At 39.9% G+C, this 103,139-nt stretch overlaps 1 long non-coding RNA gene and 1 pseudogene across 1 annotated transcript; one reads left to right on the top strand and one right to left on the bottom strand.

The window, feature by feature from the left end:
* The first annotated feature begins 19,552 nt into the window (after positions 1–19,552).
* LOC121029146 (uncharacterized) lies at positions 19,553–20,474 on the top strand. The gene is made up of 2 exons (XR_005789613.1): positions 19,553–19,835; positions 20,381–20,474. It is a non-coding gene; the product is annotated as an uncharacterized LOC121029146 (long non-coding RNA).
* A 2,088-nt stretch (positions 20,475–22,562) lies between these two features.
* On the bottom strand, positions 22,563–79,685 carry LOC121030053 (parafibromin-like; annotated as a pseudogene).
* Positions 79,686–103,139: the final 23,454 nt, after the last annotated feature.

The raw sequence follows: 103,139 nt of genomic DNA, 5'->3' as shown, positions 1-103,139 counted from the left end.
GTCTTTTCCTAACAACCTCACGTTTGCTCAACGGGTTCATAAACAAAATGAGCAAGGTGCAATGTAATGGGCTGAACGGTGGCCCCCAAAATATCAAGGCCTATCCCTAAAATCTATAAAGGTTTGGGGCAAAAAAGTCTTTTTAGGTGTGATTAAGTTGAAGATCTTGAGGTGAGGCAATAACCTTAGATTATCTAGGTGGTCCCTAAATGCCATTGTCAGTGTTCTTATAATAGATACGATACACAAAACAGAGAAGTGATGTGAAGATGGAGGCAGAGATCAGAGTGATGCAGGTCAGGAATGTTGGCAGCTACTAGGAACTGGAAGAGACAAGGAACAGTTGCTCCTCTAGAGCCTCCAGAAGAGATATGGCCCTGCTGACACCTTGATTTCAGACTTATGTCCTCTAGAACTGTGAGAAAATAAATTTCTGTTGCTTAACCAATTGTAATGCAATAATTTGTTGCAGAAGCCACAGGAAGCTAATGCATACAGGGAAGGAGGTTATATCAGAGCTTGAACAGCATGGGCTTCTTAGCAAGGCTGATGTGACTAGGACCACTGCTGAGTGCCCAACCTGCCAACAGCAGAGACCAATGCAACCCTTGGGATATGGAGCCGTACTTAGAATAGCCAGCCACTTGGTGGCTTCCCATTATGCACATGGCATCAGTTAATTCCTACTAGAATAACACTCATTCTGAAATGTACTTTCCAGGAACACCATCCATCTGTGGATTTATTAAATGCTTTATTCAACACAATGGTATACCACATAACATTGCTTCTTATCTGGAAAATCATTTTATAATAAAAGAAATATGACAATAGGCTTAACCCATGGGATTCCAATTATATTTCCATTTATTATTCAGGATAGGCTAACTACTGAAATAAGCAAACTCCTATGAAGGGGTATTAAATAAATACAATAAATTGATAATTAAACAAATTCTATTTCACAAGCCTGTAGAACTCATCAGAGTGGGGCTGTAGAGGTGGAAGGCTCTGCTCTGTGCAGTCATTCAGGGATCCCGAGCCTCCTTCTCTCAACTGGCCTTCTTCATTCAGTCACAGAGATGGGGTTAGAGCGAGATCGCTCAGAGGATTTTATGAAAGGAGTGGCCAAGTTTGGCGGTGACAGTCATCAAATACAACTTAGACTCCATTGGCAAGAGCTTACTCAATTACAGCACTTAAGCGCAAGGGATACTGAGAAATGTCATCGAAATGTGTTTCCAGGAGGAACTGTGTTTGTGAGAGTCTACCCATTATCTCCAACATACCATATACTCAGACTCATTTCCCCAGAGCATGTGACCTTTAAAACAGTAAAGTGTTCTATTGAAGACTATTATGACTATAGCGTGAAGACAAGAGTTTGAGAAGCTGGAGTGCTTTCCTACCAGTATATGCTCTGAACTGGTCACAAATGTATGGCACTATTTCCCCCTTAGCCAGAATACTTGGGTTTGGGAAACAAGGGATAAATTTGAAAATGAATCTTTTCACTATTACACTTACATGCAACATTAAATGTTTTTTGTTTTGTTTTTTTTTTTTTTTTGCTTTTTCAACTTCGTGCTGTGTTAGTTTAAAGAGCTGAGTTTCTAAAGAAGGAAAGTCTTTACTAACGGATACTAAGTTGTGATTTCACTTAACCTGAAGTTGAAACCACCACCTGGAATTTAGGGATTCTTATGCCATTGGGCAGATAGGCAAAGAAGGGAAGACAGTACCAGCTGGGGTCATTGCTGCTGCAAAATGGAGGAAAAGAGGAATATTTTTGCAACCCAGACCTTCTTTGGTGCTTCCAAGTATTCATGTGACCAGTGATAAAATTGACTGAATGCCTTTAGTGATCCCAAGAGACAGGAATATCAACTTTTCAGCTATAAAGGCACAGGTTACTCTACCATGTGAAGAACCCTGTACAAATCAAGTTATGACTGAGGCAAAACATAACTGGAATGAACCATGGAAAAATTAAATTAACTGTACTGTTTATGGTTTTATGACCAGTTCTTGCAGAAACACGACCTCGGATAGTTTTGCATATTTTTCTTGCTTTATGTATATGTTTGTATATCTTAGCCAAAAATTTCCCCCTCTCTCTCTTTCTCTTCATACTTGATATAAGGCATATTAATGGTGATAAAATTTACAATTTACTCTTTAATATAAAGGATATCAAGGGGCGCCTTGGTGGCTAAGGCATCCAACTCTTGATTTCAGTTCAGGTCATGATCTCATGGTTCATGGGTTTGAGCCCCACGACCGGGTCTGTGCTGGCAGTGCAGAGCCTGCTTGGGATTTTCTCTCTCTCACTCCCTTCCTGCCCCTCCTTTGCTATCTCTCTGTCTCTGTCTCTCTCTCTCTCTCTCTCTCTCAAAATAAGTAAATAAACTTAAAAAAAAATAGAGGATATCAACATGGTTTATAACTGACCAAGAAGAGAAATGAACAAGATTACATTGTTGGGTACAGTGACTAGCCTTTGGATCTTTTCTTTTAGGAGACAGTGAGCAAATTTTTGTTTTATATGCAGGCCAATTGTACTTTGCAAGATTGGGAACATGTTGGTTTCGCTCTTGTGCTTGTTTGGAAGTTAAACGTGGGTAAAAGATTGTGGATGCTGGGTAGCTACACAGTGGATTGTGCCCAATACTGCCTGTTGGTACATGGCATTCATTCCCTTCCCCCATATCATACACTGCAAGGGCTGGAGCACTAAAATCCACATTTGCAGACATCCCTGATGTTAGAGCTCTGGAGCTAGTTTATAATATGCTGATGAAATGCACTTGAGTGACTGAATTTTTTGGAGAGAGAAGACGGTCCAAACAGCTCAGATGGACTTAACATTAATAGCAGCTGGATCCCATGTTCCAACGTTATCATCAGCTTCATTAGTGTGGAAGAGCTGTGAAGTCATCAGTGGTGGTAGCAATGGCAGAAGCAGTTTCCTGACTCTGAATCCCAGTCAAAGGAATGGTTCCTTGGGTTACAAAATATAATGGTGGTCTCTTGATTTCTCTTCTCTGGATTCACATCATTACGTAAGCACATAATTTCCTCTGTTAAAACCCTTTCTTCTTCGGGGCACCTGGGTGGCTCAGTCAGTTGAGTGTCTGACTCTTGATTTTGGCTCAGGCCATGATCCCAGGGTCGTGGAATTGAGCCTACATCATGGAGCATGCACACTGCTTAAGATTCTCTCTTTCCTTCTGCCCCCCTCCCCTGCTCATGTTCTCTCTCTCTATAAAACAAACAAACAAACATATAAACAAACAAAAACAGAAACAAATACTTTTTGCTTGAAAACACGAGTTTCTGTTTCCTGCACAGAACCCTAAATAGCACAGATGATTGTTAAGAAATCTCACAGGCACTTAAATTTTTAAGTATGATATGATAATGAAATATTTTAAGAATGCAATGGCAATACAATTACATATGGCTTTAGCATTCCAAAATGGTCATTCTTATCTTTGGCACGTCTTTTTCTCTTGCTGTGCCCAGGCTTTCTGGTAAATAAGCATTGAAATGTTTTTCTACATTTGAAGAGGTACCAAATAATTGGCCTAACTTGGGCACCCACATGTCTCAGCACAGCCTTGATTCCTAGACCTCTTGTGTCTTTTTGAGAAGGTTTCCTGAAGAGCCTAAGGCAAGGTCTTTGATACAGATAATTTGAGAGTTGATTCTGGGAAGCTGGAGTGAGTGTGTAAAGAAAGTAAGATCGGCACAGAGGAAAAGCCAATAAAGGGTATGTGTTAGCTTAGTTAGCACTGTGGGTAGCTGGGATACAGCTCTGCTGGTAACTCTCTGACAAACCATAAAGAAATCTTAGAATTCTGTATCTGGAGGATGGGAGACTGAGGCATCTAACTCTGCATTTCTGTCTCTCATTGGTTACACTGGGGAGTATTCTCTGTACCTGCACCTTCCCCCTTAATTCTGGAATATACTAGTTAGCCTAAGCAGCCCTGAGGCAGAAAACAAAGAATAGCAGCAAAAATGAGGTTGAAATGGGACACTGCCCGTTTTCATGGAACTATTATAGCACTGAAATGAGAGAGAGATTTGAGGAAATGTGGTTCTAGAAACAAATGTTTCTTCTACATCTATCTGACTTGATCCTTAAGAAGTCTTTCTTTTTTTAAAAGATTACTCTCACTCTGTTTATAGTATAATTTCTAATATGTACAGTTGTTTACAATATTGTTTATGGTTGTTTACAAAATTGTCTATTACAATCTTGTCTAGGCACAAAATTCATTGCGTAGCACATAGTGCTTTTTAGGAGTCATACAGGTGGTGTGACGGTTAGCTAATCACTTAAAGAATTTGTATAACTCTGCTTAAAAATTTTTAAGATATAAATGTACACATATAAAAAGTAAAAAGTATACACAGTCATGTAATTTTAGATCAACAGTTTCTCACTTCATTCCTCTCCATCCTCAGTTCTGTTCCCCAGAAGCAACTTTTTTTTTAACTTTTCAGTTTGATTTCTTCTGGTGGTGTTTTATTTGTGTTTCTAAACATCCCCTATCTTCTGGTGGTTTCATAGTCATATTTCTAAATAATAAACATGTGTTTCTTGCTATTCCTAGATTTGCCAACTTGAGGAGATTATATACCGAGCTCTGCTATCATAGACAAGGGTTCAGCTCTGTTACACCCCCACCCACCTTGTTTAAGTCTAAATGATATACTTGCACCTCTACTTCTCTTCCCATGAGCTATAGAAAGTGTCCTCGATCTCACATTTTGTAAGATGTAAGTATAAATGCCCCTAGGTCCTTTCTCTCCACTCTTCCCCAATTTGTACTCTGCATCTGTATTTTTTAGCTTATATTGTCAATAGTGATAATATTTACATTCTGTTCTATTATCGAAATTAAGTCTCTTCATTATGTGTTTTGTCTTCAAGATTATTCTAAAAGTTGAAAAATCAATAAAATCCATTTACATTATTTAGACCATGTAAATTCTGTGATCTTCAGAACTGAGTACTGTGTCCTGATCACATTTCCTTTCTTATATAGCTTTATGTTTTTCTTCGACTTTTGCATTACCTTTCTGTTTTCTTGAATTTTCTCTTCATTTTCCAATGTCTCATAGAATCTCCTTTTGTTCCTAGCGGACTATCTCACACTGTGAGGTATGCAGAATGTGTCTTCTGTAGGTCTTTTGTACAGCCATCATTCCAGTAATTCCCTTCATTGTTTACACGTGTTGAAACTGCTGCTTCTTGGGCCACTATCTTCCTCTACCTTGGTTTATTCTCTCATTTTTCTGGATTATATCCTTTCCTAAGACAAGCTATGTGGGTGATATATTTTCTGAGTGCTTACATCAGTCACATTGTCTATTTATATACTTACTAATTCATCTGGGTGCAGAATTCTCAGGTTGAATACCAATAGCTTTTCCTCAGAAATTTGGGGGGAATATATCCATTGTCTTCATGTGACTAATATTGTTTGGGAAAAATCGAATGCCAGTCTGAATTTTATTCCTTTGTTAGTGACATGTTTTCCCTTGCCTCACAGCATTTCTTTACCCTTAATTTTCTGAAATTTCACAGTGATTTGTCTAGGTGCATTTTTTTTTTTCATGTATTCTGCTACATACTTGGATGTCTCTTTTAATTTGGCAAATATATATTTTTCCAATAAAGGAAAATTTTCTTCCATTATTTCTACAACTCCTTCCTCTTTCATCTTTTTTCTGGTCCTTCTGAAAATACTATTATTTGGGTGTTATAGCACCTGAATTGATCCTCTGAATGCCTTATGTTTTCACAAATATTTTTTGTGTTTTATTTCTTCTCCATTCTGAGAGACTTCCTTAACTGTATATTTCAATCCCTCTATTGCACTATTGTTTGATAAATCACATTTAAAATTTCTAAAACCATTCATATTCTCTCATTATTTATTTTCCCCATAGCATTTATTTTTGCTTTATGGGTGCAGCATATTCTTTTTAAAAAAAAGATATTTATTTATTTATTTTTGAGAGATATCAAGAGAGAGTGAGTCATGGAGGGGCAGAGAGAGAGGGAGACAGAGAATTTCAAGCAGGCTCTGCACTGTCAGCTCAGAGCCCAAGGTGGGTCTCGAACCCGTGAACCATGAGAACATGACCGAAGCTGAAATCAAGAGTCGGACGCTTAACCAACCGAGTCACACCAGTAGTCCTGGGCACAGCACATTCTTGAAGATTTCTAACATTCATGAAGAATTTTTCAAAATTATCCTTGTTCCTTGAATCACCTCTGTTTCTTCTAGGGGCAAATTTTCAGTGTGTCTTCTATCTCAGAGCTATGTAATCCACACTTGCCATTCGTATTTGAGCCTGACCCAAAGGCTGATTCAGAGTTGTGTGCTCATGGCAGGGTGTGTTGTCTGTTAGGCTATACTTCACTGTGAGCTGGCAAGGACCTAACCTTACACTGGGGGTCTCTCAATGCCAAAATGAGGAGGACTGTAATTTAAATCACCAACGCCTGTACTACCTGCCTTAGTTCTCCCCATAATTTTTTAAGACAAGAACTTTGGTGTGTTTTTTTCCTGTGAGGGAGAAAGAAGTGAAGATTGATAGTGTAATGCTACACATTTTGTGGATGAGAGTGCTAGAAGGGAATGAGAGTTTTGACTATTCCATATATAGGCTTTCCAACCCCCTTTTCTCAACTCAAATTCTCATGCCCAATCTCCATCAGGGTGGCATTTTCCAGACGTTAGGGAGGGAATGTTGGCTCTCTTCTTCATTATAGCCACCTCCGCGTGGGATTCCTAAACAGTCTCCTCTACTCTACCTCGTGTTTCAATAATTTAAACACCTGCTTTCCATCTTCCAGAAAATTACTAAGATCTCTCACCTGCTGTGGCCCCTTCAACTTCTCCCCATTGTGGGTTTAGACATTTTACTACTCTTTTATTATCTTTAAAATGTTTTTAATCTTCATTTATTTTTGAGAGACAGAGTACAAGCAGGTGGGGGGGGGGGAACAGAGAGAGAGGGAGACACAGAATCTGAAGCAGGCTCCAGGCTCTGAGCTGTCAGCACAGTGCCTGATGCGGGGCTTGAACTCACAAACAGGGAGATCATGACCTGAGCCGAAGTCAGAGGCCCAATCAACTGAGCCAGCCAGGTGCCCCTCTTTTATTATCTTTTAAATAGATCTTTGAGAGGGATAGGAAATAGGTATTAATAATAAAATAGATACACAGGTAAAAAATATAGGTAAATTAAAGATGCAAGCTTTTTCTACTGTCTTGAGTCAGAGGACTCTTTACTATTTCTGAAGGAGAAAACATTCTTTTTTATTTAGTTTTTTAAATGTTTTTATTTATTTTTGAAAGAGAGAGAGAGAGAGCAAGCAGGGGACGGGCAGAGAGAGAGGGAGACACAGAAACGGAAGTAGGGTGCAGGCTCCCAGCTGTCAGCACAGAGCCTGAGGCAGGGCTCCAACCCACGAACTGTGAGATCATGACCTGAGTTGAAGTCGGATGCTTAACCGACTGAGCCACCCAGGTGCCCCTGAAGGAGAAAACATTCTTAAAGACATTCTTTGTAAAAAAAAAAAAAATTAACACCTATTTACTTTTGAGAGACAGAGTGAGAGTGGGGAGGGGGCAGAGGAGAGGGAGACACAGAATCCAAGGCAGGCTCCAGGCTCTGAGCTGTCAGCACAGAGCCTGATGAGGGGCTTGAACCCATGAGATCATGGCCTGAGCCTAAGTCAGACACTTAACCTACTGAGCCACCCAGGTACTCCACCCCACCCTGCCCCTTAAAGACGCTCTTAAAGCAAATGAGAATTTCAGCTCTGAGCTTGGTCACTGATATAACCTGAACAAGGTATTTAATCTTCCTGGAAGATAATAATATCTAATTCAAATAGGTAATATATAAGAATTAAATGGAAAGATGTATATAAAGTATTTAGTACAGTGTGCTGCTCATAGAACTTGCTTAATGTGAATTCCTTGCATATTTTTGGCATCTCCTTGAAAGTTCATTCATCCTCCGATTTGGTAGAATTGTTTTATTTTTATGTTTTGATTTATTCTGTGGCAACAATTCTTTCCACAGTCATAAAAAGAGAAAGAACTACTGCCCTAGGCTTTTTTCTAATTGGAAGTGATCCACATCTATTTTTATATTCACCTCTAAAAGAGGTTATTTTTCCCTTCAAAGAAACAAACTAGGCACTTTTTAAGACAACTTACTAGTTTCTTCTCGTGTTCTATTTACAGCTTAAAACCTACTTCTAAAATGGCTTTGCTATAGTTGGAAAATTATAGAGCCTTTCTTATGGGTTGATTGTATTAAACCTTTTTAAGATAACATAATACACTGTATGTATTAACTGCTTAGTAAAGGATTCAGTGCACTGTTATTTGCATAGCATAGCTAGTGTATTATGATTTATCACAAACTAGCTACAGTGATGCTCTGAATTTAGGGCCCCCTAGGAAAATATTTGTAATGAGATGCAAATAATAAAATCTCTAGTGCAGAGGGAGACCTTCCAATTAAAGAGGGATTGGGGTATTAATTGTACCTCTGCTGTCTTGATATTATTGATAGTGGATTAATACACTATAATTTGAATTCAGGCAAAGAAAATCACTAAAGGAAATAACATGATTTATTAATCAAGTACTGAAGCATTTCGAAGTTTATTTAGCAGTGCAATAAATTTAAAGGAATTTCTATATTAGCTCTTATTGTTTTATATTAGGAATTAATTTTCACTTGTTATAAGACAGTGCTGGAATAGATATGGTTAGAATAGCAGGAGAGATAATCAGATTAAGGGCTCATGGCCGGGCACTGTGACAATAATAGAAATTAATGACTTTAAATCCAGAGGGACCTGCCATGGATCCCTGGATTAAGAAACATTGCTAATACCATGCCCATCCCTGTGTACATCTATAAATCTCAGTTTGAATTATAAGTGTAATTATGAATAAAGCTCCTCTAAAATCTACGTGTAGGCTTTTGTGTGGATGTAAGTTTCCAAGTCCTTGGTAAATACCCAGGAGCAAACTGCTGAATCATGTGGCAGGAGTATTTTTGCTTTTGTAAGAAACTAACAAACTGTCTTGCAAAGAGGCTGGACTATATTGTGCTCTCACGGCGGTGAATGAGAGTTCCTGTTGTTGCTCCACATCCTTGCCAGCATTTCGTGCTGCCAGGCCATTCGAATAAGTGTATAGCGGTAATTCATTGTTGTTTTAATTTGCAATTCCCTAATGACATATGATGTGGAGCATCTTTTCATACCCTTATTTGCTATCTATACATCTTCTTGGGTGAGGGGGCTGTGCAGGTCTTTTGCCATTTAAAAAATCAGGTAGTTTATTTTCTTATTATAGAGTTTTGAGAGTGCTTTGTATATTTTGGACAGCAGTTCTTTATCTGATGTGTCTTTTGCAAATATTTTCTCTCCGTCTGTGGCTTGTCTTCTTGCTATCTTGATAGGTCATATTTTCTGGATTAAGTAGTTTATCATTCCTAAGGGGATATAAACTGGAGCAAATATATCCCAAAATTGTGATTCTTGCTTATTAGAGATAAATTGTGATTTTAGAAATATATCGTCAAAGCAACCTTAGACTATTATTAAAGCAGTACTACTTGCAGCTCTGAATAATCAGTCACAGACACTTAAAGTTAATCACTTATGTTCCCCATTTATTCATTTTGTTTTACGGAGACATTATTGATTGAATCATCATGTTATGCCATCAATGTGCTATAAACTGGGTAGGGAAAGGGGATGGAGGAATTCTTTTTTCCAATGAGAAATTGAGGTAGCTTAGTTCACCTCAAATTTCATTTTTTTTAAAGTATGTTTTACATCCAGTGCAGAGCCCACTGTGGGGCTTGAACTCACAACCCTGAGATCAAGACCTGAACTGATATCAAGAGTTGGACCCTTAACCGACTGAGCCACCTGGGTGCCCCTCATATTTCGTTTTTGTATTTAAAATTCATGTCAGTTTTCCCACTTCTCTATCATAACTGAGTGGCTATAGTTTTGATGAGAATTCAATGAGATATTGTTTGAAAAGCATTTTGCCTAGGGCTTGACACATCTTAAATGCTCAAGAGTCAATATTATCATAGGGTTTCCATAATATTATTGCTATAATAGTAATCCTTATTGTCACTGTCATTTAATTGTAAAAGTACATAATAATTATTTTGAATTATAACTTGTCTCATTTTGATTTATACCTATCAACATAATTATAGTTGAAACAAACATAAATAAATTCAACATAAATAAACTTGGGGAGCAGTGCTCATCTGCTATAGAGCTCACAGCACTATGTGGCCAGCAAGTTTCAGGAAAGGGATTGCCTTCAACATACACTGGACTGGGAGCCTATTGTAGGCGATACGATAGCCTCAGGGTTACTTAATAAGTATATCATATGCAACTGAAAAAAAGTTCTGATTTTCCTATTCATGGAATTATATAAAGTCAGCCACCATGACATAATGGGACTTCTAACTATTGTGGATGTACAGTGTTAACTATTTTCTAGTAAGGGAAAGGGATAATAGTAACATTGGAGAAGAGTAAAAAAATAAAGCAGATATGCATGTTATTTAATACTTTTCTCATAGATTTGCTAAATAGCATAAATTAATATATAGTTTTAATCTTTGAAAGTTGTATTTACATATAAAAATTTTATTCTGAAAGGTTCATTTTATATATAAATTATATATATATATATATATATGTATATATATATATATATATATATGTGCTTCTTAAGATACCTAGACATGGCTATGGAGTTAACTAACTTTCAAATTAACTATCTTTCAAAGACTTAATTTTAAACATCTTCAGGGATGATTAAAATTACAACTTGTAAAGGTTGTTTAAAGGTTAAAATTGCAACAATTTATGCAAAATTTACCCTTTCATATTCAGATTTAAGTCAGAGATTTCCTAATTATAACCATAATTTATGTAAACATTTGGGGAGGGGCAGCTACGTAATTCTGGAAACAAGACATTTCCTTGTTCAAGAAGTAGTATGCTTATGTCAGAAGCTGTAATATGAAGAGAGCTTTGCCTACCATTTGTATGGTAATTTTACTTTATGCTCTCAGATTATTGTTGAATATATTCATTTGACAAATACTTAACAAATTCTTTCTATGTCCCAATTACTGTGCTAGCCTGAGGGAGATAGTAATATACATCCCAAGCTTATGAAGAAGCCAGTGACTTATGGAAAAGATGGGCAAAGAACCAATTAATTATATTACAAAAGGTGCTAAAATAGAGGCCTAGACAAAGATGAGAGTTCTAACCACTTCAGAAAAGTTTGTTTCTAATTTGTAAAGAGCTTTTTGGAGTAATATTTTCATGCCTAGACATGAATAGATTTGCATGTAACATTTATGGTTGCCAAGGCAGACTTACATGTGACACTATAATGGAAACTGGACACCATGTTAATGAAACATGCTACTTTTCTATAAGTTAATTGAAGAATTCATTGACTGAAACACGTGTTAATGGAAACATGAATCTGGGAAGATACTTAATTTAAATACCCCCTTATTTTGGCTATGTACAAAAAAATTAATCAGAGTACAAACCAGAAAAATTGACCAAGTTCTTCAGCCAGCCAGAATCTAAGGACCCTCTTTCCTAGTCTGTGTTGGCCCCCTTAACAATTAGAAGCCATTAGTATATGTGAAAGAGTTAAATAAAATACACTCCAAGAAGTAGGTAATTGGTCAGCGTGTTTCATATCTACTGGAAATGAGATTATGGTTTAACATAAGAACATGGTACAATTTAAAAGAACCGTTAAAATCAGTACAGTGGATTTTTTCAATTAGTTACAAATTTCTAGAGTTAATGTTGCAGAAATAAGGATTGTTGATATGGTGCTGGAGAGCATGCTATATTTTAATTCATTCCTTTAATATGTAGCTGTGGAAATCGCCAAATGCCAACATATGCCTAGAAGAGAGTACATAGTAAATGCTCATGAACACAAAGGGAAATGTTAAACTTGTTGAAAATAAGAGCTAGTTGAGATCAAGTTGATCCAGGTCATTTTGTAATTATTAATTTAAGCAATAATAACTAACTACATGTTTATTACCCATAAAGAATGATGATGGAGTTTGCCTTGCTAAGCAAGTTGGGATTCATTACCACTAGTTTAAGTTGGTGCTATGGGGATGTTCTCCAGACATGGTGATATTACACAATGCGCTAAACATCTATATCAGTAGTCTCCCAGTCAATATTGAATTGTGTTTCAAAAATTTGTTGGTTATTCATTTGTTTAGTCCTCCAGCTAAAAGTGTCACACGTAGGTATACGGGCCTAAACACGGACTACAGCATTTAAAAGTCATGCGGAATGACAAGATGTACTTGAAACTTACCATCAAGTAAATCAGCAGTATTTATCTGGGGAAAAGATTTCAGAGCTCTGAGGTGCCTTTCCATAGCTGACATCCCTATCACACTTGGAGCAGGAATACATTGAGCTATATGGCGTTGCTGGCAGCTCTAATGGCTCAGAGCAGGACCACCGAAGGTCAAGGTCTGGGTAGAGGGGGGGATAGTGGGACAGAGAGGAAACAGGCCAATGGGGAGCTTCCTATCAAGTGATGAGTTGTTTGAGGGCCAAGGCAATATCTTATTTGCCTTTGAATAGATGTTTCAGGCCTTAGGGTTTGGCAAAATAGCTTTTTAAAAATGGCTACTGTGATTTGTCTAGTACTGGCTAATGTCAGTATTAATACATAATATATCTCAGGAGTAAAGTGATAACTTGGACAACATCCATGAACTGAATGAAGATAAGTATCACATTTTTAGAAAGCTTTAGATTTTAAGAATAAAATCGACATTTCCTAAACCATAATACATAGTAAATATCACTATTATTACTTCTATTGATTAAATGCCTGCTATGACCCTCTCGACACTGCCTCTTTACTCTGTCTATCCCAGCAATTTCAAATCACCCCCCTAACCTGTTATCATTTTATTTTATAAATATGCTCAATTAAATACAAATTTATCTCAGGTCAATAGATACCTGTTGTGCATCTCCTTGGTATAAGATGCTGTCCTAGAGAAGGGGTGTGTGTTCGGCCAATGAAGACTCAAAACTACTGATTTAGTGGGGTGCTCAGGTGGCTCAGTCAGTTAAGCGTCAGACTTCAGCTCAGGTCATGATCTTGCAGTTCATGAGTTCAAGCCCCACGTTGGGCTCTGTGCTGACAGCTCAGAGCCTGGAGCCTGCTTCGGATTCTGTGTCTCCCTCTCTCTCTGCCCCTCCCTGGCTCACACTCTGTCTCTGTCTCTCTCTTTCTCTCAAAAATGAATAAACATTGAAAACATTTAAAAAAACAACTACTGATTTAGTTAGGAATATATTTGACTTCAAATAATTTTTATCTTTTTTCTTTACTGATCCCAACTTTTAAGATGTTGATATTTTACCATGTATTTTTTGCATTGATTCTGATTTTTTAAAAATATTGCATTACAACCTTAATGTGGATTATTGACTTTTTATATCCTCTTAAATTTTGTGACTAAAGCAAAGGTCTGTCTTGATGTACCCTAATCTTGTTCCTGCCTGTTTCAATTACTATAACAATCCTTGTTCAACACATTTACATTGATTAGTTTGTGAAACTATCTCTTGAATTACTTTTGAATTTTCTGAAGCTTAAGTTGAGGGAAGATGTTTCAGGAACAAAAACACGAATGAATTGGCGTTTGTGTTTTCAACTATTGGAAATGAGACTAGAAGGATCCAACCTTGATGTTGTTATGTACAGACACGTCATGAGATGTAGCTACAGGGAATAGGGGACTGATTACTTCTCCTGGCTTCACTCTTTAGAGTCCACGAGCTATTGAGCCTGTCACAAATCCTCTGTTGGCCTCAGTTTCCTCACCCCTAAATGAAGGTAATAAAGTCTGCTTTGCCTATTCCCCAGAGTTGCTATAAAGATCTAATGAGATCAGGTGTGTGAAAGGCTGTATAAACTGTAAAGATATGAAGACGCTTTTTAAACTGTAAAGCACTTTTTGAGGAGGTCAGCTGGGGACAGTGTAAAAGGGAATCACTAAAGAACCGGAATCACAGAATTTAGGCCATACTCCAGGCCAGCCCTCTCATCCTGATGGCAAGGGAAGTGAGGACAGGGGAGTTTGTGCCTCTCACACACTTCAGACAGAAATACTGGCAGTGATGGAACAGGACACAGGCCTCCTGGGTGTGAGCCAGGTCCTGGACTCTTTCTCTTATTTAATTATGATCTCAATGACATCAGATTCAGAATAGAATCAGGATAGGTCCTTCTAGAAAAAGAGAGGCAGATTCATGTGCTTAGTGAGAGGGAAATAATAGGTGCATAGGGAGAGAGGGAAGAGACGGGAAATTGAAAGGATCAGTTTCTGAGGTGTGGATAATTTTTGACTGGGACAAGCAAAGCTGGTGTTTCCAGGCTCCTATCCTGAGGTGTGGCCACACAGACAAACCACAATGAGTTACAGCAACCAGGTTTTTTAGTTCTGGTTGGTTTTGCCTGTGGTACACAGACACCAGCTTAACAAAGAGGCAAAGATGAAAACAGGAAAACCATGATGTAAGAATTAGTCATTTGTGTTTGCAAATAAACTATCTTTGAAAAAACGTGTACGTTAAAATGATATGGCTCTTATATACTAGTCATCTACCTTATAAACCAAAGAAGAACACCTGGAAAAGGATCTTTTTTGGTAATAAACAAAATTTCTTCCCATGAAATTAAAAATTTTGTTAAGCTCCACCCAATTCTTCATTGCTGTACCTGACTCATCAACTTAATCATTAGCTTTTACATAGTACAGTATGTGGTCTAATGGCATACCAAGCGAGAGACTTTTTATTGTCATTAGTCTCAAATGGAAAAAAAAAATTATGAAGGGTAAGAGTAAGAGAATCTAAATTTGGTTTAATTATCATGACTCACAGCACACAAGTAACTGGCTCAAAACGAAAGATAAATGGCATCATAACTCTATTGAGAGCAATGATTTTTGAGGGAACAAAATTATCCGCATCTTCTCAAAGTCATTCCCAAAATCTCATTGTCTCTTGGAAATCGGACATTTATAACATGATGAAAAGCACTGAAACTGTTTTTTGGTTAGTGTAAACACTTAGCTTGCTTCTGCTGGACTCCACCCAAAAGACAAATTCTAGTGACCTGTTTGAAATAATTATGCTAAGCCTCCAGCAAAATTACTACATCACATTAGCAATGTCAAATTTCCTAAAGCCTAGCTACTCCTTGTGAAAATATTAGGAATCCTACGTGGATTGTTTTGTTACAGATTAGTAGCCACTACTCTTCATTCCTGGAGAGGGTGGGTCCACCCCATTTGAAGGGAAGTGTTAGGATCTATACTCCTGTGCCGAATGGCTCGTATTTTCTCCAAAATTTAAAAGAAGAGATGTGTGTCTCTTTTGCAGTCTTAACATGGGTGTTTTTTTTAAGATGATAATATTGCAGGAAACACACATAAGACTATTTTAATAGTATCTGCTGTCTTCTTCCATTCTTCTTTTAACTACCTTGGCACCAATGATACACATTTATTGAATATATATGCGTAGATTTATTACTGGATTCTTTATTTTATTCTAAGAATCTAAATGTTTTTACACCAACACCACATTGCCTTGATTACTTTATTTTTTTTTTAATGTTTATTTATTTATTTTTGAGAAAGAGAAAGAGAGAGTGCGGGGGAGCAGAGAGAGAGAGAGGGAGACAGAGAATCCCAAGCAGGCTTTGCACCATCAGCGCAGAGCACAATGCGGAGCTTGAATCTGCAAACTGTGAAATCATGACCTGAGCCAAAATCAAGAATCAGAGGCTTAACCGAGTGAGCCACTCAGGTGCCCCAATTACTGTATCTTTATAGCAAGTCTTGAAATCAGGTAGTATAAACCTCCAACTCTGTTCTTTTTCAAAATTCTCTTGGCTATTCTAGGTCCTTTGATTTGCCGATATAAACTTTAGAATCAGTTACTATGAACAATCCTGCTATGGTTTTCATTGGGATTGTGTTGACTCTATAGATCAAATTTATGAAACTGTCAATTGACACCTTAACAATATTGAATCATCTGATCCACAAACATTCTATATCTTTCCATACAAATCATTAAATATTTCTTAGTTCAAGTTCCAAACTTTTCTGATTTCAGATTGTTTTTACAAGATCAAGATTTTTTTCAACAATCTTCAAGATTGTTCACCTTAATTTCATACATACAATTTTGTCTCAAATTAGAAATGTTCTAACTTGTCTTTTTTCTTGAGTAAATCCACCTAGAAGAAAGGCATTTCAACTTCATCCAAAGGCATTCTCTCCTTTAGTAAGTCTAGTAGTTTTTCTCTATTTTCTCATTCAGAGATAAGCCCCACTATGATGGCTTCCTGCTGGTTACAGCCACGTGCTCTGGGAGGGAAGGGGAAGTCCCTCCTTGCTATTGGGTTTTTGCTTGTTGTGTTCATCTACTCCAGAAGGAGGCCTACCACACCAAATTTCTGTTTTTTTTCACTTCCTGCCCTTATACCTTTCAATCTCAAAGTATTTAAGATTGAAATATGGTGTTCGGTGCTCTCTTTGCAATAATCCAGTATGTGTGTCTGAGAGTGGGTGGAGGTGTAGACAACAAAGTTGATAAAGTTGATAGGGCTTCAAACTGGGCGCTGCGCGTCTGGGAGTTCATTATACTTCTTTCTCTACTTTTGCATGTTTAAAATTTTCCATAGTTAGAAGTTTAAAAAAGAATTAACCTGTGTGAGAAACAACAACAAAAAAAGTTAAATCTCTGTTTTCCACCTATCAGTGAGCTCATGATATGTTCACATTCTAAAAATGTGTGTATGTAGAGACTCTTCTACCCAGGCTGCATCACCATATCCCAGATGTCAGGGTTTGGGGTTATTGTATTGTTGCTCTTCCCAAAGCATGACTGAAAGAGTGAATTTGTATCCTATTTGACCTCCCAGACCATTAGATGTCACTTTTCTGCCCACTTTTCTGTCTATAAGAAAACACTCGTTTCTCTGTCAGCCTCTCGGACTCCCTCTGTTTTCTCTGGTGGGTAGTTCTTGTTTTCGTCCTTGGTCTCCTCTCTCTTAACACACCTTTAGCTGTTGATCTTCCTAATTCCATTGTTTCAACTATCGTTTTCTTTATCCATTTGCTATTTTACCCTATTCTAGCCATTTGATATCGAATCTACTTCTTTAGATTTGTAGCATATTAATTTCTTCACTTATTTTCCAAACATTTCAAAGCTTCTACCCTGGACCAGACACTAGGTTGAACACAGAAGATAAAGAGCTGAATAAGACATGATCATTTTCTTAAAACATTCATGTGCTAAAATAAAATAATAATTTTAATGTGTTTAAGAATGTGCTAGGGGCACCCAGTTGGCTCAGTTGGTTCAGCGTCCAACTTCCGCTCAGGTCATGATCTCGCGGTTCATGGGTTCAAGCCCTGAGTTGAGCTCTGTGCTGACAGCTCAGAGCCTGAAGCCTGTTCAGATTCTGTGTGTGTGTCTCTCTCTCTGCCCCTCCCCTGCTCGTGTTCTCTCTCTCTCTCTTTCTCAAAAATAAGCATTAAAATTGTTTTAGTAAAAAAAATAATGTGCTAAAGATTCCCCAGTTTTTCAAGCTCTGATCACTTTTCTAAGATCAGAGAGATGAAACTCGGTGGTTTGTTGGCCTCAAAACTGGCACTCTATAAAAAAGTCTAACTTTGCCCCTCTACCACTCTGGGTTTTTTTTTTTTTTTTTCATCATTTCTGCCGGTGGTCTCAGCATGCCAGCACTGAATTATCTTCCTTCTTTTGTCCACCTTCCCCTGATCAATTCCTACTCCTTTCTGACACTTACCTGATGCTTTAGTTAATAGCTATGTCCTGAACACACGCCAACCTCCTCCCAGCCATCTACTGTCAAAAAGCTTCACCCCTAAGAAATGCTTCCTGGCGTTTATTCTGGTAAAAGATAGCATGCACACTGTAACAATATTAACTTTTATTTGGCAACTTCTATTCCTCCCTTACATGCATTTTCATAATGAATCTTCTATCTATGGCTATCTGAGGAGGATGTGTTATCATTTCATTTGATATGTGGAGAAATCAAGATTATGCTACCGGTAAGGGTCGAGGTCAGAAAAAGAATTTCCCTGTTTCCCAAGTATATATCTTTTTCATCGCTTGATGACTGTGAGGTAAATTCATTTCAGCTTCTTTTAGCAACATTTCCCAAAGTATGTTTCTTGAGATGTTAATTGATGCTATTTAAAAAAAAGAATTCTATACAGATATGAATTTGGAAAATGATAGAAACCTTAAAGTTTTTTTCTGCTAGTATTTGAATCTTTAAAACACTAATGTGCCTTCCCAATATACAAGGCACAATATATGTTATATAGCATTTTCCAAAGGTGTTTGACCAGAGAACCAGTGCTTGACAGCCTCTCCCAGGATTTGTTTTCTCTGGAATAAATCTGAGGAAACGTCATGTTGGATGGAGGGAACTCTAGACCACAGCTCTAGTTCTTGTTCTATTAATTTCACTTGCCAGGAGAAATCTGAACTTGAACATTCCCCTGGTTCACTATTCAACCACAGGCCATTTATGAAATGAGTCACACATCATTTTCATCCCTTATTGAAATCTTTTCTTAAGCTTAGTCCAGCTTATGGTTCCAGGAGGCCCTCACCTTCTGACAGAAAACCAGTCGAGTCTGTGTATACATGCCTGGGAAAATCATATTATGAAGTGATAAGAGCTTCCTCTTATTGTGTGCTTGCGTAATTTAAAGCACTGGAACAAGTACTTTTATAAGTAGTATCTCATCTAGTCCTCACACCTACCCTGGGGAGAAGGCACTGATGTGATCTCTGTTTTGCAAATGGGAATATGAAGGCTCAGTAGTACATGCATGTCCGTGAACACACAGGTAGCAATGACGAGGTTAAGTCTCATATTCAAGTCTCTCTGACTAGCGCCCATGATTTTAGCCTCATACTATTATAGTTTGACTCATTATCAAAATATCTAGAGATAGGGGCGCCTGGGTGGCCCAGTCTGTTAAGTGTTTGACTCTTGATTTCGGCTCAGGTGATGATCTCGCAGTTTGTGAGTTCGAGCCCCGTGTCAGGCTCCGTGCTGACAGTGTAGAACCTGCTTGAGATTCTCTCTCTCTCTCTGCCCCTCCCCTGCTCTCTCTCCCTCTGTCTCAAAATAAATGAACTTAAAAAAATAAATATTAAAAAATATTTAAAGATAGATGAACCTGATTAAGTGAATAGAAGAATGTAACAGAAGAGACAAGTGTCTGTGTCCACTTGATGATACCTATGGCTGCATTCCCAGCTCTGAGCTCAGTGTCTAGCATGTGAAAGAGGCTTAAGAAATCTTTGTTGAGCAGAGATCGAATTGAATGAGAGTGAAGAGCCTTATAAGCAACTATAGAAACAATGGAATAAATGTGAAGAAAAGCATCAAACAACATAGTCTCTTCATTGCAAGCATGAGAAGAAAAATCCCATCACCCCCTGGAATTTCTGGAATGATTTTGGGAGCTGTTTGTTTCACCAGGCCATAATTTCCCTGTTGGCTTATGGAGCTAGAAAACCAGTTGCCATGGCTGGGCTGGCATCATCACCGCTCTTTGTTGTTGCTCTATTATTACACACTGCAGTTGCAGAGGTATGAATCAGGTGTACTTACACAACCTTGAGTTTCCTGAAAGAGAATTGCCTGTTAATCATATATCAACTACTTGCCTGCCCACCCAGTAGATTTAATCTTAGATATTTGAACAGGTGACATGTCAGCAATGTAGACAGAGGTTTTACAAGGAAACAAGTAGAAATAAGGTATAGAAATCATTTTCTAAGTAACTTATTCAATTAAAAGAGAGACAAATTATTACTGTTATGATATTATCTTCAAAGGGAAGTCCATAGGTATGTTTAGGTGTGTTTCTTACACCAAGATAAGATAATGATAATGAAATGTATGGACTGTGGGTGATGACTTAAAGAAGGAAATAGTAATTATCTAAGAGTATGAACAGTGCAAATAGCCAAGGAGGGAGCCATTGAGTAGCCCAAGAATTAAGTTATTTGGAAAAACAAAAAGTGGTAAGAAGAAAGAGGGGGACATTTAGCTAAAGGACTTAAAACTGTTCCTTTCTGGTTCCAATCGTAAGCCTAACCAGGTGACTAAGCTTGTTCTCTCTCCTGGTCCAGGAGAAAGACCCTCACCAAGGACCCAACCATGATGGCACCCTGACCTCAGACTTCCGGCTTCCAGAACTATGAGAAATAAATGTCCACTGTTTAAGCCACCAGTCCATGATGTTTTGTTGTAGCAGCCTGTGCTAACACACCATGAAGATCACATAAGGTAACAAGAGATGGTACCTGCCACACATTAGATGCATATTATTATTTCCTGCTTTATGAGTAATTTAAAAATGGGTGAGTACCTGATGTCTCAATTTCCTGTGCAAATACCTACCACCCTAGTGTGTGAGATGACAGATCAGGGCTAAGACAGGTGTACAAGGGGATGGAGGGCCAGCATATCTGTGTAGTAGGTGTTAAGAGACAATCTGGTTAAAAGGGGCAACTTCTTGGCAATTTGCCTTGAAAATGCAAAGCAAGATGTTTGCTTTTGCTTAGATTCTCGCCCTCTGTGCTTGAGGGAGACTGAGGGAGACTAAAGTCCACCCTTGCCCCTAATCATCCTTAGTACTGCCCCTGATGGGGGGGGGGGTAGCTCCTAACACCAAAGTTGGTCATTAAAGTCTCTATTTGCCTTGCCTTAATCCCAATAATGTCAGTGAGTATGTTTCATGATAGGTAAATTTTGGTGTGGAGACAGCTGTGATAGTTTCATTCATTCATTCATTCAACAAGCAACCATGGAACACCTCTACTGAAGGAACTGTCTGTCCTTCAAGGAACTCAAAATGTGAATCTGGGAGTCACCTCTGGATTCTAGAACCCATGCTCAGGCTCCATTCCACTATCATAGACGTTTCACTTACATTGTGAGTCGTGTACTGTATAACAATCTCACACTTCTTTCTCAACCCCTCACTTCAGCCAATGGTAAGTGAGATAAGTCCACTATGGTAAGAGCGGGAGCGGAAGTGGAATTCCGAGACCCAATTCCACAGTCATTGCTGAGAGTTAAGTACTTCAGCTACCATCCCCTCTCATCATGAAGTAGTCATTATCTGAGGATAAGAATGGGTTTCTTCTTTACTTTTAATTCAAAGCCACTAGTGTGCTACAATGTGAAACATATTTCAATGAAACATATTTACTGGGTGTTAGGCACATTACAGAAGACCGGTTAAGTGTCTCCACCTTCTTGGAGCTTGCTGTCTCCATAAATACTCCTGATAAAGCATTTGGGGTCAGTGGGGAGAAGGGCTTAGACTTCCCTTCAGGACGCAGTGACAGCTATCAGTCGGTCATTAGTGATGGAGTGCAGCGCTGGGTTAGACATTAACCAACAGCTTAGGTTGTTCTAGAGAGATTTTTCTATTGCACTTTGAATGGAAACAAAAGAAACTCCATTTTTGCTAATGGGAACAGGGCTACTTTCCTGTAGCCCGGGTGGTAGGGGGCGGTGTGTAATGGATCTAAGTTTAGCCCGCTTTGAACTCGTCGGGCGCTTTCCCCACTGCTTGGAGAACGCCCCTGAGGGTGTGGTGTCTGAGCGTCTTCTCCCAGGCCCCGGCGCCCGGTAGCCGCTGCTCAGAGGGCACCTCCTCGGCGGGTGAGAGGTCCCTGACGGCCGCTAGAGGGAGCCAGCGCCCGACACAGCGGCGGCGGTGACCTGGGCCTCCTTCCCCTTCTGGCTTAGTAGTAGCTCAGGGGGGATTTAGAATGCTCTGGAAAACAAAGCAGTGACATCAAAGACGGGTTGCCACATGAAATGCTGGACTCCAGTTAAATTTGAATTTCAGATAAACAATAAATGTAAATGATAAATTATTGTCTTAAATGGAGATTTAACTGAGTGTCCTGTACTTTTTCTTCGCTAAATCTGGCAACCATAATTAAAGAACAAAGGGACCCTGGGGGCGGGGGGAGGGAGACAATTTTTCCTACTTACCTGTTACTTGAATCTAGAACAAAATTTTACATCCTTTGGACTGGAAAATGTTGCTTTCTTCACAGTTGCAGAAAAGCAGTGATGTGGCCCATGGCCTCTGCTGGGAGAGGCATGAGGAGCTGCCCTCTACTCCAAACACCTCCTCCATTGTCTTCTCCAAGGGTGGATGCGCCATTGAAGTCCTTTCTAAGTTCAGGACTTTCTCCTAAAGATGTGTTTCTTTGAGAGAATGTCTTAGCTAAGGCCGCCATAACAAAATAGTGGGGGGGGGGGGCGGCTCAAACCATAGTCAATTATTTCTCACAGTTCAGGAGGCTGGAAATCCAAGATCAGAGTAGCAGAATGGTTGGGTTCTTGGTGAGGACCTTCTCCCTGATTTGCAGAAGGCCACCCTACTGTATCCTAAAATGGTGGAGGGAAAGTTTTCTGTTCTCCATGTGCCCTCATAAAGGCGTCAATCACATCATGTGATCTCCCTTCTCATGATCTTATCTAAACCTAATTAAACTTCCAAAGGCCTCACCTCCAAATACCATAGCAGTGGGGTTAGGGCTTCATCCTATGGATTTGGGGAGGTCATAAACATTCAGTTCATTGCAGAGAAGAGTATAAGCTCTGTCAATGAAAACTTCCTGAAGGATTGCTTGGCCACTTTTGGAAATTAGTACCAGACCAGAAAAGGAAATAGATCGAAAGTTCAGGTTGAAAGATAATAGGCAAGGAAGGGCCCAAGACATCAAGACAAATATGAGGATCCCAGCAGAGGGGAGGGTTGCGCTGCAGTTGCTACGTCTATAGTTCACTATTTTGTCCAGGGCTGGAGCCCTTTCAGAGGACACATTTAGAATCTGAAGAGGTCGTTCATACCAAATTAAAAAAATGACTTCCAGTCGCCTTGAATGTATGACCATGATTGCTATTCATGGCAATAATAGTATTCTCAGACTGAATAAACTCAATCAATCACAAGGAGCATTTTTATTTCTCCTGATAGTTGGAACGGAGTTCTAGCGTCCTTTGTGTCCTAATAAAAGTGAAAGTAATCACAAGGGGCTGTGCTCACCATCAGCCCACACGTCTCTCTAAGCTTTTTGTCTTGCCTGCTTCTCCCATTCAGAGGCGACAAAGGTATGAGGAATACTGAGAAGGTTCTTATATGGCTCACAAAAGGAAGTATTCCTCTTTTGATTCCTTTTTCTCCAAGGTCGATATCAAGCAAAGAGCTCTTAATTGCTGGCAGAGGCTGCCTTAGAATCCGAGAGGACACTAAAATTACTGACCTTGAAGATATAAGCATTCTCCTGCAGTCCTGGAGGTTTCAAAAAAAATTTTTTTAAGCTGATGACATTGATATCAAATTAAATCAGCAGGGGGCACAATTTCTTCACCATGTGTTAGGCTTTGTTTTTTGATTAGAAAGAAAACCTGAAATGTTTCTTTGTACTGTTTTGAATCGGTGTTATCTGATATATCTGATAATTCAAATAGCAAAATGTCATGTACGTATTCATTTTCCACAGAAGAAGGCAAACTGAGCCATCCAAAAGGGACTGACAAATGATCTGACAGTGCCCAGCTAATTCTATCATTTTGGCATTAGCAATTCTTATTTTTAAAAATAGACAATCAGAGGGTGGGCATGTTCAGCACTGTAAACACAAGCATTACAGCTGAACCTGTTGCCTGTAGTTAAAGTTTCTCCTTAGAAACTCCCAGCCTCATGGTAACCCCTGTTTTCTGGGCAACTAGAAAATTAGTAGGAAGATTTCATCAAGAATTGTAGCAGTTACTTTCAGGGGCTGTGTTTTGCAGATGTCTTGCTCATCTTGAAACGGTTTGCACATTCCTAATACCTCAAAATCAGATGTATTATATTCTCTGACTTGGTAGAAAGGAATAGAAATCAATGTGCTGGTCTCATAGTGTTCCCGTATGTGTGACGTAGAACGAGATGGCAGTACTCAGGTGTCAGCTCCTGCATTGGTACTTGGCTCTGACTCAGTGCCCTCTTGGATTAATCACTTTATTTCTCCTGGCATTCATTTTATTATCTTTGAAAAGAGAAACAGAGTATACCTATCACACGGGAATATTTTTTTTATTATATGAAATTAATTGTCAAATTGGTTTCCATACCACACCCAGTGCTCATCCCAAAAGATGCCCTCTTCGATACCCATCACCCACCCTCCCCTCCCTCCCATCCCCCATCAGCCATCAGTTTGTTCTCAATTTTTAAGAGTCTCTTATGCTTTGGCTGTCTCCCACTCTAACCTCTTTTTTTTTTTTTTCTTTCCCCTCCCCCATGGGTTTCTGTTAAGTTTCTCAGGATCCACATAAGAGTGAAAACATACGGTATCTGTCTTTCTCTGTATGGCTTATTTCACTTAGCATCACACTCTCCAGTTCCATCCATGTTGCTACAAAGGGCCATATTTCATTCTTTCTCATGGCCACGTAGTACTCCATTGTCACAAGGGAATATTAGGAAGATTCCGGAAATCTTATCACAAAAGCATTACCCAGAGTTCTTCAACATTATTATTATTAAATACAGTATTAATAACAGCCAAAACTTACACAAAACTTACTCTGTTTTAGGCTTTGTTTCTTTGCATTTATCAACTCCTCAAAATCTTCTTCAGAGAGGTTAAGAAGCTTACCCAAATTCACTGATGTAGTAAGAGGTGAGGCAGAGATAAAAAGACATAGAATTTGGCTCCAAAACCTGTGTGCAAAATGTAAGATTTTAAAATTATGAATTAATTTTTGGAATAAGTAATAATTCACAGGTTTTAAAAATGAGAATGGCATGTGATGAGAAGTTCTGCTTCCACTCTACCCGCCCTGTTCTCTGATCTCTTCCCTCCCCTCGAAGTATACACCTTCAGTACTTTATGCAATTATAAACAAAAATAAAACAGGGTGCCTAAGTGGCTCACTCATTTGAGTGTCTGACTCTTGATTTCAGCTCTGGTCATGATCTCACAGCTTGTAGGATCGAGCCCCACGTTGGGCTCTGTGCTGATAGTGCAGAACTGAACCTGCTTGGGATTCTCTCTCTCTCTCTCTCTCTCTCTCTCATTTTCTGTGCCCCTCCCCCATTCATGTGCATACGCACTCTCTCTTTCTGTCTCAAAAGTAAACATTTAAAAAAATAAACAAAAATAAATTTACCCTCCCTTTTATGACACCACAGGCATCCCAGTGTGTTCACTATTGTGAATTTTGCCTTTCCACTCAACCATCTGTCCTGGATGCCTTCCTCTAGCACAACAGAGAAGGGAACCTCACTCTTTCCCAGCTGTATGGATTCTGTTGTGAGACGTTCCATGGTTGACATCACCAATCCTCCATTTATGGAAACGGGCTGCTTCTCTTCTTATTCTGTTACAGTCAATACCACAACATAGCACTTGTGCATATGCCACCTTGTAGCTGTGCAGGCACTTCTGTAGGATCAGTTTCCAGAAGTACGAGATCTGGGTTAGAGTGAGAAAACATTTCTAATGTTGCATAGTTACCACCACATGGCCCTTCTAGGGACCGTGCCATTTGCATTCTACCAGAAATGCCTATTTCCCTACAGCTTTACCAACAGAGAGGGTATTGTTGAACTTCTGAATGTTTGCCAGTATGATGGGTGAGGATGGCATCCCAGTATAGTTTTCATTAGCATTTAAAAAGCTATGAATAAGATTGAACATCTTTACATTGGTTTAAGGTTTCCTTTATTATTTTTTTAAAATTTATTTATTTTGAGAGAGGGAGAGAGGGTGCACGTGCAGGTGCTCATGTTGGGAGCAGGGGAGGGGCAGAGAGAGAGGGAGAGAGAGAATCCCATGCAGGGACTCTCCTTGTGGGCTCCATCTCACGACGTGAACAGTGACATCATGACCTGAGCCCAAATCAAGAGTTGAATGCTTGACCGACTGGGCCCCCCAAGCTCCCCTAAGGTTTCCTTTATACTTCTTTTTACGTGATCTGTCTGTCCATGTCCTTGCCTGGTTATGTTTTGTCTTGTTGATCTTTTTCATCTCAATTTTTTTAGGAGTTTTTAATGTTAGAAAAATAAACCATTTTTACATGATAGGAGTTGCAAATATTTTTCTTGGTTTGCATTTGCTTTTTACTTTGCTAATCTCTTTTTGGAGACCATGAATGCATTTTTAATTTCTTGAGAGTTTCAATGAAGATATGGGGCTTCAGTGTCGTAGGTTGTTAATTATTCAAGTTTGTAATTTTATTCGGTAAAAATATATTGAGAACTTACTACTGTGCTTCCCAATTTGTCCGAAGTGTTTGGAAGAAAACTACTCCCCTGGATAAGTTCCTAACCTAGTTGGTGAGTCAGGGCTAAGTAAATAATTCCAGCATGTCAGTGGTAAGAGTTAAATCAGAAATATGAAAAAGGGCTGTAAGACTACAGATGGTTTGGCTAGGTTTGAGAATTCTATGAAAGATTTTGTAAAGAAAGTTATTGGTAAGCAGGGTCTTGAGGGATCTGTAGGGGTTTGACAGGTGAAAGAGAATGCAAGGCTTATATACCTGTACCCTAGCTCCTGAGGGAGTAGGTCCAATGTTAGCATTTGGAAAACTCTTTCCCCTCCAGACCAGATGGGTTGCCTTTCCTTGTACCAATTTGCCAAAATACAAGTAATAATCCCAACTATTTCTTAAGAGAGGGTATAGCACTCTTACTTGAAGGAAACTTATTATGTTTGATTTTCTGCAAAGTTAAGTTTGTGGTGGCTTCAGACTCTAGATGTCCACCTAATGTCATTCTCTTCTAAACATTTGATGTTAAGTCTGGTATTTCACCTCTAGAATAAAGAAAAGAGAAGGATTTCAGAAACTGGTTTATCTTAAGTTCTTGACTGTGACAACTCTAATAGTTTTTTCTTTTAGGTTAGTCTTACGGTTTCTGCAGAACTGGAAGTTGTTTTTGTAATACCCCCAATCATCTCTTCATTTGCCAGTTCAAGTATGAAATACAACTGACACGCAAGCAAGGGAAGAATGGGGTCAGCTACTGACTGGTCTTTGGGAGCTGGGAAGCTAGGACTCGCTACATTAGTTCAAGTGGCAGGCACAATTGTTGTCCACCCAAACTATCCTCCCTTTGTGTCTCCCCAGTCGAACTCCTGTCCAGTGCAGAGAGGCAGGGAGACAGCTCAGGAGTGTATTGTGACTAATCTGGTCTAGTCTGGACCAATCATACCAATCTAGTTCTTTTCTTTCAAAACTGGATATCTGGTCTCCCTTAAGCCCAGGGTGGTGTGACCCTGTTAGGGTCAATAATACACAGAGGAAAGGGGGGGGCAGGTTTTGAGAAAGCTTTGCTTTCCTGAAAAAATAAAACCAGGCAGATAGTTGATCTGCTTTCACTGCTTCAACCTGCCTTGAAATCAGATGTGATGCCTAGAACCACAGCAGCCATCCTTTGGCCAAGAAGACTGAAGAATTTTTGCACAGACATGTTGCTGACTTAACATGGCAGTTGCCTATGTCCCGTGGAGGAGAATAAACTTTTCTTTTCTTTTCTTTTCTTTTCTTTTATTTTCTTTTCTATTCTTTTCTTTTCTTTCTTTTGAAAGAGAGAGAAAGACAGAGAGAATAGGAGGGGCAGAGAGAGAGGGAGAGAAAGAGAATCCCAGGCAGGCTCTGCACTCAGTGAAGACCCGAACTCAGGGCTTGAACTCAACAAACTGTGAGATCACGACCAGAGACGAAATCAAGAGTCAGATGCTCAAGTGACTGAGCCACCCAGGCGCCCTGAACATTCTCGTTTTCTTCATCTATTGTTGGTCAGGCTTTCCTTGAAGCAAACAGTCACTAAGGGGCAGCGCGGCCACTTACAACACTACCAGGTTGGCTTGCCACACTTCTACAGATTCAGCCGAGAAGGAGACCACAGACCCAGTCTATTGAACAAAGAGCATAAACAAGAGCAGCGTGGCGTCAGCCACCTGCACCCCCTGTCCCACGGGCCCACGCCAAACCAGAAAAGCCAAGTGATGCGCAGCACAGGCAGTGGGTGCTGTTGCAGTCCACAATCACCCCACCAGAAAGAGTTGCTGTGGCTTCCTGGGAATATTTATTTCCTCTCACAAATTGGATTCTGGGGATGACATAATTCTCACCCACTTCAAATATGTGATACATGTCTCTCTCTGCTTCTTTTTAAGGTGTTAATGGTTTTTCACTGTGTGGCTGTTTCTATGCTCATATTTATACTCCATATTTGCTTTTTTTAATAGTTGTTATTAAACATCACATCTGTGGGACCCTAGGAAAATAGTATAGGCATAGTCTAAAACAGATCAAGCAAAGTTTGCCTTTACTTTGGCCTCTATGTTTCAACTTTCAGGGTTCTCATGATGCTTACCAGTATCTAAATTTTATGTGTATCATTGGTAATAAAATTGCAGGACTAAAGTGCCCAACCTCTCCTCGGTCCGACAGTGCTTTCTGCAATTAGGAGAATCTTAGAACACACTGTAAGGGCAAGTGTGGTGGAAGGCCTTTTCTGGAAATGGGGTTAGCACGGCTGTGGAAGCTAGCATCCCCATGTAAACTTATCTCTTCGCTGTTAAATGCCATAAATTTTCATTAGGTGATCAACAGAAATGGCATGATTGCTCAGGAGCTCAACCCTGGTATTTAAATTTCTTCTCCTCAACTTTAATGAGGGCATATATCAGAGCAGTAGAGTGGGGTGACATTTACAACACTGCCACTCCATTCTGTGATTAGACACACATCATTCAGAGGTTGGGCTTCAGACTAGTGGTAATTGCAACGTGTTCTAAACAGCAGTCGTGGTAATTACAAAACTTACAATGAGAAATAACAAATAATATCTTGTTTTTCAACCTGCACTTCGACTAGCAGTAGCATCACATAGCTGGAAGCGTGGCAGGGGGTTCTGCTATATGTCGCTCCCTGAACACAGGAGTGGGAGGGAGAGGAGGGCCTTGTGGCAGATGAAGAAATAGAGAAGAAATGCAGGACTTGGGAGGACACCACAGGAAAAGATAAAAACCAAAGAACATAAGTATATTAATCAGGGTTCTCCTCAAAGCATTAAATAAAGTCTTGTTAAAAGATCAATCTGTGACCTTCATTTGTAAGTTTTGGTAAATTCATAAAGCTTGAGCCTCACTCAGCCTTTAGGTCAAGATATGTCCATGTGTCTTGATCCAAATTCCAGAAACAGGAGAAACTTCAGAATCTCAAGTGGGCTGTATGTTTTACCATGGGGCTATCAATGTTTCTTAGAACTCTAAGAAAACTGACCTATCCAAAGAAATTTTGTGATAACAGAGTTCTTTTTTTTAAGTTTTTTTAAATCTTTATTTATTTTTGAGAGGGAGAGAGACAGAGTGCAAACGGGGGAGGAACAGAGACAGAGGGAGACACAAAATCCAAAGCAGGTTCCAGGCTCTGAGCTGTTAGCACAGAGCCAGACACGGAGCTTGAACTCATGAACCACAGATGTGGTTCACAGAGTTCATGACCTGAGCTGAAGTCAGACGCTTAACCGGCTGAGCCATCCAGGTGCCACTGTGATAACTGAGTTCTAACACTGTTTCATTCTATTGCTGGACATTTAGATCTAGACACATTTCATCATAGTTGAGACAAAATTCTTTAAATTTGACAAATGTTTCAACTGGTGATCTGTCAGGCAAAAGCCATGGCCAATCTTTGGACTGCCAGACAGGACCCTGTATGACAAATGGTACAACCTGGTGCCCCCAACTCTTGAGGCATGTGCTTAAGGGGCTGGCTGCTTAAGGGTCCACTTAAGTGAACTGCTACTCTATAAGGAACTCAGCACTCTGGCTGCATCTGCTCTTTTCTACTCGGAACCATAGTTTCATTTTCTCATTGGCAGCCTTGTTTTCCTTTTCACCTGATGTGACAAATTCAGAGACTGTAGAAGGTCTTTTGCATTAAGCATGGCGTTTAAAGAGGTAGTAGGTGCTTAACTTATGATCACGGGTGCTAAAGATTCTTTTGTCTCGTTTGGTGGAAGCCTGATTTGAGAAACCGTCTCAGAACTGGCTGTGTTCAGGAGTCTGGGTCTTATGGGCAGATGCGTCATCCTCCGTTACAGATTTCAGTGGCCTTCCCTGGTAGGTACCATAACATCATTTTGGAAGACTTCCATTTCCTCTTTTCCTTTGAACGTCTCCTGGTCATATCTGTCATAGGCAGCTGGGACAGGCTATTTGGTATACAACACGGGATCTACAGATACTATATTTGGGATCAGGTATATTTCATTCTTCTCTAGCCTTTCCAGATTGAAGAATTGCAAAAGTATTCTTGGAAACAGTTTACTGTATTTCTGATCCTACCCCCAATTCTGCTGATGATATATCTTGGGCCATAGTTACCTCAACATCCCCCAAAGCCTCTATTTCGGGGCAGTCGTATCATCATCTACATCAATCTCGATTGCAGATCTTTTCTTAGCCTTAACTTCGCAGCAATTTTTTTTCCCACTGACACAGCTTCAGACAAAGACTGATCTGTTCAGCTTGTACAATCCCTCCTTTTGGCCCCTCCAAACCAGCAGCCAATCTCTCTTTATCAAGGTCCACACATTCTTCATCTTCAGTTCATGGTTTCTTTGCTCCTCCTACAACATCCCCTCATTTTAACATGAGCACATCCCTGAGGACCTACTTCTAGGGGTGCCCTTCTGTCCATCCTTGCTGAAGTTAACGTTTCACCGTGAGTCATCCGAGAACATCTCCTCAGTCAGGGCCTCTAACCACAGCAACGGTTTCAGTAGCCTCAGTACGGCATCAACAGTAGGATGCGAAAAGCACACATTGTTCAGTACGAATAAGGTAGAATCCAGCGTGCGATGTTCTCTGGTTTGCCTTCCTTTCCGGTCTCCCAGACTACATAACTGATCTAGATGTTCTGGGGTTACTAGAATGCCTGACAGTCACTTTGTCTTCCTTCACAACAGTCTCCTTTTCTGGGTGCTGTGCTGTTGTACGATGGTGGGTACATGTGTCCCCCACCTCTCTGCCATCTCTGATAGCAAATGTGGCATCGGCCCCTCAAATCTCTGAGGACCCCACACTATAAGTCCTCATAAGGGCATATGAGATCATCTTAACCAGGCCTTTCCACCCTTAATGTCTTTTTTTGGTAATAGCTGGGTCCAGCGTGCACATCTACAGTACGCATCCCCATCAAGAGGGATTTTCTTACAGTTTCACACTTATGTTCAAAATTGGCCCCCTGTTGTTTTTTTTTTTTTTTCTTTACTGATAGTACTACTCAGTTGGTGAGGCTTTTAACCAGTCATTCTGCATTTTTCTCTTTCATTTCCACTCCATATCTAACCCAACCAGAAATCCTGTCTCTGGAAGATTTCTGTAATAATCCCCTAACTGGTTTTCCTATTTCTAGGTTCAGCCTCCTCCTCCTCTTTGCACCCCACACCTCCATCTAGTCTCCAAACTGCACCCAGAGCAGTCTTTTAAAAGGCACATTGGATCGTGTCACTGTCTTGCAATAACCCTCCAGTCACATCACTGGCGTTTAGAACCAACCCAGAGTTTTCTCTGGGACCTCCAAGCCCTGCATGATTGTGTCCCTGGCTATCTCTCTGAACCTAGTTCACAGACCTGACCCCTGGCTCACTCTGCTTATCACACTGCTTCTTTGCTGGTTCTTATATGCCAACTGAGGACCTGCCTCAGGTCCTTTGTTCTTGCTGTTCCCTTAGCCTGGAACGCTTCCTCTAGGCAGCTACTTCCTCAGTTTATCTGCTTTCCCGCTCAGAGTCACCTCTCCCCTTGAGAACCCTATCTGAATATCACTCTCATCCCCTCATCCTCCTTTATTTTTCATTGTAGCATTTATGGTTATTCAGTATCATAGTATGTATTTCTTATTGATTTGTTTATGGTACCTGCCTAACAAACAAAGACCCCTGAGCACAGGCAGTCTGCTTTGTGGTCTGCAGGGTCCCCCTCACCTAAAAGGATACATATTTGTTGAATGAATGCTAGATGGGGAAACTGGAACTTAAGACAAACTATCCTTATTTTCCTGTTTTTTCCAGGACAATTTTGCCAGGGGTAAGGACAATCCACTGTGCAAGTAATGTGGGCATACATGGTCAGAAATGGACCATAATTTGAACTCAAGTCCTGTTGTATCCCTTTGTGGCTCCCTGTTGAGGGCTGCAATAAAATTTTATAATGGTCTGCCCAAAGAATCTTAAAATTAAATTCTAAATGATTTCCTCCTAGTGTTTCTGCCCTGACCACACAGAGGGTCTGCAGGAGACGATGGACTAGAATAGCGTGTGCCCAAGCTGGAATTGTACAGCAGCATCAATATCGTATTTGCTAACTCATGTTGCTAATGAGGACAGTTTTGGGGAGTTTCAATGACAGGCTCCTCATTTACTTCCTGAGCTGCATGTATAATGCTATCAGCCCCTGAAACAAGGTTGCTAACATCAGTGCATAAATCACTCTTCAAGTGAACAAAGTAAATATGCTATGACTTCCGTTTACCCCATGTAACAGCAAATGAAGGAGAACATTTATTATTTACTTACTCTGGTTACATCAGCTTTTGAAATGGTTCTAGTTGAACTATAAAGCTCTACCAAATGTCTTGACTGACCTACCTAGTGGAGTGGGGAAACTTATAGTGGCAGCCAGAAAACTTAGATTTGTCTCTATCACATGTGTAAGCTTGTGGGAGCAGTTTACATTCCTTCTGTTCCTTATAATAGTAGAGGATGGTACAGTTGAAATTTTCCAGAAAGCCCAGCATTTTCAGAAAACAACAACTATAATAGGATTCCCCTTTATTGAAAAAAGAAATAAGACAATTTAAAATATATGGAGAAAAAAATGTTTGTGGGGGCACCTGGGTGGCTCAGTCGGTTGAGTGACCAGCTCTGGCTCTGGTCACGATCTCACAGTTTGTGAGTTCAAGCCCTACATCAGTCTCTCGCTGCTGTCAGCACAGAACCTGCTTCTGATCCTCTGTCCCTGCCCTCTCTCTGCCCCTCCTTCACTCATGCTCTCTTTCTTCAAAGACAAGTAAAAACATGAAAAAAACCCCACATATTTGTGGAACAAGAATTGACTGTCTACAAATAAATGTATAGAATAAGGAGTTTCTCTAAAGTTCTGTTTCTATGCTTTTTGTAAGTTTTCTGCATTTCTCAGGCATATGCCACACATATTTACTGAGCGCCTACTATGATCTGCGTACCTTGTTAAACAGAGCTAGGGATTGCACTGTAGAGGACAGGCATGCATGTAAACATGTACTGTTTTTATAATTAAGTTAAAAGAATATATTCTCGGGGCGCCTGGGTGGCGCAGTCGGTTAAGCGTCCGACTTCAGCCAGGTCACGATTTCGCGATCCGTGAGTTCGAGCCCCGCGTCGGGCTCTGGGCTGATGGCTCAGAGCCTGGAGCCTGCTTCCGATTCTGTGTCTCCCTCTCTCTCTGCCCCTCCCCCGTTCATGCTCTGTCTCTCTGTCCCAAAATAAATAAACGTTGAAAAAAAAAAAAGAATATATTCTCTCTGATCAAAATAATCTCTGTTTTCATAAAAGTTTGAGGAAAAAAATGGAAGAAAGAATTGTCAAAATTTCAAGGAAAATCTTATTGTTTATTCATTTTTTTATTTTTTAAATTTTTTTTCAATATATGAAATTTATTGTCAAATTGGTTTCCATACAACACCCAGTGCTCATCCCAAAAGGTGCCCTCCTCAATACCCATCACTCACCCTCCCCTCCCTCCCACCCCCCATCAACCCTCAGTTTGTTCTCAGTTTTTAAGAGTCTCTTATGCTTTGGCTCTCTCCTACTCTAACCTCTTTTTTTTTTTTTTTTTTTTTTTTCTCAAGGAAAATCTTATAAGCCAACAACTCAGATGACTAGATTGGTCGGGTTGCATCTACAGGGCTATTGTAGAATTGGATTGCACGAGTTCAGAAATGTTTGCAGCTTTGGAAACTGGTCTCTGATGCTCCTAGTAGTATTTATTTTAGCTGTTTGTTTGTTTGTTTAAAACCTCTTTCAAAGGGTTATATGAACTTAATAACCTCTGTGTTGCTAAGGACCAGATAAGGGTCTAGCACACCACGGGTGTGGTGAGGCCAGAGCCCTCATGCCTTCTGGAGGAAATTCTCATTGTATATTTCTGGAAAGCAACTTGGAACAATGCATTCTTCATCTCACATGTAGAAAAACTTTCTTAAGGTCTGGCCATACAAAAATTGAAGAAGACATTGATCTTGAAGTCTCCAGATTCTGTTTCTTAAAGATAATCTCCTCACACTTTCCTAGTGTTTAATATTCTCTGTTCACAGACAAATCTACTCCTCGGAAATCATTTTGAAACTGTGACTCACACCAAAGTTCAGGTGATTTAGGTATGTTTCTCCTTTCCCTAAGGCATTTGCCCTATCATGGCTCAACTCTTTAAACAAGGGGAATCACTTCTGAACTTCTTACTTTATCATGTTAATTGGAGATGTAGAGTACCTTTCAATTCTGACATTCTTTGCTTCTAAATGCACAGCTTAGTATTTGTGTGGATATTATGGGGCAGAAGGGAGGAAAAGCAGGGGGTGAAATTTTTTTGTGTGGAAGACCCTATTATCAGTTAGGGTGATTTTCCTTACAAGTAACAAAACACCTAACAGCATTTTATCCAATAAAGTCATTTAATTACCCATGTAACAAGAAGTCCTGAGATGTGAGTTTCCGGAGTGGGTCAGCAGCTCAACATGGCTAAGCCACTGAGTCAGTGTCTCTGATGGACTTGTCTTCCCATCATACCTTCCCAAAGGTCTGCAGCAGCTCCAAGCATCTTATCTTCACCTAAGTGTTCAAAGACAGAAGGGTTGTCCTCATGGGCCTTTCCCCCTTTGTCTGATGGGAGACTGTCTCAAAGCTCCCCAGCAGACTTCTCTTATAGCACATTGGCCGGAACTGGGTCATTTCCACCACCTGTAGTAGCAAGGAGTTGACAGACCAATCACAAGTTTTCCCTAGGGCTAGGCATATGGAGAACTGGAACAAATTGAGATTTTGTTAGCAAGGAAGCAAAGGAAAGTGTTGCTGGAAGGCAGTCAATAGTGTCTGCCACAACCTTGAACCACATCACCTAGGAGCTACTCTGAGCAGATCTGTGACCATGCTTGAAAATGGCTGAGTCAGAAACCTGGGCTTTCTCTAGTCCCTTCCACCTTAGAGTTCCTTCCTTGCAAATGTTCAGGTTAAGAGGGGAGAGGTGTGTGATGGAAACAGATGGTGATGTTCTAAATTAAAAGAGAAATGGGATGTTGTAGTGCTGTGTTCAACTTGTCTATTCTCAAAATTTTTTGTCACACAATTTTATTCTTTAACTTGAATTTATTCTGCTGAACATCTTCTGCAAACTTGCTATAAAAGCAATAGATTTTTTTTTTTTTTTTTTTTTGGTCAGGCTGCTCTTTCACTGAAACAGTCCAGAGATGATTGTATTCACTTTTATTTTTTAAATCTCCACTTATCAAATACCAGTGTGCAAAAAACAACAACAACAACAACAAAAAGATGGTATGATTTGAAGCTTCTTTTGTTGTATGCAGGCTAATGTTTTACACATCATGTCAAAATTTGACTTGTAATTTTAAAATTGCTATTTTCCCAGGCTGAGCTTGGAATATCTTCAAATTTCTCCAACAGTGTCTCATGAAGGGAAAGCAAGATTTTTGCATGTGGGCAAATTCAAGAAAAGGACAAATGTTTAAAGGACACTTTTTTTTCAAATGAAAATTAAAATAGTTTTATTGAGGGGTACCTGGGTGGCTCAGTCAGTTAAGTGTCTGACTCTTGATTTCAGGTCAGGTCATGATCTCACAGTCCTGAGATCAAGCCCCCTGTTGGGCTCTGCTTTGGGCTCTGGCAGTGGGAGTGGAGCCCGCTTGGGATTCTCTCTCTCCCTCTCTCTCTCTGCCCCTTCCTCGCTGGCTCCCTCTCTCCCTCTCTAAATAAATAAATAAACAAACATTAAAAAAATAGTTTTATTGATTCTAATGTAGCAAAAACTTTCTATTTTTAGAACATATAGTACCTATTGCATCTAAAATGAATGTTAGTTTTCAAAATCTCACTTCTTTTTTAGTTATTAAAATACTGGTATCTTAACATCTTTGAAAAGAAGCAAAAGATTCATCTTTCTAATCATTCATCTTTTATAGTTGGGTAGAGTTTAGTGTTTATAAAATTTGTTCATACACACTATTTCATGTTATCTTTCAATTAACCTGCAAACAAATATTATTTTTCCCATTTATATATGAGGAGATTGGGGGTCAAAAAAATACCTTACCTAAGGTCAAAGAATGTTAGCTGTGGAGTTAGGGTTAAAATGAGGTTTTCTATCCATTGCAACTCTTACTAGAGCCTATCCTATGTCAAGAACCATTCTGACACTGGAAATAATAAAAGAATAACAATCATATCTAACATTTATCGAGTGCCAGGCACAATCCCAAATACTTACACGTGTTGTTACCTTTAATCTTGTCAACAAATCTATGAAATAGAAACTATTAAAATTCCCTTTTTACAGATGTAGAAACAGAGGTCTCAAGACTTACATAAGGTCATCCAGATAGAAATAAGGAATTGTCACTTCTTAATCATTTAACAAGCACACACCTCTCTGTGTCTAGGTTGTAGTTACCTCCTCCATGGCTGGTCAGAGACTGATCTCTGCAAGACGGAGCCACCTTTGGAAGCATCGGCTGCCATGATATATGGCTGCTCTTTGCAGTACTGTTGCATTTTTTTCATGACCCTTAAGTTGCCATGATGCAAACCCAGCTCAAAGAAGTTAAGCAAAAGGGTTGTCTATTGACTCATAGAATCCAAGGGAGGGCTGAACAACCAAACCACCCTCCCATGATAAGGGCAGGATGCTGCTGTTCACGGGCGTTTCTGGAAACAGTAACTTCAGGGCTGGTTGAATGCTTGCCCTCGTTTTCTCTTATTTCTTTGTGCATGTTGGCATCATTCTTTCCTACTACCAATAGCTTTTTTTCAAATGGTAGAAATCCCAGTCACTGATACCTCATGAAATTCATCTTTTGACTTTTACCAACAGAGTCTGACTCTATTCAGTCTAGTTGGAAAAAATTCCACAGAAGGGCTCTGATTGGTCTGGCATATATAAGAAGCCACATGTGGACCATTCATGTCATATATGAACCTGTAAGAGTTGACACGTGCAGCTGGGCAGTGTGTGTGCTTTACAAAGGTGCCTACCCAAGGGGCATGTAGGGATTGAAATGAAGCCCATTCTCTGCTCACCAAGACAGTAGCCTGGGATAGGCATCATCCTAGAAGAAAAAATGCCCTTTGCTTCCTTCAGACAATGGGTTTTTCCAAGCTGGGTACCCACTGGGCTCAGCACTTTTATAAATGGAGGTATAATTGACATATAACATTATACTAGTTTCAGATGTTGTAATGATATTATATTTGTAATACTGTGAAATGATCACCCCAATAATTCTGTCACTATACATAGTTATGACAATAATTCTTTCTTGTGATAAGAACTTTTAAGATCTACTCTCTTAGCAACTTTCAAATATACAATACAGTATTATTAACTATAGTCACCATGCTGTATATTATATCCTCATCACTTATTTACTTATTTATTTATTTACTTATTTATTTTTTTATCTTAGAGAGCACACAAGTGGGGGAGAGGGGCAGAGGGAGAGAGAAAGAGAAAGAGAGAGAGAGAGAGAGAGAGAGAGAGAGAGAGAGATGGGGAAAGAATCTTAAGCAGGCTCCATACTCAGTGTAGAGCCCAACATGGGGCTTGACCCCACCACCCTGGAATCACGACCTGGGTCGACATCAAGAGTCAGATGCTCAACCGGATGAGCCACCCAGGTGCTCCACAACTTATTTATTTTATAATTAGAAATTTGTGCCTTTGACACCCTTCACTCATTTCACCTCCCAACACTCCATTTCTGGCAATCGCCAATCTGTTCTTTGTATCTATGAATGAACACCCACACACACAACTTTTTTTCCACATGGAGGCACTGATTAGGTTTGCGGTTACCCTGTGTAAAATATGACAGCTTCCGAGGAATGTAGATGGAGGAAGAAAAGGGAAGTGATAATTTCAGAGAAAGAGGAGATGAGCAACAGAACACTGAAAGGGAATTTGAGCCACTTGCAGCGCTCAAAGTTTTCTTGCTTAGTAACACACAGTGAGTGGATTCTCTGTAGAAAACTGTTTCTACTTCACGTAAATTAAAAAAAAAACAAAAACAGTTCCACAATCAAGGCATGAAAAAATGATAAATAGAGGCTGTGAGGGGAACAAAACCCACTGCCATTTCAAGGTTTAATAGCACGTTGGGAAGCAGCTTGCTCCTCCCGGGCATTACACATCTTCTCTTTGAGGATGCAGAAGCTCTCTCACGGTGGATTCGACTAAACGATTTCATGGTTTTTATTGAAAAGACAGTCTGACATTTAATCGAGACGCCTGATGGTCTGATCGTCTAGAAGCAAAGCACTACTGAAAGCAGCTTTGGTTACATGGAAGTGATATTTTTAGCACCAGGTTTGTGGAGCTGCAAAAATTTTAAACTTTAAGAAAGAAAAAAAACTAATTCTCATGGGTCAGAACAAGCAAGGTTTGCTCTGGAATGCAGTCATACCACCTTTACCGAGTAGGCTCAACTTCTCTGAAACCGCAGCTGTGTGGAAGTGGGAGGACAGAGCGTGTTTAAAGATGGGCAGGAAAAGGCTGGACCTAGGAGTGTGACCAGCCAGGCCCTATTTCAGCGCAGGCCAGCCCTCAAGCCATGACACAAAGGGCCCAGTGTATTTCTTCTGAGATAACCAATTCCCAGCCGGCAATCGTCTTCCCGGGGTCACACACACTATCTCAAGAGTGCAAGCTTTGCAAACATGATCAGGAGGAATGCAGCAAGGGAAATATCTGGTATTTCAAGGGCCGCAATAACAAATTGTATCATTTCATCGTGCGCAGCATCTCTCCCAGCTTAAGTAGACTCTACATGGGTGGCCACCATGTTTTTTTAGCTCCTTTTTTGCCCTGGCTTCCCCCCCTCGGTTTATCCTTCTTTGGTAGCCCACACTCATCGTGTGTCTTGGATTTGCCCACACCCTCCTGCTCTTCCTTGCTGCTTCCTTTTTCTTAGGGGTTTTTCTTCGTCAGATGAACTAGTTAGGACCTCAAAAAGTGAACCACAGTGGAGAACTGGAGAAATAGAAGGTTGTAGCAAAGCCAGTCAGGGGAAGAACGGGGGGTGCTCACTGTCTTGATGCGCCATCTCGCCTTCATTTCTCTTATTGCTCCTCTTCTTATACGTCACTCATCATCTACTCCTCACTACACTTTTGTCTCTCCTTTTTTCATCTTCTCTATGAACCTAGCCCTCCTTACACAATTTCTCTTGTCAGCAAAGATAACAGCCTACTCAGTACATTTAAAATCTGATTGTTGTTTGCTGAATTAAAACAACACACTCTTCAGCAAGGTGCTCCAGGGATTTCCTGAGAAAGGTGCGGAGTATGTGGGAACCATCAGGCTCTAACTCCGTGTTCTGACCCTGCTGCCTTTCCCTGGGTGTGGGACTTGTGTTGGGTAAGCAGAAGTAACATGTGTCACTTCCAGGGGACATATGTCACTTCAGGGTGGAAGCTTTAAGGCCAGTGCCCACTTTTCTGTGCTCTCTTTCCCTCTGCCACAATGACCGGCCATGTTTTAGAAGGTGGATACCCCCTCAGCCTGAGTCCTGGAAAGCACATGACTTTGAGCAGAGGCTACAAGCTGACCTGCTTTCAGCACCTAGGTAAACAAGGAACAAATCTTTCTTATTTTATGCCATTGAGATTCTTGGGCTGTTTGTTACTGCAGCATAAATACAGCACAGGAGCTGATAACAAGGAAGACAGAATGACATGTTTCCTACCGAGTAACCCTCGTGGAAAATTTCCATTTGCACCATGAAATTGCCTCTTGCAATTCACTGAGATCGGGAAGGTAGGCCAGTGACAGAGACTATTTTTGGTACTTACCACCTTAGTTTTACTTGTGCTTCAGACAGGAAAGGACCATATGAAATGAATTACTGCTCTGTGTGTGTTCTCTTCGACTTACTCCCTGCTCTCTGGTCCTCAGCTGGGCAGTGGTTCTTTGCCTGCAACTTCCGGGGATAAGAGCACTGTTTCCTCCTATGTTGGTGTGTTGGAAACAAGGCACATCCTTTCCTAAATGCCCATAGCATAGCTGAAACCAAGCTGTTACTCAAAGCAAGGGTTTATTGATGGTTTAAGGAAAATGGAAGGGAAATGCAACACCAAGAAAGCCTACATTGCTGACCAGGCACAAGCCTGTTGATAGGATCTCCTGGCTTTCCCAATCTCTCCTGACAAGATGGAAGCTTCTGTGCCTGTTACACTCACCACCCCTTACATGACTTCCAGCATCAGAAATGCCCCTGGAATCTCCCTGCCTTAGACCAAAGACCCCAGTGGAAAGGAACATTTTCCCTCTCCCAACTTGCTTACAAAATCCTTCTTTCTTATCTCTGGCCCAATCACTGAGATCATCTGCTCTTTTCAAGGAAACTGTATCCCCACCTCTGTGTACCATGATCTGACCCTATGGCCCCAACAAGACAATCACACGATTGTATTAGAAAGGATAAAACTGGCTCTACTGTAGCAACAAACAACCCAGGACCTCAGAAAGTGGCTCACAGTGCAGGAAGGTCTTATGTGGTCAGTGTACTGGTATTCAGGAAAACTTTTGATCATGTTTCTATAGTGTTGATTTTTTAGAACTATTGGAATGTGTTAATTTCAGACTTATCCGCACCTTGACTTGCAAAATCCTATTACTTTAAGTGCCAGTTTTTCTGTGAAGCCTTCCCTGAGTCTAGGCAAAGTGAATTCCTCCATTCCGGGTAATTCTTCAGCACTTCCCTCCATGCCTTTATGACAAAATTATTTACCTTATTATATTCTGATTTGTCTTTCTCTTTCTTTTTCTTCTTCTTCTTTTTTTTTTTTTTTTTTGCCTCTCTTCATTTCCTAGAGGATACCTTCTTGAGGACAGCAAGTAGGTATTTTTTCTGTGTCTATTACACTGCCTAGCACAGTACTTGAGAGCAATAACCAAGCAATATAAATCAACTCTGTGGAGAAGTGAAATTCAAGTTGTCATCATGTCCCTGTTCTTGGATCATGTGTATATGTTTGTGTGTTGTGGGCTGTGGGATATAGTTATATCTGTGTAGTATCATGTCTAAAGGGATGTGTTCAAAATGGTGCACGTCAAACCTCTCAATACAGTTCATGGATTGATGTATATATGAGTTTGAAAACTACTTATGGTGCTCACTTCGGCAGCACATATACTAAAATTGAAAACTACTTATGTAGACAACCACATCCTACAAAGGAAGCTTAAAGTTCTTATTTACCAAATAAGGCTTCCCATATCCCATAGTAGTTACCCCATATTTACCCCTGAGCCACTCCCTTTTAGTTTAAATTAGAACTTTTTAAAACACATTTGTTTTATCCCTTAAAGGCACATGACACAGTCTTGTATACTTAAGCTGGTAGCCTGAGACATTTTTAGTATGAAATAAAGGAAATAGATGGCCAATTTTTTTTGACAGGGATTTTTAAGTCCACATGATTAATCAGCATTTAAAACATATTTCTTCATCTAAGTTCTCCTTTTCTGGTTTCACCTCTTATTTATTTATTTTTTTTTTTGAGATGAGCATGGTAAACTTTGCTGAAAAAACAAAAAAGAGTGAGAGATTTTAGCTATTATTGTAGAATTGCATTACTACATTTTCCTCTCTTTTATTAGCAAAGGTATTTTGTCATTTGTCAACCCCCTGCAAATATCCTTTTTACCCCCTATAAGTAAAAAATGACTTCTTTTAGGGCATACAGGATAAGTTGTAATAACACATTTGGTAGCTTTAAATAATTCTCTTCTACCAGTATACACAGTGAATGTTATTAATGGAAAAGTCTTTGCATGGGCCCTGAAAATAACCAATAACTCAACTTGTCAGCATTTTGATAACTACAGGCTTCAATTTAACATGAAGAAATATAGGATTCAGTTTAGCAGTTTCAAAAGCAATGAATACAGATGATGAAATCTCTTCTTTCAGGCAAAGAGACTGAAAATTATTATACATAGACACTTACTTCTAATAATGTCATTTCAATTTACTTCTCAGTTGCTTGATATTAGAAGTATTTGTTCAGGAATTGGATGAGAATTTAATCATTATTTTAGAGCTTCAGGCCCAATCTCAGGGACCAACTGAAAATCTTATCAGCACTTGAGTGGCAATGCTTCTCATCCCTTTCCTGCACTCTTACCTCCTCTCTCTTTTTACCTTCCAAGTCTATTTTTAACTATCCTAGAAATAGCCCTCTTTCAGATGGGAATTAACCATGATGCCAGGGTAGTTATCACCTGATATGGCTTTATGTCTAGTCCCTCCTTCCATCCTTATTCCCTTCAATGGGGCACCTGGGTGGCCCAGGTAATTGGTTGTCCATCTCTTGATTTCAGCTCAGGTCATGATCCCAGGGTTGTGGGATCAAGGCCCATGTCAGGCTCTGTGCTGAACGTGGAGCCTGCTTGAGATTCTCTCTCTCTCTCTCTCTCTCTCTCTCTCTCTTTCTCTCTCTCCTTCCCCTGCTTGCTTTCTCTCTCTCTCTCTAAAATTAAAAATAAAATATTAATATTTTAAATACATAAAAAATTTAAGTAAAATTAATTAAAATTAAAATAATTTAAATAAAAATTAAATTAAAATTTAAAAAGATTCAGATCAGGCCTCCTTTTTCTAAAAATTCCCTCCCTCTTCTCTCAAATACCGTCAGTCTGGGTGAATGAAAAGAAACAAATGTTCTCATATAGCCAAGCTGCATGGAGCTGTAAGTAGGAATGTATGCAAGACTATCACCTGGAATGGGCAAACTTCCGTTACCAGGCTGCTCTTCTCATTAACAAGGCCATTGCTCAGCTGGAAAGCCTTCCAGTTCCACTGTTATGCCTTTGGTGGGTACTACCTGCTCCCTTCCAACTTCACCCAGCCTCTCTTCCAAAGGACACCCATGCTTCTCGGAGCCATGGTAAGACTGTGTGCACTGTAATGCTCTCTTCCTGTAAGATTCCCCAAGAACCTACTTTAGTCAGCACCAAGTGTTGCTTTGTTTAGTGTTAGTCCCACACATGCACTAACAGGTTTCCCTTTTCTGCAGTTCCATGAACTTTGTGTTTCCCTCCCATACCGACCTCTGTCATAATCATCTGTATGCTCCTTTGGTGGCATATTAGGCCATGGGCTCCCTGAGGGAAGGTATCACATCTTCTGCTTCATTATAGCCAGAAAGCCTAGTATAGTGACAGAAGGTGCTCAATGAATACCATTCCATGAATGGCTGAATGGTCAAAAGTTACAGACAGCAAGATCAGAGGAAATGTTGGCTTGGGTACTTCTTTTCCACATTTATAGATTTCTTGCATCTACTTTCTTTTTTTTTAATTTTTTAAAACATTTATTCATTTTTGAGAGACAGTGAGTGGGGGAGGGGCAGAGAGAGAGAGAGAGAGAGAGAGAGAGAGACAGAATCTGAAGCAGACTCCAAGCTCTGAGCTGTCAGCACAGAGCCCAATGCGGGGCTTGAACGCACCAACGGCGAGATCATGACCTGAGCCAAAGTCGGAGTCTTAACCGACCGAACCACCTGAGCGCCCCAATTTCTTGTGTTTACTTGCTAATGGGATTCTATTTTGCCTCTAAAATCAGTTCTGATATAAAGAGCAGGCCCACTCTTGGAGACGGTATGCTATAGTGAGGACCGGTGAATGTCCTGGTAAATGTTTTCCAGGGTAGCAGATTTCAAGTTACTCAGTGTTATCACTGAGTGCAGCATTAGGGAGAGGTGTCCAGCAGCACATCTTCTGGAGTATTTCCGTCCTATAGCTACAATGTAACAAAATTACTTCAAAAGCACAGATAAGAGTAAGATGTAAAATAATCAGGAAGCAGAGGGGTTTGAGTGTTTATCATCTTTGTCTTTAATATAACCTATTTAATTGTAAGTTTAATATAATTTTTAATAATTTCCATATGTAACAACAGGCTTGCAAAATTCCTGATAATTTAATCATTTTCTTTTTTTTTTAAGTTTTATTTATTTATTTTGAGAGAGAGAGAGAGAGAATGGGGGAGGGGCAGAGAGAGAAGGAGAGACAGAATCCCAAACAGGCTCCACCTGTCAGCGCAGAGCCTTATGTGAGGCTCAAACTCACGAATACACAAGACCATGACCTGAGCCAAAATAGAGTCGGATGCTTAACCAGCTGAGCCCCCCCAGGCACACCAATTTAATACTTAACTTTCATGATACTGTAGGAGCTGGTTTCAGAAGCCACTGCGTAGGACTCTTCTCAACCTGCGTCCAGTACCCAGACCTTCCCTATCCAGCCCTGAACCCACTTAGGATCACTTCACCTACTTCCTTGCTAGCATTTTCAACCAAAACTATCTGTTGTTTGATTGAAACTACTAGTTGCTTTGGTTAGTGGCAGAGAAGTACAAAGATTTGTAAAAAAGAAAAGATAGACTGGGAAGAAGATTGGGACATTCTTTAACTTTTCAAAACCTAGAGCTTTTTACTAAATACCTTAAGTTGTAAGTAAATAGCCTGCTTCAGCTTAATATTTTTGTATTTGGCAACACATGGCATTTCTATGCCTCACCACCTCCCAAGTTCTACTTGATAGAACTTCATAGCTGCAGGAATGGCGGTATTCATGATGAACCGATTGATAGGTGTAGAATCATGCTTGTGCACGGCAATATATGAAACAATGAATCCTAGAGCACCGTTCCTCATTAAAGAGAAGTAATGATGATGATAACAATGCTTTCAAGCTTCTGGCATTGTCCCCATGTCCTAGCACATTATGCATGCACCATAGCCTACACAGAGATTGTGCCAAGACACCTCAAAAATCCACAATCACTGTGTCTTTTTAAATATATTTTCTAAGTTATGAATACATGACACATAAACAAATTCTAGTTATTGTATGCATTATGAGTAATGAAACAATATTTCAGTTGCCTTAGCCTTGAAAACAGTAACAACCATTAGGGCTTATTTCTAAATGTTTAATTCATCACCATAATCATCATCATCTGGACCACAGATGGCAGACATACTTCCTAGAACTCTATTTCTAAGTAAACAGCATTTCCCTGAACAATTCTGTAGAGAGAACATACAGTATTTACATTCCTCTCAGTTCTTTGCATTTTGCCCAAGTTCGCAAGCATATTTGGGATGAGAATGATGTCACTAAAGAACAAGTGTATTCTCTCAAATGGTTAAGGAGAAAAACTAAACCAGACTAGAGGCAAAACCCTTCTAGAGAGACTCTTTTGGTTGGGTTGCTTCTTCTTCTTTTTTTTTTTTTTTAATTTACATATAGCTTACTCACTCTTTTTGTAAGGGCACACTTATCATTTCCATTCGGATTTTCTTCGCTCATAAATACCTGACCAAACATAATTCACTTAATTAACAGCTCTCTAAATAGATTGAGTTTGCTGCCTTAGGGGTTAGACACTGGAGGCCAGAAACTCCTGAGTTGTCTGGCAAAGCTCCAGAGGGCCTAATCACATGCATGCTTGGACTGAAGAAATAAAACAGGCTGAAATGCAAATGACAACAGCAATGACCGAGGCCACTGGGCACAGGAGAGAGGGGATGGAAAGGAGGTGAGCCTCGCTCTGTCTCCCATGTCTAAAAGGCCAGATTTAGGCATGATATTTATGAATTCCAGTGATGTGCACAGTTAGAGCCACAGGGCTCAAAAATCAGAACAGGCAGATGTTAGTAAAGCCAACTTACTGGAATTTCTGGAAATAACAATTTCAATCATTCAACACGAGCCTTTGATCAAGGGGAGTATGAAACATATAAACAACAATTTAAAAGAAAAATAAAATAGGTAAAATGAAGTTGATGGAAACCAACAAATGAAAGAGTTTACTGGGCTTACAGGAATTTATATTGTCTATAGCATGAGTACTATAGTTACATTTCTGAGGTTTCCCACTAACAGTGCGGATTTGGGGGCTGCAAGATAACTGGGGCAAAAGTTGTTGAATTAGCTGACTATGCTTTTAGAGAGAAGTTGCAAATTTCATACAGCTGAGATCGAAGTGGGACACGTGCATGGGGAGATTGAAATGTTTGTGACAATTAATGTACAGATTTTGATCATCATTTTATGTCTGTCTCTATATTTCCTTACTCGTAGGTTAATCTGATACTTGACCAACAAAGAATAACCAGAGAGAAAATTAATATACTTTTAAAGCTAGATTACCCCACCTAAATTATCATCTGCATTAAACAGTTCAATTTTGCTATATGGCTACCTTTTCTCATGCCAGCCCCCCAAAGCATCCTGATTATAGAGCTCAAGGTTTGCTTCTAACTCAGGAACTATTACAAACCTGACTTCATGGATTCAGATATTTACTAAGCAGCTCCTCTGGGACCAGCATAATGCTAGGCAATGTGCTATCAGCTAGAGCAGCAAATTACCAAAACTTTGAATGAACATGGGAAAGAGAGTATAGAAATACAACTTATATGCTGAGATTTTGAAAAGAACATTGTGGCTAAACAGTCCTGGCCATAAAGCAGGGCTACTGGCCATTTGTGGCAACGTGGATGGAACTGGAGAGTATCATGCTAAATGAAAAAAGTCAGGCAGAGAAAGACAGATACCATATGTTTTCACTCATATGTGGATCCTGAGAAATGTAACAGAAGACCATGGGGGAAGGGAAGGGGTGAAAAAGTTACAGAGAGGGAAGGAGGCAAACCATAAGAGACTCTAAAATACTGAGAACAAACTGAGGGTTGATGGGGGGTGGGGGAGAGGGGAATGTGGGTGATGGGCATTGAGGAGGGTACCTGTTGGGAGAGCACTGGGTGTTGTATGTAAGCCAATTTGACAATAAATTATTTTTAATATTAAAAAACAGCAGGGCTAGAACCACAAATTCTTTTGCTGTTCTTTTAAAAAATAAACTCAGTATCTTAAAATTAGGAGATCATACACACGCACACACACACACACACACACAGACACACTTCATATTTCTATTTCTCTTTAAAAAAAATCAGAAAATCTGGGCCAGTATTTTTGCAGGGCCACAAGCCCCTGGATCTGAATAGTGATGCTTATATGGCATTTGAGCTGTCCAATTCAAGCCTCCCCAGTCTCTAGAGAGTAAATAAATGCCTGGTGCCATTACACCCACAGCTTCCCCCATTCATCCTACTTGTCTGGCCACAAAGAGACATGTGGATCTCTGTCTTGGAATTCTGCATAAAGGTTGTCTTAGATCCTCTAACACAATAGTACTTCATAGTGTCGGAGTGGAGATCAAACAACCCTGGAAAAGTACCTGCTACAGAATAAGTGCTATATGAGTATGAGCTACTGTTGTAATTTTATAATTAACTAAGTAAATCCTATATAATTAATTGTTAATATATTATATATTATATATGATAGTATATAACCATTGAATTATTTAATAGTTTATTAATTCTACCTGATTTTTCTTTGTTGTATATTATTAGCAATATGTTGAGTAATCAATATGCTATAATTTACTGTTATGTATCTTGTTGGTAGTGATCAGAAGCAGATTCACTATAAAATTAATGAAATGTCAAAATCCCAAAATGGTTCCTGGACCATGTATAAGGCATAGGAGAGACATTAGAAACACGTCCACATAGTCCTATGTTTTTGTAAAATTTGCCAAAGTAAGATATTTTCACCAGTTAAGACAATTGTCTCTTTCCACTCCATGTTTTTCCTTGTTAGACTTGCCCTAGGGTATCAGGGTTTTAGAATGGCATGGGTTGGGATGACAAGGGGCTCAGTTGGCTAAACGTCCAAATTTGGCTCAGGTCATGATTTCGTGGTTCGTGACTTTGAGCCCTGCCTTGGGCTCTCTGCTGTCAGCATGGAGTGCGCTTTGGATCCTCTGTCCTCCTCTCTCTCTGCCCCTTCCCTGCTTGTACACACTCTCTCTCAAAAATAAGTGAAAATTAAAAAAAAAAAGAATGGTATGGGTGTTGAGAGACAAATAAAGGGAGTTGAGCTAAGGAAGTGTTTATTTTGGAGGCATATTTCTATAACTCAACAGAACTACGTATTGTTATTTATTGCTAGGTGTCCAGGTATAGGAATGACTTCCAGGGATACCACTATCTTCCCCAGTGCTGACTCATCCACATGTAACAGAAGTGTAGGGCCACAGACTGTGCTACAATATGAACATGCCCCAGATACGAGGGCGGTGCAGGAGAAGCAAGGTCTGGAATGTATAGGCCTGGAGCTAGTCTGCTGACATTTCTTCCAACCATCAGACATGCAAAATTGTTAGTGGAAAAAGCTGGTTCTCTACAATACCTATATAAAATGGAATTTTTATTAGGAATAATCTAAATAATTCAAAATATACCATTTTAAATACTTTACAGGTTTTTGATGGGAATCATGCCAGAAAGAGTCTATAAGAATTCCTGTGTTTATAGAGCAAAACTGTAAGAGTGCCATGTGCATCCAGAATATCTGTGTGTGAGGCTGCGTGTTTTTTGCATCCCAATGTATGCGATCACATATTAGACTGTCCAATGCATCTTGTCCTGACAGTAGTTCCAGATGAAAAAACATATAACATTGACACTGATATAGTGAGACCACATACAAAATTGCCCCAAATGTAGTAAAATGACCTGAAGAAAATAGTGTTCCAGTGATAAAAATTCCTGCACATGTCCATCAACAAGTCAATGTTCAGAGTAAGAGTAATTTGCCTACCAATTTATATAGCCTATATAATGTAGGAGCAATTTTAAATATGCATTTTATTGTACTTTTGCATATCTTAAATTCAGATTAATTTTGGACATTTTTTCTGAATTATTGAATATATCAAAACTTAAATAAAGTGGAAAGAATTATCCTACTAGGAGCCAAAAGCCTATTCTGGGAAAAGAAGACTGCAGTAGCTTTAAAATGTCCAATTTCTCTTAATACATCACAGAGCAACTGAAATCTCTCATGAACAAAATCATGAAGATAAGGAAAAGGGCCAAAATAGCCCAAACAAGCCAACAAATGTAATAAAAAATGATAACAGAAAAGATGAATATGTTTATGAGAACTAGACTTTTAGAAGAAGAAGAAAAGGATGACAGAAAATAAAAGAAGAGAAACTGTAAGCTCAACACAACACTCCAGATGGTCAACAGCAGATGCATTTTTTTTTTAATTTTTTTTTTCAACGTTTATTGGGACAGAGAGAGACAGAGCATGAACGGGGGAGGGGCAGAGAGAGAGGGAGACACAGAATCGGAAACAGGCTCCAGGCTCTGAGCCATCAGCCCAGAGCCCGACGCGGGGCTCGAACTCACGGACCGCGAGATCGTGACCTGGCTGAAGTCGGACGCCTAACCGACTGCGCCACCCAGGCGCCCCAACAGCAGATGCATTTTGATGAAGAAGTTGGTTGCATGAAGAATCATGTCTTCTTTCTTCATGTTGTTACAAAAGGCAAGACAAATTTCACATTGTTAATGACTGCTTTTCAAAACTGTGTTCCTAATAGGTATTGAGAACTGAACAGAGTATAAAATAAACAAAAAGAGTCTCAAACAAGAATATTTTGAGAAGAAAGGAAGTAAATGGCTAACTTATTTTGAGATCCTGGCTAGCCTAGACCAACACTGAAGGTTGCATTAATAGTTTGTAGACTGTTTTCAATCAGACAGACACAACTTATATAAAACAAGTGCTCAAGCTGAATGACCATATTGAGAACGCTCAAGTTGTGAAGACTGCATAGAGTATAAGGAAGCCGTGTTTATTCATTTGACATGCAAATCAAACAAAACACACAGCACCAGTGTCTGTAAGAACAAAGACACGTCAATATTATTTCTAGAGTGCTAACAAGTGGTTACAGTTGTTAAATTTTAAGTGAAAAAGTTTTGTCACACAGAGGTCACAATGAAAAATGAAGTTCTCAAATAACGGAAACTTGATGGAAAGCACCTAATTATTTTTTAAAAAAAATTTTTAATGTTTATGTATTTTTGAGAGAGAGAACGAGAGAGAGAGAGAGACAGACAGAGACAGAGACAGAGCACGAGTAGGGGAGGGGCAGAGAGAGAGGGAGACACAGACTCCGAAGCAGGCTCCAGGTTCTGAGCTGTCAGCACAGAGCCGGGTACGGGGCTCAAACTCACAAACTGCAAGATCATGACCTGAGCCGAAGTCAGACGCTTAACCAGCTAAGCCACTCAGGCACCCTGGAAATTACCTAATTATTAAGTTTAATTCATTGTTGCACAAGGACTTGAAAAAACGTCAAAATGAAATAAGTGTGACTTTTTTATCCAAACATTTTACCAAAATAATAATAATAGTAATAATAATTGAAATGATGAAAGAACATGTACAAAATGAATTATTCAGTAAACCAGACACTACATACTACTCCACTAACATAGAATCTACACTGGATGCAACACATTCTGATCGTTTGGTAATAATGATGCAAAAGGGATACAAAAAGAAATTTTATGAGCAGTTTTAAGCTCCCTGCCCATGGAAATCTTCTATTTGTGAGTTTCTTCTACCAAGAAAATATGTTCTGGACAATTGCAACCTGTCATTGAAAAACAGTTGCCATCAGCTGTATGACAACACAGCGGTCAGAGTTGAGGACCAAGAGCTGTGTGAACTCTTGAAAAAAATGAGTATGTAGTATGTGTTGCTCCTTCTCTTCAACTCATTAGATAAAAAGTTGCCTCTCAGGACCAGAAGTTATTAATTACTTTGGTATTTTAGCAACAGTTGTTTTCTTTTCAGGTTCATCTAGCTGATGGAATAAATTAAACACACACTGTCTTAGATAATTTTTGAAGAGTAAGTGTAACAAGATGGCCCATCCCTAATAGCACTGGGCCTAGGGGTACAGATGGGGCAAGACTGGCCTGTTTATGTTTGCTAGGGTTGGGCAATGGATTCATTATATTGGTTTATCTACTTTTATGTATATTTAAAAATTCTCCATTAAAAAATTTCTTTTTTTTTTTTTTTTTTTTTGCTTGGTGGTAGAAGGGAAAAAAACCGATTTTCTGTTCATTCAAATTATGTACAAACACAGATTTACCTATTAACTTAGTTCCTCTAGCGACATCAAAATTTGGGGGGAAAACTCTAAGTAATTTCCCATTTTCTTATATTGACATTAGGCTCAAAAGTTGATGGCCATAAGAAAAGTAATGAAGAAGAACAGTGAAATAAATAGATATTTTTTAGGCACTAAGAGGCGAATTGTAACAAAAACTTTTCAGAGCACAGTAATTCACTAAGAGATGAATTTTGATAGAAGTAATATATAGGATATTCAATTATTTGCTCATCTAATTAATGAAGAAGGAAGAATTATATGAACAAAGAAGAAAGATACATATATATACATATATATGTATATATATGTTGATTTCACATGAAATACTAAAATCAATGAAAATAAACTCAAATTTATAGCACATTTGAGTCACTACAGAAAGCTTCCCTGTCCCAGTTTTGAATCAACCCTCACACCCTTACCCCCATGACCAGATGCAACTGGTATTTTGATTTCTGCCCCATAGCTTAAATTTCCCTCTTCTGGAATTTTATATAAATGGAATTATATACCATTTACTCTTTTCTGAATGTCTTCTTTCAGTCAAAGAATTGTTTTTGAGATTAATCCATGTCGTATGTATTGTGATGTTATATTGGTAAAGATAGCCTGTCAAAGAATCACCTTTTTCTGTTACATTGACTCTTTGCAAAGTAACATTGCTACTCTTCCCATCAAGAGATAGGGTCTATTTCCAACCCCATGAAACTGGGCTGCTTTTGTGACTTGATTGGAAGTGATATCTCTTGACTTCTGACTTTTGACTTCAGACCTCTGACTCCAAGCCTTAAGAAAGATGGTAGCTTCCATTTTAAATTTTGGAACGCAGCATCCATATAAAGAAGTCCAGGCTGTCCTAATGAGACAGAGAGAGAGTCTACATAAAGAGAGAGAGAAAGCCTAGAGGATGAGAAGACCATCTAGATAAAGTGGCCTTATGGAATAGGTCTAAAGTGGCTTTAGCCCACAGCCAGCATCAAGGCCTCAGACAATGTGGGTAAGATCATCTTGGATCTTTTCAGCCCAGTTTAGGCAATAGTTGAATACAGACGCAAGAGTGAGCCTCGGCAAACCTACAAACCTATGAGAAACAATAAATTTTTGTTGTTTTAAATCACTACATTGTTTTCCTTCAAATTTTTATTTAAAATCTAGTTAGTTAACCTGAAGTGCAATATTGATTTCAGGAGTAGAATTCAGTGGTTCATCGCTTACGTACAACATAAGTCACTACTACATTTCAAAGTGATTTGTTACACGGCACCAGATAACTGACACACAGTGGTTTGTTCATATTTATTGTTGAGTAGAATTTCATCGTATGGATATACCACAATATAATTTAGCCATTAACTTCCTTAATTGTTTTTTGTTTGTTTGTTTGTTTTTGTTTTGGCTTTGGTTTTGACTATTCTGGAAGAGTTGCTTTGAGAATTCTTGAACAGATTTTTTTATGAATATATTTTCATTTCCCTAGAGCAAATACCTAGGAGTTGAATTGCTAAGTTACACCCTATAAGTATATGTTTAAACTACCAAATTTTCTCCAAAGAAGTTTTATCTTTATGTATTCCCAGCAGCAAAGTGGAAGAGTGACATTTGTCACAATGTTGTCCATCTTTTTAATTTTAGCTATTCCAGTTAGTGTAAATTGGTATCTCGCTTTGGTTTTAATTTGCATTTCCCTGATGACTAACAATGTTTAGCATCTTTTCATGTGTGTATTGGCCACTTGTATGATTACAATCATATAATTCGTTTTGTAAAGCATCTTTTTCAATTTTTGCAGTTAAAAAATGACTTGCTTTTCTGTTACTGAGTAGTAGTAGGAATTCTTCATATATTTTGGATATGAATCTTTAGTGAGATATTTGTACGCAAATATTTTCTCCCAGTTGTGGCTTGCCTTTACATCATATTAGTGATCTTTTGATGCAGAAGCTTTGAATTTTGATGGAATATATTTTATGATTATTACTTTTTGTCTGTCTATTAAATATTTGTCATCTCTAAGATCACAAGGATTGTCTATGTTTTTTTTTTCTGGAAACTTTAGAGTTTTACCCCTGAAGTGTATATATAAATTTATATTGAAAAATATATACATGTATGTATGTATGTGAATATTAGTATTCTGCTTCTCTGATTGAACCCTGACCAGGGTAGCTTATACAGCATATTAGATCTGTAGCAAAACCTATTCCTTTCTCAACTCCACTAAAAATTTCTAATTTTTTAAGTTAATTGGGTGATATTGGTACACCCAAATGATGCATATTTTGTTTCCAAAACCCAAAGAAACCCACTGAGCACTGTGTCACTTTCTTAGGAGGCCCAGATGCAGCAACTTTCCTTCACTTTGGAAAAGATGTGTCAACATGTCCTAGACTAGTGGACCTCTAGAAATCTCACAGAGGTGGCAAGCCCCTATGTTTTCAGGGATTTATTTTACACTCCTGGGCATGCATGTGTATTAACAATTTTCCTAGGATAGTTGCTACTTCCTGCTCACCAACTGACATGGTATCTTGAATGTAATGAAACTATGTGATAAGACGTTCTATGAAGTGACTGGGGTCCCTGAAGACTAGATTATGACATACCACTAGAGACCTGACAGAGCTCTGAGCTAGGACTTTGAAGTTGTGCTATTGGCCCTGCCATCCAAAAGTAAAGAGTCCCTGTTGATATTTATTAAAAGTTACAGATTTTTTTAAAAAATGCAGTAACAAGTTCAATAGCTGCATACCATATGCCAGGGGATGTGTTGATTTGCTCCAACAATGAAACATACTAAACAACCAGGTGCAATTGGAGTCACCACCTGATTACAATAATCTACTATCACTTCCTGAATTTCATCTGCTTTCTGCAAAGGCAAAATAGATGAATGCAATGGGAATATTCTGGAAATCACCATCTTTCAAGGGAAGCTTTCAAGTCTTTGGTGATAACACTCTGAATTTTTACTCTTCCAGTAATGCAGAATTACTTCAAGTTTACAGTTTGGTAGTGGGGGCAATTCTAGTGGCTTCCTCTTGGCTAACTTTACTCCTCAAAGAGCTAGAGAAAGAAGAACAAACCAAGCCCAAAGTTGGCAGAAGAAAGGAAACAACAAAGATTAGAGCAGAAATAAAGTTGAAAGTAGAGAAAAATCAATAAAACTAAGAGTTGTTTTTTTAAAGATAAACAAAACTGACAAACTCTTAATTTCTTAATAAAAAGAGAAAAAAAGATTCAAATAAATAAAATGAGAAATGAAAGAAGAGTCATTATGACTAACGATACAGAAATAAATACTATCATAAGAGACTACTATGAACAATTACACACCGACAAATTGGATGACCAAGAAGAAATGAATAAATTCTTAGAAACATATAACCTACCAAAACTGAATCATGAAGAAATGGGAAGCCTAAACAGACTCATAACTAGTATGGAGATTGAGTAGGTAATCAAAAAATCTTCCAGCAAAGAGAAGTTTAAGACCAGATGGCTTCATTGATGCATTCTACCAAATATTTAGAAGTATAAACACCTATCCTTCTCAAACTCTTCCAAAAAATTGAAGAAGAAACACTTCCAAATTCATCATACAATGCCAGCATTACCAAAGTCAGACAAAAAAACCAAAAGAATGGAAAACTACAGGCCAATATCCTTGATGAATACTGACACAAAGATCTCTAATAATATATTAGCAAATGAACCACAGTTTATTTATCCAATTCACCTACTGAAGAACACATTGGTTGCTCTCAAGTTTTGGCAATTATGAATAAAAGTGTCTGTACACATCTGTGTGCAGGCTTTTGTGTGAATGTAAGTTTTTAACTCATTTATAAAAAATGACCAAACTCTCTTCTAAAGAGGCTGTATCATTTTGCATTCCCACTACCAACGAATGAGGGTTCCTGTTGTTCCACATCTTGGACAATATTTAGTGTTGTAAGTGTTAGAGATTTTGGCCATTCTAAAAGGTATGTAGTGATATCTCATTGGTGTTTTTTATTACTTAAATTTTACTTAGTTAACATACAGTGCAATACTGCTTTTAGGAGTAGAATTCAGTGATTCATCACTTACATATAATACCCAGTGCTCATCACAAGTACCCTCCTTTGTACCTATCACCCATCTAGCCCATCTCCCATCCACCTTCCTCCATCAAACCATAGTTCGTCCTCTATCGTTAGGAGGCTCTTGTGGCCTGTTTCCTTCTCTTCTCTTCTGCCTCCCTTCCTATATTTTCATCTTTTTCTTTTCTTAAATTCCACGTATTAGTGAAATGATATGGTATTTATCTTTCTCTGATTGATTTATTTCACTTAGCACAATATATTCTAGGGCTCCATCCACAACATAGCAAATGGCAAGATTTCATTCTCTTTTTTTATGTTTACTTATTTTTGAGAGAGAGAGAGTGTGTGAACAGGGGCAGAACAGACAAAGAGGGGGACAGAGGATCAGAAGCAGGCTCTGTGCTGAGAGCAGAGAGCCCAATATGGGGCTTGAACTCACGAACCATGAGATCATGACCTGAGCCAAGTCAGACAGTTAACCAACAGAGCCACCCAGGCACCCCAACAGAGTTCATTCTTTTTGATGGCTGAGTAGTATTCCATTGTATATACATACCATATCTTCTTTATTCATTCATCACTAGATGGACATTTGGACTCTCACCATAGTTTAGCTATTGCTGATAATGCTGCTAAAACATTGGGGTGCATGTACCCCTTCAAACCTGTATTTTTGTATCCTTTGGATAAATACTTAATAGTGTAATTGCTGGATCATAGGGTAGTTCTATTTTTAGTTTCTTGAGGAACCTCCAATAGTTCTCCAGAGTGGCTGCACCAGTTTGCATTCCCATTAGCAGTGCAAGAGGGTTCCCCTTTCTCTGCATCCTTGCCAACACCTGTTGTTTCTTATGTTGTTAATTTTAGCCATTTCTGACAGGTGTGAGGTGGTATCTCCTCATGACTGATTTATATTTCCCTGATGATGAATGATGTTGAGCATCTTTTCTTGTGTCTGTTAGCCATCTGGATGTCTTCTTTGGAAAAGTGTCTACTCATGTCTTCTGCCTCTTTCTTTCTTTCTTTCTTTCTTTCTTTCTTTCTTTCTTTCTTCTTTTTTATTTCTCTGCCCATTTCTTAACTGGGTTATTTGTTTTCTTGGGTGTTGAGTTTGATAAGTTCTTTATAGATTTTGGATACTAACCTTTTATCAGATATGTCATTTGAAAATATCTTCTCCCATTCTGTAGGCTGTCTTTTAGTTTTGTTGTTTCCTGGTATCTCATTGTTTTCATGGGCAATTCTTTAATGACATATGAGTATCTTTTCATTATTTATTTGCCATCTGTGTACCTTCCTTGGTGATATCTATCAGTTCTTTTGCTCATTTTAAAAATTGGGTTGCTCATTTTCTTATTAAGTTTTAAGAATTAATTTTATATTTATTTTTTTAAAATCTTTATTTTCGAGAGAGAGACAGCATGTGAGCAGGGGAGGAGCAGAGAGAGAAGGAGACACAGAACGTGAAGCAGGCTCCAGGCTCTGAGCTGTCAACACAGGCCTGATGTGGGGCTCAAACCCACGAATTGTGAGATCATGACCCGAGCCGAAGTCAGACACTCAACCGACTGAGCCACCCAGGTGCCCCTTAATTTTATATTTTAGATAGCAGTCCTTTATCAAATATGTCTTTTGCAAATATTTTCTCCTAGTCTGTAGCTTGTCTTCTCATTCTTTTGTAGAGAAGAAGAGTCTTTTACAGAGAAGTTTTAAATTTTAGTGAAGTCCAGCTTATCAATGATTTCTTTCATGGTAATGTACTTAAAAAGTCGTCAAGAAATCCAGGGTCATCTAGATTTTCTTCTATGTTATCTTCTAGGATTTTTATACTTTTGTGTTTTACATTTAGGTCTATTACCCATTATGAGTTTATATCTGTGAAGGCTAGAAGTCTGTACATAGATTCGATTTTTCAGATGTGCATATCCAGTGGTTCCAGAACCATTTGTTGAAATGACTATTTTTCTCTATTGTATTGCCTTTGCTCCTTTGTCAAAGATCAGTTGACAATATTTATATGGGTTTATTTCTGGTCCCTCTATTGTGTTTCACGGTATATTTGTCTATTCTTTTGCTAATACCACATTTGATTATGGTAGCTTTATATTCAATTTTGGAGTTGGACGGTGTCAATCCTTCAGCTTTGTTCTTCTTCAATATTGCATTGGCTATTCTGGGTCTTATGCCTCTTCATATAAACCTTAAAGTCAGTTTGTATATATCCACAAAATAATTTGCTGGGATTTCAATTGGGACTGTATTGAATCTACAGATCAAATCGGGAAGAAGTGATATTTTGACAAATTTGAATGTTCCTATCTATGAACATGAAATATCTCTCCATGTATTTAGTTCTTTTATTTCTTTCATCAGTTTCGTAGTTTTCCTCATATAGATCTTGTGTATATTTTGTTAGATTTATATCTAAATATTTCATTTTGAGGGGGGTAGTGTAAATGGCATTGTGTTTTTAATTTCATATTCTGTCTATTCATTGCTGATACATAGGACAGTGATTTATTTTGTATATTGACCTTGTATCTTGCAGCCTTGCTGTAATCTCTTATTAGCTCAAGGACTTCTTGTTGAGTCTTTTGGATTTTTTAAATAAACAATCTTTTTTTTAAAGGAAATTTAGTTTCTTTTCTCCAAACTATGGATCTTTTCTTTCCTTTTCTTGTCTTCTTGCATTATCAAGGACTTCCAATATAATGTTGAAAAGGAGTGGTGAGAGGTGACATCCTTATCTTGTTCTTTTTTTTTTTAAAGCTTTTATTGAAATTCTAGTTAGTTCACTTACAGTATTAGTTTCAAGTGTACAATATAGTGATTCAACACTTGCATACAACACCTGGTGCTTATCACAAGTGCACTTATTTCCCATCATCTATTTTAATCCATCTGCCCACCTCCCTGCTGGTAACCATCAGTTTGTTCTCTATAGTTAAGGGTCTGTTTCTCTCTCTCTTTTTCCCCTTTGCTAATTTGTTTTGTTTCTAAAATTCCACATATAAGTAATAGACTTCCTGAGGTGTATGATAATTATGTAAAAAGCATTCACATTCTATAATTGTACTCACTGGCTTAACTTATTTTGTATACTTTTTCTGATTATTAAATAAAAGACAAAACTTTGAAAATAGTGAAAAGAAGAAAAAATTTAAAATTATTCAGAACCTCACCACCCAGAGATCATCAAGTTTAACACTTTGGTCTAATTCCTCTGATTTAAAAAAAAAAATACATAATATTTGCAAATATATTACAAATATATTAAAATTCACATATAGGTAATTTTGTTACACATGGCTTTACACTATGGATTTTTACAGTTAAAGGAGCCAAATTTTTTCTAAATAGCTTCTAAAACAAAATTTTTTGTAAGGGTTTAATATTCTATCATATAGTTTTCTTTTTTATTTTATTTTATTTTATTTTTTTCTATCATATAGTTTTAAAAAATCATATTTAAAATTGATTTGAAAAATCTAAAAATTTCTCTATTATTGTATTTTAGTTTGTGTGTGTGTAATATATAATGCTGTGATAAACATCTTGAGATGCACACATACACACACACACACACACACACACACAAACTTATTCAAACTTATGTTTGTTTATTTTTTTAGTACAGATCACTAGAAGTGGAATTACTGACCAAGAGTTACAAAAATAGTTAAGATTGTTTATAGATTTTGCCAAATTTAATGATTCTTGAAACAATTTGGTTATTAGAAATTCCTTATACCACAAGAAGCAGTTCCTAGGGTAAAGGGATGAAATTAAAATTTTAGAGAGTAAAACTATGTAACACGATGGCAACACACTACAATGTTTGATTCAGCCAAGAAATATAAAGATTACGAAGAGTCTTTTTCACTAACCAGAGTGAGATTCCCCATGTGCCCTATGTTAGGTTGTTCTATTCTATCATCTATCTTCACATGATTATAAATGAAAACACTGGCTTCCTCTACAGTTTCTCTGAGTGCAGTTCTCTGAGAGTAGCTGTCTTATTAATCTGTTCAGGCATTTATAACAAAATACCATAGATTGGCTGGCTTATGAACAAAAAACCTTATTTCTCAGAGTTCTGGAGGCTGAAGTCTCAGATCAAGGTGACAGCACGGTTGAGTGAGAGCCTTTCTTTTGCTGGGATGCAGACTTCTCCTTGTTTCCTCACATGGTAGAAGGAAGCAAGAAAACTCTCTGGAGCCCCTTTTATAAGGGCACCAACCCCATTCCTGAGAGCAGAGCTCTTATGACCTAATGATGACCTAATCACCCAAAGGTCTCACCTCCTAATATGACCACTTTAGGGGTTAGGATTTCTATGTATGAATTTAGGGGAAAGGGGACACAAACATTCAGTTCATGGGTGTGCCCTTTTGTATATCAGTAGCTATTTGAATAACAATCAGGTGTTATTAGCTTAAGAAACTGAAGGTTTTAAAATAGAAATTTGTTATGTGTTTTCAGCAGCAAGCTTTGGAGAAATAAAGGAAACAAAAGACCATCTTTCTTTTCCGCACCCCAATCACAAATCAATCCTCCCTCACTGTTAACGGGGAACTTTTTTTCTAGCATATTAAGCCTTGGGGTTTAGAATAATGGCTTAGTTTGATTAATGAATCGGATTAGCCTGGGAAAAAAATCAAGGTGGAAGGCATTATTTATTGCCAGATGTATTTTGTTTTGTAAACGGAAATGCAAGTGAACTTCTTGTTCCATATACCTGGGGTGCTAGGAATCATTAATCACAGCCGTCTTCCCTACAGCTCTGGGTTCCCAGCAAGTGCTGGCATCTGAGGTCTGCATAGTCCACAAGACCACCTCTCAGATAATAACACCATTCTCAGCTCATGTTGATTACAAAGCCCAACATATTTTCATTTAGCTAGTCTCCTGGGAAAATTTTTTGTCCCAATTGTTTAGTACAATTTTCTTTATTGCTAGCCACCAGGCTGTTGTAGCTTAATGAAAGACAGAGTAAGGAGTTAGAAGATAAGTAATTTTTCACATAAGAAACGGTCTAGAAACATTTACAAATGGGAGCAATTTAGACCATATCCCTTCCTATGATTTCCAGCCAAGACCTGGAAGACCCGGGTTACTGCCTCTACAACTGCCCCCTGTTTCTTCTTGATTGTTTATTTCCCAGATGAAGGAATCAATAAAGTCAAATGGAATTCAAATGGAATAAATATTAATGCCTGAATCACTCAATTTTGGGTAAGCTCCTGAGGATTCTGCATTAAATGGTAGCCTTTGTCCCAGAAAAGAAAGTTAATCAAACTGGCCTGCAGCTTTCTCACAAAATGTCTATCTTTTTCCCAGAGCATGTTTTAGGAAGAAGTAAACATGGTTTGCCAGTTCCGAAGCTCCTGGCGTTCAACAAAACCCTGCAGTAACCCCACATTTTAAAATATATTTCTTTCCTTGAGCAGTCTTTTACACCATTACTTCATTCCTTCAAAAGTAACCATGACTTTTTCCCTTTTCCCTTTTGCTAGGACCTGTGTGATCAATGGCTCTTCAAATATAAAAAGGTATCATTTGTCACCTCAGCAGAGACTGCATGTCGTTGTAGTAAACGCAGTGGTTTTCTACCAGATTTGCTGTGAGGTTAAAATGCCCAAGACTTAATGAAGCAAGTGGCATTATTGTGCCAGTATTTGAAATCTGAACAGATTTTATTTTAAGGGTATTTCTAAAGACTCATAATTAAATGCGAAGAACATAGAAAGCACCAGAAAATTTAAAAATAAAATGAAAAGAAAGAAAAAAAAAACTTTAGAGGTCAACCTTTAACTTAGAAGAAACTTAGGTCCATGTGGACATTTATGTAAGTTTGTAAAAGTTTTTCCAAGCAAAGCTGAACATTTAGCCCATACAGTACCTTACTGACCAGTTGTCTTCTGCCTCGCTGATATTGTAAGAACTCTCAGTTCCCCAAGGAAATCACTCACCTTATCTCCAGATTGTTTAGTTTACTTAAGGATTTTATTTTCAAGTAACCTCTGTACCCAATGTGGGGCTCGAACTCACAACCCTGAGATCAAGTCAGATATCCTACTGACTGAGCCAGCCAGGTGCCCCATTCCAGATTATTTAGCAGTCAAAGGCTGGATACAGGGAGGAACTGGGCTGGTTAAAGAATGCATGAGTCTCCTCTCCTCTGTCTAGCACCCTAGACATCAGGACACAGGCTGATGTTTGTCACCCAACCAATAGATCCCACATGGTCAGCCCTGGAACTGCCAACTGGGAGACTCATTTCTATGGCTATTCACTCACGGAAAGAGTTCTAGCAGACAATCACCTTTTCCAAAAAAGGTAGAAAATGAATAAGGGGAAAGAATTGATCGAGTCCAGTAATACCTAGTCTTTTGCCCTTGATCCTTGATCTTAGATAAAGCCTGCAACTGTGGAAGAAAGAAAAGAGCCATGTTAGAGGTAGTTTAGGTATCTGGTCACAGCCTGAAGTTGCGTGACCAGTTCTGTGTTCTCTGCCCTGATGATCCCACTTCCAGTTGATGCTGGCTACTGCCAAGGTTCACCTTAAAGTTTCACAATACACTTGTCTTCAGAGGCTATGAGGGTAGCCAATCATATACCTTCTGTAACCCCATAGAGTAGGAGAGGCTTGTTGAGTCAGTTTTCTCTGGGATGTCCCTCAGGCTTAACTAGCCCTGAGGGGGAAAACCAGTACAACACCTGGAGACCACCAACTCGAACAAAAACAGAGAGCACATATAGGAACAAACGGTAGCGGAAAAATAAAAGTAAATAGCCAACAATTGATGGGTTTACAACTCGTACATGAGTTGTGTTTTATATATATATATATATATATATATATATATATAAAGAGCAAGAGAAAATTAGCCCAGTTTTTAAAAATTTTTACTCTAAAAACTTCAAAATGAACCCAGAGCATCTTACATTATATAGTTAAAGAGATTAATACTAAATATCCATTACAAATTAATGGATTTAATGATTAATATAAAAACAAGAGCTTAGTATTCACAATGAATTCTTTTGAGTGCTCTACATGAGGCTCACCTCTGAGTTCCAAACAGATGACAAAATATACACCATTAAAAATAACATTGTTTAGCCTATTTACATCAGTCATACAACTGCTGAAGGCAGTTTGCTGCTGGGTGTGCTCTGGGTACTGAGATATTATGTAACTGGATGCATGTATTTTTCTTCACACCAATGGGTCTAGACCGTTTTCTCTAAAGATATTTGCTTATTCTTCATTCCTCTCAATGTATAGCATGATTTATGATATATGCTAAGAAGGTTATCTACTTTGCAAGTTATTCCCAGCATTCCCGTGTCACTTGGAAACCAGATAGCCTCTTCCCACTGCCAGAGGGAAGGTACACCAGGAAGACAGGCTCATTTGACATTCAGCATTGGAAAGATATATTTTCTGCATGAAAACTGCATTGTATTTCCAAGCCAAAAAAAGCTTCTGTATTATCTGCACAGGCTTGTTCACGTTGCTGTTCATTATTGGAAGAATGGAGACCTGACTATAACTTGTTGCATTTCACTCAGGCTTTGGGAAACTTAAAGAAATGTTAGTTATTTGAGATGTTAAATGATAAAAATGTAGCTTAAAATTTTTTTTTGAACATTTATTTATTGTTGAGAGAGAGAGGCAGAGCACGAGTGGGGGAGGGACAGAGAGAGGGAGACACAGAATCTGAAGCAGGCTCCAGACTCTGGGCTGTCAGCACAGAGCCCAACACGGGGCTTGAACCCATGAACCACGAGATCATGAGATCATGACCTGAGCTGAAGTCGGACACTTAACTGACGAAACCACTCAGGCGCCCCAAGAGGGACTCTTGAAGGGGAACTCACTGTACGGTCTCCTGGATGGGTAATCTATGTTCAATATAGAAATTCCAGTTTGGCATGGAAGAGGGTCGATTTTGAAGAGGAGTTGAAAATGGCTCCTTCTTATCTAGCCACCCAAGTATTGGGGAATCCTTTGGGAGCAAAAAACATGTGAATATAACAATAGAGTCCTAACTGTGGCACCCAAGATTAGGGCATCCTCCCACACTACCTGGAGTAGAGCATTTAAGGAATGGGATTGTTCTCCCTAAATTACATATTATAAAATTTTTGGACTTTTTAAAGCAGCAGAATTCATTAAATTTTCCTTCTTTCCTTCCTGAATCACTGGCCAAGATTTCCTGCTTCTGCCCAATCAGGAATTTTGAAGTGTCCCTGCAGCTTAATTCTGGGAATATGCATTGCAATTGCTGCAGATTTCTTTTGTCTTTTGGGGGGATGTGGGAGTTCGTTTTGCAGCAAAATCCATTGCCTTTTTCAGGCTTTCTCTAGATCTTGCTCTTTCCCCTTCTGCTCAAATTTTAATTGCTTGAGTGCTAGAACATTGTCTTGGGTCCCCTTCCTGGCAAACTCTTTCACCCCCATGCTTTATATCTTTGACTCTCAAAATTAGGTCTCTAGGGCCTCCTGTCTGAGCTTCTGACTGCATATAAAACTGCTTACTTTACAACTCAGCTTGAGTATCTAAGAGGCATTATAAATCAGAACTATCCAAAACAAAACTTTATTTCTACATTCTCAAGTCACACTTGTTTCTCTTCTCTGACTTTCCTATCTTAGTGAAAGGCATCACCATTTATCCAATTGTTAAAAAAATAAATAAATAAATAAACAACCAACTAGGAGTTGTCCTTCATTTCTTTCTTTATCTCATCTATCATATGTAAACCAACAGCAAGTTCTGTCAGCCTCCATAAAATGCCCAGTGTGTCTATTTCTTTCTGCTTTCTTAATGGCCAGTGTTATACTATCTTAATCCCACCCAAATGATAGCTCGCTGGAATGATCCCAGTTGCCTCCCATTGGCCCTCTTGTTACTCTCTCTTGCCTCCTTTCACCAAACACACACAAAAAAACTTTTTAAAAATTAGATCATATCAAACCTCTGTTTAAAATCTTCTAATGGCTCAAATGTATCACTCAAATATCACTTTCTCAGTAAGGTGTGTCCTCACCGCCTTTTGGAATGATGCCTGACCCCTTTGGTGGCCCTTTATCATACTACCACTTTATTCTCTTTATTATACTCAATTCTGCTAGTATTATTTTTAGTCTGTTGTGTATTTGTGTATTGTCTGTTCTCCACTAGAACATAAAGGTAGGGTAGTTTGACTTTCTTGTTTGGGGAATATCACAATACCTTAGCATAATGCTTGAAAGATAGTTGGGTTTTCAAGAGACAGTGGTTACATGAGTGAAAGAAAATCAAGAAGTCCCAATACATAAACAAAACAAAACAAAAAACAAACAACAACAACAACAAACCTCAGAGCAAAGTTGCTCTGGTTGAATAGAGCTGAGGGTGGGAATGAGTGGTGGTGACGTAGATTGACCCCTACTTGACTTTCTCTTCTAGTTGTTCTTGAAACTCCTTAGAGAAGAGTGTGAAAACCAGGGAAGGTGTGGGGAGGGAAGGAGCCTGCAATCTGGAGCTGTCTTGGTCAACTATTTTAAAAAGAGTTTTAAAATAACACTAAAATGACTCAGTAAAAATAGTAGCACTTAACTCCAGTGTTTATTCATAGCTCCGTATATGACTTGCAAAATGTATATCTCCCATTGATACAGTGGCCTCAATTAGTAAAGAGCAAAACACAAAAACTCCCTTTGCTGCAGCCAAAACATATTCGTTGGATAGTTCCGTGGTAAGCGTTTAAACATTGCTTAGGGCAGCCATCAGCCAGGCCACCAGCCTTCAAACTAATCAGCAAACAGTCCCCAAAATTGACACTCAGTAACATTGGGAAAACAAATTATACACACGGTATTGTCATTTGGGATCAAGTTGTTTACCACTGAAATTGTAAACAATTCACCTCCCAAGAAGTTCTCTGATTTAGAAAATTACATGTAATACACTTCTTATCTGAACATTAATAAAGAGATTATAATTATTAAGAATGGGATATGTGATTTTAATAAATGAGATGTATAATTATAAGAAAAGGAGTTAATTTCTCCTATCATCCAAACATAAATTGCCAACATTTAAAAAAATATTGACTTGTAGGGCTACTTTTCCCAAGGCATTTATACGTCTTGACCTTACCTGAAATAAATGAATGATATTCTCATGGGAATATGTTTTTTCTGACAAAAACCCTACACTTCTTTAAGCCATCATGACACAGAAATCCTGCACAGATGGTGAGACTCCCTCACAAGCCCCAAAGCTCTATTCAGCTCCTGCTTTAATGAAAGAACTAATTACTTTAGATCGTAGAGTTCCTGGTTGCTCTTGAGAAGCTAATATTTAGGATGAAAAATAAAAGATTTCCAAGGAATTTTGTACTTTAAATTTTTGGGAAACATTTAAAAATTATGCTTAACTAATTCCAAATTATACTTATTTAAGTACTGTACCAGCAAGAGTAGAGTGACAAGTATTGGGAAACAGACCCATGCCTTGTAAGCATAGGGACAATACAAATATTGATTTGTTGACTGTTGAAAGTAGGAAAAGAGAAGAAACTGAGAAAGAACAAACCCAGACTTTTCAGCACAAGATACCAAAAACCAACCTCAGACTGACTTAATCCTTACCGAGGCATTTATTGGCTCTCAGCACTGAAATCCCAGCTGTAGAGCATTTTAAACACAGCTGGAATTAGGGGCATAAGGGATGTCACGGGGTTCAGTTTCTCCTTATCTCTTAGTTTTTCCTGCACTGCGGTGACTTGATTCTCAGCTCCACCTGGCAGAGAGCATGGGCAGCTAGTTTCCAGCTTCCCACTGGTTTTAATACTAGCCTGTGTGAGTGGAAAATGGCATTTGCTTCTCCCTCTCCTGTTCCACCAACAGTGTCAGTGGGTCTTATTGGCTCTCCCTGAACCAATCACTGCAGTCCAGGAAATAATAGCACAGGTCAAAGAGTACTGCTAAGAGCTAAGAGAAGCCAGCCTTGCGCGGGTCAAAGTTACAGGAGGGAAGTTACAGCCCCAAGGAAGAATAATGTGATGAAGCTCTTGGGAGCAAGGCTTTATGAACTTGTGTAAATTTCTTGATCTGAGCCTCGTTTCTTCATGGATAAAAATGCCTATTTCATAGTATTAAAACCGTTAACTAAGATAACGTAAATAAAACATAAATAACAGAACAGTCGATTCAATAAATTTTAAAGGGGAATTAATTCTTACTCTATCTCCTTCCTGGCTTTTGAGTCTATAAGCATAAGCAGCAATGACCATTATCACCACTAGGTGGCAGTCGTGTGCTGGAAGGTAATGGGCCGGCTTTTTGGTTAGTGGAAAATTAAGAATTGGCTGAAATGAGGATTGGCAGTTGGAGGAAAGCGTGCGTCCAATTCCTGCTGCACGGAAAGCCGACTGTGTGACCTTGATCAAGGACTGAATTGATCTCTGGCCTGAATTTCCTCAAGTAAAACTCAGAGACCAATTCTCCATTTGGCTTTTACCTTTTTTTTTTTAAATTCTATAAAAAGTAAATCTTGTGTTTCATAGTAAAAACTGTGACTATAATCTCGGAAGCCAGAAAAAAAAAATGCTCCAACAGTCTTGGTTGTTAATATACGCTTGTTTTAAAATATGACTGTATGAAGCATAATCCATTCATTTATTGCTAAATCGTTGCTACCCCAAGAGGGCTGGAAGAGTTCATGTAATTTTGTAAGGTGATTAATGGGCTCAGGGAGATGCTCTGGAGTTATACACAGCTCAGAAAATTGTCCTCTGAGGCATGCAATTCGGAAACCTCACTGTTAAAAAAAAAGTCTCACTGAGCAGGCTTCAAAAGTATTTTCAGTCATGTAATTATGTTTTAATGCTAGGTTCTTAAAGTGACTTGGAAAAGAAGAAGCAGTTCAGAAAATTTCAGGTCTGAAATGTGTTGGAAGTATCTGGGGCAGCCTGAGGATGAATCAGGAAATAGTGATTTAATTGGGCTTACGAATGAGAATGACTCTCTACTTTCAATCAAACCTTATAACAAAGTTGAAATAAGATGATGTGATAAAAGTTACCATTTGTCTGGTATAAAATATTGGGGTAGGGTATTGTATTCTTTAATATGGAATTCTTTACTACAGGAAGTTATATGCTGGCCCCACCTTGGTTAGTATAAAAATCCTTGCAAAGGAGACCCAATTGAAATTCTGAGGCTGTTCACACGTTTCTACATTCCATGGAGATGTGGAACAGCCTAGTCTGAACACTTGACCTTTATTTCTCAGCATGCTCTTTTTTTTTTTTTTTTTCCTCAGGATAAAGCCTCCTGAATTTTTAAACCTGGAAGGTGTGGTGAGGATTTGTTGGAGAGGTGTGGATCCAATAAGTTTTCAGGTTTCCTTCATTCTTTGTAAATCCAGACTGTGCTTTACACAGTGCCTTATAAAAGGGGTATTGTTGTTTTTGTTATTTTATTGTTGTAGAAGCATGGAAAGAATAAGAGCTGTTTTGGTTTTACCTCTCTTTTTTTCCTCCCTATTTGAAGGAGGTAGCCAAGACCTGAAGATCTTTTGCTTCTGGGTGATTGCTGGGAGTCTAAGCAGAAAGCCCAAGCTGCTTTAAGTCCCCAGTAATACTTACTATACAGCATGCTGAGCCCTGCTCCCAGGGTTTCTAATGCAGCAAGTCTGGGGCAGAGTTCAGGGACTGGCATTTCAAATCCTAAGTCTATCTTTAATATTGATGCTGCAGGCCAGGGCCACACATTTGAGAACTACTGCGTTAAGGTAATCTTTCTTCCTGGCAGCCCGGCTATGTCCCTTCTGTTTCAGAAGCCTGAGCTTATTGAGAAGGTCATGCCAGGGAGTGTGTCAAATTGTGGGGAAGGGATGGCAAATGTGTCTGTTGAGGGAACAAGGAAGCTCTTGAAATGGAGGGAAAGGACATTCCCAAAGCCCAGGAAAAACATGGAAGTCTGTAGATCTTGAACTTCTTGAGGATCAGGGCCAGTCTTTACCCATGCCCCAGGGCTGGGCTGAGCTCAGGTGACAATGGGGCTTGAAGGAAAGCTGCTTGGCCAAGAACCATGCAAGTTCACTCCTCAGATGGACCTTGGACAGTGACGATATGAACCACGTGGAACACAGAGAGACTCACTAATTTTCTGGGCATCAAATAGACCTTCCAGATTTTTATGTTAACCCTGAGAGGAGAGGACACAAATAACTGAATTTCTTGCCAATGCTTTGGCACAGATTGAATTTGATTTGAAGAGAATAGATATTTCTTGCCTTCCCAACTTTGAGAAAATGCCACACCCACCACACGGATTTCTGACTTGTAACAAGATAATCCACATGTAAGTATTTGAGGCTTCAAACCAAGTTCAGACCCTGCTATGGTTTGAACTCTATGGTCACTTGGGGGTGGGGTGGGGGAGGGACCTTCTTGGCACAGCTGTGTGATTCTTGCCCTGCCTAACACCTGGTGGCTGAAATCCAGCCAGGCTGTGAGCAAAGAATAACTTTGTCTAGTTTTCAAGTGGACATGCACAGGTCCTGTATAACATTATTACACCCTGGGAGTATACTACCCCTTGGGCATTTTCTTGTCGACTTTCATGTGGTTTCTGCTTTTCACTGTCCTAATAAATAGCCTTGCACATTTCTCCTGCCCATGGAGATACTTTTAAATTAGATATTTAGCAAGGGAAGTACTCAGCTACCTGAAATATTCATTTTCACTTTCCTCACGGAAAGTCTGCCAATTAGAGATACAGGGAGTATTAGAAGCCATTTGTTTTCGCTAAAAAAATTTTTTTTTAAATTTTTATTTATTTTTGAAGGAGAGACAGAGCATGAATGGGGGAGGGGCAGAGACACACACACACACACACACACACACACACACAGAATCTGAAGCAGGTTCCAGGCCCTGAGCTGTCAGCACAGAGCCCAGCACAGGGCTCCAACCCACAAGCTGCAAGATCATGACCTGAGCCAAAGTCAGACGCTTAACCCACTGAGCCACCCAGGTGCTGCTATTTTCTTTTTTTAACAAAGACTTGTTAGTGTTCGGGCCTTCACGCAGGGGTATAAATTAGCCCACACATATGGCTCTCCTCTAACTTCCAGTTGCGATATACTGTCCTCAGCAAATGGAAGAAAAAGCAGAGGAGGATTATGCTTAAAATAGGTACATTTGGAGTGGAGATTGGGGTAATATGCCTGGTGGCTTATGTTACAGAAAGGCACTGATTTCTTGAGGGGGTGAGCACAGAGAAGGGATGTTAGAAGATAGAAAATTGTCAAGGATTAGCCTGTATCTCAAAATTATAGCTCAGCCCAATCCCATTTCCTGCTAAGAAAGAGGGAAAAACACCCACTTTCTTCTCCCTGCGACCCAGGGCACAGGTGATGTGTGTTAAGCCTCCTTCTGGGTTAAATAGACTTTGCAGGGGATGACATGGGAATTTAAATATCATCGCAGCATTATTTCTATAGGAAATGGATTTCTTTTTCCAAACGATTGATTTAAGTATATGCTTTCGGTCCCTGACCGCTTATCAGGAAGATGCCGTCTATGGTTACAAAGCTCAAACTTGAAGGACCCTGGCTATCTGACTTCAGTAAGCACAATTAAAATGGCTTAGCTGAGAGGAAACCCTGTTTGAAAATTTCTGAGAGATGCTGCAATATGTGTTTACTGCAATTCTTGTGTTGGGGTGGTTTGTTGTCATTTTCAAAGCGAGGCTGTTAACATTATTATGTGCCCTGTCTTTTTTCTCTGGGGCAGCTCTGCGGAAAACACAGCCGGCAATCTCTGGCCACCCTGGCTGTCGCAAGGCGGTGGGAGGGGGTCGCACTGCCAGCTGCAGGAACTGTTAAATTCCTGACCTGGTTTTTGAGAATATTCAAGGACAAAGCAGGGACACGCAGTCTCGCCCTGTAGCCTAGCTAAATAAGACTGTGTTCCTTTTATCATTTCATTTTAGCAGCATTTGTTTGAGCAGCAGGTGAAGCGCCTTTCAAAAGACTGTCATCTCCGAGGGAAGTCATCTGTTTTACATTAATTGTCCATTAGTCTCCAAGCCTCCATCCATTAAAATCCTCAGCCGCTCATTATGTATATTGTGCCCGAGTCCTGCTGTCAGCTTGCAATGCAGGGCTGTTTTTCCACATCTGACTTAATTGCTCTAAGTGCCTGTTCCTTTGAGAGAGCGTTGAGGGTACCAATTAATGCTAACTTTCTTTCCTTGGTAGGTTGAACAGATAAGCCACGGTGAGGACAGTTCAGCTGCTATTTGCGCTAATTTATTAGAGACCATTTTGCTTTACACTCACACAGTGGGTATTTTACATCTATCCTGCTCTGTTTGCCTGAAGACTGCTAAGTATGTTTTCTATGGTGAAAATGCTCCATAAATTTACAAGCCATCCACGTTATTGTGATGAGGGGTTTAAATTCCATTTTCTTCTGATTAATTTAAACATGTAATTTTTAAATGCATATGGCACTCCGAAGAGCAGCTTGGATGAACCTGACTTTGTTGATGGAAAAATTAAGCTTTCATCCTTTTAAATCACAGCTCTAGGGGTGGCGGCAGAATAATTTAATTTCTGCAGCTGCCTTATTATAACTAATTCACCTAACTTTAGCCCCGTAGCTGCTGTTTTGAAAAAACACATTTAAGTGGAGAGAGGGAAAAATCACTAAGGTAACCAACCTTAGAGTAGTTGTTAGAAATTTTTGATAGGCATGGATGCAAATAAAAGTATGTGGGACTGAGAAAGAAACAGATTAACAGATTATCTTCAACTCATCATTCTATTTATTCTTTTATTTTATTCTTTTTTAAAATTTATTTATTTTGAGAGAGACAGAGACAGCCCGAGTGGTGGAGTGGCAGAGAGAGGGAGAGAAAGAATCCCAATTAGTGTCTGCACTGTCAGTGCAGAGCCCGATGTGGGGCTCAAACTCACGAACTGTGAGATCATGACCTGAGCTGAAACCAAGAGTCCAACACTTAACTGACTGAACCACTTGGGCTCCCCATCTTTTGTTTTATTCTTAAGTTTTGATTTGTTCTTTTACAAAATTGTACCATATTCCCACTTACTATTGCATTTTTTACATTTTCTTAATTTTAAAAATAACTAATTACCGTAAATTTCTTTCAAGGTATCGTGATATTGTGCCTATGAATTCAGATTCTAAACAATGACTATTGTCATTAATAGATTTTATTACAGGCTTTAAAATCTTTGCCAGAGTTTGGTTTCATCTTATAACTGAGCTTGTTAATAAATGGCTCTGTTAATATCTGGTAAGTACCTATGTACTGATTTGCTTGATTACATTTAAGCCATACCAGAAAAAGTGGAGGAGAAAGAGAATACAAATGCATCCAGACTGATTTAAAGTACAGGATATATTGGAAATCAGACAGAATTTTGTGCTTTCTATTTCTTGAACACTGTTGAGAAAATATCCACTTTGCCATCAGCGAATTATTTAGAACAAAAATGAACAACCACTCTGGGAAACATTTAAATTGGGTACGGTCTGCCTCAGAAGCTCTCTGCCTTCCTTCCAAGGAGGCTGGCCCAGCAGTACCCTCCCCAGCACTCTCTCCTCTCCTTCCCCTTCTGGGGGCCAGTCCTGCATAACATCTCAGATGGCCCTGGTTAGTAACAAGATATTAGCTAAGACAATGATAAGGTTTAGGATTTTGATGCTTTCAGAAGGTTCGCCTCTTCATCTTCACCATCATCTTCAGTCAAGATTTTTGAGCAGACTGTACAGAGCATGGGGAGGCTTGAGAAGTTACATCATCACAAATGGTGACCTTCCCCTTCTTGATGGACTAGCTCCCCGAATTCTACAGGTTTTGTTTCTGCATCACAGGCATAAAGGGTAGCCTCATCCTTTTGTCTGTATCACCCCTCAAGTCACAGGCGAGTCTATTTCTAGAAAATTTCTTTAGGGGCACCTGGGTGGCTCAGTCGGTTAAGTGTCTGACTTCGGCTCAGGTCATGATCTCACGGTCCATGAGTTCGAGCCCCGCATCGGGCTCTGTGCTGACAGCTCAGAGCCTGGACCTGTTTCCGATTCTGTGTCTCCCTCTCTCTCTGACCCTCCCCCGTTCATGCTCTGTCTCTCTCTGTCTCAAAACTAAATAAACATTAAAAAAAATAAAATTTCTTTAATAGTTCATCCCATCTGTAGGCTATTCCTTTAAAAATCATGTCAGCTTTTTCTCTCAACAATTTCCAGGAAGAGAGTTTTGGAAAATAACGAAATTGTCTAATGAATTCAAAAATATATTAGGGATTGAAAAACACATACACATACACATCTCCTTGCCCTTCAAAGGCTCCTTGATTCTAGTTAGCTTTCACAGTGTGGTTTGTATTAGCCAATGATGATTAGACTAGAGGAGCAGAATTGTAGGATGCTGGTACAGCTTTATTTTGATTCTGAGTCATCATCTTTTATATCATCTTCTTTGTTACTGTTTCATTCACCTGGGGAAGAGATGCTTCTTTTTTTAATGTTTATTTATTTATTTACTTATTTTGAGAGAGAGCATGCAAGGGAGGGGCAGAGAGAGAATCCCAAGCAGGCTCCATGTTGTCAGTGCGGAGCCCAATGTGGGGCTCAATCTCACAACTGTGAGATCACCACTTGAGCCAAAATCAAGAGTTGGACACTTTACCAACTGAGTAACCCAGGTGCCCCTGGGTGTGCTGCTTCTATATTATTGTGATTCTGAATTTTCATCCCAGTGTTTTGCTTCAAAGTCTGCTCATATATGTGGGATCTTGCTGGAAAAGATATTTTTCCCAAGGTCTTTGCTCAAGGGTCAGACTTTGACTAACCCTTGAGTAACTCCCAGGTATCCGATTATTAAAACACGTCTGATCTGTTCCTCACCCATGGCGGACACACCATAGGATAACCACTCATGAGTGGTTAACTCCCTTATCATGAGTATAGGTGAAACCTGTGATCTGCTTCTACCCAATAGGATATGGCAAAAGTGTTGGATATCACTCTCGTGATTATACTATTTTATATGGCAAAGGTAAAGGGATTTTGCAGATATAATTAAGGTTGACTTAAGATCATCAGTTGACTTTATTTTTTATTTATTTTTGTTTTTATTTTTTATTTTAATTCCAGTATAACTAACATGTAGTGTTATTAGTGGACTTTAAAAGTTAAACAAAAGTGAAGTTCTCCTGGGTGGGCCTGGCTTAATCAAGCAAACCCTTTGGGTCTTCCCTCAAGTTAGAGACTTGAAGTAGCATCTCTCCATTGTTTGCTTTGATGAGGCAAGAAGCTATGAATTCTACAGCCATCAGGAAGTGAATTCCGCCAACACCCTGCAGGAGCTTAGAAGCACATCCTTTCCTAACTGGGTCTCCAGATGAGAATACAGCCTAGCCGACACTGATTCCAGCCTTTGTGAGGCTCCAAGCAGAAACCTCGTTAGGCCACGCCCCGATCCCTGACTCACAGAAGGTGTGAGATAATAAATGGGTGTTGTTTGAGGCTGCTAAGAGTGAGGTAATTTGTTATGCAGCAATAGAAAACTAATACACCCTTGTAATAAAAATATTTCATTGTTTTTATTACCCGGTATTCCTCCTATCACTATTTACATACGTTTATCTTTGTACATGGACTATATACAAAATCTTCTTGCACTTTGTTGCTAGAAAATGTATCCTAGTCACACCCCAGGCTCGAGAGATGACTTATATGTAACTCTTGTCTCCTACAGGCTTTGCCGCCAGAGAACCTGAGAGCATATTTGGTGATTAACCTTAGGAATAGTTCCTTTCAAGTACCCGGACACACATGGTCCCTTTGCTACCTCTACTTCAGCAATTCTCGAACATTTCATTTTTAGGACCTCTTTCATCCCAAATTACTAAAGGCCTCAAAGCGATTTTTTTTATGTGAGTAATGTTTATCATCTACTATAATTGAAATTAAAATGGAGCAATATTTAAACATGAGAATACACAAGCACACATTCCATGAAGCTGCCAGAGCAATGCATCATTGCTCATTAGGAAGCCTCTGGAAAACACCACTGTTCACTTGTGAGAGACTGAGAACAAAAAGCTAAATAACATCAGAGTATTATTATAACTTGACCTTGTGGAACTAAAAGGGTCTTGGGGATCCCCAGAGATCCCCAAGCTGCAATTTAAGAACCCCTGCTTTATATTTTCAGTTTTACTTTTGTCCTGGTTTACATTGCATTAAATTGTCCCCACTTCCATTGAGATATAACTGACATATCCTATTGCATTAAATTGTATTAAGCAAACTCAACTAAGTTTATGAAATATATGAGGTTAACATTTTTAAAAATGAAAACAATGAAAAACCTAGCTGTGTGATTGTGTTGGTTATTCCTCTCATGTCACGTAGATATATCATCGGCTCTTCTCTGCTCAGCTCTGTGCCTGGAGGCTGACTTCTACAGACTGCATAAAGGCTCCTGGCCCTCTGGCTTCCAGACGGGCTTGGCCAGTGGGAGGGTAGGAGGAGAGCGAGGTTGAGGACATGCATTTATGTCTCATCCCTGCTACATGGCCGTTTTGACAGGCAACCCCTCTGCGGTGGCCTCAGCTTTTAGGGATTCCTTCCTAAAATTCCTTCCCTTCCCCTTCAGAGTTGGGGTGGCAATGGTTTCTTGCTGCTCTTAGTCCCTGGATGTCTCACCACATCTGTTGGCTTCCCTAATTCTGCCCACATTCAATCCATTACTTTATGTTTTTTATTTTAAACTCTTTTGATTATTCTGTTTCCTGAGGGGTCTGGCTAATAGGGTGACTTTAGACAAGTGCCCACAGCTGGCAGGTCCTCTGTTGATTTATCTGCAAAATAAAAAGCCTGCGCAGCATTTCCCACAGGGGTTTCCGCACATAAGTGTCATATATTCCAGTTTGTATTCTGTGACCAAGTATGTTTGGGAAACACTGAATATAATGTCCCTTTTGGATAGCCACTATACACACACACACACACACACACACACACACACGCACACACACATATAATTTTAATTAAACTTTAAGCTACATGTAACTTGAACTCATGACCCCAAGATAAAGAGTCGCATGCTCTACTGACTGAGCCAGCCAGGTTTCCCTCCATAATGCAATTAACTGTGAACCACTGCTTTTACAGAACATCTAATAGCATCTAGTAAAATGGGACCAGGTCATCTCCAGGTCTGCCAGGACTGCCATTGTCTCATTATATGGAAAGGTCTCTGTATGCACAATATTAATGGTAGGAATATTTTCTGGTTGTCCCTCTATTTTGAAACCTAAAACACTCTTACCCACTGGGCTTAGCTTGCTTCAACCACAGTAATGGTGAACACCTAGCTCCAGCCTCACTCTAGAATGTTCAAGAAATCTGTGAGAGGATGAAATCACTTCAGCAGGTCCACCTCGGGACTCCTTCCACTTCCATTCATCCCCATCCTCCCAGCTGGCACCTGGATAAGGAGGTATAAGTGGAAAATGCACCAAAGCCAACTTGTGGAGGTTACTGAAGATGGACTTCTACCTCTGTGACCTCTGTACCTTGTTGAGCTTCTCTTCTGACGGCGACTTTATTGTGGTAAATAGGTATTCCTCTCATTACAATCAGGATTGAAAGTGGAATTCCTGAAATAGCTGAATGCAAATGTATATGAAGTACAATGGAATCCAAGTACAGTTGAATGTGGAGGTGCAAAACAAGGTTTGAGTCCTACAGAAACTCCTCAGAGGTCTGTAGTTGTCATGAACAACATGGACTCCTGGCCAATCTTAGGGTTTCTCCTGGCTTCCTTTTGCAATAACTGGTTACCCTCTTGACTCCTTTCTGGAAACGGCAACTTATTTCTTATTGCCAAAGACCCAGTATCAGGGTGACACCAATGTGACACAAAGGTGGGGACCTATCCCCAGGCCGAGGGTTAAATCTGGATTGAACTAAGCCAGTTTGTCTGGTCCAATTCTCTTTCCAATGATAGGTTTCAGAGTGGGCTTGTGACCCACCTGTGGCTAGAGGGACATGTAAGAGGAATGGTGTATTGAATGGACTTTGGGGAAAGTTGTCCTTGTTCCTAAGAAAACATACACCAGAAGCCTGCTCCCTTTTTGCCACCCAATGATGCTTCATTTCTAGATGTCTCATGTGGGAAGGCTTCAGCCATCTTACTTCCACGAGGAAGATATCCTGAAAATGGATGCTGAGAAGAGCAGAGCAGGCTGTGGGAGGAACTTGGGTGGGTTCATTACCACCTCTGTGCATACATTCCATTCCTGGTAGTTTTAGCCAGCCTCTTGTCTCTTCAAGCTCAGAAGTTTCTGACAGATGCCCTTTTTATGGAACTATTCATGGCCATTATTTTCACCCTCAAATTCTTCCCAAGAGCCCCTTGCGAATGTGCAGGAAGCAGCAGAAACTTAAACACCGCATTTCTGTGTTCACAGGCTGCCCCCCCCCCCCCGGTGCCCCAGGCACACAGTGACAGTGTGCCGTGGCACTGCCCTTGGCAGAATGGTCTGTCACAGCTGCTCAGGAATGAGGTCAGGGAGGATAGCACTTGTCTGGGAAGGACATCCACTGAGCATTTCTGGCAGAAGATTTTGGAAAGAAAGACAAACTCACATAATTTCCATGCTTTCAACAGATTCCCTGACCAAATCTTCCCTTGGCACACACTTTTAGTTATTGTGCTTACACACACATTTTCGTGTATGCATGAAAGGCCATCACTATATCCCTCTTTTATCTGGAACTATTGGAAGGTGAAGACTTCATCTTTGATATGTGTCCTCAGTATTTAAGACACTGAGATGTACGTGATGGGCATTCAAGAAATACTTGAATTCCCACATGTTTGTATTATAAGGACAGATCTTCATGAGAAAATGAACCCTTGGCCTCTGTATCAGTCAGGGTTCAATCAGGAAAACAGAAACCACACTAGGTTTTTCACTGAGACATGAGAAAGGAGTTAAGGCTTACACACCATTAGAAGGGCTAGGTAGGTAAGGGTAGGTAGGTAGGCAAGGGGCAGGAGGCTCTGGGGACATCTGGGAGTGCAGGGATCTCAAGGGAAATTCGGTCTGCTGAAGTGATTAAGCTGCCCCTGGCGAATATTTCTCAGGAGCCCCCCCACATACACACACACACATTCCCCAGACACCAAGGATCTGAGGCACTTCCTGCCTGTAGCTGGCACCAAAGGAAACTGGCTTCTCCATCTTTACTGCCTTGGTTGTCTCATGGGGGTGCCTCTCACCGGCCAAATCCAAACTGGAGGAACACAGGGAGAGAACTTCTGGGGAATGAGATTCCTGGTTTTCCGCGGAGACACAGAGGAGAGTTGGGAAAGAGGCCATATGTATCACAATGAAGCTAAGTTGTCAACAGACCACCCAGCCATCCCCACCCATACATTAATAGGAAGTAAAATCAAAACAAAAGCAAAGAGCAACTGATGAACAACTGTCTTTAAATTATACCAAGGACATGAGAACTCTGGCAAAAAGCGTTTGATATTCAGTTAATTGGGGTATCAGGCGCCTGGGGTATGACGCTAGAGCCAGATATAGCGGCATCCATCTCACTGGCACTTTCTTTAGAAGCTTGAGATCTGGAGCAGCTTTCTGAAATCTGCAGCGCTAAAAGCTGATACAATTCAGTGAAAAGGCTACACATTTGCTTGCAGCAGCCTTAAGTACATAGTAAAATGACAGAAGCAATTTCAACTAAGAAATTAGCAAACTTTCTCCTCTTGATTTAAGAAGGAAGAAATAGCTTTGGGGGAAAGTGGCAATGCTTCTAAATTTACACAGGCGTTCACACCTACACACTTTCCTCCTCATGATCATCACATTTAGAGCTAACCTGCTTTTCTAAGATGAGCCTGGGATGTGGGAGAAAGAACAGCTAATTGACCAGAAACTACATGCAGGAAGACAAAAGCCTTTGTATTATGCACCAAAGACTGTGGTGTTTCTGGAGGAAGCCTGATGCTTTGGTCAAGAGAAAGGCTCAGTTAGGGTCCCAGCCTCCAGGAAGCCTCCAGAGAGAAATCCGCAATCCCTTCAGTGCAGGAAGGAACGTCCTAGGTTCTTGCATTTCCTGCCAACACAAAAAAGCATCGGGAAGTGAGAGGCCCGGAAAAGCTGATATGGATATATCCACAAGGTCATGACTGTGCTGGAAGTCTGGTAAAATGATTGAGTGTGGAGATGACAGGGAGAGGGTTAAAAGAAATGAAGTGGGGGGGTCAATTACTCATTATTTTCCCCATTCCTCTCACACATTAGCATAGGTCACTGAAAAAGGACCATCCGTGTATGTGTGTGTGGATTGTAGTAGGCTAGGCTCAAAGGTTGCTTATGATATTCTACTTAGTAAATGACGCCAAAAACATGCTCCCGCAAGCAACAACTTTGACTGCCCCTCAGCCAGTTCTTAGACTGGAGCCCTGGTTCTCAGGGCTTGGCCTTTGTAACACATACCTCACTGTGCCTTTGAGCAAGAGCTTCTGCTCAGGGGGAGCCTGGGTGGCTCAGTCAGTTAAGTGTCTGACTTCGGCTCAGGTCATGATCTCACAGCTCATAAGTTTGAGCCCCGCGTCGGGCTCTCTGCTGTCAACACAGAGCACGCTTCGGATTCTCTGTCCCGCTCTCTCTCTAACTCAAAATAAATAAACTTAAAAAAAATCTGCTTGAATCAGTACCTTCTACCCAGGTCTGGATTGCTGCAGCCAGCATGATTTCTCTGCTTCTCTGTCCCAGGACTGGGGGCAAACTACCTCCTGCCTTTCTGCCTGTTCTCTTGAGAGGTGCCATGCTGCTAATATTGCTCACACGGTGATTCGGCATTGCTTACACCGGTGTCCATGTACCCGGCCAAGTGGAGCTGAGCACACAGCCTGCGCGGCCAATGCCACCCCCCTCAGCAAAGCCCATTTGTTTACATCAGCATGTTGGTGCTCACGGTGACAGCAAGGTGATGCAGAGTGAGGTGGGTTCTACATGGTTTCAGGTTAACTGCTTTCTGCTCATGAGATTATTTTCTATCTTTTACATGAAGAAAACAGGAGTACATGGAAACATATACTGCAGTGCTTAATGAGTGGAAAGCCTGAATTAGGTAAGCGGATTCCCTGTACAGAAAAATTAGTGTATTGACAAGCAGGACTACACAGTATATTTGAAATTTTGATATGTGGTAGACTGTGTGTGTCATTCTTTGAACCACAAATGTTAGGGCTTCTTACCTTAAAAGAGAGCATGCTATCTAAATAATGCTCTAGGCTCTCGGGCACTGACTAACATGTTCCTTTGGGGGGAATTAAGAGATCAGCCAAAAGAAAAAAAAAAAAGATTTGCTTTTGAGCAAAAGAGCAGCAAAACAATAACTGCTATATTGTAGAGTTTTCAAAGCAAATATTTGCATAGGGATTATCTATGCTTTGCGTTGCCATTATTAGTTTAATTTTTAAAGATACTGTTATAAAAAATAAAGATACTGCTATGAAAATGGTCATAAATATGTATCTTTGCATAATATTTTATTTTCTGTTTTCACATCTGGCAATTGGTTTATGTTGCCATGCCCTGCTGTGCTAAGTCCAGGGTTATTAAGAGGCCAAATGAGCAATGAATCTTACAGCATAAAGATTGTTTAGTGAGCATGGGACACCCTCACAACTCTATCCCAGCCATCAGATACAGGCCACCATCCAAGAGAAGAATAATGGACGGTGAATAGCACGGTGCAAAGACAACTGACTATTTGTAAAGCAACTCTGCATGCCTGGTCTGTGAGCATCACCTCTGTGGGCTCAGAACAATGCAAAAGGCATTGGCTGAGATAAAATGATCGTGAGAAAAGCCAGGCTGTATGTCCGCTCTGCCCATCAGCGACCACTTGGGAATCAGCCCCACCCTCTGGGACTGTGGCTGCCACTTACAGAATGCTCACGATGCTGCGGGCCAGGTGCTATGCTGAGTGATTTTCATGAGGTGCCTAAAGGTCCCTCACAACAAGCTGGGTAGTGAGGCAGCCAGGCTTGAATCCTGGCCCCAGCAAGTACTACTTGTGTGTGTTACTTTAAACTAGTTGTTCACTCTCTCTGTTCTTCAGTTCTCCCCACTTGTGAAAGGGGTACCTCATGGGTTAATACAAGTAAAACGCTTGACACAATGCCTTACTCATGGTAAACATTCAGTACACTAAATACCATTATGATTTTATTTGCAAATGGTCCCTGCCTGCAAGCAGCTTACAATCTAACCGAAGTGGAAAAAAACAAAACAAAAACAAACCCATGAATCAGTCCGAAAACAAGTGAGGCTTGCTGTAGAACACAAAACCAGAAAAACTAAAGAAAAGGAGAGAAAAATGAGGACATGAGCTGGTTAGGGTTGTCTTTGTGGAAAGTGGCATATGATACGAGCTTTAGAGAATGGGAGGAAGGTGAAGAGATGGGAAAGAGAAGGAAAGGTGTTCTGACAGGGGCAGGAGGAAGCTGAGGCCTAGAGATAATAATGACTGTGTTGAGGACAGCAGGTGGTGAGAGAGCCAGCCAGTGCAGGGTGAGAATTAGAATACGTGATACCCAAGGGGGTGGAGAAACCGACACCAGGGTGCTATACCCAGCTAACCATCAGCCTCCTCCGAAGAGGTTCTGAAAGGATGCTGTATGGCTGTGGTTATCCAAGGGTGGTCCCAGACCAGCAGCATCAGCATCTTCTGGAAGTCTGTTAGACATGAAAATTCTCACCTCCCCACCGCCCCCACCTAGAGACCCACTGAATCAGAACTGGGACCTCCAGGTGATTCTGATACACAATAAAATCTGAGGACCACTGCCTTCTTGCCACTGTTCCCATCCCCCCCCCCCTTTCCTCTCAAGCAGGTGTCCCTCCCATGGACAGCCCCAGCACAGACTTGTTGGGGTCCACACTTTAAACACATTTTCTTCAGCCTAAAAGAAAAAAACACAAGGGATGGACAATGAAAATAGAGAATAGGTCCCTCACATCTCAGGTGACTTTCAAACATCTTGTCCCAGAACCTGACACTGACATCTGGGAGGGACTAGACTCTTCAGCATCTTGTAAAGTGGATCTTGGGCAGTGAACTGCCAGGTGAAGAATTTTGGCTGATGCCTGGTGCATTGCAGTGAATAAGTGCTTCATTTCCTTTCAAGGGTCTATATAGAAAACTTTATCGTAGAAGATATTGTAATGATTCAGATTTTTCCCGAATAGGAGGAGCCTCTAATACAGCCTTCAACCTCATCTAATCCACTTAAGAAATTGACACTCTGGTGATGGTTTTTCTGAGACAATCCAAATCCATCAGCCTCATGAAGGCCTTTGCATTTTCACTGGCTACTATAGCTTTTTAGTCTTTATTAAACACTAGACTTGAGCAGGTGGCCATTTGGAGGATGGAGTGTGCTATTTGCTGTTAAGAGCAAACAAATGGCTGTTGGATATAAAAAGGAGCATTTGTGGGAGGTAGAGAAGATCATGTGACTTCCTTCAGGAAGGAGCTCTAACATCTACTCTAAGCACTTCTGCACACTTAATTTCAAAACGTATAAAACACATCAATTACATTACTGATTCCTTAATTTACCTTATTGAATTATTGGGTTGATGCTAAAAACACAGAGACAAGTCTAAATTCATTCAAGGGACTTCTGCTTCTGAAATAATTCCAGATATTTTAAATTACAATTTTTTTTTTGGTCTGGCACATAAAATAGTTTTTACCTTAGACATAGTTGCCTTTCAGAGAAGTATACAGAGTATACAGTCAGGGGTGAGGCGGGGGGAGCCGGAGGACAGAGGATGGGGCAGCAACACTCAGAATCTTAATTTCTCATTTCCATCTATTGTGTAGGTAAAGAAAAGCAGTTTATTATGTGCCACTGAAAACATTCGTTTAAAGGCCTAGAGGGAATCACAGGCGTCCCTGTGTTCCTTTGCCCAATTGCCCTCCCTTTCTGTAGCATTGGAAATCTATACAATTTGACAAACAAGAAATGAAAGCAGTGATGTGAAACTGGCCTCTGAAACTCTTCTCTTTCAATTTAAAATTCATTGCTTAATGGGTAGGATAGAATTGGAAGTTGTTTGTTGGTTAATAAAAATTCCAACGAAGTCATGTAAACTGAAGTTCATGAGCCAGGACATGCTATTCTTTTCAAAGCTGAGATAATGGGGAAGAGGAAGACAAAGCTTTCTGAATGGAGTGTTCTTCACTCCCACTCATCAGGTGATCCAACCAATCACCTGACCCCGTCATGTCTACTGTGGCACTGACATTCTCAGAAGCTACAGGTCTGACATACAAGGGACAAAACAGATTTCTGCTTAAAAGTCACTTCCTCTGAGAAACATTCTTCTCTGGGCTGTCTAAAATGTTAGTCCCTCCCTGTCTCTTAAGCCCCTTACCTTGCTTTGTCTTAATCTTTCTCATCACTAGCTTATAGATTATTATACACCCATCTATTTATTGTATGGTCCTTACTCTAATGTCAGATCCACAAGGGTGAAAACTTTGTTGGATTCACAGACTCTCTAAAAGCATCAGGTACATGGTAGGCCCTCAATAAATATTTGGCAATCAATAATTTTTCCCCCTGGGAATTAATGAATCCTGTTGTTGCTTATTCCAGGTATTATGATTAGTGATTTAATAAGCTTAGCTTTCTGAGAGTTTAAGCTGAGAGTAAGACATAAGACAAGTCAAAGCACCCAGAAAGGTTCAGGAAACCTGGGTGACAAAGGAAGAGGTCATCCTGAAGGCCTATCCATCCTCAGCTAGTCCCCTGTTGTCCATGACCCTAAATCATGACACAGTTTGTGTTCATTTTTCATTTATCATTCACTCATGCATTTATTGAACTACTCCACTAACCTATCTTTTGTAACTATCATATGTCAGACAATGCTGGATGTACTCAGCACACAAATATTTAGTTCACCATTGCATCCTCTTTTAGGCCACACATGTATGATTTCACAAAGAGGTAACATTCAAACAGAGACCTCAAAGATAAGCAGAAATTCTCCAATAAATGCCGCTGTTTTCCAACTCTATCTCTCCCTTACTCCCTTGAGTCTTGATGGTGCCGCCTAATGACCCCTCCCATCATTAACCTCATGACCCCTGCAACCCTGCTTCTTGCATCATGGTGGATGAAGCTATAACCTACTTGATGAAGGCTGGTAATGCCCCTCCTACTTCAATTTGCTCCAGACAGGACACTGTGGGACCTTGGGCATATTTCTTAACCTTACTATGTCTTAGCTTCCTCACTTGAAAAATAAGAACTTTAAACAGGATCATCTTTATTCTACTTTCTGGTTCTAGAGTCCCTTGAATGATGACACTTAGAAAAAAAAATATTAGCAAAGATATTTAAAATTAAATCACCTCAATTATCTTGAAAGCTCTGTTATCCCAGAAATGTATTCACAGAGAAAACCTTGTTCTGCCCAGTAATGCTGGATAAGTGAGATGTTGCTGTGATGATGGTCCTCATTCTCATAAGTGTAGCTGGCAAAATGAATTTAACCTTTGGAATGCCCTCTTCCCATGGAGTGCACCAAGTGAATATTTGTAAAATCCCAGGCATACATTGAGCTCTGAATTTCAGGATTATGACTGAAGAATGCCCTCTTGCTTCTCAAAATGGAAAGTCTTGGACAATTTCTGGTTACCTGACGAAATCTAAGAAATAATACAAAACTTAAGCTATCATTGTTTTGTTTTGTTTTTTTCTTAAGGCTCTGTTAACTAAATATAAGTGGCATAATTTTTTAGGATATATTATGTTTCATTTCTAGAGGTTGTTAAAATTCACATGTCTACCTCCACTGCACACTGAAAGAGGAAAATAGTGGCCTAGTAATTGCATCAGCCTGCTCTGATCTGGCCATGGGCCATCTAAAGGGAAATGTAAATAGATATTTTAGTGCTGCTTACTGGGTAAGTGCAAATGGAATACAATTCCCATTAGGTGCCTTGTGTACGAAGGGCTTTATTGTGAACAATGGTGCTTCTAATGAACTGTCAATGCACGATAAAGACCACTGCCAATTAGAAGGAAATGTGGGCTGGGAGCTCCTGTGAGATCAAGGTCATGCTGTGGCACTCTGACTTTCTCCAAAACCTTGACACAAATCAAATGACCTGGGCCTTCCATTATTATCATATGATGAGGCCTTTTTCCTTTCTAAATTCATTTTTTTCCCCAGATAAAGTGACATAAGTACAATTAGTCATTGATTTGACAACTCTTCTAGTCAAAACAGACTGTTGATGTGCTATTTTTCTTGTCCCATTAGACATTAAAATTTGCTATTCCTTTCAATTAAATCTTTACCAACATGTTTCTGGATCTCAATTTAGTTATTAAACAGAGGAAAATATGCTATTACATAACTGAGGAAATTTCAGTCTTTTACAAAGTTTGATGTTTACTATTAAAGATTAAGAATGCTAATGGAGGGGCACGTGGGTGGCTCAGTCAGTTGAGTGGCACACTTCGGCTCAGGTCAGTGTTTGAGCCCCACTTGGGGCTCAGCGCTGACAGCTCAGAGCCTGGAGCCTGCTTCAGATTCTGTGTCTCCATCTCTCTCTGCCCCTCCCCCACTCTCTCTCTCTCTCTCTCTCTCTCTCTCTCTCTCAAAAATAAATAAACATTAAAAAAAATTTTAAAGGAATGCTAATGGAATCATAATTTTGAGTTTTAGTGAGAATATGAGTTTTAATTCTTTTGTAGAAGTACTTTTTTTTTTAATGTTTATTTATATTTGGGAGAGACAAAGCATGAGCAGGGGAAGGGCGGAGAGAGAGGGAGTCCACAGAATCTGAAGCAGGATCCAGGCTCCGAGACGTCAGCACAGAGCCCGATGTGAGGCCCAAACCCACGATGTGTGGTCATGAGATCATGACCCGAGCTGAAGCTGGATGCCCAGCAAACTGAGCCACCCAGGGGCCCTGTTTTTCTTTAAATACAGGTTAAGTTACAATAAGATACATAAATCTGGTGGCTAGATTTTCATTTGTAAATACTTGTCTGTATGAAAAAAATCCAAATGTCCTTGGGTAAATGGATGATACCAGGGCTGGGGCCAGAGAAGGCACAGGCTGAGCCCGAACATCTTGCTATGCAAGAAAACAAGGAGGTGATCAAAGAATGATGTATGAAATACAATGCCTGCTTGGGGGTGGGGTGCGTTCCCACTGATCAAGTCTGAAATAATTTTAATATCAAAATAAGTAGTGACACAGATGGATTATAACCCATTGAATAACTAGAAATCTGTGAGTTCATGATCATATAGATGCGTGAATGAATGAATTGAAAGTTTGAAGAGGAATGGGATAAATACATGCTTTCAAAACAGCTTCCCACAAAACACTTATTAATTATAAGGACAAAGAGTCACTTTAGAGGGCTGGTCAACATCTCCTTAATGAAGGAAAATTCACAACACCAGGCATAGCACAAACTGACATGATGCAGCACCTGGTAGCATGAAAAGGTAACGCTGCAGCAAAACTTCCATGAGGCCATAAAGGTGCACACCTGAATCTAATCTTAAGGGAACAGCAGACTAAACTCAACTGACAGACATTCTGCTAATAATTGACCCATAACAGGGGTGCCTGCGTGGCTCAGTCGGTTAAGCCTCAGACATCGGCCCAGGTCATGATCTCATGGTTTGTGAGTTTGAGCCCCGAATTGGACTCTGTGCTGACAGCCCAGAGCCTGGAGCCTAGTTCAGCTTCGATGTCTCTTTCTCTCTGCCCCTTCTCCACTTGTGCTTTGTCTCTCTTTGTGTCTCAAAAATAAACATTAAAAAAAATTTTTTAGGGGCGCCTGGGTGGCTCAGTCGGTTGAGCGTCCGACTTCGGCTCAGGTCATGATCTCACAGCTCGTGAGTTCGAGCCCCGCATCGGGCTCTGTGCTGACAGCCCAGAGCCTGGAGCCTGCTTCTGCTTCTGTGTCTCCCTCTCTCTCTGCCCCTAACCCACTCACATTCTGTCTCTGTCTCTCTCAAAAATAAATAAACATTAAAAAAAATTTAAAAAAAATAACCAACCTGTAATATTCAAAAGCACTAAGGTCATGAGGGTCAAGGAAAGTTTGAGGAACTCTTCCAGAGGAAAGAAAACTGAGAAAACTAAATGCAACCTATGATTCTAGACTGAATCATTTTGCTATGAAGGACATTTGGGAAAATTGGTGAAATTTGAATGGAACCTAGGATGAATAATGTATCAGTGCTAAGTTCCTGATTTTGATGGTTATATTGCAGTCACATAAGAGAATGTCCTTGTTTGTAGAAAATACATAATAAAGTATTTGGGAGCAGAGGAGTGATGTCAGCAACTTCCCTATGGCTCAGGAAAAAATTCCTTGCACTGTTCTTGCAACTTTTCTGAGCTTGTTTCCAAATAAAAAGTGAAAGAATGTACATGTGAATTCCACTTTTATAAGGAAGTTACATATGTAGGTTTTTGTCTTATGGACATATACTTTCATATGTACAAAATGTTGTCTATGTACAATAATAGTCATTGATGTATTGTAGCAAAGGATAGTATATAGTAAAGACTCGATAAAAGGAAGCTTGTTTTTGTTACTGCTGTGGTCCTTTGTTACACAGCCTGTAGCCAAGATTACAGAGCCCAGTGGGCTGAGGAGGTCATCCTCATTGGGTGGGGGGGGGATAGCTTGGCCTGAGCAGGCTGTCAGTGTTGGGGGCTGGGGGTTTGGGTGGCCCAGGGCCCGATGTCAAAACTGAGTATAGTTCTCAAAATCAAATGGCTAAAAACTGAATTTACTCTCCCTCATCTATTAGCTAAGCTGTATACTTAGAATGTAGGTTTCAAAAGTTCATCTTGGAAATCATCGTGAAGAGAAGGGAGGAGATCTTGTATAAGTGGTCCCTAATTCTAGCTACGTAGTACAAAGGGAGCTTTAAACAATACTCATTCTTGGGACCCACACCCAGAAATTACAACTTAATTGGTCTGAGGGAGTGTCTAGGCATATCACCATTTTTTAGAAGTTCCCTGGGTAGTTCTAATGTGCAGCCAGGATGCAGAACCACTTTCTGTCACCTTGACAGTGAAAGGTATACATCCAGCTTCCAAGACCCGAAAGATGGGCTCTATGGTGGTGACTAAATCACTTCTTCTCAGACATCATTCATTCAAACTACAACCTCACAAATTTTGATGACATCTATGTGCCATCTACACTTATTATTAAATATTTTTCTTCCAATTGACCCTGTTTTACTTAATTTTATTTTAAAAAGAATTGTTTAAAAGAATGCATTACTGCTTTGTGTGGAAAATCAAGATGGCTTGCCATAAAGAGGGCCCCTGGGTGGCTCAGTTGGTTAAGCGTCCAACTCTTGATATAGGCTCAGGTCATGATCTCATGGGTTCATGAGACGAAGCCCCACATCGGGCTGCATGCTGATAGTGCACAGCCTGCTTAGGATTCCCTCTCTTTCCCTCTCTCTCTGCTCTTCCTCCTCCACTATTTCTCTCAAAATAAATAAATAAACTGGAAAAAAAAGATAGCTTGCCATAAAGAGAATGCAAAGATAAAAATAAATACTCAAGTTGCCCCCAAATATTATTACATACTTTTTTTAACCTGAAAATTAAATAAAACAATAAAAAATTGGAATAATAAATCTAATCCATGTTTACAAAAAAAATGTACATCTGAAATGCAGTTTCCCCTTGGGATTAAAAGTATAAGCAGTCATTCATAAAAGGCACCATTTGGTTAGATTTCATTTAGGTTAGAATGAAAATGAGTTTCTAGGTCAGTGAAATGATTGGAGTTTTTAGTTACTGCTAGCAAGTTCAGAAAGACCCTACCAATGCTTACAGAACTAGAAAGGACATAAGGGACTATTTGAGCATTAATTTCCAATCCAATTGTTGTAAGAGGCTTTGTTTGATGAAATATGGTTTCAGGAAGTATTTGTAAAAGAGTTCCAGGTGCCACTCACTAATGGATGAAGGGCCAGAAGCATTCAACTTCCTCTTTGCTGCATTCCTACCTCAACCCCAAATCTCAGCTACCTCTCCTTAAAGTCAGCAGGCATGCCAACAGTCTGGGAAACTGTAGCCAGACAGTCATTTGTTAACCAGGTTTTACGTGAGGGGGTACATTTCAAATACACCTCTACCTCTTTCTTCTTTCTCACTGGCTTGTAAGGAAATGCTATCTTCTGGAATTCAAAACATTCCCTGAACCCAGTTTGTAAGGACACAGTTGTCCCCAGGCAATATTTTAAAATAAGGTAGGCTTTCTCCTCCTGTCTCTATTGCTCATTTATTTCCTTTGATCCAGTTCCCAAACCTGACTCTCTACCTGGGGACAGGGGTCTCTCTCTCTAACCAAGGCTACCCTCACCTCACTGATGCACGTAGGGAAGGAACCTACTAGCTCAGGGAGAAGCTTCTAGTTATTGCATGATACATACTGAACTCAGAGTCAGAAAACTGGCTTTAGATCTTACTATGGGACCAGAGAGAAGTCCCTTAGGTGCTCAATTCAGTGTTCTCAGGCCAGAGTAGTGCTAACCAAAGATTATTTTCTCTGGTCCACCTTTATGACATTGGTAAGTAGAAAAATGAGACACAGTGTATGAAAGCCCCTTATAAACTGAAAAGTACCATAAAAATATTAAGGATTAACACTATGAGGAGGTATAAAATACACATATGATACTAAAGTTTGCATATTCATTTAGGACACGTTTGTAACTTAAAACCAGTTTCTCAACCTCAGCCATACTGACATTTTAAGCTGGGGAATTATTCATCATGAAGGTTGTCCTGCACATTGTAGCGTGTTTAGCAACATCTCTGGCCTCTTCTCACTAGATGTCAGGAGTGCCTACCCCCCAACCTATCCCAAGTTGTGACAATAAAAATGTTTCCATCCATTACCAAATATCCCTTGGGGGATGGGGAGGAAAGGATGGCGAAATCTTCCCGGGTTGACAATCACTCCTGCAAAAGTCAAGAGGCCTCCTTTGGAAAGGTAATTTACTTCCAGAAAATTATCCTGAAGTAACCAGAAATGTGCATAAGCTGTTGGGGTTCTTCTTTCCCCTTCAGCATTATTTGCAACATATAAAAACTGAAAATTGCCATAATGTCCAACAATAAAGAATTCGTTAAAAATACGTATGGCACAGCCATATGATGGAGTACTTTGGGAAATTACACGGCAAAGGCACATTCACTCTCAGAATGTTCAGCACTGATGGCCTACATTTCCAGCCTCCCTGACAGTTAGGTGGAGGCCAGGTGGCCAAGAAGGCCATGGATAACGGAGCAGGGGGAAGTGTGTGATATCTAGGCCAAGGCAGTTAAAAGTCAGTCTTCCTCCTCCGTCTTTCTCTTCTCCTTTGACAGTAAACATGGAAGCCATGTGCTGAAGTGACAGGGCCACAGAAAAGAAGCATCCTGGGTCCCTGAGCCACTGGTTGGAGGACAACGTCCTGGAGAGTCACCCAGCCTACAGCAGCATTTTCCTTTATCAAGAAAGAAAAGTTTGAGCCACTAAGATGCCAGAGTTCGTTTGTCAGTCTTGAATAAACTCTCTCCAAAAGTACAAACAAATATTTGTTTATAAAAGACTGGAAAGATAGAAAGCAAAATGTAAACAGTGGCTACATTTCAGTGGTGGACTTACCAGTGATATATTCATTCATTTCAACAAAGTTTACTGAAACCTGTGCAACAGCCCTGTGAGAGGTGCTGGGGTTCAGTGACAAACACGGAATTGTCTTTAGTTGAGCAAGCTCACAGTGCTGCCATGTGTCAGAAGGAAGTACAGCTAAGACAGTCTTTGTACAAAGGGTGAAAAAATTAAATTAAATTAAATTAAATTAAATTAAATTAAATTAGGGGCGCCTGGGTGGCGCAGTCGGTTAAGCGTCCGACTTCAGCCAGGTCACGATCTCGCGGTCTGTGAGTTCGAGCCCCGCGTCAGGCTCTGGGCTGATTGCTCAGAGCCTGGAGCCTGTTTCCGATTCTGTGTCTCCCTCTCTCTCTGCCCCTCCCCCGTTCATGCTCTGTCTCTCTCTGTCCCAAAAATAAATAAACGTTGAAAAAAAAAATTTAAAAAAAAAAATTAAATTAAATTAAATTAGGTCCTAAACAACTAAAGGAGAAAATTCTACATCCAAAACCTGAAGGGATAGAAATGACTGGACACAACTTTTGTGTACCTTGAACAGAGCATATTTTGTACAATTTTGTTGGTACAAACGGAGATTAAAAATACAGAGCTCCAGGATGTTCCGTCATGGTTGAACAAACCCAGTTGTGAACATGGTTTTGTTGAAGGAGATTTCATTAGATTGCGTAAAAGTGCCACCCCTGTTTAGGACGAGATGTTTGTAATCTTTCTGCTCTATTTGCTACATGAACGTTCATTATTTTAGATCAAAGAAAACAGAGGAAACCACTCACACTCCCCCAGTGTCTCTCTCATTAAATTTAATTATTTTCCCAGTTCAGTCCTCTTTGTTCACAATTGTGTCCAGTGAGAGAAACAGGTCTTAGGAAACCCAATTATGTCTGAGGCAGTTTCAGAATCAGATAAAAGGGTTGGGGGCTGGAGCTTAAGAAAGGCCTGGTAGGAAATAACTCACATTTCTAACGATTTGCCATATTAAGAATTCTCCTCCTTGGGATTAGTTCTGAAAGCACTTTCCCTTAAATATAGGCATTTTCCAGTTTTAATTTCTAAAACTGAAAGGAATGTATTTCATTCAAAAAGGAATGGAATAGTTTTCTGTATTGCTTTATAGCACATGAATTTAATTACAACATCAGGCAATAAAGGAATCAAAATGCATTCTGCAAACTATTTTGGTAATATTGTGCAGCTATGGGTGTCACTTGTTTTACTTAATGAACCTGTAACATACATATAAACGATTCCTTCAAACAGAGGGAGTTGATTCCCAGTTCACTGGGGAATGAATATACTGGTTATTGTCAATGCATAAACCATGCCCAATTAAATGTTTCAGTAGAAATAATCTCGTCAAAATGAAGACTTGACAGCACAGCTTAATGTAATTTCTTTTACCTCTCATTTGTTAATGGAAAATAAGAGCTTTGTGCTCCAAAGACACAAATGATGTGTTTTAAATTTCAAAGGAGTGTTAAAAAGTGAAAAATTACTGCTATCTCTCTTTCACAGACAAGAAAGTGTCAACATCACACAAAAATCTGAGGAGTCCAAGGAAGGATCTGGAGTATGGCAGTCCATGTCTCCAACTATGGCCTTCCATGGTTGTTAGCAACATGCGTCATGGTGCCATTCATCTATACCTGGAAAACAGTGACAACCTCCCTCCCCAAGGATGTGGGGTGGGGCAGCCACGGCTGTGAGGAAGGCTCTGGAAGAGGTTTGTGCAGAACCTTTCCCAGAGAAAGGAAGAATGATCTGGGTCTGATTCTTGGAGTTTCCTGCTATGTTCAGATGTCCGGGTAGGGCCTCAGGATAGTGGGGGCTGACAGTCAGGGAGCGGGGATTGTCTAGTGTGCTGAGAGCATGAGCAGGACTGAATCGCGAATGGTTGAGTCCCCCCGAAATTCATATGTTGAAACCTAATCCCCAATGCAATAGTGTTAGTAGAAGGGACCTTTGGAAGGTAATTAGGTCGTGAGGGTGAAGCTCTCATGAATGGGATTAGGAAAAGAGACCCCAGAGAGCTCCCCTGCTCTGTTCTACCAAGTGAGGACACAGGGTGAAGCTATTGTCTCTGAACCAAAGAGCAAGTTCTGATCTGACACCAAATCTGCCAGCACCTTGATCTTGGACTTCACATGCTCCAGAACTTCAAGAAATACATGTGTGTTGTTTAAGTCACCCAGTCTATGGTATTTTTGTTATGGAAGCCCAAATGGACTAAGACAGAGTCTAAGTGTACAGTAGGACAGTTAGCAAGCAAAGTTGGTTTCATTACTTATTATAAGTATTGGCTCATTTTTGCTATAAAATACTATATCTTCACTGGAGAAAATGTAAATCATTTGAGTTAAGCAGACTAAAGAAAAAATTCTAAAGTGTATTCCTATCATTTCAAAGAAATAATAACTGTCAAATGTTAGAGTCTGTCTTTCCAGATTTTTTTCCTGTGTATATATTTAACATTTTATAAAAAGTCTGCATTTTAAAGGTTATTTCCAATTTGATTTTTAAACTCAGTAATAGTTCAACAACTTCTTTCCATGTTACTATGCATGCATCTACATAACTTTTAACTGCTGCATGCTATTCTGTCGTGTAGCTATAACATAACTTATTTAAACAGTTGTTCCCATTTTATTCTATTAAATGCTATTCCATAAAAAACATTCTTGCATTCATATCTTTGTGCACTCATTTGATTATTTCCTTAAGATAAATCTGAGAATTAGAACTGATGTGCCAACAAAATACATATTTTTTTAATGCTTTTGAATGCATACTGCTAAATTGTGTCCTGGGGTGAGCAGTCTCTAAAATGGACCCAGTAATCCTCACTTCTGTTTTTATGCCCTCAAATGTGTAAGCTTGATTGTGTGCTAGACTGATGTCCCCGATCAACAATCAGAGAGGACTGGAGACCTGTTTCCAGCAGGGAGTGAATTTTCCCCTGATTGAGCCTTGAAATCTGTGCCCCAACTCAACCCCTTAATTGTAGTCTTTGGAGAGATCCTGAGCTAGAAGACCCAATTAAGCTGCACCCAGATTCCTAACTCACAGAACTGGTGAGATAACAGATGTTTATTGCTTTAACCCATGAAATTTTGGGCAGCTAAAATATATCCCCCCACCATTCTAAAGATTATTCTAATTGGGAGTACACTAGTTTCCAGTAGCATTCCCCCAATGTGATAACCAAAATGTCTCCAGGCATCACTAAATGTCCCCTGTTAGGAAAATTATCCCTAGTTAAGAACCGTGGCTGTGTACACAAAGCGACTGGCTGAAGACATGTATATACAAAGCATATTCTAGGCATTCTTTTTTTTTTAAGTTTATTTATTTATTTTGAGAGAGAGAGAGAGAGAGAGAGAGAGAGAGAGAGAGAGAATTCAAAGCAGGCTCCATGCTGTCAGCACAGAGCCCAACGTAGGGCTCCTACTCATGAACCATGAGATCATGACCTGAGCAGAAACCAAGAGTCAGACACTTAACTGACTGAGCCACCCAGGTGCCCCCTAAGCATTCTTAAAAAAATAAATAAATAAAAATTAAGAAAGGAAGAAACAAAGGAAGGGAAGGGAGGGATGAAGGAAAGAAGTAAGGAAGATAGGAAGGAAGAAAGGAAGGGAGGGAGGAAGGAAAGAAGGAAGGAAGGGAAGAAACATCCTTCCCAAACCCCATCCTTCATCATCATCATCAGTGAATATCCTTCACTTCACTTGAAATTGTCCCTCTCTCTGTTGCCCAGTGGTAAGCATTCCTATCTCTGAAGTTCTTACCTGAACACTGCTAGTAATAAATATAGGTACACCTTCTGGGCATTTGGCATGTATCAGGCACTAGGTACTTTCTCCCCATTATATATGTTCATATTTACAGCATCTCAATAAGAGTTCTATTCTATCATGTCCATTTTACAGATGTGGGAATAGTTAAGAAATGTGCCCAGGGTCACATAATCTATTACGTGGGGAAGCCAGCATTCAATTGCCTGCCATTTGCTTCCATAGCATTTGCTCCTGTCCATACTGTGCTGTCTCCACTAACAGCTCTGCGGAGACCTAAATGTGTAAAATGCATATTTCAGACACCATGTTGTCTACCATTTAAATATGGCAAGTGCAGGACAACTTCGTGGGCCAAAGATATTGGTCATTCTTGACTCCTTTTTTTCTCCTTCTCATACCTCACACTCAGTTTATCAACATCTATGAGTTCTAGGTTTTAAATTCCAGAGTTTGGTGTCTCACGGCCTTCCCCAGTATCCAGTACCTGGTCCAAGCCGTTGCCATTCCTTTCCTGGATAACATGTGTTTCTGTGGAATATCAGAGCACATTTAAAATGCGAATGAGATCACATTGCCCCTATGTCCAGTGGGCAGTTCTGCCGCAGAACAAAATCCTTCCTGTGTGTGGCCTGTGTGGCTCTAAGTACTGGGGTTTCATCTCCCACCACTGTCTTCCTTGCTTATTCTGCTCCAGCCTCACTGGACTCGAAGTTGTTCCTCAGAACCAAACAAAACTACCAAAACTTTCCTGCCCCAGGTCTCCACATGGCACACTCAATCACTTACTTCTCGCATGTCTCTGCACAGATGCCCCCTTACCACAAAGGTCTTCTCTGACAACTTGTCTAGAATATAATCCTTCCCCTGTGACACTGTGTCTCCTTACCTTGCCCTATTTTTCTCCTTAGCACATACATTTATAAGTGAGCGAAATAGGGGCGCCTGGGTGGCGCAGTCGGTTAAGCGTCCGACTTCAGCCAGGTCACGATCTCGCGGTCCGTGAGTTCGAGCCCCGCGTCAGGCTCTGGGCTGATGGCTCAGAGCCTGGAGCCTGTTTCCGATTCTGTGTCTCCCTCTCTCTCTGCCCCTCCCCCGTTCATGCTCTGTCTCTCTCTGTCCCAAAAATAAATAAACGTTGAAAAAAAAAATTAAAAAGATAAATAAATAAGTGAGCGAAAGATGTTCTCTGTGTGTTAGCCTCTACGTTGTCTACACAGTATCTTCACTGCAGGCTGAGTCCCATTAGCTCAAAAACCTGCATGAACCAAACTCAAATTTGTATACATCCAATTATTGAAAAAATAGCCCAGTCATGCAGATTTCCATTCATTTAGAGCATGCTTGCTTTGTATACCCCTTAAAACTGTACCTAAAATTTGTTGCTCATCGATAAGATAGGGGACTGTAGTTAGAAGGCCCTTCAGAGCTCTCTGACCCAGAGACTTTTCACCATGCTGCTGAACGATATCACCCAGACACATAAACCCCCTTTCAAACTTCTGTTCCCTCCGCCCCGCCCACCTCCCAACCCCCACTCCATCCCTGGAGCTTCCCTGGACCTCCTTTCCATCTGGGTACTACTCCCCTCACCACAAATCTCTGGATGGTCTCACACTGTGAGGAACCTCCTTCTCATGCAAACCCATCTAAGTGCCACCCAATAGAGCTTGTTGTATGTTACTGCCTTGCTCACAGCCATCTTTTTCCTTGATCAGCCCCCAGATTCCTCTAATTCAACCCCTACAGCCTACTACCTTTATGTATTTTCTATCTTCTTTTAATAGAACATAAGTCTCGAAAAGCAGGACCTTTGTTTTGTTCAGTGATGTGTTCCCCCCACCCCATCTGCAACATGTCTCCACATTACTAGCAGTCATTTAATACATATTTGTTGAAGTAGCAAATGAATGCATGAGTCATCACTGTTCTGCACTTCCCTTCCACCCAGCCACATTCTTTTATACTCATGTATCATCAGCCTCCAAAGATCAACTTTTTTCACAAGATAGCAGAGGACGTGCCAGCATATTTAGTGGTGAAAGATAAGGGAATAGCAATAGGGAAACCATTCCCAGGTAAAGAAAACTAGACCCAGGCCTCCCTATACACAGTTCTGGATTGAGATTTCTCTACTCCACCTTGCCCCTCCCAGCAATACTTCCTTCCTTAGAGTCAGGAGTTGGCAAAAGAGAAATGGAAGTTGCTAGCTCACAAAGCTTCTGCTACACTTCTCTGTGACTTCAACACCCCCACACAGCCTCTCACCAAAATTTACATAAACATAGACAGGCATCATCCTTTTAGGAGAGAACAAAATAATCCACCTATTATAAGAGAAATGGATAGATTGGTGGTGAATTTAAGGTCCCTACCATTTGTGAGTATAATTTCATTTATTCTATAATATTTGTCGTCAGGCATTCACGCATTCCCAACTGCTTTAGGGAGCATGATAAATTCTATTGTGCATTTGTTGGTAAAGCTTGAGAGAAATTTCCTGTACTATTCAATATAATCTGAAACTCCTTTCAGAAGAATGCAGTGGTAGTTGTGATTTGCTTGGGCATGCACCATGTGTCAGCCCACATCAGGCCATTTTTAGAAATTCACTCCCAAGGGCACACTCTTTTTTTTTTTAAGTTTATTTATTTATTTTGAAAGAGAGAGAGAGAGCAGGGGAGGGTCAGAGAGAGAGGGAGAGAGAAAGAATCCCAAGTAGACTCCGTGCTGTCAGCTCAGAGCCCAATGTGGGGCTCGAACTCACAAACAGTGAGATCATGACCTGCGTGGAAACCAAGAGTCCCAGATGTTTAACTGACTAAACCACCCAGGTGCCCCCAAGGGCACACTCTTGACTTTGTCGTCACTTTGAACTATTCCACTAATGGCATCTCAAACTCTAACCCAGGTACCTATTGCATATCCACTGAATCCTCTCCCCTTTCCCACTCTGACAACTTCTACTAAGCTTCCTTTCCTTCTTGTCAAGACCTCCTGGTTCCTTCTGCCCTCGTGTACTTGGAACACAGGATCACTCCCTATCATCAGTTCCTTGACTCACACATCAATTTCCTTCAATTTCTTCCCACATTACCCCTCTTCACCCCTGCACTATACTACCCTGCCCAACCATCTCATCTTTTCTCTCTTTTCTTACTGAAGCATCCCATATTCCCTAGGAGTGACAGTAACATGCCGGGCAGTTAACTGGCTGCTCTCTCTGCTGGACTGCTTGCCACCCATGCTCCAGCACCACCCCCAACCCGCACCCCATCCCAAGCAGCAATATGGCAAACTCCATCACCTCCTTCAGGTCTGTGAAAACAATGAGGACTTCCTGAACACCTGATTTTGAATCTTAAGTCATAACTCCCCCACCACCTCCCCAACATCTGATGTCCCTTACCTTGAACTACTATTTTCATAACACACATCACCTTTCCTTTCCACTTATTAATGAATTATGTTCACTCTTTATTTTTAGTACCCCTCCCCAACTAAGAATATTCCCCAAGGACAGAGAGTATTTTCTACTTTGTTCACTAATATATCCCCCCTTCTTGAAACAGTATCACAATAGATGTTCAATAAGTAGTTCTTATATATGTAAATGAGTGAACAAATTGGTTTCCAAGATCACATGGGCCCTTGTGCAAGACTCAGCCTACTGGCCTCTCCCTCTGCAGTTTTCCTTTTCTGCAAATGTGCCTCATTCTTACTATTCTCCTCCTCATTTTTGGACATGACATCTATGTCCATTTCATAATGAAAATATGGAGGGAAACTGGTCCCAGGTCTCCTCAATTCCCTTTCTTTTGCCCACCTAACTTCCTTATCTCTTTTCTCAGAAGGAGAGCTATGTGTCCTTCCTTCTTTCAAAGTTTGACCCTTCTATCCAGACTCTCTTCTGCCCTCCAAATTTTTTAGGGAAGGGCTTGCGCAGTCAACGTTCTGACAAACTGGAGTTTGCACCCTGAAAAAACACCTTCCCTCTGTGAGAAGAACTGAAAAAAAAAAAAAAAAAAAGGTGGGGGGAGGATTTCCTGTACTCTGGGGTTAGGAAGTAAAGCTCTAAATAAGAAGGGGGCAGCGCTATGGGGCTCAGAGTTTATGCGACTGAGATAGGCTCCCTGAACCCCGCTAGGATTGGGAAGTGCTCCTGGGGGCAAGTACAAGCCTGGAGGTTTCATAGTAGGATTACTGAGAGCAGGCTGCTCAACCACAATGGTGCAAGTCTCAGAGAGAGACTCCCTGAATGCAGCGAGTCAGGAGAGCCTCCAGAGAAAAGAAGAAGCAGGACCCAGATCTTCAGACATCCTTTCTTCCTACGGTGGCAGCTGCACAAGAGTGGTGGCAGAGGTGGAACCTACCAGCAGCCTCCCAGGAGTGTGCTGCTCCTACCCAGCCCCACCTCCGCCCCATCCCCCAAGGTCAGGGATAGCGTTGGCCGCCGGAGAATCAGTGCCACCTTGTGGCCACAACAGCAACAGCCACAGAGCCCAGGATGGCCCTGCAGACAGCTGGCTGCTCCTTTGTTCCCTTTGCTTGCTGCCACTGTACCCAGGCTTGGTAACCCCAAGTTTGAGTAACCCCTGGAGAGTTTAGTTTGATCACTGGAGGTGGAGGAGGAAAGGGGAGAACCTGGAAAGGAAGAATGGCAGTAGCCAAATGGAGACTTCAGCCATTTTGAATATTGAAGGAGCAGTGACATTTTGTACCAGTCGCTCTGGTAACAAATGGAATAATTTATAGTTCCATCTTTCTCTCAATCTGCAGTTTCTCCTTTCCACCAATTCCTCCCATCCCGCCTACCAGGAACATAAGCCAATTCCCTCCACTCTAAAAAAAGAGGGAAAAAACCAGACTCAGATGGCTACCACTTAAAACTGTCTGGTCTTCTTCAAAAAAAAAAATATGGTGAAATATACATAACATAAAATTTACTATCTAACCATGTTTAAGTAGGGTTCCATGGCATTAAGTACGTTCACACTGTTGTGCAACCATCACCACCATCCAGCTCCAAAACTTTTTATCCTCCCAAACTGAAACTCAGTACCCATTAGATACTAACTCCCAGTCCTTCCTCCTCCCAGGCCCTGGCAACCTCCGTTCTACATTCTGTCTCTATGAACTTGACTACTCTAGGTACCTCGTGTGAATGGAATCATGCAGTTTTTTCTTTTATGACTGGATTATTTCACTTAGCATAATGTCTTCAAGATTGATTCATGTGTAGCATGTTTTTAAATTTCATCCCTTTTTAAGGCTGAACAAAACCTCCGTTTTATGTAGATACCACATTTGATCATCCATTGCTGGACATTTGGATTGTTTCTACCTTTTGATTATTATGAAAAATGCTGCTATGAACATGGGTGTACAAATATCTGTTCAAGGCACCAAGGTCAATTCTTTAAGGTATATAGTCAAAAATGGAAATCATAGAGTTAGAAACATGATAAATCTACATTTAATTTTTTAGGGACCTGTCATACTCTTTTCTGCAGTGGCTGCGCTGTTCAGCATTCCCACCAGGAGCTCACAAGGGCTTCCATTTGTCCACATCCATGTCAACACTTGCTATTTTCTTTTCTTTTCTTTTTTTTTTCAATAATAGCCACCCTACAGGTATGAAGTAGTACTGCCCTCTTTTATACTTTAAAGCTGAAACTTCAAAATGCAATCTACATGAATTATCTACACCCCCTCCTTGCCATTCACTTACTGTAGTCTGGACTCTGCCCTTACTACTGTGCCCCATCCTCCTGTCCCTAAAACCATCTAGCACTTGGATAACATCAGTCTCTGGTTTCTTTTCAGTTCTCTCTTACCTGACCTCTACTGATTTGGCAGTTTTGATCACTCTCTCCATTAAAATTCTTCCCTTGGCTCCTGCAATACCTAATACAGTACCATTTTTCAGTTTATTCCTCACTCCCACCCCTGTAAACTTCTTTCTCTAGATTCCCTTACTCATTAGCTTTGGCTTCCCTATCCAACTACCCTTCCAAACTAGAAACTGCCATCCATATTCGATTGCTCATCAAGACGACTGGCTTCTATCCACAAAATGCTTTTGAAATCAGAACCTTTCTCCCTATTTGCAAAGTAAGTGGGCTCATCCAAATTTCCTTGAGTCCATCTTGATTGCGCTCAAACCTCTCGAATCATCTCCACGTGTCCAATCTTATTTCACTATGTTTATCTACCTGCTGCAAGAGGTATCTATATAGAAGAATCCCACAATTTCATTGCTTAAAAATCCTTCTTCAATTCCTTCCTGGCAGAAGGTGGCAAGGCACCCACAACTATTGACAATCTGGCTCTACTTTCTCACCTCATTTCTAGTTACTCCACTCCCTGCAGCCCACATCTCAGCTGTACCAACCTACCATGTTCCCCCCAGCTTGCCATGGTTACTGTGACTCTGCCCCTTTGCTCCTGTTCATCACTATGTCTAGAATATTTATCTTCCCTTCTCCATCTCATGAGCTCTTATTCATCAATATTGCCTAATCTTCGAAGGTTTCCTGGGGTGTCTGAGAGTTATTAAAAGTTTCCCCTGTGGTAGTCAAAATTATCCTTGATACAGAAATGGATTTATTAATTTAACAAGCTTATGAGTGATACTATATGTTAAGCATGTTCTAGGTCCTGCCATTAGGAGACAGGTGAAGCATTTGTCCTCAGCTGGCTTGCACTATAATAGGGGTGGAGGGACAGCTAGAAAATAAACAAATAAACACAGAGTGCAACAGATGCTGAGAAGTGCTATGGAGGAAAAAGAAAAAGCAGGGTGCCAGTGTGGGAGTGTTGCTATTTTGTAGAGGGAGAGAGGCTCCCTGATAAGGCTGAAGGAGAAGCAGGAACAATGCACACAGATTCTGGGGCCAGAGTGTTCCAGGCAGAGGGAACAGCAAGAGCCAAGGTCTGTGTGGCACAAGGATGCTTGTCATGTTCATCAGGGCCAGGGTGGCTGGAGTAGAGCTTTTGAAGGTAGAAAGGTAAAGCTGAGGTCAAGGAAGGAAGTGATGCACCGAGAAGTGCCCAAGGTCACTTATAACAAAGAGCTGAAAGTCAACCTCAAGTTGGCCTGATTCCAAAGCTTATACGCTGCATGACATGGTGGCCATTTGGCCTTTGATCATTCAAATATTGAAACAACTATTGGGTGCCAGCTGCATGGCAGGTTGTATTTTAAATGTTGAAGACACACTGATGAAAAAAATATATAGTGTTTTCTTTCAAGAAGCCTAGCATAGGAAGGCAGATATACATACACATTCATGTGGCATAGTTTTAGTTACAAAGGCCACACTGTGTCCAGTGGACCCATAGAAGTAAATTCTACCTAGTATGTTCAGGAAATGTTTCCTGGAGGGGTCAGTACCTAGGCTGATCTTGAACAAGATTCAGGGAACTTCTTGAAATAGTTGTCACACTGTCAATGTGGTTATTCCTTGAGGCCTATGTATTCATTTCCAGGGCTGCCTTAACAGCATACTATAAACTGGGTGGCTTCCACCAATGGGTGATTTAAAATTTATCATCTTACAGTTCTGGAGGTTAGAAGTCTGAAATCAAGAAGAGCCAAGCTCAGTCTTCAGGCTCTCGGGGAGGTTCCTTTCTTGACTTCTGGGGGTTGCTGGCAATCCTCAGCATTCCTTGGCTTATAGGTGCATCATTTCAGTATCTACCACGGTCTTCACTTGGCCTTCTGCCCTGTTTGTGTCTGTGTCTGTAGATCATTCTCTCTTTGTAAAGACACCAGCCTCTGGATTTAGGGCCCATCCTACTCTATTATGACTTCATATTAACTGATTGTTTCTGCAAAGATCCCCTATCTTCAAATAATATCACGTTCACAGATTCCAGTAGTTAGGATTTTAATGTAGATTTTAGAGGGACAACACAATTCAACTGATAACAGCCTGTATGGTTTGGTGTTTTTTACAGTAACGAGTATGCATTACTTTTATAATCTTAAAACATATTTCCATTAAAAAGAACATGAGAGATCTTTTTTTAACCTATTGGATTAGTGAAGATTAAAAAGAATGTTGATACCAACTGATGATAAGCTAGGATAAAATAAGAACTCTCATACACTGAGGAGAGAATAAAGATTGCTTTGATCATTGTGAAGGACAGTGTGGAAACAAATTAAAAATTTTTTAATTTTAAATGAGCACATATCTGCCCTTCAACCAGAAATGTCACTTCTGAAAATTTAAATTAATTAAATAAACAAATGTTCAAAAGAATGTGTACAAGTCTATCCACTACAGTGGAGTTTTATGAAGCAAGTGAAAAATTGGAACCTACTTAAAATGGTTATTTTTTTAATTTTATTTTTAATTTTTTTTTAATTTACATCCAAATTAGTTATCATATAGTGCAACAATGATTTCAGGAGTAGATTCCTTAATGCCCCTTACCCATTTAGCCCATCCCCTCTCCCACAACCCTTCCAGTAACCCTCAGTTTGTTCTCCATACTTATGAGTCCCTTAAGTTTTGTCCCCCTCCCTGTTTTTATATTATTTTTGTTTCCTTCCATTAGGTTCATCTGTTTTGTCTCTTAACGTCCTCATATGAGTGAAGTCATATGATTTTTGTCTTTCTCTGACTGACTAATTTCACTTAGCATAATACCCTCCAGTTCCATCCATGTAGTTGCAAATGGCAAGATTTCATTCTTTTTGATTGCTGAGTAGTACTCCATTGTATATATATACCACATCTTCTTTAAAATTTTTTTTT

This window comes from Herpailurus yagouaroundi, unplaced genomic scaffold (genome assembly GCF_014898765.1).
Source record: "Herpailurus yagouaroundi ecotype Mexico unplaced genomic scaffold, PumYag 139, whole genome shotgun sequence".
NCBI classification, from domain to species: Eukaryota; Metazoa; Chordata; class Mammalia; order Carnivora; family Felidae; genus Herpailurus; species Herpailurus yagouaroundi.
Note: the sequence above shows the minus strand (reverse complement) of the source record. Positions and strands in the feature narration are given on the sequence as shown.